Source organism: Pelecanus crispus, chromosome 20 (genome assembly GCF_030463565.1).
Source record: "Pelecanus crispus isolate bPelCri1 chromosome 20, bPelCri1.pri, whole genome shotgun sequence".
Classification (NCBI taxonomy): Eukaryota; Metazoa; Chordata; class Aves; order Pelecaniformes; family Pelecanidae; genus Pelecanus; species Pelecanus crispus.
The window spans coordinates 7,109,364-7,252,695 of record NC_134662.1 but is presented as its reverse complement, the minus strand read 5'-3'; the positions used below and the strand labels follow the sequence as shown (position 1 = coordinate 7,252,695).

At 47.6% G+C, this 143,332-nt stretch overlaps 2 protein-coding genes across 2 annotated transcripts; one reads left to right on the top strand and one right to left on the bottom strand.

The window, feature by feature from the left end:
• The first annotated feature begins 22,741 nt into the window (after positions 1-22,741).
• FBN3 (fibrillin 3) lies at positions 22,742-135,090 on the top strand. The gene is made up of 64 exons (XM_075723822.1): positions 22,742-22,911; positions 40,535-40,617; positions 42,851-42,949; positions 47,582-47,677; positions 49,769-49,864; positions 68,814-69,011; positions 70,429-70,554; positions 81,820-81,945; positions 89,372-89,524; positions 90,179-90,376; positions 91,060-91,203; positions 93,695-93,814; positions 95,545-95,670; positions 96,196-96,318; positions 97,037-97,312; positions 97,686-97,739; positions 101,688-101,813; positions 102,183-102,308; positions 103,156-103,275; positions 103,998-104,135; positions 104,216-104,266; positions 105,528-105,653; positions 106,238-106,465; positions 106,614-106,739; positions 107,109-107,237; positions 111,118-111,243; positions 111,579-111,704; positions 112,084-112,206; positions 112,504-112,629; positions 112,772-112,897; positions 113,350-113,472; positions 114,236-114,358; positions 114,734-114,859; positions 115,295-115,417; positions 115,845-115,967; positions 116,594-116,755; positions 117,266-117,334; positions 117,639-117,764; positions 118,075-118,200; positions 118,704-118,853; positions 119,458-119,529; positions 120,602-120,727; positions 121,206-121,331; positions 121,852-121,977; positions 122,208-122,324; positions 123,174-123,302; positions 123,945-124,064; positions 125,009-125,134; positions 125,221-125,373; positions 125,817-125,882; positions 126,160-126,285; positions 126,521-126,640; positions 127,105-127,227; positions 127,522-127,653; positions 128,267-128,392; positions 128,632-128,838; positions 129,103-129,228; positions 130,407-130,529; positions 131,246-131,362; positions 131,626-131,754; positions 132,379-132,498; positions 132,967-133,198; positions 133,753-133,921; positions 134,716-135,090. The coding sequence occupies exons 1-64, from the start codon at positions 22,742-22,744 to the stop codon at positions 135,088-135,090; spliced, it is 8,622 nt and encodes a 2,873-aa protein (XP_075579937.1).
• Positions 135,091-140,245: 5,155 nt separating this feature from the next.
• Positions 140,246-140,500, bottom strand: CTXN1 (cortexin 1). The gene has a single exon (XM_009485526.1). It carries the CDS (start codon positions 140,498-140,500, stop codon positions 140,246-140,248), a length of 255 nt encoding a protein of 84 aa, XP_009483801.1.
• Positions 140,501-143,332: the final 2,832 nt, after the last annotated feature.

The window sequence follows — 143,332 nt, the reverse complement described above, 5'->3', positions numbered from 1 at the left end:
TATCTAGCTGCCTTGCTGGGGGCTCTGGCACATTGCTCATCCAGCTCACTGAACTGGCCTCTGCCCATGTTTCTGCCCTCTTCCTTTTCCCAGCACTGTCTCCAGGTATCCAGGGGTGAACTCAGAGGAACCTGGTCCTAGCCCATGGCTGCAATAAACTCTAGGACATCCGTGGAGGAGGAAGGTGTCGGGTGATGTGTTGGAGGGGTATGTTGAACAGGAGAGCAGAGCCACTCTCACACCTGGAGGCACCAAGTCCCCCATGCTGAACCTCAGGCAGGTTGAGTCCAGTCCACACATCTGGTCCTGCCTCGTGTCAATTTGCCCTTCCAAACTTCATCCCTGTAGCTACAGAGGCTGTTAATGAAGTTACATATGTCTGTATAAGGAGAAAAGTTTATCTTTTCCCCATTACTTTCCCCCATCCACACTCACATTTGATCAAACGTTATTTCAGCGAAGGCAGGTGCTCACAGAGATTTATGAGCTATATGGGCCTTTATGCTACACATGTCCACCTTCTTTTGTCTCAGGCGGGCAGACAAGCCTCTTCCCTGCACACCAAAGGCTGTCAGGAAATTGCTTGTGAGCACAAAGAATGCATGAAGGACTTTGAAGAATCCAACTGTAGGGGCTGAAATTGTTTAAGAAGAAAGATTAGATAAACTATTTCAGAGCATATGACCACTCCATTGTTGCCCATCCCCGGCTGTCAGACCCTGAGCAATCCCAGAAGGAGTTAATAGACACCTGGGCAGGAGCCAAGAGCTCTTGCCGGAAGCTTATCTTCCCCACCAAAATATCTGATTTGTCTGCAGCTATGGACATCATATTGTCCTCATAAAACACAACAATAACAACAAAACAAGCACTGCTATTCACAGCTCAGTAACAAGCCATTAAAAAAAAAAAAAAAAGCACTGGAAATGTAAGAGTATTTATTAAAATGGAACCATGTGTTTCACATAGTCCCGTCTTCATAAGCTTGTGCACATCACACTGATGTTTATGTTCTCGTCTGGTGTGTGAGGGGTTTTTTTCCATGCCTGCTAGTGATTAGCCGGAGGGAGCCTGAATGAACTCATGTCTCCAGTGAGCAGGACCAGGAAACCCTGCACACACTGGGCGATATGCAGCTGCAGGAAAGACACAAACTTCCTGCAGAATGGCCTTGCTTGTGTCCCTGCAGAAACTGCCAAGGAAACACACGAGACTGGACTGAAAGGAAACAGGGAAAGAGAAGATTCCAGGGTGAAAAAAGAGGAGAAAATTGTCCTCTGGCTCATTGCAGAAAGTGTGAATTCAAGCTCTGGATTGAGAATCATCCCTGGAGATGTCCCCTAAGGCTCATGTGAATCTGGAGCAATCCTGCCCAGTAGGGGCTCATCCAGGGTGGCATAGAGATGGCTTGGGCCACTAGCTATGTATATTTATGGCTTAAGCACATCACCCTCGCCTTCTGCTGGGACCCACAGGAGAGTCAGCAGGTCTCTGGGGTCTCCACCACCTATTAGGTGTCCAGAGGAGGGCAACCCAGCTGGTCACAGAGCTGGAAGGCATGTCCTCTGAGGAGCAGCTGAGGACTCTGGGTTTGTCTCCTTTGGAGAAATGGAGGCTGAGGGGCGACCTCATTGCTCTCTGCAGCTTCCTGAGGAGGGGATGTGGAGAGGGAGGTGCTGAGCTCTTCTCCCTGGGATCCAGTGATAGGAAACTTGGGAATGGCTCACAGCTGCATCAGGGAGGTTCAGACTACAGCTTTTTGCTGAGGCCAGGTGCGATGGACCATGTAGGTGGCAGCTTTGGAAGTATCTCAGACCTCTGTGCTGAAATGCACACACATAGTATATTGTTTCTTAAATGAGGAGGCTAATCCTTGAAGAAACAGTGGATCTCATTGTAAACTCTTCAGTAGCACAAGCAAAGAAGAATTTCTGGTCTTTAACAGAGGTCTTCAATCTGTCTGAAGCCACTGAGGCATTAGCGCAAGATGTGGCCAACAGTGTTTGTGGGTAACTTGCTGGTAACCTGCCTGTTTAGCTCCCTGCTCTGTGCTACTGTAGAGGGATTCTCATGAGCACTGATAGGCTCCACTGCATGATGCAGAACACTTAGCAAAGCTGTGCTGTCGTAGATACAGCAGCAGCTTTGGTGAGTCTGGTCTTAGTCTTTTATTAAAAATACAGACATACCGAGAAAGTTTGGAGTACAGATTTGGACACGAACGCCCAGGGAAGTAGGTTCAGAGGAGGAAACCCAGGGGAAATGGGTATTCCGATACTTTTAGTTGAAATTGTCAATACCATAGTTGTCATTTTGATGCGGATGAACAGCCTGGGAAAGGACTGGGAAGTCATCACACGTACAGGTGTGATGGCATTTGCATGGTGATACAGCTTCACAGAGCCAGAGGCCAGAAGGGGCATTAGATCATCTAAACTGACCTCATATGTATCAGAGATTACTTAAATTCACCCATTTATCCTGGTACTAAGCCTAATCACTCAATTTGATAGTGCATTTCCTCCTGCAAGACATCCAGAGGCATCAAGGACTGGAGAATCCACGACTTCCCTGGCAGCTTGTTGCAATGGCGAATCACCGTTACTATTAGAAATGCTTTCCTTATTTCTAATTTGTAATCATCTGACTTTGGCATCCAGCTGATTATGTTTTTTTACCCAATGGTAAAGAACTCTCTTCTATCCCACATTCTCCCCTTCACCCAGTGGTATTCATGCATGGCAACCAATTTATCCCTCAGACTTCCTCTTGTTTTGATAAACCAAGTAGATCAGCCTTGCCAGCCCTGTGGCCAGGGACTTTCTTCAGGCCTTTGATCAGTTTTGTAGCTCTGTTTTACAGCCACTGTGGCTCAGCTCACTCCCTTTGATGGCTTTGTCCTCATCTTTGTTGAAAACTTGTCCAATTTGGGGTCTGCAAATGTTCCTAGCAGTACTTTTTACATTTATTTCTGTGCCTCTGAGGAAAGCATGAAAGGAAACAGGGCCATAAATATTATTGCATGCTCATGGCCTGTATCGATAACTGTCTTAAACAACTCTTAACCTGTTGAGTACACACTCTACCAATGCCATCATGTGGTATCTGCTCTGGCAGTGTCTTTCCTGTTACATCCACTGTCCTTTATGAACTTTTATATGAAACCTTACTAGTCCAGCAAGCTTCAGCCATATTCACTGATATTAGCTGAACCACTAGCCTTTAACTTGTCATTAAATTACTCCCAGAGATTTTTGTTATAGACAGTATAGGGAGCAACACAGGCCATACAGTTAAGCCTGTGTTATTCAGGAAGTCAAATTTGATTGTCACTCTGTTCCTTCAGACTTTTAATTCCCCGTGTCGGTGAAAGTCTTGAACATGTACCAAAAATAAAGACTCATGGGAGTGGTGTCAGCGCACACCAGCACCTTTCCTGGCAGAGTTCCTGGCCCCTCCACCAGCTGCACCAGCCCTCCGAGGCCAATGTCCACCGCCTGCACCATGTCAGACGTCAGCCATGAACTGCCTTTTTCAAGCGAGTAACTCATGTAGGTGTTGGCACTGAGGAAAAATTGCTTCTACTGTTAGTTCACAGCTGGCACAAGGCAGAGAGAGCTGAGAGGAAAGAGGGTGTTTTGCACCTCCCAGGGAAGGCAAAGAAGTAAGAGCTAAACTATTAGCTCGATTCTATATATGTTAAAAGGAAACAGATTTGCTGCTGGCTCTTGGTTTATTCTCTCATTACACTGAACTGGAAAAGAGACCCTGCAGGCGACGGACTAAAGACATTCAGGTTACTATGGCCAAACAATGACATCAGCTGATAGACTAACTCATAACAGAGGGTGATGGTGACTCGCAAATGACCCTGACAAGCAGAGTCTGTTAATGAGCCAAAAGAATAAAAAGGAAAATCTATTTCCCCAGACCTTGAAATATTAATAATATTTGCAAGAGGACAAAATAATGATGCAACTCCCAAGAGACACAGAATGATCTTCTGCCAGACAGCCCAAGACACAAAGACGTCTGCTGTGTGGGTTTCTTATGAGGATGTTAAAGGCTGCACTGATCTCATGATTTAAGACAGGAATCCTGCATCTTTGTGCTGCTAGCCAGTTGTAAATGGCCAGTGTAACTGAGTGCCTGATAGACACAAATTTGTTCTCTTCACTTTTCATCTTTCTGTGGTTTTCAATAATTCATTTCAAATGTGTCCTGAAGATTTTGGATTCTTAGACAATGGGGTTAGACAAGTAACCAGAGGCCCTTGCATGGGGCTGACCGTTGGTCTGTGATAGTCCAAGCTGATAAACCGCTAGTACCCAGGTTTGGAGCAAGCCAGCAGTCTTCCAGCCAATTACCAGGCTCTGTTCAGGGAATAAGTGAGGTCATGCTCCAGTTTAATGTCACTGCCTTGTTCTGGGGCAGGAAGAGAGTTAAAGGATCTGGACATGATATCCATGATGTGATAGTTGTTTTCAGGGCAGGAGAACAGTCCCTGTTATACCAATCTGAATGGAGCTGCTTCCCCCTTCTTTTGATATAACGTGACTTGTGGGTGGCAGAATCAGGCTTTGCTCAAGCATTGAAGTTTACTGCAGGGAGAATACAGGGCTGAATTTGCTGCTTGGGATGGTTTGTTATCTGTGGCACTGGACTGCAGCTATGCAATGGTGTAGACTGTTCCAGCACATGCTGTACTGTTCCAGCTCCAATGTTGCCTGTGTGGTCTGGCAGTGTTCGCAATACAGATGCAGTTTTGTGCAGCACCTTCTGCGGAGGCAAATGCTGGGTCAAGAAGTGAAGAAAAGAATGCCTGGGCAGTATGAAACCTGAGAGAAGTTTGCATTTACCAACTGATTCTGCACAGGCAGACAAATCGAAATCTGTGGACCTCCTTTTAACAGAACAAACCAACCACTGTATTACAGATGACACGTCACTGGAGAAGAATTAAAGAGGATCCATCCAGGGCAATGCAGTTGCATGAAGCAATGCATGCCGCCTCAGTCGGTGATGAATGAGCTGACTGGGATATCATAGAATCATAGAATGGTTTGGGTTGGAAGAGACCTTTAAGGGTCATCTAGTCCAACTCCCCTGCAATGAGCAGGGACATCTTCCACTAGAACAGGTTGCTCAGAGCCCCGTCCAACCTCACCTTGAGTGTTTCCAGGGATGGGGCATCCACCACCTCTCTGGGCAACCTGATCCAGTGTTTCACCATGTCCTGGTTTCGGCTGGGATAGAGTTAATTTTCTGCCTAGTAGCAGGCACAGTGCTGTGTTTTGGATTTAGTAGGAGAAGAATGTTGATAACACGCTGATGTTTTCAGTTGTTGCTGAGTACTGCTTATGCTAGTCAAGGACTTTTCAGCTTCCCATGCTCTGCCAGGTACACAAGAAACTGGGAGGGGGCACAGCCAGAACAGTTGATCCAAACTGACCCAAGGGCTATTCCATACCATATGACGTCATGCTCAGTATAGAAACTGGGGGGGGTTGGCTGAGGGGCAGCGATCGCTGCTTGGGAACTGTCTGGGTATCGGTCGGCGGGTGGTGAGCAGTTGCATTGTGCATCACTTGCTTTGCATATTATTATTACTATTATTATTATATTGTTATTATTATTATTTTACTTTATTTTATTTCAATTATTAAACTGTTCTTATCTCACCCCAGGAGTGTTTCTCACTCTTACTCCTCCGATTCTCTCCCCCATCCCATCGGGGTAGGGGGAGTGAGCGAGCGGCTGCGTGGTGCTGAGTTGCTGGCTGGGGCTAAACCACGACACACCACCTTCATCATAAAAAATTTCTTTCTATCTAGTCTGAATCTCACCTCTTTTAGTTTAAAACCATTACCCCTTGTTCTATCTCTGCAGGCCTTACTATATATGGGAAGCCCAGGGGACACTTCAGTGCAGGGCTCCACCTGAATGAACATACTGTGCTTCTCAGCAGGGCTAACTTATCCAGCAACCTTTCCAACAGGTTCTTTGGATGCAGCCACACAATTTTTAGAAATAGAGTGCTCGACACAAGCCATGTCATGCCACTTAGCCTGGGAGCCAAGGGATAGTGCCTAGTCTATTTGGTTGCTAATATGGACAAAACCTCTGAGAACTTTCATTCAGTTTCCAGTTGCAAGAAATAACTGACATAAATTTCACATGGAAACTTCTGGACTAGTCCTTCTCCACATGAAGTAAAATGCACTGCAGTTGAATTCAATCACTGAAATGCCATGCAAAACTTGGCCACTGCCCTTCTGCTCTCCTGCATTTCCTCACTAGACATGTAAACCCACTCCCATCAAACCTGTGGAGGGTAACCCAGACGTACTTCCACTTTGATGTGTCTCTTGATTTTCTAATTATTCAGGAAGGTTATGGAAGTGCCTGTCTCTTGTATTCTGTAGCCATAAGCTGCTGAGATGCTATGATAGTTCAGCTGGTGAAAACAAAAGGTGACCTAGCAAAACTAGAGATGATCCCATTCCATCAGTACATCATTAGGTGAAGTTTTAGGACTAAAGATTTGTAGTTCAGGATGAATCTTTCCTTGGCTTTTTCAAAGAATAGGCTCACACATTCAGTGCTTGACTGCAGTGCTTTTCACGGCCCCATGCAGTACGCAAAAATACTTTAATCTGACCTTAAAATACAGCCAGCTCTGAAGCAGAAGACTGCAGTTACTTGACAGCTTAGATCATTGCCTTCAATTTTAGAAGTAGATGGAGAAAGAAGTGCTTGGGAAAAAAGCAGGTGCTCATAGCAAAGTTGGATTGTGGTTAGGCCACTCTTAGTATGATCGGTCAACATTACTTATGCTGCTGAAAACTGACTGCCTGTTGGGTACAGGAGAACGACTCTTAACATGTTTTGACAGTCTTGGTGGTACGCGGGAGCCTGGTGGCCATATGTGCAATAGAAGTTTACAAGTATGATTGTATTTAGCTTGCCATGGTCAGGGAGCTGAAATCTCTGTTATAAATAATTTGCTCATAGATGGGAACACTTGAATGAAAAGACAGAGGATTTCCCATCTTCTGTGTTAGAACTGGGCAGGACTGAAGACAAACCAAGACAGAAGATAGGCACACGGGGACTCCTCCACGTGTGAACATGTAGGAAGCACTGTGTAAAACCTTCACAGGACATCCACATCTCTACCCAGGGATTCATCTAGCGTGTATCCCTGTGCAGACATAGAACTCCAAAAATGGTTTCTTTAAAAATCCCTGCTTCGAATAGAGCTTGTAAAGAGTTCAGGAAGGTGTCATGTGAAAGAAACAGCAAGCAGAGGTCCCAAGAAAGAGTCAGTGTTACAGGGCAGGATCTATTCAAGGAAGAACAATGCTGCTTTAACACAGTCTTCTGCATAACTGGAAAAATTAATAAACATAAATATACCGTGCTTCATATTTGCTTTTAAAGCCTTTTACAGACCTTGGCTTGCCAGTCAGCCGAAAGCTCTAGTGCTTGTTCAGAGTGTTAGGACACCTTTTCAGTGACATTTCCAGAATTTACTGGGTTGAGATGGGTTGAAAATGCCTGCGTTTGAAACACCCATTGCCAGTCCAAAGAAGGATAGTGGGAGCATCCCTCATGTCATTCACATTGCACAATTCATGCTCTGCTCCTGCTTTTGGGAGTCCTGAAGAATCACTTGTTTGAACAGTACAGTACCAAACGTAGACAGGTTTTGAAGAACAAAACTTCTGAGCTCAATGGTCTCAACTAACCTGAATTGTTTTGTCTACTGACAAAGGAAAACAAAATATAATACGACATCATGCATTGGCAGAGAACACAACAGATGACCTCACAGGTCTTTTCCATCTGAAAAAAAATCATACACAGGACAGCTTTTTTTCTCCAAATAAATAGCTAACTAACCCAATTTGCCTCTCTGCAGTCCATGAGGAAGTGAGTTCAGTCTCGAAGTGGGACTGGACAATGTATGAGGAGGCACCTCATTTGGAAAACACTCATCAGTCACACAAACTGGTGGTGCCTTGAAAGCCAGTGGGGAGAGGAGCACCTGGCTCAGGACATGCACAGGAGACCTTCTGAATCTGCAGTTATCTCTGCTCTGCCCTTGCTCAATACTGAGATGTCTGTGAGACACCCTCCAGCAGGTGCCTTCAGGACTGCAGGCTGGTGAGAAGTCCCCCATACCACGACAGTCCTGAAATATCTAAAATACTGCCTCTCCAATACGGGTGGTGTTCATGACAGGGATGTCAGCATAGTCTCCACTCTACAGCAAAGGTCACCCTAACACAGTGGTGGACTGGACCTGGGCCCAGCTCACAGAGCAGTTTTATCCAGACCCCAGGAACTCTGACAGGACACATAGTTTGGTCAAGACTTCTCATTTACTCCTTCTCCCAAAACTGCCAGCGGCTCTTCAGTCTTTGGTCACCAGTTGATCTCCCAAGCTACTCCTCCTTCTTAAAAACCCAGCAGCTTTTTCACATGGAGGGTCCAATATGTCTTGTTTTTTCATGTTTCCATGTTCACCTTCCTGCTTGAATTAATTAGATATAAAACCAGCTCATCTGCTTTTCAAAGCAAGGACTCTTGCACACAAGAAACAAGGTTTTCTCCAACTTTTTTGCTTACTTTTCTCATTTTTCCTTCATCACTGAGCCCTTCTCAGCTGAGTGCTACAGGAAGATGCCAGGTATACTCATGAGTAACACTAGAATATCATTCTTGGCCATTATCTAGTTCTTCATCACACACTCTTACCCAGGTTTTGCTGGGTAATCTTTCAGACCCTTCAGTACTTGGGTCCACCCACATCAGGGATGTTTTTCTGCAAAATAGAACAAATGCATTCATTTTGATTCATAGCACATTTTTGATTACTTTTTTATCGATCCTAAGTTTTACTTTACGTCAACCTGAAATTTGCCCTTTGACCTAAAATGAAATAATGCATTTGGTTTCAGATTATATTTTATCAACCCTAAATAAGACAGGCAAAATTTGAGATGGAGCTGTCATATTAATCTTAAAACAATAGGCTCGTGTAGGTTGGAAGGGACCTCCAGAGATGTCTAGTCAACCACCTGCCCAAAGCAAGTCCAGTTTGAGCACCTTGTCAGTCCATGTCCAGTGGGAGTTATCTCCAAGAATGGAGATTCCACCATCCCTCTGTGCCTCTTCACAGTGTTTGACCAGTCTTTGTAAAAAAAGGTTTTCCTTATATCTAAGCAGAATTTCTCTTGCTCCAGCTTGTGTCTATCGCATCTTGGCCTTTCATTGTGCACCTCTGAGAAAACCTGTCTCTGCCTTCTCTGTACCCTTCTGCTAAGTAGCTGTAGGCAGTAACAAGATCCTCCTCTCTCTGCCTTCTCTGTTTCTCGCTGAACAAACTCATTTTCCATGGCCTCTCCTCATACATCATGTACTCCAACCCCCTGACCACCTCGGTGGCCTCTGCTGGACATACTCCAGTACATCAGTGTCTTCCTAGTACTGCAGAGCCAGCAACTGGAGACAGTGTCCAGATGTGGTCTCACAAGTGCCGAATAGAGGGGAATAATCACTGCCCATGACCTGCTGGCTGCACTCTTGCAGATACAGCCCAGGATGTGGTTGGTCTTTCAAAGATGATGGGGAGCAGCCTCACAATGAGTTTGGCCAGCACCATCAGCACCTTCAGATGCATCCCATCTGGTCCCCTGTGTATTTTTGTTTGTTTTTTTTTTTTAAAAAAAAAGTCTAAGAAATATCAAAACTTGAAATTCTCACTTTCCAAAAAATATATGTCCTCCTTTGTTTTGACTAAAAGAATTTGCAGGTGAAAATTTGTTTTCCACAGGAAAATTCTACCGATCACCATTTCAGGTTTGTAAACTTTATGAAGTTGAGTTTATTGTAATTTTAACTAATTTGTCCTTTGTTGCATGTTGTAAAAAGACCAAGTAACCACCATACAACTGAACAAAAGGGAGCTCTTGCCCTCTGCTCCCCTCCTAAAGCTCTCTAGTTCCTGTGGGTTCATTCCTTTGCTCTGTCTCCTTGCGCCAACTGACTGCTCTGGGCTTGGATTGTGCATGAGCGTGAACATGTTTTTTACTCACTTGTTTGCACTCAAAGGAAAAAGAAGGACATTCTCTCCCCTGAGGAATGACTCCAACCTGTGCCTTGCTCGTGGCTGGGCTCAGAAGTGTGTGGATGTGCTTGAAAGGCAGGGACAGAGCTCTGCCTGATCTTCATCTTCAAGATAAGCTAGTTGCATATATTTCACCACACCGATAGTTCTATGAAGTGAGTCGTAGGAAGGCATATAACAGCTTTCCCTAAATTTATCCTCTTGTTTTCACTTGAAATTAGTTCACATGGAATTTGCAGACCTTGGACCTTCCACCGGGGAAGTATGCTCATGTGGTGACTTGTGGATTGCTGATGTCCGAAAGAAAATTCCAGCTTCTCTATCTGAAAATTGTTTTTAGGCTTTGCCTTGGCAGATCTAAGCAGTAAGTGGCTGGAAATCCTGCATATGGCATTGAGCAGAAGTTCCTGGGATCTGGGGAGTTGGTCCAGTGTTCTCCATCTGTTCCAGCACTGTTGCCAAGTTAAACTTCTGTGCTAGAGATTGCACAAAGGGGAGAAAAGAGCTACAAATGAAAAAAAGGGTTGAAAATGGGGGACTTCGAATTTAACCAAGGGAAAAGAGAGTAACGTGGGCCTCTTCGGGGCTAGAGCAGACAGCTGTGGTGGGGAGACTTCACATCTGCCTGGACATGACCACTCCGTGGCTGTGAGATTCCCCACCCCCACAAGCAAGGGCTGGTTGCAGACTCCAGCCCACCTGAGGGCAACAAGAAAGGTGTTTGTATCCCTGATTTGAATTTCACAGGAAATGGAGGGATCGCCTTACTCCTGGCAGCAGAAAGAGGCAATTTTCATTCTAAATAAGGCAGCTCCCATGTCAAAAGTTCCAAAGTGAAATCCCACTGCACTCACTGCATGGCTTTTTATGAATAAAATCTTAATAAATGTCCAGTGCTTGATTTTTCGCAGCAGACTTGCCTGGCTTTGATCTACACTTGCCTGGGCTCAGCATGGTTGCTGCTGCCTGCCAAGCTAAAGAGAAAAAAAGTTACTTTCCTTAGGTTTAAATAAAAGTGTGTTTTTTTAAACATCTTGGCTGTTGAGTTGTGTGTTATACATCATGCCTCGGCCCCATCCCTTCTCTCCCAATCCAGAGCGCACACTGAAACAATTTCCCTGTGGTTTCCCTCCTTGGTGGAGTCGAATTCCTAGAAAACAAAAGGAATGTTGCAACTGTGGTCACAAGCTCTAAGACTGCAAACGTTACACACAGACAGGAGCCTTGGCTTCAGCAGGACACTGATAGCAGTTTATCATGAGTGGGTACCTTGGGTTTGATCCTTGCCGTTGGCTCCAGTGAAGCAGACGGGTCTGTCTGGTTCAGTATGCATCCCAATTCCCACAGGAACATAATGCCTCACATGTGTGTGCAAAATTAGGGAATATTTCTACCCTGGGAAAGGCAGAAAGCAGGGAGGATCTGATCATCTCTGTTGGCCCCTTGTCCCCATCTCTGAGGTCAACTCAGCTCTTCCCGTGACTTCCAGTGGCAAACTCATCAGGACCTGGATCTGACCTGGTCCTGTCTAAATGCCCCTGACTGAAACCCAAAGTCTCAGGATGGCATACAGACTCTCATCCAAGTTAATCCACGTTGAACTCGGGCAAAGCTGATAGAGCCAAGAATGCATCTTGCTGGTGCTCGGGCAGTGGCTCACAGCCCACCTGGACCCAGCTTTCCTCCATCTGCCCCAGAAGGCTGATTCAGGCAGGTTGGCCTCACAGTTGGACACCGGTGGAGAGGTGGACTGGTAAGGAGAACCTCATTCCCACCAAAAAGGTAATGCTACTCTTTGGGCTTGTGTAAATAGGCCTCCAAAGCAGTGTGACAGCAGCGTCAGCATATCCACTGCCCTATGGCTCTGTTCCTCCAGGTGTCACAGGCTTCTGCTGGAGCAAAACAGGAAAACCCTGCGAAGGAAGCAGCTGGGAAGTGTCATCTGCCCCAGGCATCCAGAACACAGGGCTGTCTCCTGCTAGCCAGAACACACTTCCCACGTGGGATCCCATCCTGTTGCAGAGGGAAGCTTGGGCTCTTCTCATCGCTCTGGAATGACTCCAGCAAGACCTGAGCAAGGCCAGCCCTACTGCAAGGGCAAGGCCACTCCAGGCTCCACTGGTGTCTGTGGGCCATCCAAAATAGTGGTGGTTCCTCTACCAGCTTAGAACTGAGTGCTGACAGAGACCAGAGGATTGCTCCTGGTGTGGATGTCTAGAAGACAACTGCCCTTTTCTGCCTGACCTCAATCTGTTCTGTCCATCATGAATGAGCATAAAATCTGGACAATGTGACCCAAAGGACAAAGAAAATAAATAAGTGCCATCCCCTGCTCTGTGTTTGGCATTTCAGCAACTCATGTTTTCTCAGGCCTTTGTGCTTTTGCAAATCTATGAAACAAAAGACCACTTTAACTATTAAAATGCTCTTGTTCTTCGCAGGAGCAGCAGCAGGACCCTTCACATCCTACTCTGGGAACTGTAAGCAACAGCAAGGCTGATGGCTGTGAGCTGCAGTTAACACATTACTGTCCTGCGTCTCTCCCACCGGTGCCCTAACCTTTCTCCTCAGGTTCAAGCCCTCTCCCCCCATCTCCCACAGCTTCCAGCACCTGCAATAACACCCCCACCAACGCCCCAAGTGACTGGGTTGCTCAGTGCAGCAGAAGGTGGCTGCTAGTCCCTCCCCCTGTCCCACTGCTGCCTGTCTCTTGCTGTGCTGGAAGTCAAATGCCTGTCCTCATGCCTGGGGCTTCCCTTGCAACACACCAAGCAAACTTTGGCTTTCTAGAATTGCAGCAATTCATGGTAAAGTGTGCTCAGTGGGGACATTTGCAATAACAGATTCCCCTCCTCCCATAAATCCTGCTATAGACCCTCTTACCTTACTTGGAGAAGACCTTATTGAAGAGCATTCTTTCAGAAAAAAAAAAAACCCTAACTTGCTTTTGTGAGCTCCTCCAGAGCTCGCCCCAGACAGTGATGGTTGGATCTGGAGACTTTACAGCGCTGTTTCATGCCAGGGTGCAATGCACCTGGGTTATTTTAGGTATCAGCCATAGGGTAATCCCTTGGGATGTTTTGGGGTTTTGGGTCTGGGGGTTTTTTTGGTGAATTTTAGAGGGTGTCTAGACAATGTGCAGGAGTGGAGATATGCAGTATTCTCGGGAGGTGAAAGCCACTGCTATTTCCCATTGTCAGTAGATGGGCTAACTTGCATCCTTTTTGGGGCATCAGCTGTCACTGACCTAGGCAGATGACTGCCTCCTACTAACTGTCCACCGGATCAGAGGGGCATTAATGAGGGAGAAAATTCCTGGGCGTGGCAGTAGATTCTCTGCTGTGGAGATCAGAGAGAGTCACATTTTCATGACAAAGGCAAGGTACTGGAACACCACTTAACCCTTCCCCTCAGAGGCTATGCTGCTCTGGCATTAACTGTGGGCAGCAGTGCACAACATAGCTTGTCCAGCTGTTTTAAACCTTAGACAGGAATCACCTATTCCCTGGGATCCTCCATTCTTTTCCACTGGCTGCGTGAGTAGAGAGTTCATGTCATGAATCCTAGTGCCTTGATGTCCACACAGGACCTTTTTTACTATATGCATGGCAAACAAATGTTACTGCACTCAGCCAAAGGTGAGGCAGCAAAATGATCTGGGCTGCATTATTTAGAATGTCAGGTAAGATGATAAAACAGTCTGGTTTGGTGTTAAAACCTGTTGATCATGCTAGACTGTATGCTAAACTGGAAAGCAAGTGAAACAGTTAATGTTGCGGAACAATTTCCCTGAGGAAACCTTTGTCTGAATTTGTTCCTGACTGTCTTTAAATGCTTCATGTGGTGCTGCTGGCTTCCCCTTTTGATCTTAAATAAGTTATGAAATTTGATGAGAAGTTTCTGGAAATTCCCTGCATCTGTTTTTGACTCCTATTCACTGCAGAAGCGTGTTTCAAAGGAAGATGGCATCATGCCCCCATCTGGGGATGCTGAAGCTGAAGCACAGAGAGATATCATGATTGTCCCTCAGCAGACCTGAAGAAAGATGGAACTTGTCTCTTGGGCTCTGTCTTGAGCTTACAAAAATCACTTATATTGTAGAACACCCAGAAACAGCATCAAAAATATATTGGCTAGGTAATATTAAGATTATGTGGCACTCATGCTCTTGGGGTATGCCGAGAAGCCTTTTGCCACAGGAAAAGCACATGTCCCTTGCCAAGCGTCTGCCTTGCAGACTGCCCACAGGCCATCTGCCCAGACTATCAGACATTCTGCTACCTTGCCAGGTTTATTTGGACACTGGTCCCTGCATGCATGGCTGCATGGCTTCTGCCATGCCAGAGCCTGAATTGCAGGGTTACTGGTTTGTACTGCCAGCAAACCCAGCCTGGAAGACAACCCTGGAGCTCTGTTAGCTCACAGTGAAGCAGATTCAGGGTATATGTCTTCCTGTTCCATTACCCAGCTCATCTGAGCCTGGCCTGTCTCTGGACAAGTCCTGTTCTTGGAGGGACAGGACTCAGGCCGCATTCTGATGCTCTGGAGAAGCTGCAGGAGGAAGGATGCTATGCTCTACAGGTTGTTCTGGGCCCAAGGAACATCCACCTGTCTTTCAGGAGGAGTCCAGGGGTCACAGCTCCATCCAGGACAGAGCATCTTCGGCTCCCTACCAAGGAGGAGGGGAGCCCACAGTCACCTTTGCACAGGTGCAGCTATCTGGCTTCTTAGGATCCTTCTCCTGGCTTCCTCCATCCCCGTCACCTGAGTAGCTGGTCCCAGTGATCACAGCTCTGCCCACCGGCAGCATCCCACGCCCTGGCACCACAAAGGTCTCAGGTCATGCAGGTTTATTAGCCATGTCCATTTCACTGTATCCTCCTCAGACCATTTTACACCATTCCCTTTAAAAAAAAAAACAAAACAAAACAACTCTGAATTTCTTAGTTTCAAAGCTAGAGTGAGAAGCTGTGGGCTTGCCAGGACACAGCCTTGCAGGGAGCTTGGAGCAGCAGTGTAAATCCCACATTCCCTGACCTCAGTTCTCAGCAAGAATCTGAATACAAGAGCCTGATCTTGATTTTTTTTTTTTTAAAATGACATCACAATTAAGAACTGTTGCAGTCCTGACAGCAATTGTGTCATCTTGCAAGAAGGAACACATACTAATTTTAGCAAGTGCATTTTTTAGATTACACTCACTGAAGTCAGAAATAGAAAAGTTAGAGCTACTTTAACTCAGCTTTGTTGTATGTTTTTGACAGTCACTGATATGACTGAAGACATCATCTACACTTTTGTGCAGAAATATAGGCAAGAGGTGTGACATTAGAACTGACACTGATGAGAGAGACAGAAGTCAAATTCCCATCTCTCGTTACCCTTCTATTCATAAGATCCCGATACCGTGTGTTGCCCAGACAAAGAGCCATGAGATAGCCAAGTCCAGCATTAAAAAGAAAATGTTGAAGTTAACAACTGTCTAGGTAACTTTAAACATCCTCCCCTGTGCATTTTCATGATTATAATGACATTAATTAATGAGGATCTCATGCTGGTTTTCCATAGGAATGTCATGTGCGGTGCATGTGATACATGGAGCTCACCAAAATGAAGAGCTGTGTTGTTTTTTCTCTACCCTGTCAGATGGTCATATGCATTATTTATTTGCTCACAGTTCAGTCTAGGCACACAAGAGACATGGCAAAAATTGCTGGACCAATACTATGAAAAACTTGTAAATCTCTACTGAGTTTGTCAAATAGATTTGACAGCTAATTAATGATTTGCAAATCTTTGATTTCACTAATTGTAAAATTATATGCTGTACTTTTTACTTTCAAAACATCACTTTAGGAGCTTGAATAAGTATAATAATTTAAAATTAATTAAAACCCCCTCCAAACCCAAAAGTAAGTGCATTGTTTAAAGTCAAATTATATGTTCATGTCAAACTAAAATGTTCATCAAATCACCCCTATACGACTCTTCCTTTCTCTTCCTTTATTTTTCAGTTTGTACAGTACAGCAAAAAAATCAATTACTTGTACAGCGCTATTCTAAGCACATAATTAATAATAATAATTAATTGCAAGCATTTTTCCACTGTGCTTCACATATTAAAACTGAAGCACTTCACAAGTAGTTTATCTTCATGACAGCCCTGTGAACTAAGGCGAGGAGTTATCCTGTTTTACAGGCAGGGATCTCAAACGCAGTGCAGTTGACATGAAAAAATATTTGCTAATTTTGAGAGGCTGGCAACTGATTTTTTTCTGATATTAATTTTACAGCAGTTCATGTGCTTTCAAAAAAGTTTGGGCCCTCGGAGTTTTCTTTGGGTTCGATTTGGAAGCTACAAAGGCCAAGTTAAGAAAATTTCTCTAACTTAATTATGTTTGTCAGTTAGACAGCTTTAGTTAAAATAGTGGTTACTGTTCCCGTCCCATAGCAAACTTTGCTCCAGATAGATGTGTTGTGTGATTGATACTTAATCTGCATTTATTTCTACAAACAGGGATTCTGTATTTGACTCTTAAAAAGTACAGAAGGGCAGTTGCTTTTTATTTAGAGTAATTTTATGTGAGCTGGTTGGCAGTGCATTTAGCCATCCTACGGCTCCTCACACTTCAGAGCTTTGCCCTTGACTTCAGAGCTTTGCCCTTGCAGAGTTTTCTGGACCGTGAAACAATCCAGCTGAGGAACATCAACTGTTCCACCACTTCTTGTTTCTCAGGGGGGCTGATGTGCACCCCAGTATTGCCTGAAAGAAAAACTTTCCACCAACTCTCTCTCCCATCCCCAGCTTAAGGTCTGCTATGAGGTTATATTGGATGTGTATTCAGTTGCCTTCTCCACACTGCCTGGGACCAGGTAGATCCAGGAATGATTGGGTCTGAATATATTATCGTGCACAAAAGCAATGCCAAGACACTGAGCCACCCGGGGGAAAACAGATGGGGAGCTAGACAAACATATACAAGTGTTTGTCACTCCCTGTGGCCAGCAACAAGCGTTTGACGGCAGGGAAATAAAAGAACTGGTTGGAGGCTTGAATGAGACTTTGAAGGAGATCTTGCTGGGATGCCTGAATCCTGGGGCTTGCTATGCCCTAATCACATGCAGCTGTGCTGCTCTAGAAAATCAGGGAGGGAGCTAAAAGCATCGTGTTCATAGAGGTTTGCATATGCTGGAGGGATTAAAATGCTTCTTAACCCTCCAAAGTGGAATGCAGGGGGGGAAAAAAAAAAAAAAAAAGGTGTATTTCCCTTGCGTGCCAGTCATTTGTAGGGCTATGTCCCAATGCAGCCCTCATAGAGAAACTGCAGAGAGAGGAGAACAAATGTACCCAGGAAATGTTAATTAAATGTGTTCTCTGAGATTAGTTACATGTGAATTAACAGAGAAAGTGGACTGAGCATGATTATGCCAGAGGTGAGACACAGGATAGCATCTATTCTAAGCACAAAGAACAGTCTTCACTAGCCCAGATACCCTAGACTGTAGACCCAAATAAAATCTAACTGGCATTACAAATGCTTTCCAAAAGTAAAGATCTGTGGTTGATTTAGCACCTGGAAAAGAAACAAGAAAACTGCTCCATGTAATATCACCTGCTTTGGACACTTGAAAGTCTGTTTTTTAAAATATTTGGTGGTCAAAAGTCGCACATAGAGTTCTGTGAGCTTCTGCAAATATAACAAAGACCCTGTGTGCATTTTTAGGTGTCAGGATACCTTTAACTATCCACATAAACAACGTGATGATCACAATATAGGAGTCAGCAGGATTAAACTAGACTAGACTGGAAAGAGAATCTTTTGCCTCAGCAGTTGTCACCAACTTGCTGTGCCCTTGAGAGGGAGGAAAATGTAGTTTCTTGTGCTTTCATTGCTATTCTGCTCTGTGCGATGTCCCAGTTCTGCCATTCTCAAGCAAGTAAAGTCCATGTTTATTTTAAACTGAAATAGGTATTGCAGGATCAGGCCCAGGAAATAGTTTTTGTATCTCGTTGAGCTCTACAGAGCACTGCAGATGTGTTGACAGAGCTGCATTCCTCACCATGCTCCATTATTGGCTGCCTGTGAAAATGAGCTCTGCCTTTTCCCTGTTAGTCTCCACAAGTTTGCTGTTAATTAGGCTGAGCATCATTCTGACTTCTATAAAGCTGGTAGGGGGTTGATTAGGAAGAGAGAAAAGAACAAAGAAGGCAATGAGGATATTTCAAAGAGAGGCAGGAGGAGAAGAGCTGGCAGTCTCCCTGTCAGCTTGGGGCTTGCCCTGGAATTTCTGCACCTCTGTGAACTGATCCGATAGCTGCATTTGAACCCTCATCTGCCGGGTGTAAAGAGCTAACGGAGCTCCAAGCCAGATGGTGGGATAATAAGGAGGCGTTCACCTCACTGGGTGCGTTGTGCACAGCCGTTTGGGTTCCATTTGGTGCAGAAACTTCTCTGATCCTCTTTGACCTGAAAAGCAGCTTGATTTGGACTTTCTGGGGAGACTTCTGGCATGCCATCCATCTACACTGGGGGACTTCCACCTCCTGGAAAAGCTGTGGGTGTGTGGTGGCACAGAGCAGAGGGAGCTCAGAGATGTGGAGGGCCATGTGCATTTTCTTATATATTATTTAAAGAAAAGCCATCGGTAACAATTCCTAAAGCAAGAGGCAGAGGAAAGATTTTTTTTGCACAAAGCAAGAGAGTGGAATTGGGCTCAGAGCTCATAGTCAGACAAAATTCTTCCTTAGAAGAAAGACATAATATCACCAACACTTTTTAAAAAAAATGTTTATTTAATTTGAGAAAATGCTTGTAACTTCAAAGACTTTTCTTCTCTGGAGCCGAGGTAACTTTTGAGCATGAAGGTCCTGGGCTGGATCAGCTATCCTTCAAGCCATCTGTCTTTCCTTAATTGTTTCACATTAGTTGTACTAAGTGCAGGAAAATGATCAGTAAGAAAAGTGCCTTTTATTTGAAATCTTTTTTGTTGGTGGTGGTGGTTTTTTTGCTACTGTTACACACCATCATTTAAAAAAAAAAAAAAAAGAAGAATAAGTCCCAAATTGAAAACAAATTATTTTTCACCAACTCTTTTGATGTGAAGTCACTGTTACTAATGCCCTCCTGCCTCCTGCAGCTCCAACCTAAATTTGGGACAAGCAGTCACGGCATCCAGCTGAACTGAAAGCGTTCCCTAATTAACTGAACCAAACAAGTCCTCGGCTCAGAAGAAATGGCTAGGTGATAATCATGTCTGCATTCAGACGTCTCTTGCTAAACCCAACCTCTCCCCCAGCCCCTCCTTGAAGTTAGAAACTTTTGGCTGAAGAATGCGGTAGGGTTGTCCTCTCGCTACTCCCACTCCTCCTGCACCCCTTTCTCTGCTGCAAGGCCCTCCCCCTGTCCAATTTGGATGAGGCTGTACCTTTTCTTCTCTCCTTCAAGAGTGAGGGGTTTATTCCCTTCTTTTCTGCCCAGATCTCCGCTAAACAAAGGAGCTCTGGGCACATCACCAGTTCCAGGACGTAAAGGTATTTAAACAGTTTCAGACTAAATCCAGAGCTGCATAGCTAAGAGCTGATTTCTTTCTCTTTATCTGCCTAATTGTTTGTCTGCCTAATTGTATTTTATTGTGTTTTGCAAATTTTTTTTTAATTTGATTTAATTTGCACACTCAGAGGCATGGTTTTGAAACGTCTTTCCTGATTCCCTCCAAACTTGCAAATCAGTTTTAAAATCTGATTTAGTGATTGATTCTCTCTTTGCTTTGTCAGTGTATTTCTTACAAGTGGTGCTTGATGGAATTTCTCAGAGATGAAAATAGTTTTTGAGCCTTTTTAAAAAAAAAAACTCTTTTTTGATGGTGTAAATGACTTTTCCATACTCTCTTAGTAAGACTTGTGTGAACGCTCTCAGAGTATGTGCCTGTGTATCGATCATTAGTCATGCTTCTAATTTCTCTGTGAGGAAATGGATGCATCTGGACTTTCTTCAGTTTAAGTTTCTGCACGAAGGCTGGAAGTCTCCCGAAGTGCAAAACTTTATGCTTTTTACAACTTCTTTTTCCATCTGTGCTCTACCTCGGGAGCTCTGGGACCAGAGGAAACGCTCTCCCTTTTGTCTCGCTGAAGATAATCATATCCCAGCCTTCCGCAGGCAGGCGTGTAGCGAAGTAGCAGAGCTCTTACGGCTGCAGGAAGGGCAGTTTCTTTGTCTCTCCTCTGCTCCCAGCCCTGCCTTTTTCCTTCCCACTCTGTCTTTCTCATTCACTTCATTTGAAATATTAGAGCCTGAAAAATACATGCCCTCAAGAGCTAAGAGATTCCCAGCTGGGACACAGGGAGCGGGGTGGGGAGGGGATGGGGGGATGGTGGTGGGGTTTTTTTGGGGGGGTTTTTTTGGTTGGTGTTTTTTTTTTTTTTTTTGGTTCAGACACATTTTCTGCCTTGTCTGGGCTGACTTTTTGCCTGCTTTGGGGCTGGGCTGGAACGGGAAAGTGCTGCTGTGGGAAAGCAAGGGGGACAGTTAGGGGAGGCTCGGGGGCCCTGTGCCTCCCCGCAGGAGCGGACTCGGCGCCCGTGCCTCTCACAGAAGCAGCAGATTATTTCCACTCTGGGGTGGAGAGGGGAGACCCGTGAGGATTCCTCCCTGAAGGAACAAACTTTTGGGGTCTTGAGGTGAGAGATGCTTTCTGACCTTCCACCGGCCAGGAGGAAGAAGGAAGGACTCCCCAGCCCCATTTTCACAGGCAGGGCTGGGAGATTTGGGGAAGGGGGGGAGGGGGGCGTCGGGTTGGGGGGGAGGAAGAAGAGGGAGCAGGAGAAGGGGGTACAGTCTGTGGAGTACATTGCTCTGCGATCCATTTTACAGAGCCTTTCTCGTCGCCTCCCTGGTCTCCCATCCTGAGCCCGGCCTCACAGCCCTCCCTGCTCTTGGCACCCCATATTAGCGCCCTCAGGCCTAGGCCGTCTGCCTTGTCACAGGCGGCCAGCCCAGCGAGTCACCGGATGGCACTGTGACTCCCTGCGGGGTCTGTGTTGTGCCAGGGTCCGTACCTCTTGCCCAGGGCTGTTTTCCTTTGCCCCCCAGTGCCTGGAGCCTCTCAGACCCAGGATGGCTGTAAGGACTAAAATAAGGCTGCCAGAGACCGCTGTGGGCTCCTTCTCCCCTCAGTGCCCCCTGGCACGGGCTGACCCCCAGCTTCCCTCTGGGCTCTGCCCATCGGCTCTGCTCGCGCTGGCCCCAGGCAGGGCCCACGGTGTGCCCCCGGGACCCCTCTGCCATGTCACCTACCCCGGGGGGAAGCAGAGCTCGTGTCTTTTGGTTTTTTTGAGGTTTTTTTTTCCCCAGGAAGGGGCCTTGTTAATCAGGATGGGCTTGCCCAGGGCACAAAGTCTCTGGGGGCTGAGGACCTGCACTGGTGTGATTCGGGGCCAAACCCTGGGTCTGGGCCCTGCCTGGCTGTGGCCCTCTCACAGGCTCAGTTGCCGGCCCCGGCCCCGGAGAGCTGGCCGTGCTGTGCTTGCCCCAAGGTACATCCACAACCAGATGTGTGAGGAGTCTCCTTGCTGCATGCATTGGCCCATTCCCCCCACTTCCCCAGAGGCTTTGGAGCCCATATCATCCCCTCCCCATGGCCTCTCATGCTCAGCTGTCTGTCCCAGCTCTGGGGCTCTCCTCCTATATCTCTCCAGCACACCCAGCCCTTCGCCTTCTCCTCTGTCCCTTCACACTCTGTGGAAACCAGGCTTAGCTAAATGCACCATGTCTTCATGCTCTAGCCCCAGCTCACAGTCTTCCATCTTGCTCCAGCCCACAATGACCCTTTTGCTTATCTGGTGTACATGTCCCTCTGATGGATTTGCCAACAGACTGTTCCCCTCATCCGCTAGAATTTCCATGTATATGGGAGGTTGTTTTCCAGGAACTGATCTCTGTGCCGTTGCCTGTCTGGAGTATGATGCAGTAAAAAAATGGAGTATGGTGCAGTAAAACAGAGCTGTGGGACCTGGGAAGATGGTCCATAAATAAGATCTGCTCTTTCTTGAAGTTCTGGTCTCCTCTTGCTTAATAGCCCTGCATTTTGTGTTGCTTCTCTGAACCAAGGCATTATGCCAAGGTCAGTATCATAACCCACCACCATGGGCAGGCCCAGGACAGATGTGCTTTTGTTGCTCTTCATTTCTCCATCAGGAGGGCAGGAAAATAGTTGTAAGGGCAGAACCATGACTCTTCGAGATCTACTCTTGGTTTCCAGCTCTTGGGAAAGAAAGGTTTGGCAATGCTGTGGTAGGGAATGACAGTGTGAACATGTTGGCTGCATGTACAAGGAGCCAAACTCAGTGTGACTGTATGACCCCACTGTATTAACTCTGGGGAGGGGCCGTCTGGGATGATCAATCATTTTAAAAAAGTGAAAGCCCTTAAGAACACTTGTGTCTCTCTTTCTTTTTTCTCTGTCTTTGCTTCTAGAAAGGGAACGGCAGGACGGCACCTTGGCTCTTAGGGGCTGCTGCCAAAACCCATCCTCCACCAAGGCAGCAGGGACCCTCCAGCTGGAAGAAGCTTTCAGGGTAGCCGGGGGAACTGAGAAATCCGTGCCATCATGGGGGTATTATGGCTGGCCAGGTTCATGCTGGGATGTACAGCAGTTATGTACGTGGAACAAGCCCAGGGTCAATATGAAGGGGACTTGCAGACAGACAGATTTGCAGGCTACGAGGAAAGACAGCCAGCAAACAGAGTGAGAAGAAGAGGCCAAGACACTTTGCGAGGGTACGTTTAATGTTCTTTTCTATTTTACAAAGCAGAACTTCGTTTATTATCATAGCACATGGAGACATGCTTACAGAATTGCCTTTTCTGTCCTTTCCTTGAGCTCAGGAAGGAGTCTGCTTTGCAGGCCTACAGTAGGAGGAAAGCTCGTGCCACAGGGGACAACCAAACAGACTCCCATGAGAGCAAAGAGCTGTGCACTGAGCTCTCCTGCTTTGTTCAGTGTATCACAGCACTGTAGGGCTCACCTGCCAGGACCGTGACGAGCCATCCACACCCTGCCTGTTTGTGGAAGGGGTGCTGGGCATTTACCTGGAGGGATGGCTGTGGCTGGGTTTTCCACCATCACTAGTGGGCATGCTGTCAGCTCAGGTTTTGACCCCAGAGTTGCCTTTGGCTCTCTGCTACCTGTCAATGCTCTGAGCTGTATTGAGAAGTTATTGCCTCTGATGGCTGCTTTTACACGATGTTTGTTGCTGATGGGAAAGTGTCACACCAAGTCCCTTATTGTGCAGCATAGTTGTGCCTTGTGGTCTCATCTGTAGATGGATCAGTGGGAGAGCTGGACCCATGAGTGTTTTCCACCTGAGGAGGGAGACAGGGCTCAGCTAGAAAATCCTGAAGCTTGTGCTGGAGCTCAGCTGTATTTGCATGCTCTCAAGATGGTTCCTGGCCCCGGCATTGATTCTGGGTTATTTTAAGTCTGTCTGGCTGTAGTTCTTGGAAAGTGTTCCTGTGTCAGTGGGCAGAATCAGAGCAGAACGTGATACACGCGCGAAGCCTGGGCTGTGCCAGAGTCCTCCGGCACTTGCTGGGGAATGCTTCTTGAATGGGATGGAGTGCTGTGCTTTCAGCCCAGACAGTCAAATGTGCCGTGTTTGGGCTGGAGCTGGAACACAGAGCCTGGCCGTCGAGCTGCCGGGGCAGGGCTGTGGGGCTGGCGGCATTTGCTCTTGGAATTCAAACGTGCATGGCCACTCCCTCCTGCTGCGGCAGATTCAGAAAAGACAGACAGCAACTGTGCTGGGGGTTTGGTCTTCTCAAAAGTAGCTACTAAAAGCAGCCATTAGCTCACTCACAGGGTAGGGAGACCCTGTGTCTCCCCAATACGACCCATAAGTACTTTTGCCATGCTCCTCTCTTTGAGTCCATCATCCCTCAGATAAAACATCACAAACCTTTATGACTGATGGAGATGAAGGCCACTTCTTGAAAAGGGTGGGATGTCTACCAGATCCAGAGACTCTTGTTCAGCCTGGATGGCCAGGGCTATATGTGATTGATTACTGTGCTCATAATAGGGATAGAAAGGATTGGAAGGAGTTGACGTGTGCATGGATAATCCTGTCTCGCACAGCCCTGTGAAGAGAAAGGAAGGGCAGAGCAAGGAAACAAGTATTTCCATTCCCCCCCGCCCTGGACCTGAGAGGAGGTCACGGTGTCCAGTGGTCTTACAGCACTCAGTGATTTGGGTGACCAGATCCTGTTTTCAAAAATGATTTACAGCTTAAATCTTTTTGACTTCTGGTGAGTCTGAAGGGTCCAAATCCAAGTGTATTTTAAAAATTAAGCCCAGATTCCCAAGGTAGAAATCACTTCTCAAAACCCTTCTCTACTTTAAAGCCTCAGACATGGTCCAACATTTAAGTAAAGTAAAGTAATACCAAATTATCGGTTGTGTAAGTTCCCTAAAGGCCACACAGTAAGTTTGAGGCAGGATCGGAATCAGGCCTGAAGTGTCTGGCTCCCAGTCCCCTGCAGGGAGCTGAGGACCACACTGCTACCTCCTTCATTTTCTATTCTGCTTTCCTCATGCCCTCTGAAGCAATTGCTGTAGAAAAAGGAAAAAACCCACTGGGATAAGTGCAAGGTCTGTTTAAGGAACTCTGTGCAACTATAATTTAAGACAACTGAAGAACCATTGTTTCTTGGCCCTTGGGAGAACAGTATTGTTTCAAGGGATGGAATCATGGTGGGCAACTCAGGGGAAGCTGGCAAAATTCAGAGTGGCTGGAGCTTCTGCCTCAGGCGCTTCCCATGCTCTGTGTCAAGTGACCCTGACAGTCTCCTAGGTTTTGTGTCCAAATTTCTCCTTCAGGATTTCCAGCCCTTCAGCAGTCTCTTTTTAAAATCACTATTTTACAAGCAGATAAAACCCACTTGAGATGAGAAATCTATTGAAGAGTGATGTTTTAAATAATGTTCTACTGGGCTTCAAAAGCAGCTACAGATGTCACCAGCTGCAATGCTGTAGATGGGTCTGGCAGCCGGTGAAAGCCATCTCCTGCAGAGCCACAGACCCAGTGATTTTTTTTATTGTAGATTCCCCAAACAGCACTAGTCCCTCATCTTTTATGCTCTGCCTTGAAACAATTATGGAGAGTTGCAGTTGATATACTTCTTTGGGAAAATCAGATAAGTCATAATTTAAGGTTTGGTTTACTCACAGACTAGCACTGCAGTAGCAAAAGAAATGAATGAACAGTGAGTTTTCTTGGTGCAGCTTTAAATGTAAAGGAAGGTAGGGTTGTCTTTTTAAACTTGGTGTTATTTTACAATGTGGGCATGCATGTAGCTTACCTTGACTATTGCGATTTGTGGAATCATCTTTGCTATAATGCCACACCTCTAAACACACATCTGAACCTCTAAACATGTTTATCTGTGGTGTTTATTTTGAGAATTTATGATACCATTTCAAATATTTGCTTTAGTGTTTGCTTTTGAAGACCCACAACTTCCTTTTTCAGAGATACACTAGTTTCAGTTCAACTTTCATCTGAGAAATCTTCGGTTCAGAGACTTTCTTTGGTTCTGAGGCTTGCATGAAAGGAATTTAAATAGAACTGGAATTAAAATACAGCAAAGCTTAGCTGCATCATGTGGGCCTAAACTGGCAGCTTCCCTGGTAAGCCCTGGGCCACCACCCCCAGCCACCGTCCTGAACGCTCATTTCTGTGAGAATGGTCAAAAGTTTGTATAGCCTTCTGAATGGATGGAAGCAGCCAAAGAGATTTTGAGGATTCACTGGTTGGATCTAATGATGATGCAGTGCAGAGTCCTAACTTCTGCTTCCTCTTCTCCTTTGTAGAAACCTTCTGCTCAGGGCTTCTGGACTGTCTGTAGCCCTGTCTTACTTGTTCCTTGAAATAATTTGTTTTCCCAACACAAGTTAGTATGTGTGTTCCTTTCATACACTATGCTTGAGACCTTCTATCCTGCTAGATCTCAAAACCTTTTACAAAGTTAACGTGCCATTTGCAGATCACTTTGTCCATGGCAGAAATACTTTTGGTCCCAAAGTGGAATATGACAGACAGACAAATACATTAAAGTACAGCCACCTATCCTGACAAGCTAGATCGGGCTTTTGCTCTACCATTTATTCTTGTATGTGCCTCCTTTTCTCTTGGGTGGGTGGAACCACAGATTCCCTCCATCCCTAAATTGTGTTATATCACAATTTGGACAAGAAAATAGAATCACACTGGAACTGCACAGAGAAGTGTCACCCAGATGTCTTTATAGGGAAATTCTTACCAACTCTGGAAGAATCAAATACCCAAACATATTTGGTGCTCCTTCCTTCATTTTCTTGTAAATATTTTTCCAACCTTAATGATTCTATTCTAGTTTTACTTTCATTAAAAAAATGATCCAGCCACCAAGCCAGGAAACACAAAATTAATTATTACTCTACCCTTAATTGGTTTAGTGGTGAACTTGGTAGTGCTAGGTTAATGGTTGGACTTGATGATCTTAAAGGTCTTTTCCAACCTAAATGATTCTATGATCTTCTACTCCTACGCATAGCACAAATAACTTCCTGTGGGTTTCCCAGACAAGTCTTGATTAAGCCCAAGTAGCACAGGATATCTGCTCTTCTGGTGGCAAGTTACTTTGTGTGAAGTCTTAGTGTCAATTACTACTAATAGAAATACACAGAATCTTTTAATATCATAGAGCTTGTAGTGAGAAACTGCTCTCTAATAACTCCAGCATGACCAACACAAGCCCTCCTTGCTGATGTCTGGAGGGAGCTGCCTGTGCACAAGGACAGTTGTAGATGTCTTGTTGGTAAAAGAGGCTTCAGCAATGCAGGAGGAAAGATTGTGTATGTTCCTGCTGGAAACATATTTATTTGGAGCTCTGTTCCCATGCCAGTCTCCTTTAATAGAGGGAAAAGTATGAAATAAATGCAAAGCACGAAACAAATGCAAAATAAACAAGCCTGTTGTTCACCAATGCTTTTACAAATAACAATTAATAATGTGGAGCTATAAATCACAGCCAAAGCCATGATTTAATCTGTCCTTAAACTCATTAAAGTAGAGACGATTTAAAATTACTGTCTCCTGAAAGGAACAGCACTGACAAATCCATTTATGAGGCAGGATTTGAATGGGATTATTAGTTTAATGAACTATTGAACAGTTTCCAAGAGCACAAATGTGTTTAACAAAGGGGAAAGAAAAGATGATTAGTCTGCAGCCAGCTGAGCTGTCTGCTGGCAGTATGATTTCCTGTAAGTTCATGGCTGCCTGTTTTTTCAAGTAAGAATAAAGGCTGAGCTATAGCCTGCCTTTAAATGCAACTAATTATGTCAAGCCCATTAATTATGAAATAGCCACTGCAATTGAGAAGATGGGTGAAGAGGGGATGTTTGGGGAGGCATTTGTCATACCTCTTCCATTGCTCTAACTTCTACAAAAAGGACAGAGATGTGTCTAAATTAGCTGTGGGGAATGGGGAATATGAGGCGTTTCCAAGCTGCTCTCCTGTAGATTTTTTTTGATACCTTCTTAGTTTCCAACTTGTCACTGCGGAATGGAGAGGAAAGGCACATTGCAACTGCAAAGCATCAGCAGAGGAGGAGTTGCTGGGAGGTAGATGAACTCTCCACCCACCACCCTAAGCTTGGAAGCTCAGGTGCAGTGGAGAGGGAAAGCCATGGGCTGTGGTTCTGGGCCACATCGCATCAATTTAAACTGGAGCTGCCACTGGGATGATGTTTAATGTCAAGGGGAGACTGGACATAGCAAAGATGAACTTCACTGCTTTCAAGATGAACTTCACTGCTTTCACAGTTCACTCTGAGATGTGCACAGAGAGCAGATGATTTCCATCATCATTTTAATCCAACTCCATCCCTGATGTTGCAGTTCCACAAGCACCTTAGTACAGGAATTAAAAAGGGTTTTTTTGATCAGCAGCAATTGTAATTTTCTTCACTCTTGCTTCAGGTTTATCAGAAGCATGTGCCTTTAAAAAGAGCTGATCCCCAGAACCCAGCACCAACCCCATCAACCAGCACTGTCAGATGTTTCATGATTCAGGCCCTTGTTCTGCCTCTGCCAAGTTCAAGCATAACATTTTATTTGACTTTGTTGAAAGGAATAAGCCCTAAGAGGGAGTCAAGAACTCTTTTCTGCAGTGTTACCATCTCTGCTGCTACTGTAAATCTAGTGAGAGGTATTGATTTCCTCAAAGTCCCAAAGTAGAGTCCTCTAAGTGCAGAAGCTCAGCTTTTATTCCTCATAAAAAATTGATTTCTTGACCTTGAAGTTGTAGAAAACTCCCTTGAAAATGAATTCCTGTTTGGAATAAGAACCAAGGTGCTGCTAAGAGTCAGTGGAAGATAAAATGTCCCATTTCTTAATTTAATCCTGTAGTTTAGGCAACCAGACTGTCCTACTGATTTTGTCAGTTCTTTGTGAAAAGACCCTGTAACTATGGTGATTTAAATACTTAAAAAAGCAAATTTGTGGGTTATGTCACTAACTACACCAGCTGAAACTACATGCACATGTAGCCAAAGAGTAACAAAGCAATCTGTACTTATTAATAATTGCTCTCTGAAATGGACTGTGCTGCTTGTGGTTGCACACATGTCATTGCAGTTGGACTAGATGACCATTGTAGGTCCCTTCCAACTGAAATATTCTATTCTAAATACCGTTTTCCTTACAAGATGGTGAAATGCATGTTCATGGATGCATAGAGCACTCTCCATCTTCAAGGTGATACCTTTGGGGCATCGCCACTTAGAAGTGATGAGGAAGAACATGACAGGGAAGAGCATGGTCAAACTCTAGCAAAGCTTCCTTGCCTTGTCCCACCACATTCCTGCCCTTGGCAGGATGTGGGTCTCTGTGCTCCAAGGCTTGCTAAAGTCGAGTTTAGAGTGAGCTTACATCACTTCAGCAAAGGTGCAACTGGAGCTTCTGTCACTGTGATCCAGTCACCTCTTGAGCACATCTCGGCTGCTTCCAGGTCCACATACTCCACGCGTGTAAACCTTGATATTTATTCATAAAGCCAGAGATTAAATACTACAAACAACAGAAGGAACAAAATTAAGGCAGTAGCTGGAAACTTCTGACTTAAGACTCTGGTTCCTAAATTTTCCTTGTGTCTTGATTTATATTGTGAAATGGTTGATCTTGGACATCTGGCCTAGGCTGGTTTCTCTTGTTATTGGCAGGAAACATGAAAGCAAGTATTGGCATGGCAAAAGATTATCTGGCATAGAAGTTAATAGGTTATATGGGTTTTGTTTGGAAGTTTTAAGAACTGGATTTGAAGTTTTGATTTATTTCAGAATTTAAGGGGGGAAAAAAAGATGGAAGAGTTGGTAATGCTGCTTTCCAAATGAAAGTGTTAAGCGGTTCCTGGAAATCAGTTGCATTTTTAGTCTTTTCAAAGCAAAGTCTTCTCTGTGGTTCCTTGCTGATATATAGGATTTAAACGTAAATGTTCACAAATAAGGGAAGATTTTTCCCTACCATCACTCACGCAAAATGTGTGAAGATCTGAATAAAAGGGAACAAATAGCGTCATTGACAAAGAAAAAGTGTATAATAAAAGATTTTATAGACCCCCTTTGTGAAAAAAAAAAAAATATTATAAACATTATTGGGCTTGAACTTGGCATTAACCTAAGTAGATGGAATCCAAAACCTAGACAGTCTTTGTAAGACTTTCCTTGCATTTTGCTTAATTCCTTTTATGAAATGGAATAATAATCATGCATCTTTTAAAAATTACCTCCACCACCCCCCGCGCCCCCCCTCCCCCCCCCCCCCCTGAATTTTCAGCTGAAATTCAGGTGTCTAACCTGGCGTCAGCTTTGTGTGGTGTGGTTCAGGTCACCTAAACTTGGGCAGTACTTTGTTGTAAGCATAGAGATTTATTTTGGTGTGAGCTAGTCACCTTGGTGGCAGCCAGGCAACCTTCTCAGCTTGGCTTTCTCTCTATGTATGTGTGTCTGGAGTCCATGTGGGCAGGGGGTCCTGGGAGACCTCTGCCTAAGTGCAGGGAGGATTTTTGAGCCAGGGCTGCTGTTTTGTACTGGGGATCCAGAAGTCCCTGGTGGGACTTCCCTTCATTGTAGTCTCTTGCTCCATCACCTTACTGATGACCTTACTGATAGCTGCATCTCAGCAGGAGAAGGGGGCTGAGCTACAAAGGTCTGTAATCTTTCAAGACGGCATCTCTGTATTTGAGATGGTCTGTCCCCAAGGCACCCAAAGCTGCCCTCTGCTCTGAATTACAGTAGAAAATTCAGCCCTGGGCACAGAGACAGAAGTACCATCAAACATTAAAAAGACCCATTTAATGCTGTTTCAGTTTCAACCCAAAGACAATTTAATATGTATTAGAAGTAGAAATGTAATAACCATCTGGAAAAAATAAGTTACTTTCTCCCCATTTTCTAATAGTATAAAAATGAAAACAGTAAACACCTGAGTAACTTTGTTTGAAGCTACATAATTGCTCCGTTATTTTGATACTGTACATTTTCCTGGTTAATTAAAGAAAGCGCTAAATTAGGTGTCAAGGCTATCTTTAGTTTCAGATCATCCATTCTGTAGGAAAAAATAACTAAAACATAAAAGCAGAGATTAAAATAACTACTTAAATTAAGGCTTCCTTTCTGTTAACTAAAATAACCAAGAAAGAGTAGACTCTGCCCACTTAAACCAATCTTTCTTGTCTAGAGCTCCTCCTTGGTTCTGGGAGGAGGAGCAGTCAGTGATGCACTCTTCCACCTCCTCCCAGATCTCCCTGTTTCCTTAAGGAGAGCCGCAGTGGAATTCAGGTGCTTGAAAGGCTCGGCTTTCTTTGAGCATCTTATGTCAAGGTCTTCTGAGTCCCAGCTGCTCAGTCTGGGCTCGAGCGGAGACCAGGCCAGCACAGATGAGAGGGATGCTCAGTAATGCTACCAGGGTTTGCTCAGGAGGGAGCTATGCACCGGTTCACACCACCTTTATCCCTGGGGATGGAGGTAGGGGTGCTCTAGGGGCCAGGGAAAGTAAAGGGTCTCCAGCAGGAATGTGGGAGACGCCGTAAGTCTCGGGCTTTGGCGAGATAAGAGAAAAATCTTTCTGTTGCCGCAGATGTCTTACTGAGTTCAGTATTACAGGTATTGCTGAGAGTCTTAGGAAAGTGATCCATAGCACAGCTCAGCAAACAAATTCAGGATGGGTTGAATACTGAATACTTTTGTGCTTGCAATATTACCCAGCAAAACAGCTGTTAGCAGTTTTAAGGTGTGTGACTTCTACTGGTAGTAACAGCAAGTTAGCATCTCTGTACCTTTAAAACCAAATTCTTAGAACCAAAAATAATTTAAATCACTGGGACTTGATTTTAGCCTAAAGGCTAAACAGATGCTGGGCTGCTGTGTGGAACAAGAGGATGATGTTTCAGGTGGGAGGAGTTAAGCATCTTTGCAGGACCAAGTCAATATCCTTACATTAAACAGGGGGTTGCCTGGATAGGAACAGCTGGCTTCTCCAGTGGTATTGCTCTGCTTTCTCATTTGCAGGTTATTTATCAAGCTGTATCCATTACATGATCACATATAGACCTGAGGAAGTATGCCGTGAACATAGACTCATAAAACTGGTAAATCACTGAAATGAATACTTGCAGTACATTTGAGGGATCTGGTAAGTCAAAAACTAGGAGGACACAAATATGCTCCCCTTTAGGCCAAGGAACCAAAAGTCAACATTGTTTCAAATCTGTTCTCACGCCATGACACAATCCCAAATCCCTCTGGGTGGGGAGATGCAAGACCAAAAACCACTATCGCATTTGGCAGTAATTATTGTCCCCCCTGCTGATGTTCACTGAGGCCAAGGGTGACTGATGCCTGCAATGGTTTTCCCCAGTTATTGTGAGAGATGATCCCTGGGGCCCAGCAAAGAATCAGGCTAAGATCAAAATCAAAAGGAATCTTGAATTATAGGAAAAATTTCCAGCTCTGATAGATAGGTAGGATCATCATCCCTGGAAAAGCCACATGCTCAAGTCATGTAAGACTAGAGAATGTAGTGGTCATACTGATACAAATTCATCTTATTTGACTCTGCACAGGCATGAATTTCATTATAAAAGAATGGGCTGCAAGGGGGGCAAGTAATCTAAAAAGAAACTTCTGTGTCTCATCCCTAAATAGCTCTTCTGTGCATAGCAGACAGCCTTCCCTTTTTCAGTATCAAATCAGAAATCCTCACTAGCCTGGAATTAGCTAGATTGTCACTGAGTTGGTAAATTTACAGCAAAGGGTAACCGAATGGTTTGGAGAAATCTAGAGCAGCATTTGGGCTGAACGAGCAGAAGTGCATTGAGAATTGGCCAAATCTGTTGCCAGATGATTTGATTTCCCCATAAATATTGCTAAGCTGAAACTTGAAGACAGAAAAAAACTGAAGATAAGGGACAGGGAAGGTAGTGACTATAAGCATGCCAAGGGGTTTCCATTCATCCCATATAAGTTGTCAGAATTGCTGCACCCCAAACTGGGCATGTGTGCAGAGCAGAAGAGAGATTTTCATGTCTCTCAAGATACCCAGAGAATACAAAGAGAGAAGAAAAATTGAGATTGGGCAAGCTTAATAGAATCCTAAAATTAGGAGATTGTGCTCAAGCAGCAGAGGGGGAAATAGCTCCCCTGGACCTGCTGGCCATGCTTCTCCTAATCTAGCCCAGGATGTGGTCTCCTGCTGTTGTGGATTTCTCCTGTGATGAATCTGTCCCGCCTATTTTGAGGACCAGTAGCACGGATGAAGTCTCTTATCTCTTGATCATTAGGTTTGTGGCTGGATAGTTCAGCTGTGGTGCTTCTCATCCTGAAATCACCAAGGTGTTGACCCCATGTGCTGGTGGGAAAGTTGCTGCTCACCCTTTCATAAAACACTGGGCTCCAGCCCTACTACTAGCCTTCACAGTTGTACTTTGGCAGGGCAGGAGGGTGTTTTTAACTGAGTGTTTTGTTTGAAACACTTAGAGAAAAAGGAATTTGTGCTTGGTCACTTGCCTGACTTACATCTGGGACCTGGTGAAAGTACAAGCCATACTTTTATCAACAAAGTCTTAGTTTACAAAAAAATGAAGCAGTATGAATTTCTGAGAGCACGTACTCTGTAACCTTGACTTGTTCTCATCATCCTAAAGAGAGCAGAGGTGACCCTCAAGAGATGTAAATTGTTGGCATCTCTGGCCTTACGAGAGACTCAAACCGGTCCAAAGAACCATTGCTCAGTGCAGCAGTTCCTGGCTGGACCCTCTTAGCTCAGGCTCTTTCCCATTGAACGGGAAATATCTTTGAAAGTAGTGCTCAGGAGACAATCACAGCACTGAGAACCTGTTTTCACCCAGCAGGAAGAAGCTTTAGGCTGTATCAGGGAGGGGAACAAAGAATGACTGTGATAAATAAGGGAAAGGGCTCCCCTATGCTCAGGCAGCAGACACCCAGCCCAAACTTTTCCAGGCAGGCACAAGGAAAGTGATGAGCTGGGAGAAATGTTTGCCGGACCACTGAGCATGCAACAAAACAGACTAGTTGCAGGGTCACAGCCCAGGGAATCTCAGTCACTGGACAAAGGACTCCACTTGGTGAGAAGAGTAGGAAATTGGCCCTAAGTAATGAACTACAGTGAATTCTTCCTAAATTATTACGTTGAATACCCCTGGATGAGGCCAGCAAGAAGAACATGTGAGCAGCCAGGGAGCAATCCCTGTGCAGACCAGAGCACCTCTGAGAATTACCCCAGCCCTGGCAAGCCACCAATTTTCATTCACTTCTGTCTTCCCCTAATTTAAGGAATGGAAATACCACTTCTGAAGTCCAGTGACAACTGAGGTACACTGATTGCTCATGACATGGGAGACGAATCCTGGGCTGCTGTTCCTGCTCTCTGGAAAGCACGCACTACATGCATCCAAGGGTTCATTAGCTGTGGGTCTTGCTGGGTGGCAGGATAAGTGCTCCTTGCAGGGCACTGCAGTTATTACACAAATCAGCCCTTTAGGGACTGCGCAGAGCTTTCTGAAGAAGGTTTGGAGAGTTCGTTCCATCTGGGTATTCTTTCTTCCATGGCTGGAGGAGTGGACAAAGACCTGCACGCATGCGCTTGTATTGAGGACATAGCTGTGGGTGAGCAGGAAGCTCAGGGTGACTTGACTTAGTTTTTTGCTAGCATCTGAGTCTGCAAAGCATTCTCTGGGCTTCACAGGCTGTTCTGTCCGCCCTCTCCTACCTTTAACAATGAGTACAATTCTACTGGGGTCACACTAGGCATCTGACAATAACTGGCAGGACTGAGTCCTTTTCGGCTGCTTGCTCAGCTAGTAGACAACAATTCAGTGCTCTAGGCTGTCTTTCCCAGGCTGTTAACGGGAACAGGCTGCTGCAGCAACAGCCAGATGCCGCTTGTGTTCTGTCCCCACAGGCAGGCTGGCACCCCGAGCCTGCGAGCAGTCTTGTGGTATGGATTGTCTCCCAGTCCTTGCTCATGCCTCGGACTCCACTGTGGATATGTGTTTTCACATTACATGGCCACAGCTCTGCTCTGCTCCACTGTTTTTTTCCTTGGCACCTCCCAGTTCTCAGATGGAGCCACTGCCAGCAGGCATCATTTGGTGCCATCAATAGAAATTCACGCTTACTTTGTCCCTGCTTATCTCTGTAATCCTGTTGTTTATTTAAAGTGGACAAAGAAGATGCTATGGCCAGCATTGCTTTTCCCTCTGTCCTTTCTTAGCACCACTCTTTTGGCTGTATTCACTTTCATTAAAATAGTTCTCTTTAGCAGCTGAGCTCTTTCAGCCTTTTCCTAGGCTGCACAGAAGGTGATAAGGGAAGATCTGCCTCACATTGGCAGGTCTATTTTTGCATCAGCTGAACCATGGGGGTGGACCAGCAGTGCAGTCTTTTGCCAGAAAGCATTGCTAGAACGGATTGGCACAAACATGTCAGCTCTTATCTCCATGGCTCTAGCACCCAAAGAAAAAGTCACGTGGGCATTACCACCATCTCAGCAGTACCACTATGTTTCTCCAGGACTTCATCATGTCTGGATAAGACCCCCTTGCTACTGCTGGCTAGCAAGGAGGCAAAGGTGAGAGGGAGTAGGGTAAAAAAACTTCTTGATTTTTAAGTTAGGACTGATTGTTATAAAGTTAACAGTTGGACTTGATGATCTTAAAGGTCTTTTCCAACCTAAATGATTCTACGAGTCTATGATTCTAAGTTTCTTGATAGTTCTGAAATGTCTGTGGATTTTGATTATCAGTAATAATCAGAACGTTGTGGGCAAGTTTATTGAATTTAAATGATTTTTCCTCTAACCTTGACCTTCCCATTCTTAGGAGCCGTTCACCACAAACCATGGTTGCAGTTTTCTGTTTAACAACTAAATGACATGCCTCTTATCCACACCTTCTTGCTGATGAGAACATGGGTTTCCATTTCCCAGGACTGAGATAACTGCTATTAATTTTAAAAAGCACTTTTGTCACAACTTTGCTAAAGATGTTATTTTTTTTTCTTACAAAACAACATTCTCCTTACTGAGTTATTGCTTTGGAATCTAATTTCATTCTCCCTCTAGGTCATTTCTGCAACACCATTAATTTCAACCCATTCAGAATGGATTCTCCCCATGTTTTGTTTTGAAACTCTGCTAATTTTTAGCATATGCTTATAAAGGTTCAGTTTTGGAGGAACAATTGTGATCTTGTAGTTTAGCCTACTGTGTAACAGGGTGCCCAGGACCTCTCCCAGGATCCCTGTACAGAGCTTGATGAAATCCTTGGCTGACTTATCTTTTAGAAAGAGGTGGTACTTGCCCCCATAGTTAAAAATACCCACTTGGTTATAAATGTCATTCAACTTCCACTTTCTTCTGTCTTAGTCTATGGGATTGATGCCAAATACCTCTTCCTTCACCAATTTGACAAAAATACCTCTTAGTCTTTTGCCTGATAAAATGGCTATACAATATTCTTTAATCTTCAGCAAGGCTTGAAGTAGCCTGAGGCCAGGGTGTGAAGAATATTAGTGTACTAAGGTTAATGGCTACCTTCCTTGCATAACTGTTCACATCCATGTGTTGAAAAGCAGGGGACCAGCAAACAGGTTCAGGTGGAAGTCAAACTGCAATGTATAATGCCTGGCTATGAGTTGTCTGGGCTGCCTACACATTGCTTGGAGAGTCCTATATCAAAAAAAGATCATCCATCTATCCATCCTGCATGCTGGAAACCTGAGGACTTAAACTTAGGCTTTACAGGACCTCCATCTGCTCAGAGTGAACTTACCGTCTCAGTTAATGCCAACCACAGACATATATCTGCTTCTAACTGGAGGTTTACACTTGAGTATCAGTGGCAGTACTAGCTAGCTTTGTGTTTTATCCAGCCTAATGCAATCAGGAACTGTAACCCAAGATGTTCCGCCATCTGCAGGGAACCTTAATCCATACCAGCAGAAACAGCTCTGCATTCAAGGTCTCCTTTTAACTTCTAAGCACAGGAGAAGCAACAGATACCTAGGCTTTTGGAAAACCTAGGTGCTTTTGAAATCAAAATACAGATTTACTCTCCACTTCCAACCATAGCACCAAATTATTTTAGCAGGGCCCTTGACTCTATGTTTGCCGGGCTGGTGAGGGAGGCTACACATAGCACTGGGCAAATGCAGCACGTATAGAAGAACAGTTGCCAGAGCTTCTACACAGGTCATTGTGTGCTCTGGGGAAACTAGAACTGGGAAGCAGAGCAGCACCCTTCGTTGTACAGAAAGTTGTTCAACATGGTCTGTGCTGCTCAGGGATCTCTAGTCACCATGAAGAGTAGAAGCTAACATTGCTTTTACATGGGAATATCATTGCTCAGTAGAAGGTTCCTTAGAGTTTGCTCTCAGTCCAGCTCAGTGTTTTTGTCATTAATGCAAATACTGCCCAGTTCCTTTTTCCATGGGAAAGCATCCTACTTCTCCCACTTTGGAAAGGTACACCTGCAGCCTATCTGCTGCACATCTGCTGTGTGTCTGCTGCATGTCTGCTGCACATCTGCTGTATATGTCTGCACATGTGCTGCACATCTGCTGTGACCCTGTTTTGTGTCTGCTGTGTGTTTGCTGGATGTGCTCTGCATGTCTTCAGTGTGACTGCTGTACATACGCTGTGTTTCTGTTACATCTGCTGTGCATCCTCTGTGTATCTGCTGCATAACTATTGTGTGTCTCATGTTTGCTGGGTGTTTTCTGCACACATGTTGTATGTTTGCTTCATCTTTACTGCACGTCTTCTGTGTATCTCCTGTGCATCTACTGCAATCATGCTGAAGGTGGAAGACTCTGTATGCCTGGTAACTGATTCAGGGTGTTCTGGGATCCACTAGCATCTCCCAGCCAGAAAAGGAATCTGCTGCCCCAAGTTCTTGCCAAAATCCAGACTGGAATCTGGTAGATGGGCCTTACAGAGTGCCGCTGAGACTGGCTGTTGTGCCTAGAGCACACAGCCATCACAGCACCCTCTGCCTTCCCACTCCTGACTTGCTGCAGGAACTTAAGAACAGCAACCAGATGAAGAAAATCTTAAAAAAATCCCCACCACACAGGTAAAATTTCCAGGCAGAAACAAGGCAAGTTCAGGAAAACAGACTGATGGCATACCTTCTATAACAGAGACCTCACATTTTGAGGAAGGACAAGCAGGCCAAGTTCTGCAGTAAGCACTTCATGGCATGGGAGGGAAGTAGAAACACCCATGGTTAAAGCAGTTTCTACACAGCCACAGGCAACGATTGGGATGCTGTTGTAAAGGAATGAAGGGAAGCTGAGATAGTACTTGCCTTATGCATGTTCCTTGCTGGTGACAGAATAACAGGGAAATAAAAAGATACTGTTCCCTGGAAAATGAAATTAATTTGCTGATCTAGCTGAAGATCAGGGATGAATCAACACATTTTCAGAGTAAAAAAAAAAAAAACAAACAAATCAACTAATACTTTTGGAGTTTTTAAAAAACATATATTGTTGTTGCTCCAGTCTGCCAAATCCCTACATTTGCTCCCATGCACCATATAGCTAGAGATATTTCTACAGATAGCTATAATGTGCTGATAGTTGTGGAGGTGTATTTCACAATTAAATGAATTACAGTGAACATAGAATTACAGAATCACAGAATGGTTGAGGTTAGAAGGGACCTCTGGAGGTCATCTGGTCCAACCACATTGCTCAAGCAGGGTCACCTAGAGCTGATTACTCGGGACCATGTCCAGACAGCTTTTGAATCTCTCCAAGGATGGAGAGTCCGCAGCCTCTCTGGACAACGTGTTCCAGTGCTCAGTCACCCGTACAGTGAAAAAGTGTTTCCTGATGTTCAGATGGAACCTCCTGTGTTTCAGAAACATCCCAAACTGCACAGCAGAAAATGCCAAATCTGATTGATTCACATAATCCCATCCTGTCTGTGCAATGATGATGATAGTATCACCAGCCCCAGGCAATCTGCTGAAGTGGTTGATGATGCAAAACTTAGTAAAAATTAGAAAGAGGATACAGAAAGTTTGGACAACAGATCCTGACAAACTAATCAGGTATTTTCCTTCTCTTATCAAAGAGAAAAATTAAAGGGTTATGCAACAACCTACATAGGTCTACTGGGTGAAGAGACTTTGTTAACAAATGGTTCCTCAATCCAGCAAGCAAAGATATAACAAGATCCAATGGCTGAAAGTAGAAGCTAGGTAGACTCAGACCCCAGAATAAAGCACAGAGTTTTAACAGTGGGGATTGTTATTCACCAGAAAACCTCCAAAGTGCTCTTTCGCTGGTGATGTTAGTTCAAATTCTCATGCTTTTCTAAAAGACATGATCCCTCAGCAAACCTCCAAGAAGAGGTTGGAGGGTTGCTCGCCAGGGTCCAGGCAAGGTCTAAACTCTCTGTCCACACTTACCCCTCTACTGCTTTACCCCCTCTGTCTGATCCTGTGTTAGAGTCCCAGCATCTCTGCAAGGGTGTGCATTCTCATGACTCCACACTTGACAGTGTCACAAGAGTATGAACATTACATAGATTTGTGGTTTTCATGTTTTTTGGGGGGATTTTTTTCTTGGGAAGACTGTAAGTTCACATATGGATGTGTAGCAAGGCACAACATGGTATAAGTGCCATGCTGAGGTATATGCTTGGGCTGGGTTTCCTGCTGTCTTTGCTATGTGACGTTGATTAAACCATCCAACAAACAAATGAAGACAAAGAAAACCATGGGTAGCCTGTCTGATGGACAAGTTGGAGTGTGCAGGAATTTGTTAATTGCAGAGTCAGAAAGTGTCATGGTTTAGCCCCAGCCAGCAACTCAGCACCACGCAGCCGCTCGCTCAATCCCCCTGCCCCGATGGGATGGGGGAGAGAATCGGAGGAGTAAGAGTGAGAAGCACTCCTGGGGTGAGATAAGAACAGTTTAATAATTGAAATAAAATAAAGTAAAATAATAATAATAACAATATAATAATAATAGTAATAATAATATGCAAAGCAGGTGATGCACAATGCAACTGCAGTTTAATAATTGAAATAAAGTAAAATAGTAATGATAATAATAACAATATAATAATGATAATATCCAAAGCAAGTGATGCACAATGCAACTGCTCACCACCTGCCGACCGATGCCCAGCCAGTTCCCGAGCAGCAATCGCTGCCCCCCGGCCAACCTTCCCCCAGTTTCTATACTGCCCATGACGCCGTATGGTATGGAATGGCCCTTGGGGCAGTTTGGATCAACTATTCTGGCTGTGCCCCCTCCCAGTTTCTTGTGCACCTGGCAGAGCATGGGAAGCTGAAAAGTCCTTGACTGGCATAAGCAGTGCTGAGCAACAACTAAAATGTCAGTGTGTTATCAACATTCTTCTCCTACTAAATGCAAAACACAGCACAGCACTCTCTCTCCTCACATGGAAATTGAGGTCTCCGACTGGCTGTGTCTAACCTTGTGGGTATGGCCCCATGCCCTGGCTTCATGTCAGGGTAGACCTGGCTGTGCCTCAGTTCCTCACTCCTCCATATGGTCCTAAGAGGGTACCTGTAAGATTAGAGCCCCAAAGCATTCTGCACAGGGAGCTCAGAAGTCAGTTATTAAAATAATGTATGGTGGCTCCTTTTGGTGGGGATTGAACATGGCTTGTTCAAACTCACGGTGAGGGAATGGAGTTTGGCAGAGAACTGTCACACGAGAGGTTATTCAGCTGCTTTCCTACAGTGCTGATAAATGCTGTATTTATCCAACGGCACAGAGGGAAAAAATTGTTTTTAATTTTCAGACCCAATGTCTGTGGCTCGAGGTTCCACTCCTACTGCTGCCCCGGCTGGAAAACGCTGCCCGGAGGGAACCAGTGCATTGTCCGTGAGTATCCATTTTCCTGTTAAGGGCACCAAGGGAACTAACTGCCATGTGGGAAGGAATGCATATCTGACACTTCAGCAGATGACAGACCATTTCATAATCCTCTGGGACAGGAGCAGCAATTGCTGGGAGTTCTCGTCTCTGCTAGTCTTGATTAAAGCAGGGTGGTTGCAATTGGTCCCATTTAGTGCATGGCCTTTTATCTTCCACCAAATTGCCACTGTGTTCCTTGTTGCTTGACAGATTGCGTGCCTGCTTTAGAAGATTAGCCTTCGAGGAAAGCTATTGGTGACTCCTGAGGAAGTTATTGTAGAGCTGCTTGTTTAGATGAAATAATTTAGTTAGTTGCTAGAACAACAGCTAGATGCTGACATTGCAAACGTGATGTCACGAGACAGCGTCTACAAGCAGGAATTTGCATCTTTCTTTGAGTGGCCTTCCAAAGCAGGATGCTGATTTAGATAAATCATACCTCTGTTTTGGCAGGTAGCTTTCCTATTTGGAGTAGAGCGTTATTGTACTCTCAAGTGCTGATATACACCTATAAAATCCATTCAGGGGCTGATGTTTTGCTTTAGTATAGGTTAAAGGCATGAGCTATAGGGAGATGAAGAAGCCTGCCCTTTGGAGGATGCTCCCATGGGAACTGAAAGTCAGCTCAGGAATAAATAAATGAGATTCTTATTGGAGACAATAGGGGTAATTGTACCTGCATTTGGTCATGCTTCGTACTGAAACACAATAAATACATGGTATCCTGGTGATCTTAACCACAACCTGGACATAGAAAATAGCAGACAGCACTATGGGATGCTTGTATCTCCCAATATTTTAGCTTTCTGAATAAATCTTCTGCATTAGAGCATGCTTGGAATTGTATGTGAATGCCCTTTCCCAAAGCTGCCTAAAAATAATTGACAGTGGGAGGTTTCAAGTTGAGGAAAACAATAGGCTTCTTTACTGGGGTCTCCCACATAATACAGGTCACATATTTCAGAAGTAATTCCACCTTCAGAGTCTAAAACTCAGCCATCTTAGAGAGAAACACCTTGTGTTTCCTAATATAGAGCTGTCTAGGACCTCAAATGTACAAAACTGAGCCCAGAGCTGCAAATATCTCCTCTCAAAGGAAATGGTGTCTGTTGTATTATGAGTGATGGGGCCAGTTGATGTGTCCTTGCACACAGTGAGTAACCAGTGCCAGAGTATGGCATTTTACTCACTAAGAAGGGCAATAAAGAGGCATAAAGACTCAGGAGTTAAATGCATCCAACTTCACCACAGGTGATGGTAAGACTTGGAGTTCTATGCCCTCTCCTTTCCCCATGAGAAGAGACAGGTAAACTCACAAAATCCTCCTTGCCATCCCATGGACAGAGGATGCCCCACCAAGGACACAAGGCTTGAGTTTAATGCTGGCTGCAGCGAAGGGTTAAGGAACTCACAGCCAAATAGCTGCTCAGTGGCATGCAGGGTTAGCGACATTCAGGGTTGTCTGCTGACTTTTCTCATAACTGTAAAACATGCCATCTGGGCTGGAGGTCCTCAGGGGACTGTGTATTGTAATTGTATTTATAAAACACACAGAGATGAGATACTTTCATGGGGCTCTAATAAAATCTGTGCTTACACAGGTGGAACAATACTGCCAGCTATGCTCTTAGCTCCCATGGCACAGGAAGGGGAAGAGATTAGCAGGGGTCCCAGGCAAGAAAGGATGGGGATTGATAGGAAGGCATCCTGCTGATGCATCTCTGGCTGACTCAGGCTCAGCCCCTCATTCAACAGGAGATGCATCTCAGTAACAGCCAGTTTCCTCAATGCCAGACCATGGATTGCAAAATGCTTCACAGAAACACAAAAATTTTAAGGAAAAGGACAACCTGGCCTAGTGTGAATGTCACTTGTCTCTGCTGAGAAACGTTTTTAGCAGGCAAAACTAGTGAAATGTGCCTTCCCCATCCTCTGCTGCTGAAAAAGCAATGTGACAGCAGGACCAGCCACAGTCTGTGATAAAAGGAAGATGTCTCCAGGAACTCCCTGTGAACAAGTGGGTCCTTCCCACTGTTGCACTGCCCACGCCAGGGTCCTCAAGAGGTGCCCCAGCTTCCTCCCCAGGTTATTATTCTTAAAAGAGATGAATTCACATCCTTTCGGCAGCCAAAAACACATCTGCAAGCGAGTTCAGAGACTAGTGCATTGTGCTAATCACTGTGTCCTTCTCTTCCTCCAGCGATTTGCAGGAATTCTTGTGGTGATGGATTTTGTTCACGGCCAAACATGTGTACGTGCTCCAATGGACAACTTTCTCCCAACTGTGGCTCAGCTGGAGGTAAGAGAACATTGCTGGTGATTTGCCTCCCTCTGGAGTAGTTACATGCTCTCTTAAAAATTTCCCAGTCACAATGAAAGGAAATCTCTGAAATATTTTGTGTTTTGGCAGCCAGGTTCTAATCTGAATTGGCCAGTAGTCATGAAATCTTTCATTTCTTGTGGCACTTTTACTAAGGGTCCCTACTGCCCCTGATACCTGAAGAAAACTGGCAACTTGCTTGCAATTTCTGCTACTTTGGTATGAGAAATCCTACCAGAGGCAGCTTAGAAACCACATCTCACAGCAGCAAATAGCGACACTGCTGCCAAAGAGTCCATCCACTCCTGGCTGTTCTTTGAAGTGGAAGTAAATCTGTCACTGCTTTTGTTAACCAAATAAATATTTTTTCCAATGGAAAAAATACTAAGTTTTCCTTAGGCTGTGATTTGGATGTCAGGGAGAATTGCCCATCATTTTTAGCCAACTGCAGTGACATGATGAAGTTGCGTGCTGGCAGAGCTGGGAATGCAGAAACTGCATTGCCACTTTTTCTGCTTTGTTCTCCCATCTCAGACCTTCACGACAAAAATCTGAAAAGCTCTGGGAAGAGGACTGGGTGGCTGAGGTTTCTGAAAAACAGACTGTGGAGGACTCAGCAATGTGACAGAAAGCAATTCCATATCCCTCTGGTAATCCCTGCAGGACATATTCAAGACCAGATCCTGCTTGCAACCACTCTGTTGCCCTGCAGCACATGGCTCTGCACAGAAAACACCCCTCTTGCTTGAGTCTAAATCCTGATAGCTAATGGTCTTGTGTACTTTCTGGAAGGAAATTATTGCTCCTCTGTGCCCCCTTTTCTACTGGGTTGTATTTCTGGAAAGGACCTGGGAGTTATGGTAGACACCAAGCTGGATATAAGTCGATAGTCACGTAACAGAGGTCGCTGGCCACAAGTTGCCGCTTGGGTTGTTCAAGCTCGGGATCTTCAGGCACGAAGAAAATTTTCTTACACTGGAGGGTGGTGCAGTGCTGGGACAGGTAACCAGAGCTGTGGGGGATCGCCCTCCTCAGGGGTGGTTAAAGACTTAGCTAGACAAAGTCATAGCCAGCCTGATCTGTGGGGAGGCTGGATGGAGACATCCAGCAAGCCCTTCCACCTACGCTCCTCTAAGCCAGCACAGACACCCCCACCTGGGTCAGCGCAGGCTGCGCACAAGCCAACAGGTCTGCCCAAAAAGGCTTCAGTTGTTTCTAAAGCAAGAACAGTGTGTGAATGGGGGCTGGCCTGCACTCTAGATCTCCAGATGTGGGCAATGATACTGGGTGACCATTTGCACCTGACTATATAAGCAGTCCACCCATACATGACAACACTACTCAAACACACCAGCCAAAAAAAATCCTGCAAGCAAAGAAACAGAGCTGTGGCACAGTATTGTTTTAAGAAGGTTGATTTTGCTAGTGCTCTATGTAAAATGCAGAAATTAATGGGATTTTATAGATTCTTTTAAGGTCTTAGATGGCCGTTGCTAGAGACAACCCAGAAATTTATTTTCCATTATTGCCCATCTGTAGGCAAGCTATTGTTAATAAAGTGACTTGCAGGAGTCTGACTGCAGGCCAGAGAACTAGCCCCCCCGAACCTCAAAACCACATTCAGCGTGTGACTCCAAGAAAGAAATTCCCAGAATCTGATTCCAAAGTGCCACGTTGTGCTACAGCCCTGCAGATGTCCCCAGCAAGTGCTCAGCACCAGAGCCTATGTATTGCACTGCTCTGCAGACCTTCCTTGTGCTTTGCTGAGAGGAAGGTGCTGGAGACGCAAAAGTCTCTGGAGTGAGGGTCCATGTGTTAGCAATCACGGAGGAATGCAAGGAATGCTGTAAGCAGTATATACATTTGGGCACAGACCTGGCATTCCCCAGAGCCTGGGGTGGATTTCAGCGTGCGCTCAAGGGGGGTAGGTTCCTCTGCAGGGGCTTCATCAAATCTGGCATTCATTGTGGGGATGTTTGGATCTGCATTTATCATGAATGCTTCAGGGAGGTAAAGCAGACAAATTGTGCATTCCAGAGGCAATAAAAGCCAGTCTGCCTCTCTCTGTCATAACAAAAAGCTTGGTTTCCTACTTCAGGGAGTGAAGATATTTTAGGAGTAATTTGCAAGTGGCTGTTTAGATAGTAGTAGCCAGTAAGCAGACAGAAAACCTGCCTGCAAACTCCACTACTGATGGCTGGCAGAACAGCTGCAGCCACTGATCCTTTAAAATAAATTGTAGAACTAATCCAATCCAATCCAATCATGGGAAAAGTTAACTAGGGTGAGCTGTCATTCTCTTTTTCCTTAGAACTTTGGTTTCTGCTACCCTGGAAAATCCTGACAAAGAGTGACAGACCTTTAAATTCTTGGTTGAAAGATGTTCTTCTGTGCTCCATATCTGCAGGGGGTTGCCAGCCTTGGAGATAAGTCAGATAGTGATGGGACCTCAGGGCTTTTGGGATCATGGCAGAAGTAAGAAGTGGGACCTGCTCTGTGCAGGTCCAGGAATAGTCTTTGCCAATTAGTTGGAAAGTTTCTGGATGAGCATCAATGCTCTTCTTATGTCCAGACCCTGAATTCCCAAAATTTCTCAGCTTCACTAAACCTTACCCCTTGCTGAATGCATTGAATGCGAGGCTCAGGATGCTGTGTAGGGAAGAGCTCTGACAGACGGACAGCTCTGACAGACAGACTTCCTAGCTACCTCTGTCTCTGGGCAGCCCTCCCAGATTTGCTGTATGTAATTGCTTTCCCAGGGCTGATTAATTGTAGTGAGGGGTGTAGGCTAAGCATGTGCTGGAAAGAGTGCCTTTTCCCAGAGAGACTGGTCTCATGTCTGACAATCTGGGCAATGCTTTGAAGCCTCAAGCTTAGTTTCCTTAATGATTAAGCTTTCATCTAAATTTGGCCTGATCTCTGGCCATAGAGCAATAGGAAGAATAGTAGACATCATGACTAATTCAAACCACACTAGCAATGCATGGATTAAATGTACAGCACATGTGCCGAGCATTTTGAATGCAAAGCTCTGAGACTTCCCATTCCACTCCTCCTTCCTTTCAGGCTTCCTATGAACAAGGCATCAACCATGTAATTATCCTTATTGGACACTTCTGAGTCCTACTACCTTTTGGACAGACATTTCACTTGCACTGGCCCCAGCTCTTCCCTGCTTGGAACTGATGTTGCATGCACAGAGAAGACACAAGCCACAGCTGAGCATCCACTCACATACGCACTCTCCAGCCCCACCTTCTTCAAGCTGCCAAGTCACGGCCCCTCCTATCCCTGGCAGACATGAACTGTGGTGTACATGCTGAAAAACAGTTTTCGCATAACTTGCTATAACCTCAGGCACTTGCAATATGAGTTGTCACATCTTACAAAGGAAGAATGCATTGTTCCAGGTGTTTCAGTGAAGAATGAAAGCTGTTTGACCTGTATTTGTAACTCAACGTTTAGCAGTAAACCTCCCCTTTGGGGCTGTTATACTTTAATACCACATTCCTTAGACATCAAATAGTGATGAAACAGTTAAAGCCAATGCTGACTTTGTGTCTACATCAGTATAAAACTTCCCAACTCTTATGTATTGCTATTGTTTTCCTACAGTGCATGAGTCACATTCAGTGTGTCATAATCTACTGTGAAAGCTGAAAGCTGAACTCTAACATAGAAGAATAGATGATACGTGCTTTTCTTTTCAGATTTCTTAAAAGAACCCTCTTGTATTAAATTAATCTCACCAATAAGGCCACATAGTAATTGTAAAAGGAAGAGAAATATCTTAAAAGCTGATGGTTTTCCTCCACCAAAGAAATTCTATCCCCCCAAACATCTTATAGGTCTTTTAACGTGAAGGCATTTTAAAGATTAGACAGCCCAGAATGTGAAAAGTGTGTTTTTAAAATGGAGCAATAATCTGAAAGAATAATAAAAAGGGTATGAAAATATTTGAAAAGTGTAGTATCCTAAAAGAAAGAATTATTTAGAACGACAGAGTTATCAAAGAAAGGGAGATAATCAGGAAATATGCCCTTACTCGCAGTCACATGACCCTATGGCAGGATGTCCTGTAGAAAGGACAAAGCTGTAGATGTTTAATTGGGGTAGATTCCTTAATGAAGTAAAACAGTGAGTGTCTTTGGTGTCTGTGGAATGTGGTCTATTTATATTACTCTAAAACTGTTTGCCATAAGAGAACGATGATACCTTGCCCTGTATAAGATGGACTTGAAGAATTACATCCTCTAAATTGCTCGTAGTTTCATGCTACCCCTCGTGTTCATGGCTTTCCCCTATCTGAACAGTTCAATACTACCAGGTACAGGAACAAGAAAAATGTCTTACATCTAGGGAATAAAGAACAGACTGGTATTTACTTTTGTATGCAACTCTGGGGTAATTATACCTCAGTAAAAGTGCAAGCCTTTAACCACACCATGGGCTCATATCCTACCATGGGAAGTCAGAAGTCTCTCCGTTTAACTTAACATTGCCCTTAGATTCTGCACTGAGACAAGAAAGTTTTGAACATGCATTACACGTGAGGAGTTCACCTCCTGTCACAGACAACTTGTTGCATTATTTCCCTGCTCTTCTCCACAGTGCAAGCCTGCAATGTGAGATGCATGAATGGTGGGAGCTGCAATGAGGAGTCCTGCCTCTGCCAGAAGGGCTATACTGGAACATACTGCGGGCAGCGTAAGTACCTGCAACACCTGCTGAATACACGGTGAGCTGAAGGGCAAGGCTAGATTCATGCAGCCTCATGACTAGAGAGGTCACTTTGCACACACTGATGTGCTCTTCGATGTCATCACTATATTCTCCTCTCCACTGGAATCTCAGCCCACTCTCATTAGGGGATGTATAGATATAGATATAGACATATTAAATATAATTTCTCTGTTAAAAAATATATAGAAAAAATATATACAGTTATATATATATTAGATATCATTTCTCTGTAAATAGTTTTAGATAAATAGCATGTTCTCTGGGAATGTTTTTTTGTGGAAAACCTTCATTTTAGCTCAAATGAAGTCTTCGTCCAATTAGAAGACGAAAAACTAAAAAAAAAGAAAACCCACACAACATTTTTTAATATAAATTATGCCAAGTTACTTTTGCGGGGTGGGGGGGGGGGGGAGGCTCAATTTTTAGTTCTGTTTATTTGACAACACTGACTTTCTGTAGGGAACCCTCAATATAGTCATTGAGAGAAATTTTACAGTGTTTTATGACTTGGTTTTCTATTTTGTCAAAGTACCTATACCTTTCATAGGGAGAAATTTAATTTCGCCCCCTAGTTTCCCATGAAAGATATTTGGCAATTTTAAATCATGGCTCATGCACGTTGTAGAATTAACAACCAAACAACTTGGGTGCCATCTTTAATAAGTGTCTAGTAAGCAAGTATGCGCAATAGTTTTGAAAGAATCTCTGATCAAATGGAAGTTGCCAGGCAAATTTCAAATCTCTGTATCAATGTGACAGTCACTAAAGTTCTCCGTGAAGTCTATGAGAACTTTTTTTAAAGAGGAGCAAACCACTATATTTCCCCTAAACTTATCCTCAGCTATGACTGATTCATTTTTGCTGAAACTTTCCAAAAAGTTCAACTAAAGGCAGACGCACCATATGGAAAATTTCATTCTGAACAGCTACAGCTTGGGAAAATTATAAGTAACAGCAAACCGGGGCTTATAATGGAACGTGCTAGGCAACCTTAATTATGTGCTGCTACTAGCTCCACCTATAATATCCTCAGTAGAGTTTTCATAATGGTTCAGATATTGGCAAGGCATCACTGACAGGGTGGGGAACAATGGAGAGTCCCACTGGCAGCATCCCAGCAGAGCAGATTTCAGCTTTTGCGGCTCTACGATGGGTGTAGCCTTTGAAGGCTATGAAATGCAGCAGTGCCTGGCCTCTCTGCAGCTCAGAGCTTAGCACTAGACCAGTGAGGGCCACACTGAGGTATCGTACAAAATTGCTGTGGACCTCACCTTTCATGATATTACATCATTCTCATCTTCAATGTGCTGGTGTTGGGCAACTGAGTAGCTCAGAGAGTGAAGCTCTATATAGGAACTTTAGGAAGTGTCATAACAGTACTCCTCTCATTAGTCATTACAGCTGCTGAGATTTTAATAGGTCAGTGACATCTGTCACAACGCAATGAGCAATTGCTCATATCATGCGCAGAAGTGTTCCTACATCCTGTTCAATTAGCTTAGCCTCAGCTCAGAACCTAATCAGCAACCTATTCCTTTGACTTCAGTCCTAGACTATTGACTGCAGGTTTTCAGCTAAGGGTAGCCGGTCTAATTTTAAGTCAATGAATGCTTGTGTGCTGATCAGACTGGTTGTTCTTCGCTTTGGGCATGTGGGATTCAATGACAAACAAGTCTCCTCTCTTCACATTTCACTGTTGTCATACGTTAAACATTTGCCTTTATGCAGTTTCTCATTTGTTATCAGTTCATCTTGACCTTGACATTTAAATCCCAATGCTGACTTGAATGAACTGAGATTCCAGAGCACAGGAAATCCTCTCAAGTGAAATAAAAGTTTATGGCCTTTTTATAAATGGCTTCATTCATAAACAGGAAGTAATTTTCCAGGAAAAAATATCAGACTTTTCTCTGTATGTTCACTGTGTGGAGGAGACTCCTGATGGGTGAACAACACGAAGTAGGTGATATTCCAAGTCCTGCCAGCACCACACATCTCACACTGTGGTTTCACTAAGAGCAGAAATCACCGATTTCTCTTTCTATTTCAAAATAGCTGTCTGTGAAAATGGCTGTCAGAATGGAGGTCGATGCATTGGACCAAACCGTTGTGCCTGTGTCTATGGATTCACCGGTCCCCAGTGTGAGAGAGGTAAGGAACACATTTGCATTATATTCTCACTGACAGAGTACAGGATCCGGAGTTGTATATTTATGCATGTGTATTAAAGATACTCAATTTTATGTGAATTTCTGCTCGATTCCTCTGCCTGGTGATACAGCCTGTAATGACAACCTCAAGCCCAAAGCACTCTGTGACATCCCTGGTTATTACATGTGCAGCATGCAAAGTGCCTACTGACTGCATGGCTGTTTGATGTCTCTGGATCCTCCTCACTCCACATGTGGCCCCTTGTAGCTGTTTGTTAAACATCAGTAACTCCTTGTGCTGAGTACAAAAAGGGTATTTTTCTCTTGGGCATTTCCCTGTTTCTTGTCTTGATAACCTGGGAGTGGCTTAGAAATGCCAGGAAGCCCCTTACCACAGCATCCTCATGAAGGGAAGGTGATACCATCAGTCCCTTCCTAAACACTAAGAGAGAAGGGAAAAGAAATGTAAGCCAATATTTTCAAACATGCCACTGTGGTGGGTTGACCCCAGCCAGCAGCCAAACACCCATCCTACGTCTCACTCACTCCCCTCTCCTTTGGGATGGGTAGAAGGTAGAAGGAAGGCAGAAAGACTCATGGATCGAGATAATGTCAGTTTAATAAGGAAAGCAAAAGCTCTGTGTGGTAGCAAAGCAAAATAAGGAATTGATTCACTACTTCCCATCAGCAGGCAGATGTCCAGTCAGTTCCTGGGAAATAGGACCTCAGCACCTGTAATGGTGGCTTGGGAAGACAAACACCATAACCATCTTATATCCCTCCTTCTTCCTTCTGTCCCTGAGGTAGCATGATGTCATATGGCGTGGAATATCCCTTTGGTCAGTTTGGGTCACTTGTCCCAGCTGTGTCCCCTCCCAGCCTCTTGCCCAGCCCCAGACTACTGGACTGGGGCTGGAGAGCAAGCCTTGACGCTGTGCAAGCACTGTTCAGCAACAGCCGAAACACTGGGGTGTTATCCATACTGTTTTAGCTACAAAAGCAAAACGCAGCACCACGATGAGGAAAGTTAACTCTATCCCAGTCAGACCCAATACAGCCAGCTAATTTTGATGCCCATCTTGAGTTACCCTGAGCTGGACTTGCAGATCTCAGCATTCATAGACCAGAATCATAGAATGCTTTGGGTTGGAAGGGACCTTTAGAGGCCATGCAGCCCAACCCCCCTGCAGTGAGCAGGGATAGCTTTAACTAGAGCAGGTTGCTCAGAGCCCCATCCAACCTCACCTTTAATGTTTCTAGGGATGGGGCCTCCGCTACCTCTCTGGGCAACCTGTTCCAGTGCTTGACCACGCTCATTGTAAAAAATTTCTTTCTTATATCCAGTCTGCTGGAACTCTCCAGCATTCACTGATCCTGCTCAGCACCGCAAGTACGCCTCACTGCAGCTCTTGCAGAGGAGTGATGTCTAAGGAGTTAGGGACCACACGCAGTTAGGGACCACATGCAAAATGCTGGTTTAAAGACTTGGCAAGTTCATACAGGAACTCCATCAGACATGGGCAGACAGCAGTTCACCGGGTGAGCACTGAGCTCCCCTATCAGTAAGGCCATTTCGGCAGCCTCCTGCCTCTCTATATAGAATCAAATACCTGCAGCAACTCAATTTATTGCCTGAATTTGACCTGTCCTATGTTCTTCAGGGGACAGTTACTTTTGGGTGAAGGAGGTCAATACCATGTACCATCAAATATTAAAACTAATGATGTCACCAACACTAACAGCCGATAATTTTCAAATTAACATGGGCCTGAAACCCCAAAAGTCAATATTTCAACCTTTGCAAAATTATTTTTATGGTTTAGTACTATATTTACTTGAAAAACCTTGAAAATTATGAACAGAACTTAAGGTTTTCCACAAAAGAACCTTATTTTAGTAAAAATGTTTCAAAGGGAAACATAACCCAATTCTGGTTTATTGTAAACCTCACGCGGTTTGATGCCAGCTGCTCATCCAGTATGAATCGAAAGAGCTCCACTGAGAAGCACAGTTTTCATCAGCTAAGAATACGGCTCTTAGTGACATGTGGCTTTGCTGTATTTCATCCAGCCAGTGTGTGCTGAGTGGCTAGATCAGATTTACATTTGGGCAGTGCGGGTATGACTGAGGTTTTGGCTGAGACACGAAATTTCTCCCTTTCCTGTTGGCTTAGATGGACATCTCACGACACTGCTCTGATATGATTTTTGGCAAGGGTCAGAGCGGCACAAAGCAGAAATGAAACTGAAACATGAAGCCAATGTGCAAACTCCCAGGATTAAGATCAAAGCACCCTGGAAATATTCTGCTTTTCTAGCCTCTCATTTTCCTGAGATTGGGCTAATTCTGTTTAACTCCATGTCCAAGGATTGGACTGTTCTTGCCTTTAATGTTTTTTTCCAAGTTGGGGATTCTTGGCAACGTGATTTAGAGGGTGAGATAGGAATAACAGTTGGTTTCTGGTAGCCCAGGCATCAGTCAGCCCTGCTTGAACAGTGGCCAGCACAAATACGCAGAACTCAACATAGTTGTGCAATGTTCCCTGGGTTGCAAAAGTATCTACTGAACCTAATGGTGCAGGTGCCCCATAAAAGGCCTCTGCTGTGGTTTGAGCCTCACATTTATTGTTTGCAGAGAAGGGAAAGCTCTTTAAAAGCCTCCACCTTTCATTGTTCCTGTCTCCTCCTTTGTACTCTCCTGCAAACACACATGTCCTGCAAACACTGCAGTTATATGTTCTTTAAGCCCTCTCACTGCCTTTTTCTCACACACACACACGCCTATGCAGATATGGATTGCTTTAGTTATGGAAAGGTATTATGATAACAGTCTTTCTCTTTTGAAGGCTCTACCCTGCAAGATTCCTTCCCCTAAAACCCTAAACCTGAGCTCCAGAACTGTGTCTTAATTTCTTAAAGAAACTTCTGGATACAGCAATGCCAGGAGGGACTGAAAAATCCAGCTGTCCTGACTCTGTGTGCGTGGTAGTGGAGGGGGTAAGAGAGAAAGTGGAAGAGGCAGGGAAAGAAGGGGTCTGAGCAAGGGCAGACTTTGGAGACATCTTGTAATGTATAAAATTCTTTAAATAAAGAGAGCATTTTTACAAAGCCTTTAGAGATTTGGGTTAGTCCAGACTTGTACTAAGAGACAAAACAAGCTCTCCAGCTGTGTATACACAGGTCTTCCCTGCCAAGACAAACAGAGCACTTGCTTTACTAAGAGATGTTAAAAGTTACACTCTTCAAAAAGGCTCCTGGCTGGGCAGTCTGTGAGTTTGCAGCCAGGTGAGGTGGTTGTGACTGACCTACTGAGAATAATTAGTGTGACAGTACTTAGCCCTTCCAAGGAGAAAAGGAATTCCCACTCCATCACTAGGCCTGTTAAGATGGAGCACCAGACTTGCTGGACACATGACCACTGTTGAATTTTGGTTCAGTTTCTCCATTTAAAGCAGCCATGGTATTTGACATGTTTACAAGGATCCTTGGGAGTCTCCAGTAACAGGAGACCCAAGTAGCAGGCTTGGAGGCAACACGGATCATCCATAGCTCTCAGTGTAGCTCTGAATCTCATTCCTAAAGATTTTTATGAAGATTAATTCAAAGCAGAGCCTGAAACCCACTGGCTTCATATGTAGGAAGTACAGGTTTCAGCCCAAGGCTCTGTAGTGATGCTCTCATAGCACGGCTGGGTACGTGGTTGAGTACTCTGGAAATTCCTCAGATTCCTGCCTGCATCTCTGTGGGCAGAGAGCTTCCACTAATGCCAGTTACTGTCTAGTGAGACATCATTCACCTTCCTCCTTCCCACACAGAGTAGCTACTGTGGCGTTTCTCATGGGGGAGCCATTGCTAACTACTAAATGCAGCACTCTGGCAATAGGCAATAAAAATGCACTCTGGCATCGTTGTGCCTGCTGCTTCCAGAGCACAAAATGAAAGACCGTCCTGGCTACAGAGTACAAAGAAAATGACAGGTAGTTTAAGCTGGCTTTCACTGCCTTTCAGGAAAGAAAGCAAAGATAATGTGATATGTACAGTCCTTTCCCTCAGTTCTGTGCTGTGAGATGTCTACTGATAGGAACCATCTGGGTTGGCAGATCAGACCACACTCAGCCTGCAGAAGAGAGGATGTGTTGTAGGATACACCTCTTCATCTCTCCCAGACCCATTACTGAAATGGGGCAGTTGGTTTGAATCGTAGCTGGATAATGTGGAGATTTTATGTTCTGAGCATAGGACAAAGCAGTATGAGCTCTACTGCTCCATCCTGTCTGGCCCACTGCTTGCGTTTGTTTGGGCAGCTCATTACATCACCCTGTTACGTTTCTCTGTAAAATAATAGACATTTTGCTGCAGCACAGGAACTGTGAGGAGCCACCAAAGGGTTGCAGGAGAGCTGGTAAATCGACTGCTAACAGTGATAAGAGCATGATCGAGGTAGGACTGTGTCTTGAGATACATTTGCTCATGTTGGTGTTCCCAAATAAGCCACCTCCAGGCTGTTAAATAAACCGTAAGATGCCTCAGACTGAAAAGTTGTGTTAAGAGACCAATCTCTTAGGAAGGATGGACTTGATCCAGCTCATACTGCTATGGCTGGCTGGTTCTGGACCAAGAGCTCATTTTGGTCAAACACACTTTATAGCCTGAGGACTGTACCCTCATTAGCAGTGCACACACTGACAGAAATAGATAGCTGACAGTGTCACGGGCGGGTGGGATGTCCCTTAGCAGTGAAGTCTTTCTTGTAGAATGTGACAACCTGTGAAAGCAGGGGCTGACCCAGGTCCTTCTGCTGAAGCAAGGCAAAAGGACTGAAAGCTGAAGGAAAACAAGTTCCAATTGGAAAAAAAAGATGATGTTTTTAACAAGGAGGTCGGTTTCAACTGGCTGTCTTCCACAGGAATGTGCTGGACCCCCCCCTGCACTACATAGCCTCACTTTAGACCTCTGTGGGTAGATGTGTCCAGCTGAGCACAGCATGCCATGAAACTTTATAGATGATGGAGTGATAACAGCAGTGAGCGGCAGGATTCACTGACCAAATGCAGACATTGCCTTTACAATGAGTGTATACAGAGTGGTGATCAGTTCTGTCACAGACATATGGACTGTGGACTTCCCTACACTTGATAAGTGAATCCCATCTCTGGAGTCTTCAGATCAAGAGGGAAGGAGTTTCTGAGGATGTGTTGTGGCTAATCCATATGTAGTAGGGTTTAGGCAAGAATCTCTGGTTGTCATGCACTGGCTTGTTTGATGTTGGACTTCAGACCAATTCATCCTTACAGATTTAAAATCTGTAAATGCCTGAACAGTGTAAAGATAGTTGTCTGTAGGCTTCTGTCTGCTGCAAGGCACAGCGTGGTGCCGTGGTCTCAGATTATTATATGCACAGAAGGTAATATCACACAAAGATACTAACTTGTTTCAAAGGACACAAAGCTGCATTAGTCCAGCTAATATCTGTGCTGAGGAGTTGGGATTCTCAGAAAGGCTCATTAGCTTTATACAATTGCTGTTGTTTCTAGTGTGGCCATTAGCTGTTCCTTTGCTCTCTGGAGATGCATTTTCCTACAGGGTTTGGGATATCAGTTTAGACTGGCAAGCACTGAAAAATGTGCCCATCTGTGTTGACGAAAAGAAGGCATTCAAACCCCACAAGGCTATCCGATTGCAGATTTATTTTGGGTTTTAATTTTACTTTATTTTGCTATAACCATAAAAAGAGATAATTTTACTTTTAAACTATAATTAACTAAGTTCCTGAATGCTAAGCAACAGCTTTTGCTGCCATACACTCAACAAGCTGCATGTTCAACAGCTTAGGGCTCCGGTAAGAGGCTGCTTTGTAATGGGAGCAATCTAACTACCTTCACACTTCATTCAGGAAATACTCCACTTCAGAGCTAAATACCTTAATAGCGAGGTACTCAGAGAATCTTAGCATCATTTCCTTCCTCTACATGACATCTTCAGGGATGAAGAACTAGTGAATATATTGTATAACCCCAGCAGCCTTCAGTAACATGAACTCACATTACATCAGCGTCAGAGGAAAAGCTGCAGTACAGAAAAAATGAATCCATGGGGAGAGAGGCCAATTTTTTTTTAATAGTTTTGCAGAAAAATGAAACATTTTGATGTCATGTCTCTGATTTCATCCTCCTTCAAGTAGGAAAAAAATTGTTGTAAAAAGTGACAATGTTTGACTCTGGTAAAGGTGTGGAAGCTCCTCCTGTGTTCCAAGGATGAGGTCTAATTTGGGGTTTTTTCCATCCGAATGCTGAAGGCTTCACTGTGCATGCCAGTTGCTACCTCTTTTGCTACCTGTTGTGAAAGAATGTCTTCTTTTACTTTGTAAAAAAAGATTTTTAGAGTAACATTCTTGATCTTTGTGGAGACTGTCTGTGGTTCCTATGATTTGTCCAGTTCAGAAGGCCTTTGCTAAGTCTGCATGTCCTCTCCTCTTAATGGTGCAAGGTTTCCAAAAGTTTAACCAACAGACTCGTGGGGTGGTGTTCTTCAGTGCAAATACTTCTGGGTTGAGCTGAAAGCCAGCTGTGCTCTTGAAGCCTTGAATGGTTGTTCCCAAGTCCTGTATCCCATGAAGAGCCTTGGAAGGGATTGTGTCCATGTGAAGATAATAGCAGACTTAAAACTGGCATCTGTTGTATGAGTTCTGGCTCTTGGTTACCCAGTGCAAGAAAACAAAGCCCTATTGATGCACACAGTGTTTTGAACATGTGAGAAAAAGCAAGGATTAGAGCCATAGCAGGTCCTAGACTTGCAACATCTATGGAAAAGGCAGTGAGTATCTCCTGTTCTTTCATAGTCCTCACTGCAGGACTTCTGTCTCTAACCAGGACTGGATTGGACTGAAGTGAAAACGTGCCCAAACAGCAGCTTCCACCAACACAATCCATATCTTTCAACATTTCACTGCTGTTTTCAGGAGATTCTTATTTCTCCTATTTCTTTCCAAATACCCCAAGAAGGGCTATCAACCATCGAGTGAGGAGGACATGGGCTTTCAAAAATTGCCATGCTTAGAGGGGTCAAACACATGACAAAGAGGAAGTCTGAGAGTCTGTGTCTGGAGTTTGATCCCATCCTGTGGCAGAGCCTTGGTTGGTGTCTTTGTGGCAGGTCTCCAGATGAAGCCACAGAGCACTCAGTGAAGAGCAGACCATGTTCTGCATGTCTAGTGCTTCGAGTATCAGAACCTTGGGATATAAGCAGAGTAGGCAAAAGCAGCTTCAGAAACAAAGTTCCACACAATCCCCTAGTAAACAAGACATAGTACATAGGAAAAGGGACAGATGGGATCTAAATCTCTACTCAATACATTTCACTTTAAAGCTGTTGCTAATCTGCTCCAGTTTTCTTCCTGAATCTCCATTATTCTGCTTATATCAAGATACAGCTTTTTATATTTTAGCATGTACATAACATGAGAATCTCCTTTGATGTGCACTCAGGGAGGATTTCTGAGTTTCCATAATGTGTCTGTGTCTGTAGATTCTCCAAAGTTTCAAAAGGATTTTGATGTCTTTTGGGAGGGGGCTGCTCGTGAAGCCAGGGTTCCTTATAACTGATACAATTCCAGTCCTGGAAGAACTCTCCATTAACAATGATTCAGACTAACGCAAGGCCTCAGAGTAGCATATTTTTATATGCTGTATCAATTTCTCAAAGATCCTTACTGTATAGGACAGCAGTTCCTCTCATCCTCATAATTTCATTTGATTTCTATCAGTCTAATGGCCACTTATCCACTGTCCTGAAATATTTAAGCTCTAGAAGAATTGCATAAGGAGGTTGTGGATTTTCATATCTGTAGGTATTTAAGAGCAAGTTATACAAATATTGGTTGCGTCTAATTCTGGTAGTCAGTCTTGTCTAAGGGAAAGAGAAATCCAAAATGATCTCCAGCATTCCCTCCAGCCGTAGCTTTTCTAGTGACAGGCACCCCAGGCCATATATAAACAGAATAAATGATGCAAAATACCATCTTATAACATACAGATGAATGCTAGTGAGTGTCTCAGCATAAACTGCACTTTAATCCACTCAGATTTCCAGATGGTGGGAATATTGCAGAATACCCCATTATTCTTGCTTAGAAGGCCTCTCCACTCCCCCGCCCCCCCCCCCCCCCCCCCCCCCGAGAGGAGTTATTAAGAGTGGCTTTGTCTCAGCTTTTCTGTTTCCTCTTAATAATGATTTTTATTTCTAATTTTCAGTCTAATCTGGAGGCTTAGGAGAAATGAAGCAGCAACACAGGATGTGTCTGATCCCCATGCATGCATGCAAAAACTGTAGCAGGAAGCAGCCAACAGTAAACATGGTACCTTTGCTCACTCCTGTCTAACTCAGGTCACAGTCCTGAACTTCTGAAATGCTGCTCCTAGTGAAGTAATCAGTAGGGATGTACATATTTCATACCTTTAGCTGGTAACTCCCCAGAGCCCAGGCACGCAAGAACATACAACATGCTATCAAGAAAGGGACCACAAATAGTTCTTGGAAATTCAATTATTATCTGAGATAACTCAGAAAGGTCTTTAATCTCAGCTTTTGTATTTCAGAGGAAGATACATCAAATTCATTAATGTAAGCTGCCCAGTAGAATTTCTGTTCTGGGAATAAATGCCATGTTGGCAAAAATATCTCTTCCGTACAACCTCTGGCTGTGCCTGAGGTCCATGTCCGTTGTGAAACTGAGCCCCAGTCCACCTGCTCTCCTGAAAGAAGAGCAACACACAGCAACAATCCCAGAGGAGTGGAGACATCCCAGAAACATGGACTGAGATGTGGCTCCTGAGACCAAACTGAAATTCACTTTGTGTGGGCCTCCACATGCATCCCCTGAGCTGCAAGGCTGTTCCAGGGTGTCATGAACTCATTAATTTCTTGGGTTTCAGTTTTCTGATAGGAAAAAGACAAAGGAAAGCACTGGCTATGGTGGCTCCTTTCTGTCATGCCCAAAGTCGTCTGGGTGGTGTGAGTATAGTAGGCAGCTGAGACACAAGTTTGCCCGACACTCGGCAAGCCCTTCTTCCTATCAGTTCCAGATTAAGCTTGAAATTGCTTTAACCAGAAATCTTATGGAGGAATGGTATTGGCAGTGGTTAAGTTTTTTTTTCCCCCAGATGAGCTTTTTAATAAAAGACTCTGTTTACAAAGAAATTTCTCATCCTTGTTAGAAACCAGGCGTTCAGCTGATTTTTCCTAGTGCTCTGCTAATCCAGATGTTACGACATAAAGCAGAACTCATAGCTGAGATATGTGATAGAGTTCCTTCTCCTCAACCTGCCTCCAAAGGTGAGGCATACGCTCCCATTTCTCTACATTGTGGTAGAAAAAGCATTTTTATAATCAGCAGTAGTTCAAAGAGAGATTGCTCTGACATCTATTGCTGTAACTTGCATTTGTGTGGAAAGGTCTGGCAGAAACCTCACCATGAGTGGAGTTCAACTCTGTACTCAATTGTAGGTTGCCATTTTCCTCCTGCAGACAGGTTTACTTGATAAAATAATTATAGTTCTGTGAAACCACATTTTCCTCTGATCTCTGCAGAAAGCCAGTCATAGTCTGCTGGGAGTACTGGAGGGATGTAGATGCATCCTGCACATATAATTTTCCTGCATGCCCCTGGGCTTTATGGTACAATCTTTAATGAGACAATCACATACTACATTTCCCCCTGCCAGAGTGTGGGAAGCACTCCCAAAGCACAGCTACTTAATACCTTTGCTGCTTGGTGTTCAGCATGTGGTTCAGAGGCCGTTTCACTGTCCACAACAGGAACCAGCCTCTGGAAATTTCCTCCAGAGACCTTCACAGAAACAGCATTCCCAAGATATATGTTTAAATCAGACAGGAATGTTTTGACTGGAATTTTTCAAAACTGCTTAGCTTGGGTATAAACCTGTTTCAGCCTGAATAGTTACAATTTGGCAAAGGTACAAGTGATAGCAAAGAGGGTCTTTGCAAAGAGATGCATGAGTTGACCTTGTCCATGGGCAAGCCATTTGCATTGCCACTAAGAAACACAGGAGCATTTCAGTGAGCTGTAGCTGAGTGAGCCGAGAAGGCTGGATCAGCATGGGTTGGGACCTTCTTGTTTCTGCAGCTAGCACTTCATTGCCTGCTCTGGGTTGGGCAGGAAGGTGGCTGTCTTATCTTCTGACCTTTCATTGCTCTTGGATGCAGTGAAAAGTGGCTTGCTTTCTCATTCTCATTGTGGAGAGGGGTGTCCATGAGTAAGAGTCCCCTGATGTTGTTGAACCTGCTGATCCTTGTGGGAGAAAAGTGGCATGAAGATAAATGCCTGGGTTCACATTTCACCCAAATCTGGAGAGTCTGCAAGGGCTGTAAGCAGCGCTCTGCCAGCTGACTGTGAGGAGTGCAATGCGACATCACATCATGGTCACAGGCTCAGTGCAGCATGTTTGGAGGTCAACGCATGAATGTCTGCAGTTCTGGTGCACTGATATCAACCCAAGGCTGTGCACCAGCCTCTGTTCTCTGCAAGCCCATGAAAATGCAGACTGGCAGGAGAGGCATTGCTTGGTCCACATCTGCTCAAGGCCCTTGGGCAGTTCTGTGAACCGGTGCTCAGCTCATGGTGGCACAGCGGCTCCAGGCCTGGTCCAACCAAGCATGTCCACACGCCCCATTTGTGGCAGGGAACTAGAATGCTTCCCATTGAATGCAAAGACAAAGCCTGGTAGAATGTGCAGGGATAAGGAGATGCTAAGGAGAGCACAATGTTTCCACTTCCATTAATTCAGTCTGAGAAGAATCTAATAACATGCTATTTGTGTCTGTTTGGTCATTTCTGAGACTTCTTCCTTCTGTTTCAAGATACTTTAGCTGTGGATAAGCGTCTTCCAAAGAACACCTTGCCCTCCCTAGCACAAGCATTGCATTGCCACTTTTAAAATACAAAAACCTTTGCTGAATGCAGCAATGGACAGATGAAGATGACCGCAGCTCATGCACAGTAACGTTAATGCAATCTGGCAAGACCTGTAAAGCCATCCGCATCGTTGGAAGTCCTTGCTCAGTAGTGTCCTTGCCATCACTTCCTCCCAGCTCATTGTCCCAGAAGGGAGGTAGGCAAAGTCTGCAAACCCTCTGCCCAAAAATACTTCCCACCTGGCAGACACAAATTTCTCCTTCCCTTACCTGGTCCTATCAGGAACACACAATCAGCTGTCCGGGAGGAATCCCCCAAATTCAGTCACAGCTCAGCCCAGCCCAGCCACCATCTCCATATACTCTTTCCCTTGATATTCAGGAGTCTGCCCGTAGCCATGATCTCTGCCAAAGGAGCCTGAGAGGTGCAAGTCTTTCACCTGGGGCAAGTATGTGTGTGGGGAAGAGTCTGGAGCTATCAAACCCCCATGCCACCCCCAGCATCTCCATTCCTGCACCTCCATCTCTGCACTGACCAGGCAGTGATTCAACAGCCCACAGGGTTCTGACCCCGTGGTCTCTTCCAAGAGAGAGGACACAGCATGGCAGTGCCAGCCCCCTGTTCCAACCCTCCCAGACATTTCTAGAACTGCTGGAACTGCTGGAACTACTGGCCCTATGCTGCCGTGTGTATCCTTTGTGCCTCAGATGCTGGTGCAGTGCAGAGCCCTTGGAGGAGGGTTGTGCATGGAGCTCTATCTCAGGTTTCATAGGCTAAGACTTTGACAGGAAACGGTAAAAATAGGACAGGAAAACTTAAAAAAGTTCTCCCTTCACTATTTCCTTTGAATATGTTTTTTCAGCACTTGGAATGTCTGGCCTTATAAACTGCCCCAGCCAGCTTTTTCTTTTCTGCAAAAGTCCAAACAGTTAAACATCAGGAATGCGGCTGTGTTTGTATGAGGTAAGGAAATGACTAGGTGGAGAAAGTATTCCATGAGAAAGGAGCCCTTTACGGAGACCCTCTGCGCTGTTCTCCCTGCATCCACCATCCCCCCTCCCACCAAAGCTGTCACGTATCAAACAGCCTGAGAGGCTTAGCAGATATTTAGAGTTGTGTGCCGAGACCTACGATCAATGTTGTAAAATCTCTGCATTCACATTTAGTGCAACAGAAATAATCACAGGATTGTTGGTTGGCTCCTTTCAGTTGGTTGGTTGGCTGGTGGCTTTTGGATGCTGTTCCCCTGTGTACTTTCCCATACGTTCATGGTCTCTCTATGAGCAGGGCATGAATTGCTCCATTTAGCATTTAATTTTTAAGTTATCAGCTCTCCTGGCAGGTCCCAGAGGGCACAGCCAGCATTCTTCATGGGCTCTCTAGGGAACACCCCCATCACAAGCAGCCAGAGTTTGTCTGGGAATCTTTTTGGATAGAAGCTTGCAGAGGGATCTGCCAGATTAATGCCTTGCCTTGGTTGCATGAGCTCTCACTCACTCCCAGAGCTGGCTGTTTGTCTTGCTCCAAAACCCCAGAAGGTTACAGACAGAAAATTGCAAGGCTGTGCTCCCGGGGCCTGGAGGACCAAGCCTCCTGCTGATGGAAATCATTCATTGAAAACAGAAAAATAGATATTGGGCTTGATATCCAGTCTCCTTGCTCTCCTGTACTTGGTTGCTGGAGCTTTTAGAAAGCAGCGTGGAAGCCTGCCAAAGCCTGGGGCATGTGTTGTAGTGACCTCATCCCAGTGAGGTCTGTAGCTCCCCAGGGATTACTTACAGGCAACGTTTGTCCTTACTGTTTTAAGAAAAAGCCTTCAGCGAAAGCATTGTTTATTATGAGAAGGAATTTGATTTTAGCAAAGAAAAATCTCTTCTTCCTTGCTGCTCTATTTATTTATTTTGCAAAGAAGGAATTCACCCAGCCCATGGTCTGTCTCGTGAGGGGATTCCAGCCAAATGGTGCCAGAGAAAGGACAGCCTGAAAGATGGGGTGAGAGTGCAGAGAGCTCTTCAATCCCTTCACCTTCCTTTTAGTCTGGACTCTGCAGATCTGCTTACACGGCTGGGGTCAGGCATATTCGTGTTTCTAGGACTGTTTTAAATAGCAATGAGAGTAGTGCAATTGTTCCCGCTTTTGCATCTTTACCCAGGGATCTGAATTCCCATTGCAAGCATTAATTTACTTGGTGGCACCCCGCTGGGTAGATGGATGTTATAGAAGTGGGGAAAGCTATCCATTTTCTTGCGAAAATTTTCAAACAAAATGCTTCTTTTCAAAAGTGTTTTGTCAAAACCTACTAATTTGCCCAAAGGGATAGTAAGAACCAGTTAAAAGGGAGTAAAATGCTAATTTTAAATGCCTTTTTCTTTCCCCCACAGCAAAGCAGTACTTTAAATTGGGTGTGAAATAAAGTTGTAAATATTTCAGGTTCAGATACTGTTTCAATTCAGGTGTTACAAAACATTTGAAAATGCCCTTGTTTATGGAAGTGTTCAGTTTGAGATCTCCTTCAAAGAAGTCAGTCTGAGTTGCTGAAATTAACATTTCCCTGCAAAATAATGGCATTGAGTTATGCTGTATATCCCAGGGAAACATTCCCTACAAAAGATTTCCATTGTCTTCATTTAGCATTGGGGAAACTGAGCAATAGAGAAGGTGCCTTCCAGACTGTTGTACATAAATGTTTGATAGCCTCAGAGCAGTAATTTTAAATAGTCTGAAACTGATTATTCTCTTCTAACAAGACCAGGCTGCATTTCTGCCATAAATTATAGCCATGGTTGGCAAAGAGTAGTGCGTTGTTCTTTATTACCTCTGGTAGGAGGTGAGACAGGTTCTGGCAAGGTGAATTTGGGTTAAGTAGGGTAGGCAAAGCCAGTGCAGCATCCCTAGTCAGCACAGCACCCCAAGTACTGGAAACAGGGAAACTAGGAGGTTTTGTGTGCTGGCTCGGCTGAACCAGAAGTACTTGAACCCACTTACTGCACTTTAATGTCCCACCCCTTCCAGCAGGACTCCATGCAGCACGTGGGTGAAGGCAGATGTCCACAGCAACCGTGAATCGTTCCTCCACTTACAACCTAGACACACTAATTAGGAAAGTTAAAAATGTCTACAGGGATATTTTCAGGAAGCTGCTTGCAAGTGGAATAGCATGGCTCAATGTAAGAGCATGTGTAATGGCATAGATCCCACCATTAGCTCCCCAAGGGTTTGTGGCTTAGAATTGTCAGGAATGGCCGTTCATTAGCTATAGGGGTTCCTAACGATCTCCATGACAACCAGCCAAACATGGAAACTGGGAATGAGGTCTATTCCTGTTACGCTTCCTCTTCCGAGCACATCTGGGGCCTGTGTTGGCTGCAGGATTGGGTAGATAAGACTCACTGTAGCCCCAACCTGAATCTGCGGCATCTGCAAAAGTCCCTAGTCCAGGCTAGGTGGTGCTTCAAAGCCATACTGCCTCAGTGGGGTGGGGGTGGCAAGGGTTTGAAAACAAAAAGCGTAGCAAGGAGTCAGATTTCTTGTGGTTAATGCAAACACGTTGACACTTCAACTCTGATTCCGTGGTGCCTTTTGCAATTTGAGTGCTCTCTCTCCTTGCTGGCTGCTCAAGACAAGTAGGCATGAATAGTAACCTAATCTAACTCTATGGCGATAAGAAATCTACAGACTGAACGTGCTGAGCATGGTCTACTTTGAAATTAATAGGGCAGGAAAGAAAAATGAGATCAGTGCATGGATGAGGCTGATGATAGATGCTGGGGGAGAAGCTGATGTCTGTCCTATGCTGTGTGTTTACTGTTTGCAAAACTGTATTTGGAGAGGTTAAGTCAGGCAGTGAGCTGGCATGTTGTTTTTTGCAGCTACAAGTGATTGGTAAAGGCCCAGATATGCATGGCCCTGCTGTGTTAAAAGTCTCTTCTGTAGAGGGGAGAAGATTCTTACTGATTCCCACAATAAAGCCTCATCCAGTATTCCTTGCAATCTCTTTAATGAGAACTTTACCTGCAGATGGAAAGGTGGAACTCATCCATATCCTGCCACTGGACACTGTTATTGTAAGGCTGAGTGAGCTTGAAAGAAGAAACAGGAAGAAATCTCAGCTTTCAGTGAGGAAGGCACCTCATCTATGCTTTTCTAAGAAACATACCAGCAAAGACCAAACTTCTGAAGGACAACTACCTGCGACAGGGTTCCTGGAAGATGGGATCCCATACATAGACTGTAAAAGGGCTTTAGACATCTCCTAAGAGTGCATATTTCCTTAATAAAATTTGATTGGTGCACCACTAAAAATTTAATAATATGACCATTAAAATTAGCAACAGATGGGAGCTGGAATACAGCCAGGCTTTCTGGACTCCAGACTGCAATTTCCTTGGCTTCATTCCCTCCAAAGAAGTAATCTACATATGAAAATCTATTTTTGTCAATTATTTGTTTAAAAGGGGGTGTTCTCCTTACAATCGTGCTTTCATTATCAATCTCAAGGAATTCTTGCTGCAGTGCATCTAGCCATGCCTCAGCAAGATGATGTGGGAGGTGCAAGTTTACCCCTTTCCTCTCCATACAGTGCTGCCATGCATTGATTTTGGGTTATACATTTATGTGATCTGACTTTCTAAGTCAGAGCCCTTTGTAGGTACACACCACAATGACATCAACCACATGTTCTTCCCAGTGATCCTTTTGACTAGGACAGGGAGAAAGCAAGTCCTCTTTATTAGGTGTTTCTGCATTGTCCTAGGGTTAAGACAACTTCAGAATAGCTCATAAAATGTATATTTCACTGTAAGCACATAGGCACTGCCACATTCAAACAGAGCTGCAGCCCACCTGACCAGAGTTATCTAACACAGATGCTCCACCTGCAATGGTGCTGCAGCACAATGCTGACCAAAACCAACTCTAAAATTTAACTGCCTGGATGGCTTACAAAGTGGTATGAGGGTGGATTGAGGGCCCTTGGCTGAGATTGAGTTTGTGCCTCAGAGCTCTAGCAGTGTCCATAAACTAATGTCTGGGGAACAGCACAGGAACAGGGCAATCCTATATGATCCTCCTCTGTAAGATGCTCCAGGCACTTGTAGCTCACAGTCTTTGACAATTCATAACATCCTCTGTTAGACGTATTCCCCTTAGCTTATACATTGCCTGGAGAAACACTTTCCTCAATTTATCTTGAGCCAGCATCACTTCCTATCCTATGATACCTCCTGGTTCTGGCTCTGCGAGTCCGTTCCTCCTTAGGCCACTCATGGTTTTGCACTCTGCTATCAGGTCTTCCCCCAGGTGTTTCTTTTTCAGACTGAGGACTGCTAACCAGTGCAGCTGTTCCTCATACCTAAGCTCTTCCACACCTTTGATAATCCTTGTTGCCATTTTGTGATCCTTTCCCAGTTCTGCTAGCTGTTTTCTGAGTTGGGGGCTAGAACTGCAAGCAGCCCTCAGGATGGAAGCAAACTGTGAGTTTAGTGATGGTTCTTTAGTCTTCTCCTAATACTGTTAGCCTCCTAAAGTCTGTTAGCCTTTTTGTCTGTTACTGAGTTGATTTCTCCATTGAAATAGGATCACAAAGCAATTTCTTTTGTAGTTCTTCGGGTTTGATTGTTGAGGAGATTTAAATTGTTCACTGGTGTGGTTATAAAGAGCTCACCTTCATCTTTTCCTCAAGGTTGAAAATTTGAGCAAGAGCCTCTCAGTTTTACAAAAAAAAAGACAATGGGTGAGAAAACAACTCAGACTTTCTTGATTTCTTTTCTAGGAATAAACTAGGAAAAACTAAAGCATTAAACTTGGCATGGCAGGAGACATGTGCTTTGGTATCTTGTTAAATTTTGGATCAAAAACCAAAAGGTGATTATTTGATAACTCACCATTGCAAACATAGTACGTATTTCTGTTCTGATTTCCAAACAAAGGCTTTTTTATGAGATCATGTCACCTTTATGCTAATATAACTTCAAAATCATTGCCTTTTTTTTTCATCCTCAAATCCCTCTTGCTGTTTACTTCTCAGTGACATCCACAGACCAAACTTCTTTTGATACTTTTAGTTTTCAAGTATGACTGTGCTCCCAGCTGTTCAAGAAATACAAATCAGAGGGAACATTAAGCTGGAAATAAGCAATTATTGTGCTAATTGATAATTTCCCAGAGATAGAGGAGAATTTGTTGTGTGGTTTCAATGTAGCTTATGCTTACCCTGATGCCAGGTGGGATAATTATAACACAGATGAACCTCACAGAGTTTTTACTCAGCACAAGCCACAGGAGCGAGGAAGGCACATCAGCACAGGCATTGTCAGTCTAAAGCCTGCAGTAATTACCAGCATTTCCAGATGATCTTTTATAGCCCAGGATAAAGGCACTCTGTCGTGGTTTCATGCAAATGTAGGTTCTGCCAGTGTGGCTGTCATGCAAACATACCCTATGGGAGAAAGGTTTCTGTCTCAAACTGTCAATTTAATAGTTTTCCTTGCTTTTTATTCTTTGCACATGTGTGTCAGGATTTAAAAAGAAGGGAGCTGATTGCAAAGATCATGTGTGGAAAGACTCATATCTGAGAACTTGCAGGCCAAGCAATGGAGTATGGACAAAGAGCTTTGCTTTGTTGAGTGTCTATATTATCCTAAGACATTTCTGGAAACAGAACTATTAGTCTTTAGATGTGGGCACAAGTGCTGCCCATTCCTCGTGATTTAGGTATAACCACTTTTCACACAAGTTTTTTGTTGCTTCACATGTCAAATCCAAATGTTTCACTGCAAAGACAGCTGTGGGTTAATCTGGGCGCTGATGTGGGGATTTGGTTTCACAGTCAATTACTAATTACTGGGCGCTCCAACATCAAATCCATAAGCAACTTTGCAAATCTCAGCCAGACTATCTGAAATAATGGCTATTTGACCAATACCTAACTTCCTTGACAGTTAATGTGGAATTTTCTGATCTGAAAATAACACGGTTAAAGGTCCTTTTTCCAGCCACAGATCAAACACTTGCATGCAATCATCTATTCCCAGTAGTGGGAAAAAAACTCTTGTTTAAGAATTTTGTTTCCTGATGAATGCCTGCTGTGGTAATATCCCTAATCAAGGGTCATAAGAGCCCAGACAGTGGCAAAACCACATTCCTTAGTGCAAACAAGCCCTTCAAAATCTTTTGGGGTTTAAGGGATAGGAAGATCCTTGTTGGGAATCAGAAACAGACTGGTTGTTTCTGCCGCATCTGGGTTTTACAGATCTAGTTAAAATTACCAGGGGACCTTTAAGAGTTAAACCAAAGAAATTAATCACAATGACATGTATTACTGCAGGAGGTTGCCTTTACAGAGACCATCAGTGTAGAAATCCCTTTGTGGGATTTACAGTAGACATCACAGGGAAAGATTTGGAAATTCTCTCCCAGAACATTTTGTGGGTGAGATCTAGGACTCTTCCTCTGTAAGCCAAGTAGAAGTGATCTGGATATCTCCACCATCCTATATGTTTACATTACATGGACTGTCAAGCCCTAAGGCTGCTCATGAGATGCTTGTACCACATCATCTCCATGTGCACCTTTGCCCCTAACTAAAATGAAGTTTGATTGCTTTGCTGACACCAGCAGTTCACAGAACAGGTGAGCTTGCAGCCCTGAAATTGCCTCTTTGCCTGGCTTCATATTTTGAGCTCATTCTAGGGCCAGTACTTAAAGGGAGTGACTCAGGGTATAGAATAAGTTTAGTTCATGTGATGAGCCTGAGAGAGACCAGGAAGAGCTGGCTTGGAGAACCTCTAGATGATCACATGAAACATACAGCAGAAAGAAGGTCACTGCCTCCAGTACTGGTCTCCAGCTTGGTCTTAAATTTTTGTTCTTTTCATGGTTGCAGATTTTTTTTTCCAGAACTTGTTGACTTTACACCTGAATGGCTGTGCTGGTAGGAAGGGCAATAGGCACTCTGTGTGTTAGATAGAAAACCTTGTGTTTGTGTCTTGATCTAACATGTGGATGTTATTTTTCTCCCTCAGACTATCGTACTGGTCCCTGCTTTAGCCAAGTAAATAACCAAATGTGCCAGGGCCAACTCAGTGGGATCGTATGCACCAAGACCATGTGTTGTGCCACCATTGGACGGGCCTGGGGTCACCCATGTGAGATGTGCCCTGCCCAGCCTCACCCCTGCCGCCGAGGTTTCATTCCCAACATTCGTACTGGAGCCTGCCAAGGTAAATGCCACGAGTATCTAAGGATGTTCCCTTATTCATCCTGATGTGCACTGAAAGGGCGAGTGATGAATGACTGCCAGGAGCCCCCATACAGAGAACAGCTCTCTGTGTAAACTTTGCTAAATCCATCACTGTATGTCCCAGAGCATCACCATGGACCTTGGGTCTCTCATGGGATCACCTAAGATCATCTTAGCTCACTTAAAAATTCTGGCCATGCTGTGGTTCTCGGGTGATATTCCTCCATTCCACAAAATGTAGTGAATCAGGCTAGTTTTTCTCCGGGTTTAAAACTAAGTAACAGCCTTCCGTATGCCCTCATTCTGTGGTGCTGCTATTGTTGTTGGAGCTTCTGTCCCAGCACTGGAACATGATCAGCACTTGTATCAGGTGACTAGTGCTCTGTAAATTGTAATATTGCTTCAAAACAGAAGCCATAACTCCTTTGAGATCACACAAGCAAATAAAATGTACATAAATCACATGCTTAGAGGTTGCATTCAATGTCTAGGACACCCAGGCAAAAATAGAAGAATGGGTCCACTGAGTTCCCATCAGCAGATCCCATTGGCAGCCTTTCTGGAGCTGCTGTTGCTTCTCCCCACTGATGGGTCTCCGTGTAGAGTTGCATGAATTCCTTTCTGCATCTGCAACTAATTTCAGCCTTTACCTGCAACAATCAAAAGCCAAAATTACAAAAGCCAAATCCCCCATTGGCTAGTGTCTGTAGGATAAAATTGGAAAGGCTGAAGAGGAGAACTCTCTGGCTGTCTATTGCGATCTGCATTTTATGACCTGAATCTCTTCAGGAGAGCTTGGCCTATTTAATATATTTGTCACTCACCTTTACTGCAAGCAGAACAGGAGTATAAATAGTATCTGTAGCACATGAGTGTGCTGGTTCTAGCAGCAAGTACTGAGGCCTTCCTGAGGTGTTTTGGAAAGCACAGTGTCCCCTCACAGACGAGGAGACCATGGCTGCAGTATGAGCCTTCCTGGGATGGGGCTGAAGAGCAAAAGCTTACAGTCCATAGGTTCCCCTCTCTGCCCTGCAACAGATGTTGCTCTCTGAAGGCTGCAGGAGGACATCCCACCAAACCAACTCTCACCCGCAACTCAGCTACCAACCTGGAATGAACCACGAGGGGGTAGACACATTGATGTTTGCTTTGGAAAACATTACTATACTTTTGTTTCCCTCTTGCTTGTGTAGATAAGCCAACAATTCCTTTATGTCCATTTTCTGTCCTTCACCTTATCTCTAATGTAATCTGATGGGTAATTGCATTAGGAAATGTAAATCCACCTACTTGGAGCAAAGTTGCTTCTTTCTCATAGCACTCCCACCATGCTGGGATTGAGTATTCATGTGTTTCAAAGGTTGCACTTTCTAATGTCTTTACTCATCTTCCTGTAGATGTGGATGAATGTCAAGCCATTCCTGGCCTCTGTCAAGGTGGTAACTGCATCAACACAGTGGGTTCTTACGAGTGCAAATGCCCTGCGGGACACAAGCAAAGCGAGACCAGCCACAGATGTGAAGGTAAGATTGCAGACCTCTGCACAGCTTCACCAGACTGCTCAGTACTGGGTTCCCAGTTCTGAGAGCACAAGGGCATTTAAAAACTTGAGAATCTCTCTGCTCACAGGGCATCTCGAAGGCTGGAGCAGTAGAGATGTGAAAGAGGTCCCATGCCAGCCTTGATCCTAGCTTCCAAGTAGGAGGGAGTGCTGCAAGCATCAAGGCATATTAGAAAATGTACTGCAGTATGAATTTCTGATCTGTTTATCTGCTTTCCACAGTACAATGCAAGGAAGTGAGGAATAGAGCTTGTCTGATCTTCTCTTAAACTAGAAAGAGTTTTTTGTTTCATGCAGGTGTTATCTGAAAGATATTTTAATGGCAACACAGACTCATTGAACAGAAGGGACCTCTGGAGGGCTTTAGTTCAACCTCCTCCCTAGATCAGGGCTGGCTTCAAAGCTAGATCAGGTTGCTTATGTAGCTCAGTTTGATTGAGTTTTGAAAATTCAAAGCCTTTTCTTTTGCAGCTCTTGTCCTAGGGTTGCACCACTGTCATGGTGAGGAATATCTTCTTCATACCCACTTGATATTTACCTTTCTGCAGCTTGCAACTTGTTGTCTCCAGTTCAGTAGAGTAACTGGAAGTAAGGCAAAGCAGGTGGAGTCTGATTAGCTGGGATGGTGATTGAATTAGACAACCAGAAGTAACATCATGGTTCTCAGTGCATTGCAGATCTGATTCCATGAGATAAGTGTAAGGAGCAAGTAAATGCAGTGTTACTTCACTGACAGTGATATTATTCCAAACTGACATGATGGCCAGAAGCTGAACCTTGTCCTTGAGTACGAAGCAGGCACAAATGAAAATTTGGAATTAGAGACATGAAATGCCAGTCAGCAGCATGCCTGTGAACATCCCTCCTTTGAGCTAGTGTCCCAATCCCACAGGGGAAGCATACCTCCCCACCAATCCAGGGTTGTCTGCAGACAGCCTGCCTGCTGTGCCTTGTTTTCCTGTCTTTCCAGTTACTTTGTAGGATGCACCTTGTTCATCTTCAACTGGGTTGTAAACGGGAGTGACCTTTTCAGTCTCAACATCTCTCTTGGAAATGATACGCTGCTTCAGAGGCATGGTTTGTGCTTACGTTTAGGGATGCTCTACAGCATTACTGCCTTAGCAGTAGCTACAGAGCTGCTGTAGCTTGAAGTCAAGCGGTGGGGAATGCAGTCTGCTGCTTCTCAGCATCAGCCTTAGCCTGGCACTGTGGGCAGCCTGGGGAGTGCAGTCAACTTCCAAACTGTCTGGAGAAGTTCCCAGCTGGATGGAAGGGAACTTTGCAGAAACTCCTATTTGTCTCTTCTTCAGCACAGAATTTGGAGGAGTTTAACTATTAATTGCCTTCTAAAAACACCTCAGTGGAGGACCCAGATGCCTTGCCCAGATGTGCAGGTGTGACTCTGCTCTGAACTTGTGGGCAAGCTGATCTGCAGCTTTGGCAATCAGATCCCCATGTCTGGAGGTAGGACTGCAGGAAAGGGAAACTATCAGTCTCCAGAGGGTCTGGTAAGATGGTGCAGAGAGCTCTGCCATTTTCAAGGGAAATACTTTTCCAGGTGGTTAGTGGCATTGCTTAGAAATGGCCAAATGACTGACCTTCAGACCAGAGGACTAGTTTCACTTGGGGTGTGAAAATTTAACAACATTAAGACCACTTTTGGTAGTTAGGGCAGAACTCTGCCTGGTTCTGGAAGCCCCTGGAACTGCTCTTTGCTCTCAGACTCAGGATAAGTTGGTCCACTGTATTACGTAGTTAAATTCAGGACTCACCTAGATAGCAAGAGGCAATGTCTTGTTCCATGCCGTAAGGCACACGCTTCTGTAGTAAAGTGTGGAGCGCAGGCAAGGATTAGGTGCAGTCAATATATTAATATTCACAGTGCCACCAATCTGAGCCTTCTTTGTGAGAGTCTGGCTTCACTTCCTTAAGGTCCAGTCTCAGCATCTCCTTTATCACTGCTCAGCATCTCTCTGAGAAGCGTGCAGACCTCTGTAGGAAGGACAGGCTCTCCCCAAGCATTTTGCAGCAGTTCTCGTGGGCCAGATGCATACCTTGCCAGGCAGGCTGCACCTCTCAGAAGTAGGGGGATAAACTTTTGTTGTATTTTCCAAACATCTGGCAAATGAAAAGGAAAACAGCATTAAACTTTTCCTGCCTTGGTTGTTAAAGCTGTTTCCCACATACCCTAATGAAACCCTGCTGGCCTGTGTTTGCCATTTTAGAGATGGAACATGTTGGTTGTGCTGGTGTGACTGTGTCCCACCTAGCTGGGCTTCAGGAACTCCACCTCCCTTTCATTCCTCTCCAAGGTTGTGTTGTAACCAAGACAAGGGATGATGAATGCACTAGAATCCAGACATTTAACCTGGAATTTGTTTCCAGGTGGCAAAGCTATTTACAGTGGCAGAACTGTAGGCAGCTAACTATTACACAGAGAGAGCACTTAAAGCAGCCACCACATAAGCATTAAAGCACCTCCACAGCGCTGTGGGTTTGACAGCATACGTTGTCCCATGGGCTTTCTCCCAACAGTCAGTTCTTGGGGAAAGGAGCATCGTTGCTTCCAGGTGACTGTTTTGATACCCCCACCCTCCTGTGATCCAGACGTTTCCCTTGCTAGTATAACTGGTAGTCTCTGTGTCAGTGCATGCCTTGTGACCTTCATTCAGCCCTTCAGAAAAACTTTTCCAAAGTGAGACACCAGCTACAGAGGTTAATCCTTCGGTGGGGGATGCACGTTTTATGTTGAGAAGACATCTGTGTCTGTGGATCTTCCTTGGCAGGATGCCACAAGACTTTCTAAAATTTTAACAGAAGGGTTTCTTGCAGTGCTCCGGCACCCAAGGACTTGGAACCAGTAGAATCCAAAACAGCCCTTGTATGTGCATCTCGGGTGAAGAACCAGTTTCCCAAATCCAGTGATGTCCCATGCAATTTGGCTGGCCAATGGGCAAAGGCTGAACTGCACTAGAGCCATGGGCCCAACCTCAGGACACAAAAAATTGTTCTTGCTTTAGTCTGCATCACCCGTGCTGGCTGGGGACCAGGCAAAGCACATATGAAATCAGTTTAGCTGGAATCTCCTATATACCAAGATTAAAAACAATCCATTGTCTGAATCTGTCATCCAGATGCGAGGGGCCTCTGCGTGGGTCCCCACTTCCCAGAACGCCTGCAAAAGCAGCATGATGTGGCCATAAACAGCTTCCTTTCACTCTCCTTCCTGGATGGCCATAAAAAGAGACATCTCTAGCATCTACAGTGTCTGTTCCATCACTTATCTTACCTCAATTGCTATGGAGACCACCAAAAGAGGATGCTTTCCTTTGGTATGATTTACTGACCTAGGGGTCCTTCTTTGAGAATGACATAAACATGAGGGATGCTCTAAACTGGCAGGGTTGAGATTGTTTTTGAGGGCTTGTTTCCCAGATATGAATCACCAGCATGTCCCCACCAAGCAGTCAGAGGGTAAAGAGGATACCTGTGTCTGGGTTATCGCTGCTCCCCTCTAGGATACGTACCCCAGGTAAGTCACTAAAACTATGTGAATAGGGGAATAGAGAGCCAGCGTCTTGTAAGGGGTTCATCTGATGCTAACACTTTATAAATGCAGGAAGATCTGGGCCCTGTCTCAGAGCTTGCTGCATGCTTTGATAGGTCAGGAGCAAACTGTTAGAGCTGATAGAACACCTAATTCCTGATTTGCTGAAATGTCTGTACTGCTGAAGTAGCTGTATCAGCCCAAGCAACCGCCACACTGGGCCAAGGGTTTTAATCAAAATAATGACCACAACCATAAGAGGATATTTTCTTTATCCGGGTGTGCTCCAAGCCTAAAATCTCAAAGCTGCAGGAATTCCCTTGTTGAGTCTGTTTGCACTAACTTTATAGCTGGTGAAAAGAGTGATTTCTCAGCCTGCACTGAGACCATCCTGCTTTAGGAAGAGGAGATGGTTTCCTCTTGTTTTCAGATTCCTTATCCAAGCCTAGCATCCAGGAAATATTAAAACTAGATTAAAAGTCTATGTTAAATTCTTCCCTAGTTCCCAGGAGCTTGTATTTTCTGCTTAGAAGATTCCTCCTGGGGAGTGAAGTCAGCAGATGGGATTGCATTTGAGCCAAAGGTCAGGGCCCGTGTCACTGTGTCTGCTGATTAATGATGTCTCCCTCATTAACACAGCAGCATGTAGCACTAATCTTCTTTGGGCTGTTTATTGGTGGGAATAGGCAGGAGTAGAGGTAATGTTGTTCGTTTCCCATAGTGATACTTATCTCTTAACACAAATGGCACCTGGAATCAAGGCTCCATTTTCAGTCCCTGAATCCCTGAAGAATAAGGATGCTTTTCTCATGCAAGATCTTCTGTGCTGATAACGGAGGCCAGCTCAGGCCCTGATCTCCCAAGCATGCAAGGGGGCTGCAGCTGGACACACTGGATGAATTTTGGTCAACGACAGAATGAAAATTAAGTCCTTTTTCTATCTGCAAAACGTGAAAACGTACATATGACATGAAGTTTGGATTTGAACCTAAATATCCTCCAAGTTCAGGGTTGCTCAGTTCCAGAGTTATTTCTGCAGCTCATCTCTAATGAATGTGACACTTTCAAATAGTGGCTTACTTTATGCCTTTGTTCATTGTATTCTGAGGGAGCTCGAGGGATCAAGAGTTTCTCAGCTTGGGGCTGTGCAGCATATAATGAGAAATTTCTGGCACAGAGAGTTGCCTGCTCACTTTCTGAAAGATAGAAGCAGTCTATGAAACACAGCAGTGGAGGGGGGCGTGGACTGAGGGTGGGGAAGGGGAAGGCTGCTCTCTTAACCAACACTGGAGACAAAAGGCCAGCTTTGCAAGTGCCAAATGATTGCATTTATATTGTGTTTGTATGAAAAGATGAGCAAGGAGGGCAGATGTTGCCAGCTTACGGCTAAATTGACAGATACTGTGCTTGGCTTATGGGGAAACTGGAAAAGAGCAGGATCTGTTGAGGTCTGCAGGGGAATGAGAAGTATGTGAGCACTGAGAGAAGGGCATGCTTATATCCAGCTGACTTCTTAACCCTGCTGGAAGAAAAGAATTGTTGAGGAGGACACAAGAAAGCACTCCTGGCAATAATGGGTAAAATGAAGAAAGGAAACATCAAAGCTGAAATCAGACACATCTTCCTGCTACAAAAGACCTTTATCAATAAATCGTAGGGAAGTGGGGGGTTGTTACACAGAGTGACGTTTTTAAATTATCCTGGAAGCAGCCATAAAAATTACACTTAAGGGAACAATTCCATGGCATGTTCTTATGGGTGGAATCACTGACTGAATAAAGCTTTTCCTTCCATAATTTTAGTGGTTCTCTGCCAATAATTTAACTTATTTTCTTAATAGCCCTTCCTCTACTGCATAACAAAATGCTAAGCCAGCTCCATTGTCAGTGAAGTATGTAATGCCAGTACCTCACCCAGGATGCTTTTCAATGCCCCAAAAGGAGTAAGTGTCTCGCATCCTAAATTGTTCCAGCATGATAACATACAAGATAAAAAAAAAAAAGTACACAGAGAAACACCAGGCAAGGGAATGAAAGGCACTGCATGCTTTGTGCAACAAGCTCTTGTTCCTATCTGTCCAGGGTAGATTCTTCTTGACAGTCTTTGGCAGCTCCAGGAGACAGATTCTGCCAAGGGAGAACAAATCCTTTAATTACAAATCTCACCTCTTTTTACTCACTTTCTATTTAGCATTTGTAGGGTGACGTGTTAGATGCTACTTATGTCCCTGCGGGCTAATCTTTTGTCACCACCACACAAAATTCCAAATTTTCTAATGAAGACAAAGCTCTGGTTTTTACTCTGTTGAATCTCATTCATGTTTCTGAATTGGAGGGAGCTTTCCTGCATTTCCCATGAGCAGAGCGGGTAGGCTGGCCCACTTTCCTCACGAATGGAACATGATAGCCATATTATTAGCATGTTTTCAATTTTCTTACAAAATGTCTACAGAAGAGCTCATTGTTTGGATCCATTAAAAGCTCATTTCCATGGATTTGGTGTGGTTTGGAGGATTCCATTACTTTCTTCTGTGGTTTCTTTGTGCTTTCTGGAAGAGAAGGTCTGAGACTCCCGTGTGCTGCATGAGAGAGGGCTGATGAGGCATGACCTCTGCTACGTGACACAGAAATGTTTTCTCCATCAAGTCCTGTTTTTTTAGCAAATGGAAAGGTTGGGGTTTCAACATGTCTGTGGGCACCTGTGTTGGATAGGCTTTGCAGACTGCAACTCTCTTTCTGAAGCTCTGTAGCCTTTGGCTTCCCACATTTTCAGCCTTAACGATCAGGCCAACTCCAACCCAGTGAGTTGGAGACCAGGTCCAAAATCAACGTTTGCATTGAATTCTGCCATTGTCTGAAGAGCAGAGTGCACAGAATATTGCTTTAATTTTTAACAGTTGGAAAAGTCGTAAAGTAGCCAGGTTGGAGTTGGAAGAATTCCCTACCCAGAGCTGGCAGCTGGGTGTTAATGAGAGGTGTACATATCCATCCCACTGTGTCAAGCTCTCCATGGACTTCAGCTCTGAATGAATCAAAACTATGAGACACTTTACAAAGAGAAAATAAAGGTGGCAAATGTGGTGAGGAAGAACTGAAACAGCAACAAAGCCTAGAGCTCAGTTTCTCAAAGTACAGGATGTGCGAGTAGGCTTGAGAAATTCTGGCTTTTTTTCCACTTCTTGGGTTGCTAACACTACTCTCATCTGAGCTAGGATTTTCAAAGGGGAAAAAACGTTGCAGTTTGATTTAACCTTTTGAATTAACTCTGTTTTTCCTTAAGAATGGAATGCAGTTGCTGCCCCCACAAACACGTACGCTTTTTCTTGGATGACTGACACTATGTCATAAGTGTTGATCTAATAAGGTGCCTGCCTGTCAGCTGGCCTCCAGACCTCTGATACAGCAAACTTCAGGGAGATATGCAGAAGTTTTAAGCTGTTATTTCTAACAGTACAACCAGCTTTTGCTTCATAAAGCTCTTTCCCTTCTAGTGTTCTGCAAATTGTAACCAAACACAGGCCTGTAATTAAATGACAGGGCAGGCTGTAGTGATAAAATCTCTTTTGCTGCAGGGGCCCAGGTGGGGGAAGTGTTTTCTGTAGATTTGCATTGCTGCCTTTCGAGGTTTCAAGTCATGTCTGTCTGTCAGAGGGGCTCTGAGCATCAAAGAGCTAAAGGAGCACTGCAAGGACAGAGGCGATATCTCTGCTGCTTGCAAAAGGCGGCTGAAATCTTTGGCTAGCTGAAAGCATAATTTTAGAGCACCTAAGACACCAAACAGGAATGCATCTTCCCCTCTCATTTATGAGTGTATAACCTACCCTATGCACTTGGGCTTAATTTTGTGCATGTTGAAATTGAGGTTTCACTTGATTCCTCCAGACTCAGAGTTGCAGCCAAAGTAAAACAGAGGATAATTATGTTTGTAACAGGTTGTGTGAGCAAGGAGGAGAGACTGAAGATTATTTCTTTGACCACATGAAACACCCATGGGGGTCTCTGTCCATACCATATGCCTCACTTCAAAAGGCAGCTTGGCTCATCTTACTTAAACACATACACTGTCAGTGTCTATCACTGAGCTGAGTGGGATGAATTTCACTATGTCTCACTTTGCAGGGAAAAATCATCACTGCTAGGGCACAACTCTTCTGCTCTGTTTAGACATTTCCATTCAGATGTGATGAATTACTGCCTGGATGAGATTATCTCTTTCCGCTGAGTGTAAATGGCATCTAGAAAAAACTTTGATGGAGGTGCCTGCTCTGTAACAATCTAACACATCTGACCACAACTCAACATGCTTGACTGTCCAGATCATTTCTGCAGTCTTTTCCTCTAGAGGTCTAACAGGGTAGACCCCCTTATACCTCTTTTCCCTCAGAGCAAGGTGGGGGCTTTGTGGTGATGCGAATTAACTGTCATCATCACATGTCCATGGCTGTCCCACCCTGCAGCCAAAGGCTGGTATAGTGGGGTCACAGTGCGTGGGATGCAATGGCAGAAGGCTCCTGGCAGCCTCTCTAATCTTAGAGAGAAGGATGAAGTTTATGAGGATGTTTCTGGAGGACCGAGGACAACACTTAGTCCTTGAGAGTCATCTCGGTGCAGCTAGATTTCACACACCCTTGCCCTCCATTGGATTTGTGCCTATGCTAGGGAATCCTTCTACAGAAGACGTTAGGTGAGTTGAATCCACCCAAAGCCTTGGAGAACTAGCCCTATCCCTGGGTATGTAGGCCAAAGATTATTTACTGTTGGTGTAAATCTGTCCATGTCATTCCATCCTGAATTTATAATGTCTCAGCTTCCATTTTCATCTTCTCTTTTTGAGACTGCAGAGCACTGCACTCTCAACATCATCTTTGTGTGTCTCTTCTATGATCCCATCACATCCTCAGAGTTTCTTGGATAAATGTAATTAAGTCCTGCTAGTCCCTTAACATCAGGCAGGTTTTTCCAGGCCTTGAGTCATCCCCCTAGACTCTGAACCCCTCCATTTTGTTGACACATTCTTGGAAGAGCTGGCACCACACAGAGCTGTAGCATCCAGAAATGATCCTAGTTAAGAGATAACGTCACCTACCTGCTTCTGCTCAGTGTTTCTCCCATGCATCTTCAGGGCTGCACTAGCATTGCTAGCCACTGCATGGCACTGTGAGATTGCAGTCAGATTTTTCCTTCCTAACTCAACTTTTTCTCAGTTTCTCACTGGACAGGACACAGCTTACCACCCCTCTGGGTAGCCCACACCGGTTTCTTACAGAAATTTGTTGCCCATTTCTCAGATCTGTCACTGTGGCTCATACCCATTATCACCGCCAGGTCTTCTGGCTCCTGACACAGATGGTCACAGATGGTCCTGACACTTTTGGTCCCTCCCTTGCCCTGATGGGATGGGTTCAGGTAACTCTTTCCCATGTGTGTATGCTGCCTTCATCGCTGAAGTCTGCTAGATGAGGTCTTCCAAAGACATACTCCATCCCCACTCACAGATGAGAGGTCTTTGCTGTTCTGCCCTTTTTTTTTTGCAGGTTAGTCGTTGCCCTGCAGCAACTCTAACCTCCACACATGCTAATGCCATCAGGCTGTGCAAGGCTGTTATGCTGTTCACATCAGAAGAATCCCCTCGAAGGAGCAGACTTTGACCAGTTCCCTTTCATTACTTTCCTGCCAGCCCCAGGCAGCATCTGAATTGCATATAAAAATCCCCTTATCCATTCACAACAGCACGATAGATTTAAAATACAATAAATAAAGTTGCTTAGCAGAAATAATTTATTTTGCCAATTGCCAAGACACATTTTTTTTTTTGCCACTGTAAAAACTGTCAAGCAAATATTCTTTCTGTCTGTTACCACCACCTGGACCATGACCACCAACCAACTGCTTTGGGTGGATTAATTAGAGGTTGGATGTAATTCCAGCCCAGCTTCTGAAAAAGATTTCAGTTGGCAATAGAAAAAAATCTACAACCCTGTTCCCAGACAACTCCTTAGAGTCAAGGGCCCCACAAGCATGGCTGGGCCCTGTACATTTAATTTTATTGACATTTTGGTCAAAATTCGTTGAAAACAGATTGCCCTTTTCAAAATAGCTGATTTGCCACTCTGTTTCCTTTGATGTTCCAAGTTTCAGGTCCCAAGTGATAGCTGCACACAAAAGTTATAGGCTGTCTCTCTCTGTATCATCTGTCTAGGTACTTGTTGAATTTTCTGCTCTGTCCTCACCCTTTTTTGTTGCAGTTTGACTTTTGTTAAGCTGCAGCTTTCAGGCTTTCTGTATGGTTTCCCATCTGTTCTTAACTAAAACTTCCATAAGGATATGAAGCTCTTTAAATACTCAGTATAAAAAGAGCCAAAGAAATAATTAACTCAAGAATTTTCTCAAGGTTGTAATATAAATGGCCTGGAAAGTTTGGAGAACTCTACAGTTCTCAAGCAAACCCTATAGTGTCTCATCTTTCCAGCTCAGTTCTTCCAGCATGGATTAAAATCTAACTCTGGGCAAGATTTCAGATACAGATGCTCTGTTTCAGGATCCAGACCCAGGCATCCAGGACCTTGGCAATGGGGCTAGTCTCCATGTTCGGCTTGTGGTGAGGGTCTGCCATATTTCCGCACCAGACAGATGCTTGTAGAGCACATTGTAAGTTCAAATGGCAGAAGCTAGAGGACTGGGGTGATTGTCTCTGAATTTTGGTACTTTTGTAACCTTTCTGTGATTATTACCGTATGTCGGGCACTGGGGCTGCCTGGTACCTCTGACGTCTAAGTCCAGCTGTTGCGCCTTGACACAATCTTGCTGCAATGTCCTTATTTTCCATGCTCTTAAATCCAGAGAGATGCACCTCGCTGGTATGTTATATTGTCACACACAAGGCAGTGGGCTACTGCAGAAGCAGGCTGCTGCAGAAGCAGTGTGTGGCAGGGCTTGCTAACATGGATGGTGATTCTTTGATTGCCATGGATAATTAGGTGTGATCTCTCCAAGGACTCAATGTATATCTCTATTTCACTAATCATCCCTGTGACGAAATAAATAGTTCAAACTATGGTGTACTCATGGCATTGTTATGCAAATCAGTTCACACTAAAATAAGACTGCTGACTGAGGAGCTGAACCCATGGAGTGATATGTCCAGACCCTCCTTGCCTAACTGGTAGTACAGAGTCCTTTTCACCTGGATATAGATGCCCGAACATACTTAAAATTGAACCAAATCCCTCCTGTATGGAGAAATTTGGTGAATAATGCATGAGCCTAGTGCTTTTTAAAAGTGTGATGTTGTCTCCCATGTTGCAGCTCTGCTTTCAGAGAGGCCTCCAAGTCACATGCTGTCCAGCCAGTCATGCACCTGCACAGACATGTTTCTGTCCTGAAGCTTCCTTTGTACTCCAGGGAGCTCAGCATTTTAGATCAGGCTACCCAAAGACCTACATTGGCAGTAGAGATAAGCAGAGGACTCCATGAAGCCCTCTCTGTCACCCTCTGGGGGAGTCTTGCTTTCCATACTGATGCACTGCTAGAAGGCCACTTATGGTCTCAAGGACCCCATGACAACCTGTAACACCAGCTACCGTCCTCTGTGATCCCAGCTCTGGTTCTGGATCCACGCTGCAGATAGGAAAGGGGATGGTTTGCAGGGGACCATAATCACTGTTGGTTTGTTCTTTTCTAGATGTGGATGAGTGTGGCGCAATCTCTGGCGTGTGTGATGGTGGCGAGTGCACCAACACAGCAGGCAGCTATGTGTGCACATGTCCACGTGGCTTCATGACCAGCCCTGATGGATCACGCTGCATTGGTAAGATGCTAAATAGATCTCAGGACCACAGATACAGGGAGAGATCACACTCTGAAACCCAGACCTGGTGATTTGCAAATCACTATCTAGTGATCACCAGATTTGCAAATTGAAGGGCACATTGTTCCTGCAATCGCTGGAAAATGCTCTTTTCCATGTGCTGTCCTTGCATGTGCCATGGCTGACATGGTCCGTCCCGGTCACAGGTTTTGATGCTGTTGCAGACCAGGGCTTTTTCCATCTCCATAACTTGGACCGCAGGTGCCTCAGTGCTTGAAGTGTTTGACAAGGGGTTGCTGAGAATACTAGGAGGAGGACTGGGGTGGAAGGTGTCTGGCTGGGATAGTGGTCTGTTTGAGGAAGGATCCTTGTGCTCCTACTCACGGAACTACACCAGCTAGTGGGAGAATCCCAGATGCTACCTCTTTTCTCCTGCATTAGATGTCAGCCAGGGAGAGACACCAGTACTCCCCCTACAACTGAACTGCAGGCACAGTGTGTGGTTGCGGGGTGTGTAAATTCAAGGGAAGGCTTGCAAGCCTTCCTGGAGCAAAGAGGGACACAGTGAAGGGGAACAGCCCACAACTGCACATTCTTCTGCTTGCTTTGCAGAGGTGAAGGGGGGAAAGGTTTACTCCAAGTGTTTGCATAACTAATGCAAATAAACGGTGACTTTTATCATCTCCTCCTCCTTCCTGCTTAGACCACAGGTAATGGCTCATAAATCCCTACTGCCCCAAGCTAAGAATCAGTAGGCCTGTGAACTAAATTGGCTTCATCTCACTGAACTCAGTCTTTCAGGAGTGAGTTGCTTTGCACTGAGCTGGTTGTGTGGATCCCCTCTGTACCCAGTGGAGAGAAAGAGGTGCTTCCCAAGCATAGCACAGGGCTCTGCAGACACCTATTTCTGCACCCATGCTGAACCTGCAGGTTTACAAAGCTGTCGTGTAAGCTCTTGCACATTACCTCATAGCCCACCTTCTTCCCACAGTATCCGATTTCTGACAACAAAATGATTCCCAGGCTCATATGGAAATCAAGTCTTGCAGTCCCCATCCTGCAGACTGCATGAAGGGTTTGGGTGGGGCTGGTGTGTGCCACTCCACCGGCTCTGATGTACCTGTTCACCCCATCTCAGTTTGGCTCAAGGTGTCTGTATTTCAAAGCTTTGCAGAACTGACGTGAGTCCAAGCAAGCTTTCCCCAGACTGACGAGCTGTCCTACCTCCAGACTACAGAGCTTGGAGTGAATCTTGCATGTTTAACAGATCGAAATTCCTTTCCAAGCCTTGTAAATATTTGATGGTCCATTTCTCTTTGTAACAGACAAGTTTCTATGATAAATAGATCAGCGCTCTGTTTACTTGCTCTCAGCAAGGGCACTTAGTTTAGTCAAAATAAATCCCAGGGTTTGTCTCACTGTTCAGAAAGTTCATTCGCCTTTAGAAAGGTAAGGATGCAAGGATTTTTAAAGAGGAACCGTTACAGAAAAGGCAAAGATCGTTGTTAGTGCAATGGAAAATGTCAGGTACAGCTTTCTGTTTAAAGTCCTGGAAATTAATACAGAAAAAAAATTTTCCAAATTCTTTTATATCCACAGAACCTGGAGTAAAAAGTAATCATGTTCTAGTTCCGGAAAGAAAAATGTTGTAAAGTATAACGTACAAGTCACCTTGTTTGGGAATCTGATAGATTTTAATGAGAATGAAATTCTTTTCCTCCCTATTTCCCAGACCCTGCTATAAGCCCGGAGGGGTGTGACGGCTGTCAGATGAGTCATGTGGACATTTCCCCATTTTCCTTGAAACCAAGTGCTTAAGAAATGAAATCTAAATAAAATTAGAAGCCCAAATTTAAAAATAGTCCGAAGCTTAGTTAGCTGCAGTGGACTATGACTGCATCTGAACTCAATACATCATGCTGTAGCCATTTCCCTGAGCTAATATATGCTGCTAGTGTGCTGTCACATTTTGGGACAGACAATATTTTTTCTGGCAAAAAGCACAGTTACTATTGGGGTGGTGTTGTCCTGGGATCCATATTTTGCAAGTCCTGCTTCTATCATTGGAGGAGGTTTTAGTGCTCATTTTGAGAGTTTATGGTAGTTTAAGCCCGCAATTTACGTGCTATGAAATAAATCAAATAAATAGTTTGTAAAATTGAAAATTAATAAATAAAGTGGCCACCCTTAAAGCATGAACAGCATCGAGAGAGCAGAAGAGATTTTCACGCTGCCATCTCTCAGATGTTTAGACTGGAAGTGACCACAGTGTCTCATATATCATAGGGCACCAGCATTGGCTATGTGGTGACTTTATGGTGGCAGCCTTAATATATTCTCATCCCTTTCCCCTCCCTTTTTAGTAAAGTAAACACCTTTTTATTGCATTTGAATAATCTCCTGTAGTTTTTGCAGCTGAAACAGCAAGACACTGAGCTTGAGTTGATCCCAAATCTCATTAGCTGCTTTCACTGCCTTCCTCAGTAAAATGCAAACAGCAGCGTAGCTGGAGAAAGTCCGTCATAGTTTGAAATGAACATTTATTGAATGATTCAACCACCTGTGCTTGACACAAAGAATCCAGTTCCACACATGTTCGTAACAGTTCCATTCATTTATGCTTGTAAAAGACAGACTCAGTGTTTTGCGGGCAGCAGAAGGATCTGCTCCAGCAGGCTGTGAGGTTTTTTTTTTTTTTTTCAGTACAATGGGTTGCTTTTCAAGAACAGCTTAAAAGAATAATTTTCAAATGAGAAAAATGGCCTTTCAGGTGCATTTCCAGACATGCACATGGTGTTCCCTTGTTTGTTGCAAGTCAGCACTCCTGCACATTGCTTTCTTTGCTCTTTTTCCTGATAGTGCAGCAAAGCTCTGAGAGATTTGGGTCTTATCTCCTCTTGGGCAACATTGGCAGATTTACTGCCTAGAGTTCCAGGTAGGGCCAGCTCTTGCTTCTTCTTGCAAAGTCCTGGGCTCAGAGAAGGTTGTGAGGGTGTTACTGAGGACTTTACCTGCCTGGAGAACCCTTTTTGCCTGCTTTGGTCATTATCCAGGAAAGGAAAGAGCAACAGGAAAAAGAAAATATGAGGAGATATTTATGAGGGCAGGAAATGACAAAAGGGAAATGGTGTGAGGGTCACAGACTCAAAACAGAGTGAAAAGGAGTTGGGGAGGAACCTTGAGCAGAGCCCCCCAACAGCTTCCAAGGCATCGAGGGAGCTGGCGATGCTGCCAAGCAGAGGTCTGCCCAGTCATCTGCAGGGACAAGAGGGTGTAGAAGGGCTCCATAGTTGCTCCATAGTGTGAACCTGTGTGGGAACCTGGAATGCAAACTGGGTCATTCAGTCCACATTTGTAAAGCATTTCCCCCTGGAGAGAATCATTTTTTATCAGATCATTTCAGGGATGCTTTTATACCTCAACCTTGTAACTGTTGAACTGGGAGGTGAATTTGGAGAAGAGCGAACAGCCAGGTAGGGGGTGAATTTATTATAGCAGTTACCATAGCAATAGCCAGTAGCAAAGAAACTGTCCTGCAATAACACCCAGACCTTCCCCGTTTGCACTGCAGCCCTCCTGCGATGAGACAGCAGAAGCATTGGTGGCCAAGGTGTGCCATGGATATTGCAGTTTGGTGGGAGCTGTGCACAGTGGGGTGCTTTGTGCCTTTGCTCTGGCATAACTCTTCACTAAGACAGACACCACCATCTAATCTTACCCAGACAAGAATGAAATTGGTCAGTTTTCCAGAACCAGAGAATATGTGATGACATCATCAGTCCAGACTAACTGTCCTCACCACAGTATTTTGCACCCTTCTTCCTTGCAAACCAAGCGCCATTGGACATCTTGGGTGGGAGACCTTTGGCTACATGCTGCTGTGTTGCAGATCCCTTCGGAGCTAATAGCCATCCGGTCCTTTGTAGTCAGAGCCAACTGCCTTTTGCAACCATTACTTTGTTTGGGTTTGGTCACTTGAGCTTCTCAATTTCTTTACATGACAAGACACAAAGTGAGAGAAACACTCACCCTTTAAAGTTCTCTCCTGGGAAGCAGTACCAGTACTTTCTATTCCTCCATCTCTCCCTGCCCCTACCCCACCACCAAAGAAACAAACCAGGTTTGCACAGGCTGAAAATTGCAAAATCCCTTGCAGGTACACAACAGATCTCAGACATCTTGTGCTGACCACAAAGAGGATGTCGACACTGAAAGGGAAGATAGAGATTAACCATGCTGGGTAGTCACTCAGAGGGTGCAACTCCTGGTGTGGGGCTTCTCCTGGGCATCAGGACACACACACCAGGGCATCACAGCCCACCCAGATGGGTGTAGACTCTGCCAGACCCCAGCAGGAAGGTCCAGCTTGGAGTCGCTCCTGTCCCATTATGATAAGCTGGCCAAAATCCATCCCCTGCTTTACTGCTCCTGGCTGGACCTTGTAAAGCATCCACAGCCTCTCTGGATCAGAGACCTCTGACAGACCTGTGGCTCTACCCCACCTCTGTGCGCTGTCTAATCTCACGCAGAATTTTACCTCCTTTCTCGCCTGCAGCATTATCTGATTTACTGCGGTTATTGTGCAAACCTGTTCCCTTAACAGCTGCAGAGGAAAGCAGAACAAAACCATGACGGCTTTGTGCTCATACCTCCAGTGTGTGGGTGGTCCTGCAGGAGGTCACAGAGGGACTGCTGGGACCCACTGTTCTTTCCATCCACTCCTCTCTCTGCCCAAGGCAGCTCCAGATGAGTTTTCAATTAGTTCTGACCTTCATTTCTGAGAGAGATTATTACAAATTGCAGCAAAGACAGCTGAATTTAATAAACATTTGTCCAGATGAATAAGGGCTGGACCATTCCCTCTGTTACACAAACTGCTGTGACCTCGCTGCCTTGTCAAACTTGTCAGCACATGTCTGTCTGTGGGGAAGGAGGTTCCATTCTCTGAATCACTCCTTGCCCATTAACTGACTGGCTGTCATCGTGTATCACAGCTTTTGGGACAGCAAGCATCCCACAGAAGAACAGAAGGAGACGGGTGGGATCTGTCCTCTCTAATGCCCAAAGGGTTTATTCCAAACTGCCACCCTCATATCTAGAAGTTCATTTAAGCTCAGCCCTAAACCCTCAGCTAAACTGCCATCAAGAGTTTGAGGTACAGCTTTTCCAAATGCCCTGGCTTGTTCAGAGAGCAGCTTCTTTCTGGAGTAAGTGTGGGCTATGTGCTAAGTAACATCAACTCAATGTCAATGTGCTGTGGAAACACAGCCCTCTTCTACATTCCAGCAGCTGATGAAACCTGCAGAGATGTGGACATTGCTCTTGCACTCTTGCCACTTGCCAGAGGTCAAGGGCTCAGGATGACCCAAACACCCATGTGGCTAGGACTTCCCTTCATTAGGATTGGGAGCTAATCTGGTCCTGCATTCAATCCCCCTTCTCCTACTCTGTCTTTCTTTCTGCAAGTCTCTTTGGTGAATAAACTTTCCTAAAAGGGAACAGTTCATGTTGAACTCAGTGCTGCAGAATGGCGGAAAGGATGTATCTGAGAAAAGACCTGCTGGTTTAGTCACCCCGGCTTTAAATGGGGTCACTGTCCTCTGCAAGTCACTGAGCTGTGATTAGAGAAGAAATGTAACCGCAACCCACAGATCAAACAGCTGCATGCAATTAATTTCAATTATATTTCAGGAAAGTGTCAGCCTGCTGGCTAATGTCAGTCTAGAGGCACAGATGACAAATCAGACTAGACTTTCGCCCTCATTAATTTACTTGAGAAACAAGGACGGGAGATGAATGAGTGGAAGATTCCAGGTTTTTCTAGAGGACTTGGTGCCAGATGGAGCCTGCCAGACATGTGAAAGACCCTCAGTCTCCTGGGCCTTGTCCAGAAGCCACACACAGCAAACACCGATGCCAGGCTCGGTGTCTGTGGCTTTGGCCAGGCTTGCGGACTTTGACCACCATCCAGGGCTCGTTCGCCTTCCAGCTCAGTCCGGGCTGTGGGAACTAACCCATGACCTGAAACAGGCATCCACTGGGAATGGGAGTGATCAGGCTGGAGGTATGTGGAATTGGGAACAGCTCCATTTGTTTAGCGAGAAATGCTGGGACCACTGGGACCTGGCAGGGAGTGCTTCCTCATGGGAAGCCTGGGATGTGGGACATTTGCCATTAAATCAGTTCTGGGAAGGAGAGGTAGGTCCTTTCCAAGCCTGAGATGTGCAGGACCACACTGGACAGCATTGGCTGTGGTAAGGTCCTTGCTTAGCACAGCATCAGGGATCACTGACTAACATTGGAAGGGTTGTACCTGGGTCCCCAGCCTGACCAAAGTGGTGTAGGAGATGGCTGACCACCTTGGTCTGCCAGCTCTGTCCTGCAATAAGTGACAGCAAGGGAAAGGACTGTTTCAGCCAAGGCTTCGGCCTAGAGCAGGAATGGCTGGGGAATGCCCACTCACTGTCTGGGAACCCTCAAAATAGTAGCAGGCAGCGCTGGATTGTTTTTGTCACAGGGAGGTGTTTTTACTGGCAGAAGATAGAGGAAAATATATCATGCTGGGTACAACAGCCCAAGAGAGGAGAAGGCACTGCAATTCCACATGGCCAAGTTCAGGGCATGTTGTACAGTCATATTGGCACTGATGGCCAATCCTTGGTCACAAATGTAGTATAAATAAGCAAGACAGACACTAACTTCAGAGGAGGAACCTGAAGAATGGAGATCTCAGCCCCAGGATGTAATTTTGTTGAATAATATATTTAGTCCAGAACAGTTTATCTGTCCCCACTGAGGGGATGGGTCAGGCTGTCCAGTAGTGGAAGTGTCAGCGTTTGCAGTGATCTCATGCAGACCACCTTCCCTCAGCCTGTTCCCTCTCCCAGCCTGGTGTGTTGGGTCAGTGGGGGAACCTGTCCCTAACATCTCTCATCAGTGCCGAAACTCTAGTGAGAGGAGGGAGACACCTGTAAATAGTCCCTTTTCTCTGGGAAGGCGAGGAAACATGGGATGAGGTGGGGGATCTCATCTGTTTTCTGCTCCGTGAATTCAGCCAGAATCTGCTGGGTCGGCTTGTTCTTCCTGCAGGGCAAGGAAGGCGGCTCCCAATGGAGAATCCAATGGAGAGGGACAGTCCACCTACTACCTGTTTCTGGCTCTCGGTCAGGCTGCTTATAGTATTTAGGAGCCTAAATGGGAGTGTGAGATCTAATACTGGGGAATAAGGCCAGGCCCTACAGCCTTGATGTGCTCCAGATGGAGGTTCTGGAGAACCTCATGATCTAGGAGGATGAGGCAGAACAGGAGGTCAGGTTGGAACATTGGAAAGCTGGAGATGCCATTGGGGACAGGCACTCAGGACCTGGCTGAGAGTATGGTGATGACACACTGTGAATGCATCTCCTTCTCCTCTCCCTCTCTGCAGACCAGCGAATTGGGACATGTTTCTCTGCTCTGATCGGGGGCCGCTGTGCCGGGGACCTTCCTGGACAGTACACGAAGATGCAGTGCTGCTGTGACTCAGGGCGTTGCTGGGCCATTGGTCAGACTCCGGAGATGTGCCCTGTCCGGGGTTCTGGTAAGCGCAACACAAAAGACCTCCACCTGCTGCTGGGCCAACTCATGGCTCTGATGGCCCTAGTGGTACCCCAGGCATGATGTGGAGAATCGTCAACATAACATCCACAGAAAGGTCACGTGGGGATGGTAGCTCCTCTGCCTGGGTCTCATCTGAAGTTGAGCCAGATGAGTTCAGCCAAGGCAAGACTTTATCCCTTTCCTCCTACCCCTTCAGCTGTCTTTGGCTTCCACTGTAATTGAACCCTGGGGCCAAATGAGGGTGAGCCCATGCAGCCGGAGGCCTTGAGAAGGCACAGCACTGTAGATCTATCTCCCTTCCTCTCTTCTTTCATCTCCAGCAGGGCAGAGCTTTACAGTGTCTGGCACCCTCCTGTGTCCTGTGCTTTCCCGCATGAAGGGAGCCCACGGTGCCAGCTGTCCCACGCACCCCAAGAAGCTGTTGCCAAACACCCTGGCAAGCTGTGTCTCGTCATCTGCTCCGGAGTGGAGGGTGTTAAAGCCCTCCTCACCCATCTGCCCTGTTCCCGTCAGCACCCATTCTCTTTGCTCTCTGCCAGTCTGTCTCCATCCCTCTGTTCTCTGCACTCTGGCAGAGGCAGGAGGGGGACTCAGGCACTCTTGGAAAAGCACTAAGGCAGCTGTTTCGTTTCAGATGAGTACCGCAGGCTTTGCATCGAAGGACTCCCAGTCGTGCCAGGGTTCCCTGGGAACTTTCCAGGAATTCCTGGATTCGGGCCCAATGGTGTTGGGCCAGGACTCAATGGGCCTGGAGGCATCGGACCAAATGGGGCAAATGGACAAGGCGGGATCCCAGGTCTGCCTGGAATGGGCCCAGGAAGTTCAAGCATTGGTAATTAAAATTACTTTCTTACTGTGCTGACCCAATTTGACTGCCTGTCTCAGAACACAAGCAGCGAGCCTGCCTGCGTGCCGGCCCACTTCTCTGAGCCATGCACACGAGTGAAGTACCCATGCTCTTAGCCAGCTACAAGGTTTATTTTGACACAGGGGGAGTGATGGGATGTGACACTAATGCTGTGCAGGATGCTGAGCCCAGAAGCAGATCAAACAGCGTCTCCTGGCAGAGCAAGGGAGCTGAGGCTGGCTCCAATGCAGAATATCTTTCTAATTACCAAATAGGAATGAAGCTTTCATGTCACCACCTCGCTCTCTGCCTCCCCAAAACAAAACTGTTTTTCCCAACACCTTGGACACCTCTCTCGTGCATCCCCATATAACTCTTTGCTAAGGGCTGAAGCCTGTGAGAATACACTGGATGTCAATAAATATTAATTCCCACCTTGCTTCTGAGAGGCTGTGCCATCTTGTGCATGTCAGTGGGGTAGGGGCATGCCAGGTACCGCAGCACCCTGCAGAGATTTCTGAGGCAGATGAGTTTGTGTCTGCAGCCCCATGGCTGTTCAGGGCCCAGGAGGATCACTGATCCATCAGTGTTTGAACTTACTGACCCTGGGGACAATCAAAGGAAGGGAGCTGTAATCCTCTACCTGATGCTGTCTCTGTGCTTTCCAGGAACCGCCACTTTGAATCAGACCATTGACATCTGCAAGCATTTCACTAACCTCTGCCTGAATGGACGCTGCATCCCCACCCCATCCAGCTATCGCTGTGAGTGCAACATGGGGTACAAGCAGGACGTGCGCGGAGAGTGCATTGGTGAGTAGGCTGAGATGCACACGGGTCAGCTCCAGCTGTGCTCCGTGCCTGTTCCTAACAGCACCTCGAGCTGCTGTCCCAAAAGCCCCCATCCCAGTCAGAGCTCCCCACAACAGACTGGAGATAGAGCGCTTGTGTCAGGTATTGAAGCAGCATGGTGGAAAGGATATGTCTGCCCCTGAGGAACGTTCAGGATGACAACTCTGGTAGCCACAGCATTGCCATTGGCTTAGTGGTGGCCAGTTCATGCCACGGGAAGCCCTATGGAAGCGGCCCCTGGGCAGGGCACTCTGCCAGTTATCAGCCTGCTCTGCTTACCCCGCAGGCTTAGGCTGCAGCCCCAACAGTCACCCCAGCTAGCTGGTGGCTGTGCAAGGCTACTCAGAAGCTTGAGGTCTCCAAGGAATTAGAATTAGAAGGATGTAATCTTTCAAAAGAATTACCGTTTTGTAAGTAAATGGGCTATTTTTTCTGAGAACTATAAAGAGACTGTATCCTGCTGAAAGAAAATGGTGTCCGCCCACTGCATCTGCAAAGAACAGCCTTCCTATCCTGACATCTCCACCCAAGGGCTGAAATAACTGTCCAGACGTTAGGTTGTATGGAGATCCAGCACCTGGAAGTCCCCCTAGCACCTGAAGGCACTAGTGGATATCATAGCTGGAAGTTTGCCCAGATAGAAGAACTCTTCAAACAAGCACCTATGTTATGAGGAGCTCAGCAGGCAGCGCAGTATCCAGGAATGTGAGAGATTGATACACGGTATCGTGTGCTGTTCCAGGCTGAGTGATAGCCCTACCTTAAGGCTGCGCAAGGTGGGGGTAAGCCTGAATTCAACCTTGAGCTGACTGACATGTAACTCATAAGATGAAGGAGACTGGACCCTTGTCTCTGCTCAGGGCAGAAGGAAGAACCTTCCTCTGAAGTGCCCCTACGTAAGAGATATGACACTCCGGGTTTGGAGAACAAAGAGCACATGAGTAACAGCCAAGATCCAGGAAAAGCCAACCACGCAACCTTGATCCAGCCCCCCACATACACTAGAACCAGTGCCACCAGAAAAGCACGTAAAGCATTAGTAATTGGAGATGCCTTACTGAGAGGCACCGAAGCACCCAATTGCCATCCAGACAATTTATCTAGCAAAGTTTGCTGCCTACCAGGAGCTCACATTTGCGACATCACTGAGAGGCTGCTGAGACTGGTGAACCCTCCAGATTATCACCCACTCCTACTGTTCCATGTGGGGTCTAATGATAGTGCAACAAGGCAACTTAGAACCACCAAAAGAGACTATATGTCACTTGGAGCAATGTTAAAAGAATCTGGAGCACAGTTCGTCTTCTCCTCTATCCTCCCAGTCGGAGGAAGGGGTTCAGGAAGGAGGAGAGAAATTTAACAGGTGAATGCCTGACTGCATGCCTGATGCCATACTCAAGGTTTTGGCTTCCATGAGAAGCCAGGTCTGTTGGGAGCTGATGGGATTCACCTGATCAAGTGGAGCAAGAAGGTCTTCACCAACAAGCTGGCCAGACTTCGAAGGAGACCTTTAAACTAGATTTAGTGGGAGAAGGGGATGGAGTTTTGAGCAACAAAGAAGAACCCAGGAGCTGCTGATGTATTAGGAACCAACAGGGAAACACCTGTGAAATGCCTGAAAGGAATTAGGGCGTGTTCCTCTAGAAAGGTGAGAGGGTTGATAGCCTAGCTGAAGTGCCTCTATACCAATGCATGCAGCATGGGTAACAAACAGGAGGAGTTGGAAGCCACTATATAGCTAGAAAGCTACACTGAAGTGTGGTGGGACTAATCACATAACTGAAGCACTGCGATTGATGGCTATAAACTGTGCAGAAGGGAAGATATGTTGAAACACATGGAAGATGGAGGTGAGTAGAGTCAGCCAACATGGCTTCACCAAGGGAAAATTGTGCCTGACTGATCTAGTGGCCTTTGATGATAGAGTCACTGCATCAGCAAAGAAGGGAAGAGCTACAGATGTCATCTACGTGTACTTCTGTAAGGCCTTTTAAATAGTTCCCCACAACATTCCTACCTCTAAATTGGAGTGATATAGGTTTGGCAGATGGACTGTTGGATGGATAAGGAATTGGCTGGATGACTGTGTTGAAAGAGATACAGTCAATGGCTTAATGTCCAAGTGGAAACCAGTAATGAGTAGTGTCCCTCAAGGGTCTGTACTGGGACCAATACTACTTAATATCTTCATCAGTGACATAGATAGTGGGATTGGGTGCACCCTCAGCAAGTTTACAGATGACACCAAGCTGAGTGGTGCAGCTGATTCACTTGAGGGAAGAGATGCCATCCAGAGGGACCTTGCTGACTGTGCTGTCAGGATGCTGAGCACTGGAGTTGAAAGGATGGGCTCAGCAGCTCACAGGAGGCAGCCTTTGTTGCCTGTCCTGGTATCTTGTTTTGCATTCCCAGCATAATGGTGACTCGCAGGCTTAGGCTTTTCTTCTTGCAGATGTGGATGAGTGCTCCAGCAGCCCCTGCGTGCATGGTGACTGCGTGAACACCCCTGGCTCCTACCACTGCAAATGCCACGAAGGTTTCCAGAGCACCCCCACAAAGCAGGCTTGCATTGGTAAGTATTTTCTGTGTCTCCTTTTGGGAGGACACAGTGTGCTTCAAGAGTGTCAACAGGTTTATCAGAGACTCAGGTACTAAAGGAAAATGGTTGTAAAGTGGAAACAGAGTGACGAGTCCCAGCACCAAACAACCTCCCATCCAGGTGTGTGATGGGATTTCAGAACAACTTATTTGAGTTGCCAGCAGTCTACTGAAATCTGTCAAGGAGAAGTTTCCTCTACCTTTATCTACCTTAAAATTGGCTAGCAGCAATCAAGGAACTTACAGGGTCCTTTTCAAGAGCAAAACTCTTATTTCAAGATAACAACATTTTGTTTTGACAAAAGATAGGATGTTGAGGAATTCTTGTATCAATGTAGGGCTTATGATTTCTAGCAAAGTTGTTCTGTCAGTGTCTTGCAGCAAGATGGTGCTCTGGATGAGGGACTGCTAATAAAGAATTATGGGAAGGTAATGTCCCATGTGAACAAGAAGCAAAGGCAAATTCCCCTGTCAGTGCCTGACCTTTGATTTTTTTTTTTTTTTTTTTTTCCCTGTCAAGTGGCTTCTGATGAAGGGGTTTCCAAAGGACCCCCCCAGTTGCCTGACAATGTGAAAGGCTATTCCTAATTTCCAAACTGAATCTTTTAAGCTGTATTCTTCTTGTGATTCTCTTTCTGGACATGAAAATTAGTTCATCACTGTCTCCTTTAAAACATTTTTTTACATGTTGGGAAACTGCAACTTGTAACCCCCCTGTCATCTCCCTTCTAGACTAAACAAATGCAAGTCTCTCAATCTTCTCTCATTGATAACGTTTCTAAGCTTTTCATTGTCCTTGTTTTTATCTTCTCAACTTCCTCCATTTTGTCTTTATCTTTTCTAATGTGTGGTGCCAAAATTGGATGTCATTCTTCAGCTGTGATCTCTCTAGCTGTCAGGACGAGAAACTGTCCCATGTGGCTTACACACAGCTCTTCTGTTGATATAGCCCAAAAGAAGGTTTTCTTCTGTGCAGGGCCACCCCATTTCATCTGTGATTCAGACCCTTTTCTGCCAGGCTGCTCTCAAGCTAACTTTTCCACGTTAGGCTCTACAAAGCATCTGGATCTATTGGTTTTCTGTAATTTGCTTATAAAATAGCTCATCCTGTCTTCCCCAGCTCTGGATAAAGGGTCAGTAACAACCCCCTACCCTAGATAGTCCCCTTCCTTTCATCTTTCATCTTTACCCAGAGGCATTCAGTGGCCTGTCTCCCAGAGCAAGTGGACACCATGTTCTTGATATGCAACACAGCACCTCCCCTGCTGCTGTACTGCAGCCAGCCACATTGTACCCCAGCTTCTGTCCTGGAGTTCATTTTGCTGAGGCACTGGGACCACATCTCTATGGCACTTAGTAGCAGGCCTTAGTCCGTGGCTGTTGATCTGAGGGCTTTTGTTGCCTAGGATAGTTTGAGTTGCAAAGGGGGCCCTGAGGCAGGACGTTGACAAAGACATCATGGAGGGCATGAGATCCCACAGATGTAACCTCACAAATGTAGTGATGCTTCCAGAGCGTGCAGAAAGCTTTCTCCGCATCTTTTCCATCTCGGGCAGTTTGTACAGAGGGGAAGAGTGTGATCCTGGAGCAGGGCACACTCTGAGTGTCTGAGAGCACTTGCCTGGTTTTCTCATGCGGCAGGTTAAGCTGGAACTGCTTCTCACTCCACCTGCTGCTACTTTCTTATGTTTATTTCCCTGCCAGATATTGATGAGTGCATCATGAACGGAGTGATGTGTAGGAACGGCCGCTGTGTTAACACTGATGGCAGCTTCCAGTGCATCTGCAATGCTGGCTTTGAAATTACCCCTGATGGCAAGAACTGTGTTGGTAAGCTATGTCCTGATGTGCTGTCATCTGTGTCCTTGGGGAGGTTGGGACTGAGCTGAGACTATGTTCTCTTGGGGGACTGGTGGTTACTTTAATCTGTGCTATACTCCCTTTATCTTGGGTAGACGCTGCTAGGGCATAGTGTGTCTTAACTTGAGAGGAGAGGGTACGGTTGCACTGAAATAGGAAGGCGCTTTTATAAGGGTGCTAGTGCTCCTGGAGTCCTCCTGTAGGTTGCGCAGGACATTCTCTATCACCCTGAGAGTTGTTTCCTCCAGCAGCCAGTGTGCAAGTCTTGCACTTGAGCAAGTGAGCTGCACTGCCTGACCAGGGTACCAAGAGCAGCAGGGATACAGCAGGACAGCTCTGGCCAGGAGCAGCAGTGGGAACGCTGCCTTGAGGATTAGCACCTGCTGCCATAAGAAGCAATTTGACCATGAGATGGGGGACAGAGAGTTTTTGAGCACAGGAGAGTCTTGCTGCAGCTCTCAGGCTCAGCTCATGTTTTCTGTTTGTCCTCCCCAGATCATGATGAATGTGCCACGACTAACATGTGCCTCAACGGGATGTGTATCAATGAGGACGGCAGCTTCAAATGTATCTGCAAGCCTGGTTTTGTGCTGGCTCCCAATGGGCGGTACTGTGTCGGTGCGTACGTCCCCAGGCTTAGTCTCTGCCCTCTTCCCAGCCTGCCGTCCATGTTCCTGAGGACTTGTGATGTGTCTGAGGCGAAGGGGACCTGAGAAAAACCAAGGCTGTTGCCAGGCATCTCCTGCTCTGCCACCAGAAACTACCCCCTCTCAGCAGATGGGCACAAGGGAGAATGTTCTTGCAGCTCCACTACTTCAGCGCAAATTGGAGCTTAAATCCTCTTTCTGAAGGAGGTTAAGCAGGGCTGTGAAGCTCTGTACATCCAGTGTGAGCTGGTAGCAATCACCTCCACAGCTTCCCCAGCCTCTAGAGCACATTCCACTACAGTTTGTGTGCCACCTCCCAAAGCCAAGAAAGTTAGGATGTGAAGGCAGCGTGGAGAAAGGAGGAGGAGGAGAACACAGCATTTCTTTGATAATGCTGCTGTGACACAGGGTGAATTCTCTGGGTCACTGCCCCATTAACAGAGCAGACACCAGATCCTGCTGCTCTGAGAAGGAGCTGGGTCTCATGAGACTGAAGAAGCCCAGATTCCTGTTCCTTCCCTTGAACCATCAGGGACAGCCAGCAGAGCATGCAGGGGATGTGATGCTCTAAACTACACCTCTAGTTCCTTCTTAGTCTCCAAGTCTCCCTGCAAAATAGTCCAAAACCCCTGTCTGTGTGTCCTGCTGCCTGTGGGTAGGTAACAGCCAGTTTGTGCTTCTTCTTTCAGACATTGACGAGTGTGAGACGCCAGGAATCTGTATGAATGGCTGGTGCATTAATACAGAGGGCTCCTTCCGCTGCGAGTGCCTCGGGGGCCTGGCTATCGGGGTGGATGGACGAGTCTGCGTGGACACCCATATGCGCAGCACCTGCTATGGAGGCATTAAAAAGGGCACGTGCGCGCGTCCCTTTCCAGGAGCAGTCACCAAGTCCGAGTGCTGCTGTGCTAACCCAGACCATGGCTTCGGAGAGCCCTGCCAACCCTGTCCAGCCAAAAACTCTGGTGAGCTCCTCTTCCATCTGAGTTGGCAAAAAGCCAGGGAGGCACTCAGAGACTTTGTGGGTCCCTGACAGGTCCCTGAGATGGCCTAGACAGCTTGGCAGTGACATGGGAAGGCCATAGGCAGGGAGAAAGGGATGCCATGCAGTCAACAAATCTGAGGCTGATCTCATTGCCGGGATTCTCACAGTGTTGGACTACTAACTGCGAGTATCAGTTCTAAAACGCACATTGCATAAGTATAAACAGATACTGCTTGGAAGCCCACAGATGACATTCTAACAAACAAACAATAAATCCGATGTTATCCAGAATTAATGTCACTGTGTGTGAACTGTCTAGAAAAGCTAATGGCTCTGTTGTGTTTTCTACACAGCTGAATTCCAGGCACTCTGCAGTAGCGGCATTGGAATAACAGCTGATGGCAGAGGTATGTGCATTCCGTGTACTGTATCGTAGACAGGCACATCTAATGTCACACTCAGCTCTTTTTCAGCTGCTTTTAACGGAGTGTGCATGCATCTCTGTGACTGTGGGAGTGTGTTCCATGAGAAATTTGGCACTGCAGAGGGTGTGCTGGAGCGTTAGCACGTTACACTCATGTATGCGAGAGCTGTTTGTAAGTGCAGGGTAGCTTGCATATCCTGGGTGGGTGTAAGCGCATGCAAGAACCTATCTCTGTGTTAGTGAGTGTCTGTGGGTGGGACGTGAGCTTGGGCAGAGGGGAAGATGGATGCTATGTGTCTTTTCTCCTCCCTAAAGCACCATGAGTTAAAGTTGAGCAAGCATCCCTGAGGACTGTGTATTGAATCAAGTGGTGGATTCCTGGCACCCTGTGGGAACTACATTTCTGGGGATGCACATGCAGAGTTTGGCTTTACTCCCTGCTTTGATGGGAATGAAGAGCATGACCAATTGCATCCTCTTGCTTGTTTCCCTCCTCTGCCCTCCAGCTCCTTGGTCACAGGAGAAGAGGGTTCACAGTCTCCCAGGGAGAGGGAGGCGATAAACGCATGTTGGGATGTGTTGCCAAGGGGCTGCTTTGAGTTAGACAGCTGTGCAAGAGGTCAGGCAGGCGGCTGCGCTGCCAGACCTGGGCAGTGCTTGGATCAGCAGGAAGAACACAAAGCAGCCAGATAGCTATGGCCTTTCAAAACTTTCCAAATGGGAATGAGCCAGAGGCAAAACCCTGGTGGCTTCTTGGGCTTCCTTCCAGGGCACCATGTCTTGGCCGAAGTCAGTCTCAGGCTAATGATAAGATGCTTTCTAGCAAGAAGCTAACGTCAGACATGCTCTGGTCAGCCCATCGCTGCCCGCAGCCAGGAGTATACGCGCTCAGCGGTCTCCAGGCTTGCATTTCCCTGGGGATGTAACTGAACTCCAACTGCATGGAGACAAAGGCCAGCAGTGTCTGGGAAGCCCTGGCCTGGGCTGCATGCCATCTGGCATCTATGGCACTGCAAGGACACTGCTGTACAAATACAAACCTGCCCTGTTCTTTGAGGAGGCTAGTTCTTGCAAGGGTACAATCTCTTTGCCTGGGCACCAGAGCTTTTCTCCAAAAAGGCAGCGAGATGATGCTGATGCAGAGGAAGAGATGCCATCCACCTGGCTGCTGCCCTTCTGGGTTACTGTCCACATGCACAGGGCCCTTGGTGCTGCTGACGGGGGGAGCAGGCAGGAGGTGGGTGATGGCAGTGATGCCCACGGCTCTCCCTGCCAGATGCCCTGCAGACCTGAGCCCAACCACCATGCGCGTGAGCAACAGGGGCTGTGGTACCCGCCACACGTTGCTGCAGAACCATCCAAAAATCTCTCAGTTTGAGGCAGATTTGTCCAAGGCACTTTGCAAATCTTTGAAGCTGAGGTTTTAACATCTGGCACGCATTGGCCCCTGTCCCAGGCCCCGCCCTCACCCAAACTAACACTCCCCTCTGTCCCTGCCCTGCCACCACCATGCATTCTCCAGGGCCAGGAACAAGGCAGAGGCCACAGGTCCTCACCTCTTTTTCCAGGCTGCCCAAGTTGCTTTCAGACACTTCTTTATGTCAGCAATAGGGAAAGGAAATTTTCTTTGGCCTGATCAGGACTTCTTCCAGCCTAGCAGCTGTGTGGTGAAGGACTCTGTGCAAGCTCTCAGCTTGGGGACCATGGCTAGGCTAGGAGATACAAGGACTTTGCCATTGGAAGGGCTTTGCTGTGACCATCTAGCCGTGGACTAGCAGCCCAGCTGCCCACAGCATGCTCTCCAACACACCTCAATACTCCTAGCCCTGTTCTGCCCCCAACAATGGTCCCCTGTGGTAGGGCTGTGTATGCACAGGCAGGTTGTCCATCATGCTCTGCCCTTACCCCAGTTGGCCCCAGCATCCTGCTCACAGCACCTTACAAACAGCTTCTTCCTCCCACCTTTTCCAGTAGGAGTGTTCATTAAATGGTCTGACCTGAGTACCTGGGATAGAGATACTGTAAGGAGACTCAGGAATGTAACAGAAGGACGGACCCGAGAGCCCTTGATATGGAACTGAGTCTGGGCTCATCTCAACCCCATATCCAGTTCTCTCCTCCTGAGCTCAGAGCCCTATGCTAGATCAGCTGTGTATCCCCAGGACAAAGATGCCCAGCTCCACAGCACCCAGAGGAGAGCAACAAGGCTCCCCAGGGCCTACTGGATCAAACCAGGAGGGTAGGTAGGACAGGAAGGAGGGATTTCTGCAGAGGAGTGCCCCAGCTGGCTATTGACACCAAGGAGCAATGAAGAATTAGGGGGTGGAAGTTTTCTGTATTTGCATTTCATAGGATCATAGAATCATAGAATGCTTTGGGTTGGAAGGGACCTTTAGAGGTCATCCAGCCCAACCCCCCTGCAGTGAGCAGGGACAGCTTTATCCAGATCAGGGTGCTCAGAGCCCCATCCAACCTCACCTTGAACGTTTCTAGGGATGGGGCCTCCACTACCTCTCTGGGCAACCTGTTCCAGTGCTTGACCACGCTCATTGTAAAAAATTTCTTCCTTATATCCAGTCTAAATCTCCCCTCCTTTAGTTTAAAACCGTTACTCCTTGTCCTGTCACAACAGGCCTGGCTAAAAAGATTGCCCCCATCCTTCCTATAGGCCCCCTTTAAGTACTGAAAGGCCACAATAAGGTCTCCCCGCAGCCTTCTCTTCTCCAGGCTGAACAACCCCAACTCTCTCAGCCTGTCCCCGTAGGAGAGGGGCTCCAGCCCTCGGATCATTTTGGTGGCCTCCTCTGGACCCGCTCCAGCAGGTCCATGTCCTTGTGCTGAGGGCTCCAGAGCTGGACGCAGGGCTCCAGGTGAGGTCTTACCAGAGCAGAGGGGCAGAATCCCCTCCCTCGACCTGCTGGCCATGCTGCTTTTGATGCAGCCCAGGATGGGGTTGGCTTTCGGGGCTGCAAGCGCACGTTGCCAGCTCATGTCCAGTTTTTCATCCACCAGTACCCCCAAGTCCTTCCCTGCAGGGCTGCTCTCAATCCCTTCATCTCCCAGTCTGCATTGATAGCAGGGGTTTCCCTGTCCCAGGTGCAAGACCTCGCACTTGGCCTTGTTGAACCTCATGAGGTTTACATGGGCCCACCTCCCCAGCTTGTCCAGGTCCCTTTGGATAACATCTTGTCCTTCTGGGGTGTCAACCGCACCACTCAGCATGATGTCGTCTGCAAACTTGCCGAGGGTGCACTCAATCCCACTGTCTGTGTCATTGATGAAGATGTTAAACAGCACCGGTCCCAGTACGGACCCCTGAGGGACTCCACTCGTCACTGGTCTCCATGTGGACATCGAGTCGTTGACCACTACCCTCTGGGATGCAACCATCCAACCAATTCCTTATCCACCGAACAGTCCACCCATCAAATCCATATATCCCCAATTTAGAGGGAAAGATGTTGTGGGGGACTGTGTCAAAGGCTTTACAGAAGTCCAAAAAGATGACATCCATTGCTTTTCCCTTGTCCGCTGATTCAGTCACTCCTTCATAGAAAGCCACTAGTTTGGTCAGGCAGGACTTGCCCTTGGTGAAGCCGTGCTGGCTGTCTCGAATCACCTCCCTGTCTTCCATGTGCTTGAGCAAAGCTTCTAGGAGGATCTGTTCCATGATCTTCCCAGGCACAGAGGTGTGGCTGACAGGTTGGTAGTTCCCAGGGTCCTCCTTTCTTCCCTTTTTAAAAATGGGCACAACATTCCCCTTCTTCCAGTCACCAGGGAGTTCACCTGACTGCCATGACTTTTCAAATATCATGGAGAGTGGTTTGGCAACTACATCAGCCAATTCCCTCAGGACTCTGGGGTGCATCTCATCAGGTCCCATAGACTTGTTTGCCATGGTCCATCTAATTGGACTTCTTTCTCTGTGCAGACATCAATGAATGTGCCCTCAACCCAGACATCTGCCCCAATGGCATGTGCGAGAACCTGCGTGGAAGCTACCGCTGTATCTGCAACCTGGGCTACGAGTCAGATCCCACGGGCAAAAACTGTGTGGGTAAGTTCAGGGCAGCACAAGCTCAGAGTGGCATAGGGAACCAGGAGCTCAGTGCTGGTGGGGAGAGGATGGCATGCGCTGGCTGGGAGCCAGATGCAGACCTCCAGCTGCACAGGAGCCTGAGGGGATACAGCAGCTGATGCCCTTGAGCACTGTCCCCATTCAGGGCTGCCTTGTCCACATGGAAGAGCACAAGGCACTATGTGAGAAACTACACGTACGTGATTTAACATACTTTCCACATTGTATTGCTTTGAGGATGGTACTGCATTTCTCTGCCTCTCAGGCTGCCAAAGCTCTGTAGGGCTGGCAGAGTAGAAGAGTGGATGCTGGTATTGTAGCTCAGAAACCCCATCTCTCTGCCCACAGATGTTGATGAATGCACTGTCAATCGTTTGCTGTGTGACAATGGACTGTGCCGCAACACACCCGGCAGCTACACCTGCACCTGCCCCAAGGGCTTTGTCTTCAGGACGGAGACAGATACCTGTGAAGGTAATGTGACTCTGAAGGCAACAGAGAACATATTCACAAGATGTAAAGAGCTACGGGCCGAGGTTCTGCCTGAAAGGGAGCTCAAGTTCTAACATGTCTGTGGTTCCCTTTTGACCACAAAGGTTTGAACTGGAGCAGGTCCAAGCTTTGGGTTTGTGGGTTTGGTTTTTTTTTTCCTAGGGGGAAATTTCACACTTCATTCAAAATAGTGGACATCCAAACCCAGCACATCTGGGATTTTCAGTGACTGAAAACCAGAACAGTTTCCTCTAGGCCCCCAAAATTTTAGCTAAAACCTGACCAAAATTGCAAGTGTTGGGGATTTGATTGAAAGCTTACAGTTTGGAGTGGGGGAAACCATTTCCTGACCACAAAGTCCTCAAACATTTGAGAACTGGCACTTTGCACATAAATGTCTGTTTAGAGGAAAAAAAACCTGATTTTCTGTAAAGAAGGTGAAAAATGGCAAATGCTATGTAGCCTCACATCTGGTTCAGACAGGTCCATGAAGGCCATATTCAGCGCTGTGACTGCTCCCATCTTAGCCAGGAGCAGCCCTGAGCGAGTCCATCATTCCCCAGTAGTTGCATCACCACCCTCAATCCCATCCATTCCCTCAGTCCTGAAGAAACTAATTAATTTCGTGGTGTCTGCTGTCAGTGCCCATCCCTCTTGAGATGGTGCATACTTGAGTAGGATGCAGGACTCCCACGGCCTGGACTGGTGATTGTCTGAACAGCTGAAAAACTACTTTCTTCATGTTCTTTGCTTCTCATCTCCCCGTCTCTGGCCCAGAAAACTGGGTCCCATGGCACTCGCTACAGTGACAGTCCCTTTCTTCCCACAGATATCAATGAGTGCACCTCTAACCCTTGTGTGAACGGTGTCTGCAGGAACAATGCTGGCTCCTTCGCTTGCGAGTGCTCCCCAGGCAGCAAGCTGGACCCCAGTGGCACCATCTGCGTGGGTAAGGATGTGGCCTTCTAGAGGCAGCTCTGATATCAGCAGTGCCCATCAGAACCCCTTGTTGTTCATCTGAAGCAAGTCCCATGCTCTTGCCTTAGGGATGGGGATCCTTTGAGGCCTCACTTTCTCACCTAGTGTTTCCTTGGTTGTTAACATCTCTTATGCATCCAGGGAGCCTGAAAAGCTGCAGCCTCAGGCAGCGCTCCCAGGGGATCATGCAGGGCATCAGGATGCTGGGTTCTCATTTACCAGATGGGTTTGTAGTGTGCTGACATTAAGGCACGTTAAGCTGAAGTAGATCCCTTCTCATCAAGATGATGAGAAGGTACCCACTTCCCACTCCCAGATGGTCAGTGCCTTGCAAGGCATCACTGGGGCAGCTGGAGAGAAGGGACTATTTCTACCCAGAAGAGAAGCAGTCTGGGACTAGGAAAAGGGAGGACGCAGAACTGATGCAATACCAGTTGTATTAGAGAGCACAAAAATGCTGCTCCACAGCACAGCAGTGGCACAGGGTTCTGAGGACCAGCACAGTTTGTGTCCATGCTGCGAAGTGCTTGGCCTCCCAGCCTAAAAGATGATACAACACCAGAGAGCAATAGTCACATTACATCTCAGGGATAGTTTGTCGTAGCTGCTTCTCATGGCAGCCTGGCTGCCATGAAGCTGGGAACCTCCACCAAGGAGCAGCTCTTCACTCATGCCTTGTCTTTGCCTCTACAGACAGCATGAAAGGGACATGCTGGCTTAACATCCAGGATGGGCGTTGCGAGGTGAACATCAACGGAGCTACGCTGAAATCAGAGTGCTGTGCTACGCTGGGGGCAGCGTGGGGCAGTCCCTGTGAGCGCTGTGAGATTGGTAAGGCTCTGCTTGGCACAGAGATCGGGAAGGCAGGATGCAGCCCACTTCTTTGCTGATGTGCCTCTGTTTTCTTGCAGATACTGCCTGTCCCCGGGGATATGCTAGGATGAAGGGGGTCACGTGTGAAGGTAAAGTGCTGCAGGACGCAGAATACTTTTTATTGGGAACATGGTAATTTTTTTATTTGTTGCTATCCTGCATCTTTGAGTCTGGCCCTTTGCTGGACTCTCCAGTATGTCCATCTGTCTCTCGTACTGAGAAGCCCAGAACTGGACACAGCACTCCAGGTGTGGCTTCACCAGTGCTGAGTAGAGGGGAAGGATCACTTTCCTTGACCTGTTGGCAACACTCCTCCTAATGCAGCCCAGGATATCATTAGCCTTCTTTGCAGCAAGGGCACATTGCTGACTCGTGTTCAACTTGGTGTCCACCAGGACCCCTGGGTCCTTTTCTGCCAAGCTGCTTTCCGAATGGGTGACCCCCAGCATATATTGGTGCCTGGGGTTGATCCTCCCCAGGTGCAGGACTTTGCACTTCTCCTTGTTGAACTGCATGAGGTTCCTGGCAGCCCATTTCTCCAGTCTGCCAAGGTCCCTCTGAATGGCAGCACAACCCTCAGGGGTATCAGCCACTCCTCCCAGTTTTGTATCATCAGCAAATTTGCTGAGGACACACTTTAGCCCATCATCCAGATAACTAATGAAGGTGTTAAACAGCATCAGACCCAGTATTGACCCCTAGGGTACACCACTAGTTGCTGGCCTCCAACTAGACTTTATGCCACTGAACACCACTCTCTGGGCCCAGCTATTCAGCCAGTTTTCAATCTGCCTCACTGTCTGCTTGTCCAGCCCATACCTCAGCAGCTTGTCTATGAGGATCTTTTGGGAGATGGTGTCAAAGGCCTTACTGAAGGTTAGGTCACACTTCCCTCATCTACCAGGCCAGTCATTGCATCACAGAATTTTATCATGCTCATCAAGCATGACTTCCGCTTGGTCAATCCATGCTGACTACTACTGATGATTTTCTTGTCATTGATGTACCTGGAAATGGGTTTCCAGGTTTAGCTGCTCCATCAACAGTACTCATGTTTGTGAGTTCTGGTGCCACTCTGTCAGTGCTGTGCCAGCTATGCACATGTGCAACAGGACCACCCTGTCTGTCTGTCTGTCTCTGACAAGGCTCTTTAATGCAGCCTCCTTGGAAAAGTGTCTGGACATTGCTGTGGCTGTGCATGGAGCATGTGTTTTTCATTGCGACAAGTTGCCCATTTTAGTCTGGTGGGCATCTCTGGGCACCTTCTGCCTCCTCCAGGAGCCCCTCAAGGCCATACTGAGCTTGGCCACGTGCCACCATCATGCCTGTCTCTTGCTTTTGTGCCAACAGATGTGAATGAGTGCGAGGTCTTCCCTGGCGTCTGCCCAAATGGACGCTGTGTGAACACGGCTGGCTCCTTTCGGTGCGAGTGTCCAGAAGGACTGACCCTTGACGGCACTGCTAGGACATGTGTGGGTAAGGACACCTCATCTCACCCAGCTCCTGGCCTCTGTTTAGCCCTCTCTACAGAGGTCCAGCCACACCCTACCCACCACATGCAGCAGCCTTGGGAATTGAGTGATGGCATGTCATACCTGGTAAGGGCTGCCAAACGCAGCAGCCTAACCAAGGCAAGCCTGCCATAACTTCATGTCCCCAGGCCCAGCCAGCAATGCAATCGTTCCCACTCTTTGGGTGGACTTCAGGGGTAGCCAAATAGGTAATCTAACTGGTTAATGACATGGCCCAGCCAACCCTAAAACAACTCGTGGCTGCTTTCTGAGCACACAGTGACAAACCTTTGCCCTTCATAGGGGCTGTCTGCACTACTAACTACACCATGGAGGGTACATTCTCTGGACCTGTTGCCAACAGTCACAGACTGTCCATGTCCATACTATTATATCTCATAGCATCCCAAACAGGGTGGCCTCATCCAAATGGCGCATACAGCAAAACTGTTCTAGGAACCTTGCTAACTATGTCACAGAAAATGATATCTCTGGTTTTACCAGAGGTTAGGTGCTACAGGCAAGGGCTCAGCTCTGCTCTCTCACCAGACGTGCGTGTGGAACAGTGCTACATGAAGTGGGATGAAGATGAGTGCACGGAGCCTCTGCCAGGCAAGTACCGGATCGACATGTGCTGCTGTTCTGTGGGCTCAGCCTGGGGCATCGATTGTGAAGAATGTCCCAAGATCGGCTCCAGTGAGTACAAGGCCATCTGCCCGAGGGGACCCGGCTTTGCCAATCGAGGAGACGTGCTTTCAGGAAGGCCCTTCTACAAAGGTGAGAAGAAAGAGGGGAGGCTGCTGATTATGGGCTGTGCTCAGCCCATCTCAGCTACAGCTCAAGGAACCTGCTGCTTGCCCTGGGACCCTAGGTTCACTGCAGACATCCCCTCCCTAAAACACTGCTGTTCTGCCTTCACCCACAGATGTGAATGAATGTAAGGTCTTCTCTGGCCTGTGCACTCATGGGACCTGTCGAAACACCATTGGCAGCTTCAGGTGTCTCTGTGGCAACGGCTTTGCTTTGGATGCTGAGGAAAGGAACTGCACAGGTAAGGGAAAAATAGCCTCCCTCCGCACCACTCATGCCCGTCTTGCTGCCTTGCCTGCCTTGTGGGATGCTTAGCATGATGGTGGTACCCAGAGGAGTCATGGCAGTTATCTTAGGAACATGCTGAGAAGCCAAGGGCAGGACCATGAGCAGAAGGCTCCTCCTGCTCGTGGAATGAAGGATCAGTCCTGTACCAGACAGAAAGTTTAACTGCTGTCTCTCCCTTCAGGAAGAGGAGTTCCTTGGTCTGCTGGGTCAGACTTGCCAGTCCTTGTTAATTGAATTTGATGTGCAGTACAGGCAGCCCAGTGCCAGCTGTAGGGGTGCTTGTGTCTGTCCTGCCTCCACTAGCTGGTCTTCATCCCCACAGACATCGATGAATGCCGCATCTCACCAGACCTGTGTGGCCATGGCACCTGTGTCAACACGCCAGGCAGCTTCGAGTGCGAGTGCTTCGAAGGCTACGAGAGTGGCTTCATGATGATGAAGAACTGCATGGGTAAGGACTTGTCTCTAGGGCAGGGCAGCACCCTTACTCTTTTGCAACAGGGAAGAAAGTAGCTGGTGCCAGATCTGACAAACGGCTTCATGCCAAGCTGCTCTCCGTGCATCTGGCTGTCTGGCTACCTGTCTGTCTGGCTCCCTGTTCCCTGGTATCAAGCCAAATCTCTTCATTGCCCTCTAGGGGAGTTGTGGGAGTCCCTGTGCCGCAGAGAGTCCCTGCTCTCCCCAGGGTAGTGAGTGTTCTGCTTTGCTTTGATTGCAAGGGCAGAGCTGGGCTGAAGGACAGCATGTGTAGAGAGAGGAATGCTCTGTGTGTAGCTGAGAGCACCATAGATGTAACCCTGGAAGGACAGCAGAGCATATGCAAAGTGAAGTCATGAGACACACCACAGGCTCTCTAAGCTGGAGGACATAAAGGGAGAGGCCATGTCCCCAGCAAGGCTTGGCTTGAACCCCAGACCCCTCCAGAGAAGGAGAGCAAAGAGACAAAGCTGTAGCCTCTGCTTCCTGCATGGATGCTGTGCCATACGTGGGCCAGTAGTCCATCAGTGATGGGCCTCATGCTGTCTCTTCTAGCAGTGCCCCAGGGCTCTGTACCATGCAGAGCAAGGACAGACCGTGAAAAGGTTGCCAGACTTGGGGCCAAAACTGGGAGCCTTCCCTCAGAGACCTCTATATATGAGGATCTCTTGGACCAGAGCCCAGAGCCTGTGCCCAGCACCCGGGCTGGTGGTACCCCATGAGATGGGGAAGGAGACTGGCAGCCCAGGCCAGCGTCAGGGAGGACTCTGGGTATAGTGCCAGGTCCAGGGGAGCATCCTGGGCTCTTCCTGCGATGACAGTCATGGGACATCGTTGGTCCTGCCCTGCCACCTCCTGGCCACCATTACCTCAGCTGTGGGAGCCCACTGGGGAGCCCGTGCTGGGAGCCCATGGGGCCACCAACCAGCTTTTCTCAAGTTCTTTCCTATCCCTTTCCTGCTTGCTAAACCCAAAGGGCATTTCCCTGCAATCCCAGTGCAATGTTGCCTTCCTTTTTTTACATAAGACTAAAGCCTTGTACTTCCTTTTTCATCTTGTACTTGTTCATGTACTTGTACAATGTTCATTCTTCTTTATTTTATACTCTTCCCTCACTTGGACCTTCCCTTGCACCAAACCTTGGCCACTAACCTTTCCTCTTGTTTCAGCCACCAGCAGCTGGAGCTTGAGCCTGGCATTGCCACTGAGCTGGGACAGGATCCATGCGTGGTATTTTCATTCCTGCTATGTAGGGAGATGGCAACCTTTATGCTTGGGATTGGCTAGTATACAGTGGAGCTCTGCCAGGCCAGCAGCTTGAACTCAGTGGCTATGAGCTCCAATTCTCGTACACACTTGGCTGTTTCCTTTGTGTGACGTCTCATCTCCTTGTACTTCTTTCAGTCTTGTGTTACCCATCTATTATTTATTCTGCCACTGATTATTTACATATCCACACTAAATGTACACCCATCTCCAGACATTATTAATATCATATGTTCAACCCTTACATTAAACCTTGTATTCAAACACCACTGCAGAATGTTTCTCAACTTGTAGATCTTTTTGTGTAGTACCCTATCCATGCCACCACAGTTATCTTCTTAACCTGGTACGTCTACCTGCCCTAAATACTGTCTCACATACCACATCAGTCATTTCAATCCAGTTACATGTAGCTTGGTCCCTTTTCTAGATAATATATGTTCCTTGCAAGTAGCTGTCAGTTATATCATCATTAGATCACTGCTGAGATTAGTAGAGCTATTATTTCCACTCCTGTATTAGAAGGCATACTAAGCTTTGGTCTTTATAGCACTGCTTGGCCTCCTGCTGTCATTGCACATCCTACAGCCATGTGCCTCTGTTGGCATGAGAACATGGAGGTATCTCATACCTTGCTCTGCAAGAGGTTCACCATTTGATAACATGTCTCTTCTAGCTCTGAATCTTGCTGATTCATCCAATTTTTCTTGGACTGCTTTCCACTGAATCTTTTCTAAAGTGACTCTCAACTTGGTCTCACTTACATGTGATATCTAATCAACTGTTGCTGTTCCTGCACCTTTCCTTGGGTTTTGAATCTGCAGCAATTTCATACCAGCTTCAACTATTAATCAGGCCCCTGTCCAGTTCCCCAAACTTTTGCACAGATCAAGTCCTTCATGAGATGTTCTCGTAGACCATCTGCATTCTTCTACCCCATTCTATTTCCAGTTACAATGGTAAGGGCTTACTTTCACCTGCCTGGGAACATTTAATCGTCCTTTATCCTCAGATAATTCTTTACAGCTCCTCCCATCTGGCCAATGCTTGTTTTTATTCTGTCAGATTCTCATCTGTTCTCAATTTAATAATTCTTGTTTGTAGCTTAAAAAATCCCATCAATGACCTCAGTACCTCAGTTCGTCTCCAACAAGTCAGCCAGACTGTTGCTGTCCTCTAATTCCTGGCATACCATGTTCTTCTTCTCGTCTGTCTAGCCAGACTAACTTGTCTGACTGACCTAGTCTTAATATTCTGCTCTTTCTGCTTTGGCTTGGACTTTCAAACCACATCAGTCTGTGGCATGATTCAATACCATTTATTTATTTTTCATATTTGATTCTCTGGGTTCTTTAAAATATATCCCTGGCCTGCCACTGGCATGGTTTTCTGTCTTTTCCATACAGTTTGTAGCGTGGGTTACCACAGCTCACACTGATCATCTTCCTCCTTCTCCTCCTCCATTTCTGAGATACTGAGAATGTCACAGACCCCACTGATGGCCTGCTAACTTTCAGTAATGAGATTTCTGATATCTTTAGATAAGGATGTTGTGTTTCGTTGTTCTGGTTTTTTTAATGCTCACTATTATCTGCACAATTCTACCTTTATCCTTTTTTCTAGGCGACAGAGGATTGAGTCATTTCACCCCCAAGGGTGTTGTGACCCTATGGCATTTCCCATGGTCAAGGATTAACTTCTTCCTGCCTGTGTTTGGCAAAACAACTTGGCTTCAGCCTCATGAGGGAGGAATTATTGCCAGCCCCTGGCAATAAACAACATCAGCACTGAACCTGCATTCTGCAGTTCATTAGGAACAGTCTTCCACCATGGAGAACCGGAGGCGTGGGTCCTGTGGGACTGTTTGATAGGAGCCCGTCACCTCCATTGTCATTTTAGTCTGGCATTTATAAACTTTTTTATCCCCTTTTTTTTTTTAATCCCCCCCTTTTTTTTTTCTTTTTTTCTTTTCATTTTTAATGCCAGCAGCCTGGTTTCATCTTTGGCTGAATCACATCTCTCTCTCAGCAGTTTAATCTATTTCAGGAATTTCTCCAGTTCCTGGTAAATTCAATCCCTTTGTCCATGTGTGATTTTTTTCAGAAATGTACAGACTATTTCCCAGCCCTATGTGTGATGCTGGAACTACTCTGAAGGCTGTTACCAAGCAAGCCTGTCTGTTAGTCTTCTATCAAACAACCTACATGTTTTCAGAGGAACTCTTCCTCTGCTGATGGGACTTGTCAGAATGTACTAAGATAGGTGGGATGTGAGCTAGGAACTATCCTTCTAGTCCCTGCTGGCTAATCTGCACAAAGCTAATAACTTCTTTCCTCCTGATGTTACATTTTATGTTCTACTTGAGGTCAAGGCAAGAGCTGTGATTTTCCAAAATGCATACTTCAACCATAAGCCCACTGGACTCACCCAAGCCCTGGGTTCACTGCCCTGTTAATTTTGTGATGTCCCTCTGTTTGGGGATACATCTTTGGTGATGGGACTGTGGTGCATGGCACCAGCACCACCCCATTATCTGGAAAACCCAGCTGAAGGGGACAATCCACCACATTTCGTGTCATTCTCTGCAGATATCAATGAGTGTGAGCGGGACCCACTGCTGTGCCGAGGTGGGATCTGCATGAACACAGATGGCAGCTTTGAATGCATCTGCCCCCCTGGACATGAGCTGACTTCTGAAGGGAACACTTGCATTGGTGAGATGATGGAAAGCTATGTTATGACCAGAGCCTGTTCAAGAGTAATGATACAGGGAGACTTGGATCTCATGCTGGGAACATAAATCTCTCCTTTGAATCCCATATGTGGGTAGAACACACTCATCCAGGAGGGACCAAGGTCACTCCCAGGGTTTCATTGCATTTATGATCTCTGTTGTTCTACCTGCTGTTCACTGAAGACTGACCAATGGGACAATAACAAATTCAGTTTGGAGACAGGAGTAGGTGGGGGGTACCTGGGGACGGGTACCAAGCGATGCTAAACGTGGCATCAACGTGGCTGGCTGCTCAAACTGTTCTTCCCACCACAGATATCAACGAATGCTCTCTTAGTGACAACCTGTGTCGCAACGGACGCTGTGTCAACGTCATTGGTACCTACCAGTGCGCCTGTGATTCAGGCTTCCAGGCCACACTGGACAGGCAGGGCTGTGTCGGTGAGTACTCCCTTTTGCCAAATAGCCGTGCTGAGACCCCAGTACGCATCCAGAACCCTCTTGGCCTCATACCTCTTATAATGCTCAGTGGGGTGTCTGAGGGTAAGGCAAGGACTGGGGGGGAACCTCCTGGTTGAGCTACAGCCAGATTGGCACTACTGGTAAGGGGCTGTCATCAGCTGTGAAACTGCTGTGAGCTGCAATTGGTTGGCAGAGAAGGCAAGAGGTGCTTTCTTCTGGCTGGGGGAGCTTTGTTTCCTCTTCAGCACCTCTCCCACCTTGGCTCTGTTACTGGCACTGTGTCTGAGCAGCTCTGCTGCAAGGCATGTATCCCAGCCCATGACCGAAGCAGCTACGTGACTTCTTCCTTCTCCCCCAGACATTGATGAGTGCACCATAACCAACGGCGGCTGTGACACACACTGCTCCAACTCAGAGGGCAGCTATGAATGCAGCTGCAGTGAAGGCTACGCATTGATGCCAGACAAGAGATCATGTGCAGGTGAGCAGTCAGCTTGGCTCTCACAGGTGCTGCCCTAGGGACCTCTGCATCCATTGCCAGTCAGCCACAGTGTTGGCTTCAGGGTGAGGGGGTCTCATTTTTAAGTCACTTCCAGAGAGGTGATTTTCCTGGACAGATGTTTTAGCTTTGCACTGCAACATCCGGCCCCTCGTTACAGGCTCCAGAGTCCTGTAACTACATGATTTGGAGCAAAGCCCCTCCTGTGACTCCCTCTTGCCCCCTCCTGCTCCCACTGGCTCTAACATCTTTACTTTGGCAATGGTCTCCTCTCTCTAGATATTGATGAATGTGAGGATAATCCAGACATCTGTGATGGTGGGCAGTGCACTAATATCCCTGGGGAGTACCGGTGCCTCTGCTTCGATGGCTTCATGGCATCCCTGGACATGAAGACCTGTATTGGTGAGGACAAGGCTGTGCCCTGGGCGCGTGCCAGCACTGCATCACAAGGCTGCTGTCGGAGGGAGGAGGGGATACAGAGGGATGCCCCAGAGTCAGGTCATGGTTCTTGAGGTGTTCCAAGCAAGTCCTTTTTCTCCTGCAGATGTGAATGAATGTGATCTCAACCCTAACATCTGCCTGCATGGCGAGTGTGAAAACACGAAGGGCTCCTTCATCTGTCACTGCCAGCTGGGCTACTTCGTCAAGAAAGGAACCACAGGCTGCACAGGTGGGAACTGCCCAGACTCCAGCTAGGGGTGCTGGTGGGAGCCCTCACAAACACCTCCTGCAGCTGCCATGGAGAGAACACCATCCCTATACTGGGGGATGCTGTGGACACCTAGGGATGTGGTAGTGGGCTGGGAGCCCCTCCTGGGCAGGCAGAGATTGCCAGAAAGGCAGGCTGCAGGCAGGAATCGACACTTTCCTAGTTTATAGCCAAGCCAGGGACCTGCCCTTCCTTTTGTCTTCATCTTCCAGGGGTGAGCACAGATCAGCTCTTCAGCTCAAGGGTACGACTCCAGGCAGCCTGTTCCCTAAAGCACCTTGTTCCCATCCCCTGGGGTTCAGACTCCCAGGAACCATTGGTACCCAGACATGTTAGCAGGATTGTACCCGGCTGCCCCCTCCTCTCCTGGAGGAGCTAAGCTGTGTCAGCTCTGATGTTCTTCCTTCCTACAGACATTGATGAATGTGAGATTGGGGCTCACAACTGTGACATGCATGCCTCCTGCATCAACGTGCCCGGGAGCTTCAAATGCAAGTGTCGCACAGGCTGGCTTGGAGATGGGCTGAAGTGCAACGGTGAGTTCTCATGCCAGGAGAGGAGGTTCGTGTGTCCAGGTGCTCTGTGGGCACCGGTGAAGGCTGGGCTGAGCTGACACCTGCACTTAAAATGCTTTTGAGCCCCAGGAGCCCTGCATGAGGATTTATGGAAGTGTGGAGAGATGTGGGTTTGTGACAGAGAGGGACTGTAGGTGTGGGCATATGGGTGCTGCACTGTGAGGCTCTGCAACCATGTCTGTGAAGCCATGAATGTGGGAGCGAGGGCATGTATTTGTGGGATGTGTGGTGTGTGGGCATGGTGTTGAGATGAGTGTGGATGAATGTCATTGTCAGATTGGCAATGTGGCTATGTGGTGATGTGTTGGGGCATGGTGTGGTATGTATGCAGGGCTACACAGGTGTGGGAAGTGTGTGGGGATGTGTTGGTATGTGTATGGTGTGTGTATATGAGTGCAGGGACTTACTGTGTGGTGTGTATGAAGGGATGTAAGGGTATGTGTATGGATACCTGCGTCTGAACTGGGGAGGTACTGGGAATGTGGGTATGTGTGTGTGAAAGTGTCTCACTGCCCTATTACCTGTGTCAGCACTGCCAGGGGAGTGTCTTATGTATGGCCGTAGAGGCTCACAGAGACATGTTGGAGCCTCATGAGTGTTCCAAGTGCCTGGAGGCTGCAGTATCCTAGGCCATTTGCATGCCCCCCTGGGCCCTACACAAGCTGGTCAGGCTTAGAGGAAAGGCCAGAGGCAAAACACTGACAAGGGTGTTCTCCCTGCCCAGATCTGGACGAGTGTGCAACTGAAGAGCACAAGTGCAACCTGAATGCCAACTGCGTCAACACACCAGGCTCCTACCGCTGTGCCTGCCGAGAAGGCTTCAACGGGGATGGATTCTCCTGCTCAGGTGAGGCCCATAGACTCAATTGGCAGCAGGAACGTGGTTTGGGCATCCTGCTGGGACACGGAGTCACCACCTCTAACCACCAGCCTGGCTTAACACCTGGCTGCCTGTGTCTGGGGTTCCTCGAGCCACATGTCCCCCAAAAGCTACTGCCACCTGCCCTGCACCACAGCATGCTCAAATACCTTCAGCAGAGATCCACCTTCTTCTCAGCAGGTGTTTGGGGAGGATCAAGGCAATGAGAAGTATTGCAGCCCTCTCCTCGCAGCCTCCCAGAAGAGGGGTGGGAACAAGCTTGTGGGAATTTTCTGAGCAAGATGAGGGAAGGTCCCATCTTCGGGTGGACACCATGTCAGTCTCATGCTTGACTCTCTCTAGATGTGGACGAGTGTGCGGACAATGTGAACCTGTGTGAGAATGGACAGTGTCTTAATGCACCTGGGGGTTACCGCTGTGAGTGTGAGATGGGCTTCAATCCCACAGAGGACAGCAAGGCCTGCCAGGGTAAGTGCCCAGAATTTTGACTGCTGCTCCAGGAGATCCAGTGTCCACCTCCTTTCTGGCCTTGGTCTCTCCACTGCACTGTCACCGCCTGATCTATTACTAAGCAAGACCCACCATCACCTGGTGGTGCAAAGATCCTGAGGTGCCAGCTCTTGCACTTACAGGAGTTGGTCCCCAGCCTTCAGAGAGGCTGGGCTAAGCCAAGGATCCATGCAAGATGTGGACAATCAGCAAAACAGGGGTGAGGGGAGAGGGCATACACACAGCATGCCTGGTCCTGCTCACCCAGGAGATGGTATCCCATGGCATTAGAACCATCCTGAGATGGGTTACCCACAGCTGAGCTGTGGCTCTGCTTTCAGATGGGGGCAGGAGAGGCCTGTCCTGGCCCTCACTCTGCCAGATCCTGAGTATCCAGCTCTCCCTGTTTTGCAGACATTGATGAATGCACCTTCCAGAATATCTGTGTCTTTGGGACCTGCCAGAACCTGCCTGGGATGTTCCGCTGCGCCTGTGATGATGGCTATGAACTGGACAGGAGTGGAGGCAACTGCACAGGTATAGGACTTTCATGGGGCTGTTGGATGAGGATTACTGCTCTGTGATCTCCTGGTATGAGCTTGCCCCAACCATGACAGGGAGTGGCAGTAGCAGCCTAAAGCCAACTAAGCATCCCTGGGTGATGTGGTGATGTGTCTTTGCTCTTGGCAAAGCCTCAATGCTGCTGGAAGGTGGGCCTTCAGTGGGTAGGAGGGAAAGCTCGGTGTGGCTCTGTTCCTTTCTTCTGACTCTGGGCAGGGTGGTGTGAGGTAGCACAAGGCAAGGGCTGTGTCTAGAAGGCATGTTGCCTCACATGAAGAGCCTTAGAAGCACCATGGTTGTGGGGATACACCCTGAACGCACAGTGCAGAGCTTAGGGCTGGGGCTGTGGTTTCTGTAGCAGTCATCATCTTTCTTTTCAGTCTTAATTTTTACATCTTTTCAGACATCAATGAATGTGCAGACCCTGTGAACTGTATCAACGGCCTGTGTGTTAACACCCCTGGCAGCTACTTGTGCAACTGTCCACAGGACTTTGAGCTGAATCCCACTGGTGTGGGCTGTGTGGGTGAGTGGGGCCCTGTGCGGAGGGCACACCTTCCATCCAGGACTGTGGTGGTCCTTCTTGCTGGTCCCATATAGCTGGAACTGGCCACTACCAGACACTGGGGTGGCTGACCACTATCTGCCCTGTCAAATACCTGGCTGTCCATGACGGGCTTAACCGTGCAGCCGCAGAAGAGTACCTACCTCCTGTTAAGCGTCACCCACCTTGTGTCACCAGTGTGGGTGCTCTCCTGGTTGAAGCAATGTTATTCCTGGGCAGCTCTGGAGCTATTCTTAAGTGTTTGTTTCTTGAAAGGCCCTGGGTTACTGATAGCACTATTTGGGTCATGCTCCCTAGCTGTACTGAAGACAGGCCACCATGCTACGGCCTCTGTATGATATAGTGTGTGGCTTTTACTGGACAAGCTGGACACACTTTGTTCTTCAAGGCTTCCCAAAGTCATGACCTGCAAGGACATTCTGGATGTGGTTTACTACAACATAGGTAGCTGACAGTGTGGACGTCTGGGACAGGACTGGCGCTTTATCCCTCTCCCTGCTTCTTGAGGCAATAGTGCCATTTATTCCTCCTGTGCACACAAGTCTTTACTGGAGAGGCTTTGCTCACCTGCTACTGTCTTTGTGCAGATACCCGTGTTGGGAACTGCTTCCTGGACACCCAGGATCGAGGAGATGGGGGGATCTCCTGCAGTGCAGAAATTGGAGTTGGGGTCACTCGGGCATCCTGCTGCTGCTCGCTGGGTCGTGCATGGGGCAACCCCTGCGAGCTTTGTCCTCCAGCCAACACAAGTGAGTTGGGAAAATGTCTGGGGTGAACTTGACCATGGGCCAGATGGGCAGCGTAGAGCAGAGAAGAGAGATGGGGCCTCTTCCCTGTGGCTTCTCAACTCAGGTGGGGAGTCCTGGGTCCAGGATATGCTATCATGACGATGGAGCAAGGGAAGCTGAGGGAGAAGGCAACCCTGTTGTGTCAGTGCAGGGCTAGACAGGTGGACCAGGGCAGGGGGGAGGTGAAGTGGGGTGGGGGAGACCAGGCTGGTTGTGCCTGGGGGATCCAGGTTGGGATCCAGTGGGCTGGGGGAGGGCAGTGGACATGGAATAACCCTGTTCAAGGGTGGGCAGGCAGAGACAGGGCGGCTAAGTTGGTTTGGCATGCGATGGGAGTCAGGCTGCTCCATCTGGACCACTGTCACCATCCTCATGGCCTATTTATCCTGGGTTTCTCCTGGTTCTCCCTAACCCTCCTGTTTCATGGGAGCCCGCTCAGCTCAGGATCCCCCTGACTGACTTTTTCCACAGCCGAGTACAAGACCTTGTGCCCTGGAGGAGAAGGTTTCCGGCCCAACCCCATCACTGTCATCCTGGAAGGTAAGCCAACCCAGCCCCCATGCCCCCTCACCAGGGGCTTGGGTGCTGGGGGAGCCCAGCCCCATATGGGTGCTGTCTGCCATGGCACTGGGCTGGCTGGGTGCCCGCCAAGCCCCTGACCACCGAATGATAAACAGCAAGTGTGTGCTCTCCTTGGACGGGCTCCGGCCACCTGGCTGAGCTGCTTGGGCACCAGCAGGGGCTGGAGGTGGTGGGATGAACCCGCTGGGGATCCTGGGATGAAGGCATTGCCTTGGCTGCTCTGGCAGGCAGTGAACACCTCCCGGCTGCTTTCCCTCCTCAGATATCGACGAGTGCCAGGAGCTGCCGGGCCTCTGCCAAGGCGGCAACTGTGTGAACACTTTTGGCAGTTTCCAGTGTGAATGCCCCCTTGGCTACTACCTCAATGAGGACACACGCATCTGTGAAGGTAGCTGCACCGTGGTGCCTGAGCTTGTCTATGTGCCTGGCATGTATGGCACACACGTGTGTGCGTGTGTGTGCAACAGAGTTGTGCGTGTATCTGGGCTGCCCTAGGAGTGGTTAGCAGAATCCCTTCCCCTTTCTCTTCCAGGCTTCCCATCCTCATCACAGACCCTGTTCCTTTTCTCAGTGCCGGGCCAGCCTGGTCCTTGTGCCAGGCCCATCCATACCTTGTGCCAAGCCTACCCCCAGCCCCATGTCAGGCCCTTCTCTACCTGTGCCCAGTGCTTTGACCTCCAATCTCCTTTATTTGGCAGATATTGATGAGTGCTCTGCTCACATTGGGATCTGCGGCCCTGGGACCTGCTACAACACCCTCGGCAACTACACCTGCGTGTGCCCCCCTGAGTACATGCAAGTCAATGGAGGAAATAACTGCATGGGTACGGCATGGTCTAAATCTGTGGGAAGGGGTCTGGCAGTACCCTGTCTGTGCGTGACCCCTGGTTTTTGCTGTGGGCAGCATGGTGTGGGCAATATGGCTGAGCGGACAAAGCAGAAGTGCTGGGAGCAGGGGCTGGGACTCGAGACGCCCGAGTTCACCAGTGCCTCACCGCATCCCTGCCCCTACACCACGCACAATGCCCATGCCAGACAAGCTGACGCTCGCTCTGCTGGCAGTTATAGGGAGAGCGGCTGGCATGGGGCAGTGAGAGACCCAGCAGAGCCTTGCTGCTGCCTGTTATGGGGCAGGACCCAATGCTCTCACTGGAGCAGGGCTTCAGCCCATCACTGCAGCCACTTTGCTGGGCTCCCCTGTGTGTCACCTGCAGTCCCTGAGCACCAGGACAGCACAGGGTGGCATATCCCCAGCAATGAGTGCCCTGGGGCTGGCAGCACCCGTTCCTGGAGCTGGCACGAGATGCTGTCTGGGCTGCCTTTGCAGACATGAGGAAGAGCGTGTGCTATCGCAACTACAATGACACGTGTGAGAACGAGCTCTCCTTCAACATGACCAAGAAGATGTGCTGCTGCTCCTACAACATTGGCAAGGCCTGGAACAAGCCATGCGAGCCCTGCCCCACACCAGCCAGCCGTAAGTCAACCTTCCTGAAGGGCATCTTGATACTGTGGCTGCCCCCTTGCTTTTCCAGCAATCCTGTGCACTTTGAGCCACAGGCACTAACAAAACAGAGGGGGAGAAGGGAGAGCATCATGTCTGGCAGGCAGCGCCTGTGGGTAAGCGTTGTGGGGACGTGCATTGCACTAGAAGGATTCAGGGGACTGGGACAGTATCTGCAGAGAGGAGATGTGTGGGCTGCATGCGCAGGCAGTGGGTCTGGGCTGCGTGGGCAGGCTGGGCATGGGTGTAGCGTTGCTGGCCGGGCACTGTGTGGAGGAGTGACTCTACCTGCATGCGAGGCACACAGATGCCATGTGCGTGCATGCCTTTTATTGAGTGTGTATGTGCCCTGCAGTGCATGTATGTATAAGCCCTTTGCCTGGTGCCATACATGCTCTTGGGGTTGCCCATGTGCCAGCCCCTGCGACTCCTGGCCAAGCACCGTGCAGATCCCCTCCTGCCTGTCAGACCCCCTCTCCACTCACTGCAGCCATAGTTGGCCCATGTCCCTGTTGCCCCTCGCTGCCTCCCACTCTGCCTGCCAGGCATGGCCATGACCTTGGTGTTCCCCTTCCAGCTGAGTACCAGATCCTGTGTGGGAATCAGGCCCCTGGCTTTATCATCGACATCCACACAGGAAAGCCGATTGGTGAGTAGAGCCCCCGTGCCCTGTGGAGCCAGGTCTGCTCTCTGCCCCTCTGCTTTCTTCCCACAGTACTTATGAGCTTGTTCCCTTCCCCTCACTTAGCAAATTAAGCCCTGAGCAGAGGAGAGACAAGAGGTGGCTGCAAGCAGCTGGCCAAGCTTTCAAGCCTATGTCCTGCGGGGCTGGGCTGCTCAGACCTCTGCACATTTGCAATTGTGCCTTGGTTTCTGTCCCACCTGGAGAGACAGGTGGCTAGTGACCATAGAGAGTGGCCAGTGACCAGGTAGATCCAGACCTGTGATAGCCCTGGTGCTCACACTGCCAGCAGCACTGGCCCTACGGCAGCAGGGCACCGCTGAGAGCCAAGGTCTCAGGTTTGTGTTTTGCTGGATGGAAAGCCAGAGGAGCTGTTGAAAGATTTGTGGGCTGTCTACAGATGTTTTGCAGTCTTGAAAGGTGGACTTGCTGGTAGTCTGAGACAAACACATTAGTTAATCGTTGCTTCACCTGGCTTTGGCAGTGCCAGCCAGGGAACTGAAGAGGAGGGAGTCGAGTTCATCTTCTGCTCCCAGGAAGAAAGTGCAACAGAGGGTATCAGTGCAGGGCTGGCAGGGCTGGTGGTGGATTGTGCTGGGCAAGCGACAGAGTCAAGGACCCTGGAGCCATCTCAGTATTTCAGTGACCCCCTGGACTTCCCATTTGCAGCCTGGTCCCAGAGCCTGAGCAAGTGTCCATGTTACTGCAGAGACACACTCAGGGAAAAAAAGGTGGATGTCCTGGGTAGGATCCTTCCCAACATGTGCTGTGCAGGCTCTGCCAGCAATCCTGTGGTTCCTATGACTTGGAGTCTTGTGTGGCTCTGTTGTGTATCCAGATCTCTGCAGCGCAGCCCTAGCCTGGCATGATCTGCAGGATCCAGTACCAATCCTCCAAGAGTTGCTCCACTGTTTGTCTAGTGGCCTTTTCCTGCTAGTCGTCATTTTAGAACGAACAAGAGAAGCAGTCTCCCAGCTATGGGGGATGTTTTCCTCCCTGCTGCCTTCCTGGGATGCTGAGAGATATTGTCTGTGTGCAGATATTGATGAGTGCAGTGAGATCCCAGCTATCTGCACGAACGGTGTCTGCATCAACCAAATTGGCAGCTTCAGGTGTGAGTGTCCCATTGGATTCAGCTACAACAACATCCTGCTCATCTGCGAAGGTAATGGGTCATCCAGGGCAACACTGCCAAGGGCACCCAGGAGGGTGGGGGTTCTCAGCGTGGCACTAGCGTCTCCCCACCTCATGGGGCACCAGGGTGAGGGCTGTCAGCAGACATGAACAGAGTCTACATGTTCTCAGCCTTCTTGAACTTCTTCATTTTCTGCAACAACGGTGGGACAAAAATTGCTGATTTTCATTTATGTTCCTGTCTGATTTTCCCCTCCTCTGTTTTTGGGTTTTTTTTTTACAAAAAGTTTGCAAATGTGAGTGTTTCAAAGTTTTGAGTTGTAACTAAAATTCTTTTTTTTTTATTGCAAAGCAATAGGAAAAGGTTGAAAATTGACCTTGGTTGGAGCAAACCAAGCATTAAAATTCCGTTGAGTCCACTGAGCCATTCCAGCCCTACCAGGATGATGGTGCCTGGTGAGCACTTGGCACTCTGCACAGTCAAAGTTTGCATTGCTCTCCTCCAACAGACATTGATGAATGCAGCAGTGGGGAGAACCTCTGCCAGCGCAATGCCGACTGCATCAACATCCCGGGCAGTTACAGGTGCGAATGCTCAACTGGATACAAGCTGTCGCCTAGCGGAGCCTGCGTGGGTAAGATGGGAGCTCTTTGCTACCTATTCCAGAGACACGTGTGCGAGGCGCTGACACCCCTGCCTAGGCTCTTCAGAAAGTTTTGCAGACCACCGTGTGTGGACCCAAGGAAGGACAGGATGAAGGACATGGCAGTCCCATGCATGGGTTCCTGATCTTTTGTCAAGCCTGGGGACTATGACCCGGCTGTTCTGTGATTATGGCATACTTGTACTTTTGGAACAGTTCCCAGGGACTGTGGGCTCCTGAGGGATGAGAAAAGGTCACTGTGAAGTGCAGCTTTAGTCTGGCAGCTCAGGCCATTTTCTCCAATTAAATTTATTTTTTTTAGAGATGGCAGTGCATAAATCTTGTTCTCTGTGAAGCCACCTCTCAGAAAACCAAGACCCCGTTCTGCTGTGCTGCTGCTCACAGACACAGCTTCCCACCAGCAGGCAGGAGTCTGCAGAAGGCCAGTGTCTTGGCTTCTCCTATTTGGTCATCCCTTCTGCTCACTAGTTCCCACTCTGCTTTGTTTTAGGTCGCAACGAATGCCAGGAGATCCCCAATGTCTGCAGCCACGGGGACTGTGTTGACACCGAAGGCAGCTACGTCTGCATCTGCCACAACGGCTTCAAGGCCACGGGGGAGCAGACCATGTGCATGGGTCAGTGTGACTGCCACAGCCCTGCCGTGTGAATCGGATATCAGCATGGATGTGAGCTCCCTCCAGCACATGCTGGGTTGTGCCAAGGACAGCCAAGGGTCCTCTTGATCCCAGGCTGTCCCTGCAAGTCACAGGGGCATTGTGCAGCTGCCTGGACCTTGTCTGCACACCTAAGAGGGTGGTTCTCAGCTCGCTCAGCCCCTGAATCAGCTGTGACCTTCTCTCTGCAGATATTGATGAGTGTGACCGACAGCCCTGTGGAAATGGGACCTGCAAGAACACAGTTGGCTCCTACAATTGCCTCTGCTTCCCTGGCTTTGAGCTAACACACAATAACGACTGCATGGGTGAGTTGCATGAAGTCCTGATGTCATGGTTTAACCCCAGCCAGCAACTAAGCCCCACACAGCTGCTCGCCCACTCCCCCCCAGTGGGATGGAGGAGAGAATTGGAAGGGTAAAAGTGAGAAAACTTGTGGGTTGAGGTAAAGACAGTTTGATAGGTAAAGCAAAAGCCATGCACGCAAGCAAAGCAAAACAAGGAATTCATTCACTGCTTCCCATCAGCAGGCAGGTGTTCAGCCATCTCCAGGAAAGCAGGGCTCCATCACACATAACGGTTACTTGAGAAGACAAAATGCCATCACTCTGAACGTTCCCCCTTTCCTTCTTCTCCCCCCAGCTTTATATGCTGAGCATGACGTCGTAAGGTGTGGAATATCCCTTTGGTCAGTTGGGGTCAGCTGTCCCGGCTGTGTCCCCTCCCAACTCCTTGTGCACCTCCAGCCTGCTCACTGGTGGGGTGGGGTGGGGTGAGGAGCAGAAAAGGCCTTGACTCTGTGTAAGCACTGCTCAGCAGTAACTAAAACATCCCTGTATTATCAACAGTGTTTTCAGCACAAATCCAAAACATAGCCCCATACTAGCTACTAGGAAAAAAAATAACGCTATTCCAGTCAAAACCAGCACACCTGACCACATGGATAGCTGACTGGGGTCAACGTGGAAATGGCTGTGGGGCATGGGGTGTCACACACTGGCATACAGGGGGTCAGCTCTGGGCGTCACCTGGCAATGTGGTCACCCCTGCAGGGGTAATTGTATGTGTCAGAGGTGTAGGGCTGGTTAAGGTGGCACACTGACACTCACATGCTGTGCATATCTCTTCCCGTTGTGCTTATCATTTCCCTCCCACAGACATTGATGAGTGTTCATCCCTGGTGGGGCAGGTGTGTCGAAACGGCCAGTGCATCAACAGCATCGGTTCCTTCCAGTGCCTGTGCCAAGAGGGGTATGACCGGACCCCTGATGGGAAGAACTGTGTAGGTGAGTGTCCGGACAGTGGGCTGGCCCTTCTCAATGGGTTGAGCTGTATGTTGGCGTGGCTGGCACTGTGCAGTGCTACGAGATGCGGTCCCCAGGCTGGTCCCATCAGAGGCAACTGAGCGGTGGACTCTCCAGAACTGCTCACAAGGCCCCCAAGTCCTCTGGAGCCAAAGCCTGCTCATTTGACTGCCCATGGAGAGCTGGACTGGGCCCCACTATGCCTACATCTCCCTTCCAGCAATGCAGGGAACAGTCAAGCCAGTCCCTTTCCATGTCCTGAGACCTGCAGGCAGTGAGGAGAAATGTCCTGCCCATGCCCCTAAAGCATGCAGAGATGTACCAGGGATGCCTTGGGCACTATCCTGCAGGCAGGGGCTGTGGGGGCAAACAGGCATATTGTACTCTGGTTGCTTGTGTCCAACACTCTGCCTCCTGCAGCACCAGGTCCTGCAGGGCTGAGTCCATGTTCCCAGGGTACACAAGGTAGAGCATCCTGGAAAATGTCTTATCTGCTTTCCTTGCATCTTTTGGGCAAAGCAGGGTGCAGCTGCAGGTAGGGCCTGGGTACAGCAAGGTACCCTGCACCCAAGTCCTCCGAGCTGAGCACAGACACTATCACTGGCTATTTTCCCTCCTCTGCAGACATCAACGAGTGTGTGAGCCTGCCTGGGACCTGCTCCCCGGGCACCTGCCAGAACCTGGAGGGCTCCTTCCGCTGTATCTGCCCCCCTGGGTACGAGGTGCAGAACGACAACTGCATTGGTAATGTTGGCTCTCTGCCTCCTCAATTTCCAGCACAGCATGTGGTCACCTTGGACTATTCCCAGAACAACCATGTTCTTCCTGAGTGGGCTGGGGCATGTATCTCCACACCCAAATATCTTCTTGAAAGCCATTGGACACAGAGCAAGGCAAGGCCTGCTCCCATGACGGAGGAGGCTCGGTGGTTTTGCTGTGCCCTGGCCTCTTCATTGTGCCATTTTCCCTGAGGGTGGGTGTTGTGGTTTAACCCCAGCCAGCAGCTCAGCACCACGCAGCCGCTCACTCACTCCCCCTGCCCCGGTGGGTTGTGGCAGAGAATCGGAAGAGTAAGAGTGAGAAACACTCCTGGGTTGAGATAAGAACAGTTTAATAATTGAAATAAAATAAAGTAAAATAGTAGTAGCAATAATAACAATATAATAAAAATAGTAATAATAATATACAAAGCAAGTGATGCACAATGCAATTGCTCACCACCCGCCGATTGATACCCAGCCAGTTCCCAAGCAGCGATCGCTGCTCCCTGGCCAACCCCCCCAGTTTCTATACTGAGCATGACAACAGATGGTATGGAATGGCCCTTTGGTCAGCTTGGATCAACTATTCTGGCTGTGCCCCCTCCCGGTTTCTTGTGCACCTGACAGAGCATGGGAAGCTGAAAGTCCTTGACTGGCATAAGCAGTACTGAGCAACAACTAAACCATCAGGGTGTTATCAACATTCTTCTCATCCTAAATCCAAAACACAGAACTATGCAAGCTACTAGGAAGAAAATTAACTCTATCCCAGCTGAAACCAGGACAGCAGCTTAAGGGTTAGGGCCGGGGTGATGTCCTGCGGGCATCAGAGCTCCCCAGGCATCACAGCTTCAGCTGGTTTTAATGCAGTGAGAACAGGAGTGACCTTTGGCTGCTCTGTAAGTAGTATGTCCCTGGTCCTCCCAGATATCAACGAGTGTGAAGAGGAGCCCAACATCTGCCTTTTCGGGACATGCACCAATACCCCTGGCAGCTTCCAGTGTGTCTGCCCTCCAGGCTTTGTGTTGTCTGATAACGGCCGACGGTGCTTTGGTGAGTGCAGCTCATCATGGTGGGGAGGGGAGTATAACCATCCTGGATGTCTGCAATGACCTGTGCATTTCCCCATCCTCCTACAGATACTCGCCAGAGCTTCTGCTTCACTCGCTTTGACAACGGAAAGTGCTCTGTCCCCAAGGCCTTCAACACCACCAAGGCTCGGTGTTGCTGCAGCAAGATGCCAGGAGAAGGCTGGGGAGACCCCTGTGAGCTGTGCCCTCAGGAAGGAAACGGTAGGTGTGCTGGGACCTAGCTCCATGGGAGAGACGGCTGCACGTGTCTCCAACATGCGTAGAGCGTGGGGAAGGTGTGCAGGTCAGGCAAGACAGCCAGTAATGCAAGCCATCCAGCAAAGTGGACTCCTCCGTCTGGAGAGTACTGCCTTGAAACCTAGTAGCCCTTACTGGACTGCAGTATTCCTTGGGTCTCCAGCAACCACAGTCGGGCTTATTTCTGCTTCAGATCTGCTCTCAGTTCTCTGCAGGGCTTTAGATAAGGCAAAAGCATCTCAGTGCCTCCAGATCCAAGGCAAGCACAGGTGATGTCCTTTTCCAGCCAGACGGGGTTTTGTGAGCTGTCAAGCTCTCAGTCATGCTCTAGAAGCCTCCAAAGCACATTTCAGCTTCTGTGAGTAGAAGCACTTGTAAGCGTATCTCACTTTTCTGCTTTCTTCCAGTTGCCTTCCAGGAGCTGTGTCCATATGGCCATGGAGCCATCCCAGGTCCAGGTGACACCCGAGAAGGTAAGCTCTGATCTAGGGATAAGAAATTTGTTTTGTGGGGGGGATTACCTAGAAGCAACCAAACTTAGGCTATCTGGAGAGTAGGGTTGAATCTCAGTGGCAGGAGGGGAGGGACATAGGACTGGGTGCCCTCATGGTCTCTGACTGCTCACCAAAGGTTAAGCCCCCAGCTCTGGAGAGGAAGTATCTGGAATTGCAGGGTAAGCCCTGAGGGGACAGGGATATGTTTCTGGCTACGTGCTCACATGAGATTTCATTGCCTTGGTTTCCCTTCTAGATGTTAATGAATGCTCAGAGAACCTGGGTGTCTGCATAAATGGGGCCTGCATTAACACTGATGGGTCATTCCGCTGCGAGTGCCCCTTCGGGTACAACCTGGACTACACAGGAGTCAACTGCGTGGGTAAGGGTCTGCATGGGGAGCACTTGCTCCCTTTTGCTTTTATCGTCCTTATGTCAGAGGCTATGAGCATGTGTGTGTGTTTAGGGAAGGAACTTGCCTCTTCCCTGCCCCTTTGCTTTTTACCCCTGGCTCCTGGCTTTGCTGGGCTTGTTTGAATGCTCTGGCTGCAAGAAGAGACCAGCCTGCACCTTTCCTATCTAACTTATCCACCTAACATGGTCCCGGCTTCCTCCAGATACTGATGAGTGCTCCATCGGCAACCCATGTGGGAACGGCACCTGCACCAACGTGGTGGGAGGCTTCGAGTGTTCCTGTGATGAAGGCTTCGAGCCCGGTCCCATGATGACATGCGAAGGTAATGCTGCTGTGGGGCAATCCCTTCACCCCCTTTGCATACTGGGCCATGTGTCTGACCCCACTGGGTCACTGCCTGGGTGAGCAGCAGTCATGTCAGGCTCCAATGGACAGTGCAGAAAAGCTGTATGGGGCTCATCTCCACATGAGTGTGTACATCAGCACTGGTCCCCTTCAGCTTCCTCGGAGGCTGCAGCCCAGGAAGAGGTCTGGTGACCTGCCTAAATGGAGGAGCTGCCTCCCTGAGGAGCCAGGACCCTATCCCCATCAAAGCTGCTGAGATAACAGGTGTCTGTCCCTCTGCAACTGAAGACCATAACAAGAAGCCTTGGTGGAACAAAGTTCTCATGAGATGAATGCATGGGGAGGGGGAGGGTCTGTCCTGGGGAGGTCCACCACCGTTACTGCCCAGCTGACTCTGCTGAGAGCACAGAGTCAAGCTCTCTCCTCTCTCCTGTGCCCCAGATATCAATGAATGCGCACTGAATCCCCTGCTCTGTGCCTTCCGCTGCATCAACACCTTTGGCTCCTATGAGTGCACCTGCCCATCTGGATACGCCCTCCGAGAAGACAGAAGAATGTGCAGAGGTAAAATCCCCTTCTGCACCCATCAGGGGAGCCCCCACACCAGCCCCCTGCACTTAACCAGTTGTGTGTACAACTGGTGTTGTACAGTGAGAAGGCAGGACTTCTGAGCTGGCATCCCAGAGGCTTGTGCTCACTCTCACCTACCTTAGTGTCTATGCTGTTTGCCAGCCAGCCTGGACCAAGGCAGTAGGGATTGGCAGAGCAGTGCAGGTGTGAGCACTTGCTTCCGAGTTGCCCCCACAGTGCTGCAGTCCTGGCAGGTTGAATGTGGACTCATGAGGTTCTCTGTTGCAGATCTGGATGAGTGTGCAGAGGGACTGCATGACTGTGAGTCTCGAGGGATGCTGTGCAAGAATCTCATTGGCACCTTCATGTGCATCTGCCCACCAGGAATGCAACGCAGGCCCGATGGAGAGGGCTGCACAGGTACCAAGGACTAGGCTGGGAGGGGTTCCCAGTGGGGCTGGAGACCATCCTTTTCTAGGCATTGTCCATGTAGCTTTATTTTATGTCATTCTGTCAAACAGCTCCTCCCCAGGGTTTCCCATGTGTCAGAACTTCCTACTAGATGCCTACACACACAAGAACTTCTGTTCATCTCTGGACCCATGGGTCTACACAGTTCCAGCACAGGATGACACAGCATTATGCCATGTGTCCTTTCTGTTGAGTCTTTCCATGGCTGTTTCAAGCTTCTTTGGGCTGAGCTGCTTCTGGAAGGGCCAGTACTGAACAGCCCAGACCTGCATAGTATTAGGCACAGCGGGAATGCAGAGCGAGCCCATCTACACTCCTAGCCCAGCATCTTGGCCACTTGCAGGTGGAGAATGTGCAAACAAGGGAAGCTGGATACTCAGCCACCCTGCTTTGGGAGACATCCAGGGCAGCTGGATGTGTTTCTCAGCTGCCTAAGGATGTGGAAGTAGTCCTCAAGGACTATGTGAGGGCATTTCAAACTGAGTGGTAGTATGGGGACTCATAGAAAGCTGAAATTTGTCCTATGCCTCACTGCAGCTCTTTGTGGTTCCTTCCTTCCTAGATGAGAATGAGTGTCGCACCAAGCCTGGAATCTGCCCCAATGGCCGCTGCATCAACACAGTGGGAAGTTACCGCTGTGACTGCAATGAAGGTTTTGAAGTCAGCCCCTCTGGCACAGAGTGCATTGGTAATTACCAAGTCCTGGTGGGTCTTGAGCAGCCTCTCTTTAATAGCAGATGATGCTTTTCAGGTTTTTCAGGGCTTCTGAGCAGAAAGGTTGTTGGGGCATCACCTTTACTGTTAGCATTATCCAAACCACACTATCCTCCATGCTGGAACTGGCACAGGCTGGACAGGCTGCTTGGTTATCCCCAGTGCTGACACTGACTCAGATCCTCACCTTGTATCCCCACTCTCTCTGTCCAGACACTCGCCAGGGATTCTGCTTCACTGAAGTACTGCAAACCATGTGCCAGATGTCCTCCACCAACCGCAACCTGGTCACCAAATCTGAGTGCTGCTGTAACAGTGGGCGCAGCTGGGGCCCCCAGTGTGAACTCTGCCCCCTTCCTGGAACCACCCAGTACAAGAAAATGTGTCCTCATGGGCCAGGGTACTCCACTGATGGGAGAGGTAAGCTGGGGCCCAGATCACCTTCAATGTGGAGGGGAGAAAGCAGAGATGTGGGTACAGGCAGAATTCCCCTGGGAACTGGCTGGGACAGACCTACACAGTGCCTGGAGCAGACAAGAAGCCTCTGTGACATTATCTTGTAACTCCCTGAATGTAGTCTCTGGCTCCCAGGGAGAGTCTGAGTTGCCCTGGCACAGTGCTGGCACAGGAGCATGGGGACAGAGGCAGAATTGACACTAACAAGTCCTTTCCTTCCTCCTGCAGACATCGACGAGTGCAAGGTACTGCCCAACCTCTGCAAGAATGGACAGTGCATCAACAGCATTGGCTCCTTCCGCTGCCACTGCAGGCTGGGCTACACTGCGGATATCACAGGCACAGCCTGTGTGGGTGAGTTGGGAGAAGGAGACCCATGTCTCTGGACAGTCCTTGGCCTTGGCAGGCTTCCGTCCCTACTTTTCAGCATGCAAAGAGAGGGTCCTGTAACCCCCACCTGGGACCTGCCCTCACCTCTATCCATGCTGTCCTGCGTAGCATGGACATAGCATGTCCGCAGCAGGGCTGTGGACACTTTGCCCTATTGCATGGTCCTCTATACATCAAAGTCATCACTCCATGTTGTTTAACTCCTTAAAAGCGAGGCTCCTTGTCTTCCACCTCTGACCCCAGTGGTCACAGGGACTGGCAGGGAGTGTGATCCAGAGATGAAAGTCTGTGAGCAGCCAAACCTTTTGTTGGCAGGGCAGCTGGTTCTAGCCAGCCTGAGTGCCACGCTGGGAGTCCAGATGCTGACATAAAAGGCACCCCTGGAATCACAGCTGCAGGCATCTGGGGAAGTACTGAAGGAGTTGAGGATGTGCCATACTTCCAATATTGAGATGGTGTTCAGGACCATGCCAGCAGCTGTGTCCCCTAGACATGGAGTGGAAAAGAGGCCTTGGCTCCCAGAAACCAAGCTCTGTGCCTAGGAGTAGAGCAGACATGACTTTGAGCACCAGGACAGGATTCCTCTCTAAACATTCTTGCACTTTCTCCAGCTTTGTGCCCTCAAGCCTGGCTCAAAAGTTATGGGCTTTGTCAGAGCCATGGCTGCTACTCCCTGCTGGGCAGAGGTGACAAAGCTCCAGAAGTACAGGGCTGGCCCCATCCCTGATGTTCCCAGTACTCAAGAGCAGCATCTACCCACCTCTTCAGCTAGGAAGGGGCTGGGAAAGATGTCACTCAGATCCACCAGGTCACACGACAGCCCATATCTGAGCAGGGAGGTGATTCAGCTCTTTTCCTGCAGGAGATCTTCTAGATTTGTTGCGCTGTCTCAAACCAGGGTGCTCCCTCAAAGCCCCTGTCTCTGCTCACCTGCTTCCTGGAGAGTGGGAAAGATGCATTTATCTGGGGCAGGGAGTGCCAGGATCCGAGGCCATCTGACCACTTAGTTATTTGTGGCCATGAAAGCTGGGATCGTCTTGTATTCAGGAGCCCCTTGGTAGACTGCATGGTCCAAGGGTGGTGGGGACCCAGTCCAGCAGCACAACCTGCGAATGCTGATGTGTCTTGTCTCTCGAGTCTAGATTTGGATGAGTGTAACCAGTCCCCTAAGCCATGTAACTTCATCTGCAAGAACACAGAAGGCAGCTACCAGTGCTCCTGCCCCAGAGGGTACATTCTGCAAGAAGATGGGAAGATCTGCAAAGGTATTCACCCAGGAGAAGGCAGCAGAGACACTGCCTCATCTCTGGCAGCAGGGGGAATGGCAAGAGCTGATTAACATGTGCCAGAACAGTCAAGTCTTTCTGTTCAGCCACAGGACAAGGCTAGACATGGAAAAAGGTGCCATGCTGGACCTTCGTGGGCTGATGCATCAGGGTTTCATCCCTCTACAGACACTCTAGACCTGTCGCATCAGGAAAAAAAAAAAATATTCTTTGCCCTTTCCTACAGACTGCACAGCATATCCCAAGCTGTCCTGAGCTCCAGGAGCTTTGAACCAGCATGTCTCCTACAAGTGGGCTGGACACTATCAGGGCTCCTCTTAGTGCTGGCAGCTGCCAGGCTGGGGTTTTGCCCACCTCTCACAGTGCTGATGTATCAAGCTGCAAGGAAGGTGGCCTCAGAGTCTGGGAGAGTCTGGGATTTGTGGATTACAGGAGAGGCAGAGAAGAATCTCTGTGTCTTCCAAATGTGTCTGTGTATGATCAGCAGCAGAGGTGGGAAGAGGCTCCCTGGACTTGTGATTCTCATGTAAGAATTTTGTGCGTGCTGTTCCTGAGGCTGGTCCATGACAGGTCCTGGTCTGCCCAGGACCGCTGTGTATCACCGTGTACATGTGGGTGTCACAGACTCAGAACACAAACATAAGATATCTCAGTAAGATAAACTGAGACACGTGTTCTTGTGCTTGTTGCTTTAGACTTGGATGAATGTTCCACCAAGCAGCACAACTGCCAGTTCCTCTGTGTGAACATTATCGGAGGATTCAACTGTAAATGCCCCCCAGGCTTCACTCAGCACCACTCATCGTGCATTGGTGAGTAGAAGCATTTGCTGCTTTGCTCTACAGCACCAGCAAGGTCCCCATGGGTTAGGTTTAAGCCCTGGAGGGTCTTTCCAGCCCCCCAGCTCTGGCTCTAGAGCACTGGCCCTCTCCAGTCGGGCTGGGGTTGTGGATCTGAGTTGTCTGTCTGCTACTGAGACTGGGCTAAGCTCCATGATGCAAGGTAGCTGTCTGCAAAGCTGCACACAGCCACATGGTTGGGGATGGACTGACAAGCAGCCGTTGGTGTTTTGCAGACAATAATGAGTGCACAGCTCAGCCCTCTCTGTGTGGAGCCAAAGGACAGTGTCTGAACACGCCAGGCAGCTACAACTGTGAGTGTCAGAAAGGATTCTCCCTGGACAGCTCTGGTGTCAACTGCGAAGGTGAGTCTGTGTCTCTGGGGCTTTGACAGACACATGTTCTATGTGGAAGAGTTCCTAGTTCACGCACAGTCTCTAAGGCAGCTCAGACCAGACAAGAAGGGACTACTACTTACTGTGGGGCACCAGAAGCCCACACAGGAAGCCCCGGTGCAAAGGAGAGGTCAGTGCCTGACCTGCCTGGAGAAACACTGGCTCTTGGACAAGTAGGTGAAGGTCTTGGTGCTGCAACCATAGCAGCCAAAGGTGGGGAAGGAATGGTCCTGTATCTCATCAGGGAGATCTCATGCCAGCCAAAACCCACCATGTGCTATGTGGAAGAAAGGCCTATGTTCAGTACAGGGAGCCTGAAGCAGATCTGGTTAACAGTCCAGGGCAGACCTTAAATCAAAAAACATCCAAGCAGGGGCTTGCAAGGGGATGTATGTGGACCTTGGGCCTGAGGGCATTATTCAAGTCCAAGCTGCAGAGACATAATTAGTCAGAAGAACCGCCCACCCACATGAACACCCTCAAGGATGCTGGCTCCCAGGCATGTACCATGTGCACATGGTCCCTTTTGCACCCAGTGCTGCCCACAGGACAGGGAGGAGTTGTCTCACCACCATCTGTGTTACATTGCTGCAGATGTGGACGAGTGTGATGGAAACCATCGGTGCCAGCATGGCTGCCAGAATGTGCTCGGAGGCTACCGCTGCGGCTGTCCACAGGGTTACGTGCAGCACTACCAGTGGAATCAGTGTGTGGGTGAGTGTGGGATGGGGGCTCTTGTATCATGCAGCTGTGGGATGGGGGATAGAGGGAGGCTAAGCCCCGAGTACCTCTCCAGCCACCCCTGGCCATCTCTGACACTGGATTCTGGGTTCATCTCTGCAAACCCAACACTGAGCTTCGTATCCTGCCCTAGAGACAGTCATGCCTGTGTCCCTGCCCTGACCTGCACTGCTCCAGGGACCATCAGGAAGCCTCTCTGCAGAATGATGAGCTCCCAGTGCTCCTGATGCCAGCAGCTCCCTGCATTGCAGGAGGATAAAAAAATCAAGGCAGTCCCTCAGGGACCTGCATGGGATGAGGTCTCACAGGGTAGACAGGAGAAGGGAGCCTGCTGCCAGCTCAGCAATGGCCATGAGCAGATTTCCTTGGCCATGTGGGGTGGGGAGCACAGGAGCTCCCTTCCACTAAGTTTATGACTAGTTCTGCTGTCTTTGGGTGCAGATGAAAATGAGTGTTCCAGCCCCACTGCCTGTGGCTCTGCCTCCTGCTACAACACTCTGGGAAGTTTCAAGTGTGTCTGCCCGTCTGGCTTCGATTTTGACCAAGCCTTTGGTGGGTGCCAGGATGTGGATGAATGCTCAGCAGGCGGCAGCCCCTGCAGTTATGGCTGCTCCAACACAGATGGAGGCTATCTCTGCGGCTGTCCTGGAGGTTACTTCCGAGCAGGACAAGGGTAAGAGAGCAGCCAGCAGGTAGTCCACACAGGCACCTGTACTTTCTTGGGGGATATCGCAGGCTGCCAAGTGTGCGTGGTGCTCCCAGGCATGCTCCATCACCACACTTGTGCTCTCTGCCACCAATACAATTTGAAGGAGCCCCAGGAGCCAGTGAGCTCCCATTCCCACATGAGTCCTCAGCTTCTCCATGCCAGACTGTTCCTCACTCATCACAGGATCCTCATGTGATGAGGATGTGATGTGAGGATGCTAATGTGCATCTCCTCTTCCATTTCACTAACCCAATGGTTAGTGCAGCCACTAGCACTGTAGCAGATGCTTTGCGGATCCATCTAGTCCAGGGTGCAGACAGGTTAAACCTACTGGCCACATCTAAACATGTCTCAGGCATGTCCTGTGTACAAGCCATTCTGCACAAGCCATGTCCTATACCCAGGCATGATCCTCCATGTGTTCCGGGGTGCCACATGGAGAACCTGTGAGGGCAATGGTAAGGCTTCCTTCTTGAAGCATGAATCTGAGATGGGTGTCTCTGGTCTTCTGCCACCAGACACTGTATTTCTGGCTTGGGTTTTGGGAAAGGTTCCTACCTTCCTGCCCCCCAAGAAGAGGATGAAGACAACCTGCTCTCCCCTGAAACCTGCTATGAGTGCAAGATAAATGGCTACCCCAAGAGGGGTCGGCAGCGACGCAGTGTCAATGGCACTGAGAAGCACCAGGTAAGAAATCCATGGCATCCTGGATGGGGTAGAGCAAGGCAAGAGCTGGGTCATTTGGGGGATAGCTGCCTGGAGTGGATCCCATGCAGTGTGGCCCATTCCTGTGGGGCTGCCTCGGTCCAGACAGAGATAGCAGCTCACTCTGTACCTGCCCATGCTGGGTGCTTGGGTGTTTGTGGATGCCACTGAGTCCAGAAGTCCTGCAGAAATAGAAGGTCTTTCACAATACATTAGACGAGGTCAGGACAATCTTAAGTGACACACATTTGTGGTGTTTGGCAACAAATGTCTGGAGATACGTGCAACCAAGAAACAAAGCACACATTTCCCTGCAAGGGAAGCTGATGGGGGAGCAGTTCCCATAGGGCCATAGAGGACTGTCAGCACTTACTGTCTGACTCCAGACTGGACCTGTCACTATAAATTCAGGTTCTTCCTTGGAGGGAAGTTCTGGCCTCTGTCTAAGGCTCCCCCAAGAAGTTCACAGGCCTGGACAGGACAGATTGGACTGGGACGTCACTATGGGCCCTTCAGGCCTTGGGAGGAAAATGCCCCTGAATTTATTGGTTCTTTCCCTGAAGATGAGGGCTGTGTACTGGCTGGTTCAGTCTGAGAGACACAAACACGGTACCAAGAAACACTTGAAGGAAAGCAAGGACCATAGAAGTTGTAGCCACTTCTCACTGAGCTTTGGGGTGGCCCATGGGGCAGAACTCCTCTAAATCAAGTCCTCCCTTCACCTGGCCATGAGCTTTTCTTGGTATCTGTAGTAACATGCCTGGTTCCTTTCGAAGGATCACACTGTGAACTTGGCCAGCATGGATGTGGATGCTCCTCTGTCCATGATGCTGAACCTCTCTGACCTGGCTCACAAGGAGCACATCCTGGAGCTCCTGCCAGCTGTGGAGCCCCTGGAGAACCGTGTGCGGTACCTCATCTCCCACGGGAATGAGGATGGTTACTTCCGCATCCACCAGAAAGAGGGGCTTAGCTACCTGCACCTCAGCCGCAAGAAAATAGTGCCTGGCACCTACCTGCTGGAAATTGTGAGCGTGCCCCTGTACCGCAAGAGGGAACTGCAGAAACTAGAGGCCAAGAACCACCTCAACTACTTAGCAGGGGAGCTGGGCCAAGCACTGAGGATGAAGCTCCAGCTCCAACTCTACTAACATCCATGAGATCCGCCCACCCAACTGACAGTACAGTCCTTCGCCTTGCCATCCACACCTGGAAACAACTGCCTCTTCTCTTGCTGCACCCCCTGCCACCACCTCCCCCACTGCACTGTACAACTGATGGGAAATGTCCCTCTGGGCTCAGCACTCACCTTGGCCATGCAGGGATACTCTGCTTCATGGGGTGCTTGAGTCAAAACCAAGCCACACCGCAAACCAGCTCATGAAAGCTTTGCCAAAGGTTTAAACCTTAGCAGGGACTCCCTCCCTCCGCTCAGCTCCTGTCTTTAACCAAGATACTGTTAGCCCGAGCTGGCAAGGGCGGTACCATGGGGAAGCTGCCTGTCCTTCATGGTCACAGGCCATACATCACCCCACAGCCCAGGAAATGTGAGGGGGGGCTGGGGACAGCTTTGGAAGGAGCTATGGCACGGTGTGGTATTAGTGCATTTCCCAACAGCTCTTGTTCCTCCTTTGCTTCTGCGTTGTCATGATGGTGCTGCAGAAACCATCCTATACCTACACTGGCTGTGCTCTGTCTCTCTCTGTCCTCTCTGTGTCCTCTGGTCCTTTTGGGCTCCTCTGTCAAACAGAAAAGGTCACCTCTGAGTGAAGGGGCAGTTCAGGTTGCTAACATCGCATCACAAAGCAGCCAAGCCAAAGGACCACAGGCTTCTGTAGGGAACCTAGGATTTTCACACTGCGATATGCTAAATACATGCATGCCCTCCAAAGACTGGAGCCGGAAGGGCTTTTCCAGAGCTCCAGCAAGTCCAGGGGTTAAGGTGTCCTATAAATTAGGAGGAGCTCTGGGAAAGATAAATAATTGCATTGTTGAATGTGGTTGGACAAACTAAACTGGCAGGAGAAATATGAGTCTGGTAGAGAGCATCTGCATGCTTCCCAAGCCAGAGGGGATGGAGGGCTTGGCAGTATGTGGCATGCTGCAGGGGCAGATTTCCTAGCCACCACCGATGTGTCTGAAAATCCTGTGAAAAGTTTCCCACCAGCAGGAGCAAGATGGGGATTTAGGGGGAGGGGGGACAGTCTCTGCAGCCTGGCAGGAAGAAAGAGGCAGGGACAGCCAGAGCTTTATTTTGCAAACAGTCCTTGACTCTGAGCCACCCCATCTGTGTGACTCCGGTGCTTATGGCCAGATTCCCCCACAGTCAGGAGCACTTCTGAAAACAAGGGCTGCAAGTCACTCCCCTCTGGTTGTTGCATACATCTTGGTCAGTCCAAGGTGACAACCAAGATGGACAGTCTCTGGTTAATGCAGACAAATGAAATGCACTAAAAAGAGTCTGGAAAATATTAATTAAGTGACTTGAGGACTCCCTGCTGCCTCAAGTAGCCTGTCCAGGCCATTCTGTCCAGGTGGACTTTTCTTCCTCCCTCAAGAATGTTCTTCACACAGCTGGTCTCTCTGCAATGCCATTTCCTATAGTTTGCATGAATCTGTTTTCAGTTCTGCATCAACCCTGTGCATCATCACAGGAAAGAAAGGTGCTAATTCACTCTGGTGACACACAAGACTACCTTATCAACAAATCCAAGGTGCTTTCAGAAGCTGGTGCTGGTATTGAATCGTCAGCGTTAGTGCACTGTATCCATCCACCCTTTCATATTTATGTATAATCACCAAAGTTATGATTGCTCGTTGTTGTGAGGAGTGCATATTCCTGTAGCATTTTTTTTTGGTTCTTGGGGGGTTGTTTTTTTTCCCGGTACGCTGCCGCCGCATGGGGTGGGGGAAGTGTATGTATACTGTATTTGGGCTAATGTCAAACTTGAAATCTCTTTTGCATAATGCAGCTCCAGACTCTGGATTTTGCAAGAGTCCCAGAGCTTGTGACAGGATGGGTGGCCTGATGTTTGGGGTTTTTTTTAATTGTTTTGTTTTGTTTTGTTTTCCAACAGGTGCTTTTTTTAAAAAAAAAAAAAAAACTATTAATAATAATAAATTAGCAGAGATGGGTTTGTGTGTGTGTGTGTTGAGCCAAAAGTCTCAAATGAAAAAGCTCAAGGTTTCCTTCATTCCTCTCTGGTGCAGTGTTTTGTTTGGTTTTGGTTTTTTTTTTTTTTTTTTTGTATTGACATTTCTTGCTGGTTGGTTTTCTTTTTTTGGGAAGCATTGAAACCCAAAACCTGTGCCCCCTTGTCCCGCACAGAGAGGTGGCTCTTTGTGGAATTCCTTTTTGTATCAGAAGCAACAGCTACAATAAAATTATTTTGGGTTAAGTGGGTCTGTGTCTTCCTCCTCATCTGGGAGAGTAGTGGCAGCACCGTGCCTGTCTGCCAGGGTCGAGGTGCAGCTGGGAGGCCACGTCAGAGGCAGCCTGGGAGTGTGGCAGGACCTGTCCTAGCTCCGACATGGAGCAAGCCCGGGCTGGTTTCTTCTCCATACTCCTCAGGGACACAGTTTCACTCTTGCAGCCTCACCAGCTGTCCCACCCTTGCATGTCTCAGCACCTATGGGGCCTTCGGGGTCCTTCCCAAAGCCTCAGAGCAGAAGGCAGATGAAGCAGGAGGGACTAGAAGCATCAGCAGAGTCTCGCCTGATCCTTTGCGCTCTCCCAGCAAGGGGAGTGGAAGGAGGGTGATGCCAGAGGTCTGAGCTGGAGACCACATCACTGAGCCCAGCGGAGGGGTGTCTGCACCCCATCATTGCTGCTGAACTGAGGAGAGGTTACAGGGACCAGGACAGGGATGAGGGGGGACACAAAGAGGAGAGGAGGCAGAGGGGATACAGGAGAGCAGAGGCAAACCTACTGCTACCACCGCTCCTGTCCTGCTCACCCTGCCTGGTGCTGTGGTCAGGGAAGGCGCTGCCTCTGCTGTGGTCACCCTTGGCTCCTGGCTCATCCCCCTCTGAGGAGCAGCACCATTCTTGCCTCTTGCCGGTGTTTTTGCTGAGCAGTGATTGTGTCGAGCAGAGGTTGTGCAATGCAGGGCTTGTCTAGACTGTGCAGTGAACAGCATGTGCTGGGCATGCAATGATACAGGTGCTTGGCCAGAGATCATGCCCTGTGTCCAGGAGTCAGGGTCCAGCTGGTTGAGTTCAGCTCAAACCCTAGTTCCAGGCTGATATTCTTGGTTTTAGCAAGCTCCTCTTGGCCTCCCATTATGGACACAGAGCCATGTGCCACAAGAGGGCAGGCAGGGCTGCAGCATCCCTGCGGTTGGGAGGGAGCCCACTGCCTTACTGGGTGGTTCGAGAGCAGGGGCATCACTGGGGGGGGGGGGGGGGGGGGGGGGGGGGACAGTCACACGATGGAACCTGGGCAGAGGAAAACATGCTCCCATTGAGCTCACACAGCTGGAAACTGTCCCTCAAACAGCTTCCTGGGCTTGGCAGTAGGTGAGTGGTGTTAGACTTGTGCCAGACAGTGGTGCCAGAAGAGGTGCAGAAGCAGGGTGCACTGGACTTGGGTACCCATGTCATGCCAGTCACTTCTCTGCAGCACCCAGCAGTGAGTCCTTACCTCTTCCTCCATGTCAGTGCTCATGGATCCTTGGGGGTGACCTACACCCACACATCCAGAAGGTCTCTGTGGATGCAGCAGAACCTACCAGGCTGCTGCCTGCATGGCTGCACTCATCATGCTGACCCAGACTGATGAAGAAGACATGGCCAGGCACGGCCCACGGGTCCTGCCATGGACATGGCCAGGCTGTGACTGTTCCTGTCTAGCAACACTGGCCCAGGTGCCATGCTGTGGCCAAGGAGCACCTTCTGCATGTCCCTGACAGAGCATATGCCCAGGTACAGGGCACCCACAGCACCATGGCCTGGAGTTCATGCTCCTGTCCCACATGGCACTCACCCCCTGTGGAGCAGCTCCAGCTTGTGCTGTGAGATGTGGGGGTCTTGGCTCAGAGATGGGGCAGCCCACCACTGCCTGGGGAGCGGCCAGTACTCCTCCGAGTGCCTGCTGGGACGCATCAAAGAGCAGAGGAAGAGCTGTGTGGGATTAGCACAGTGCAGCTTTATTTCCATGGTGGGGAAGGCGGTTCTTCCCCCATGGGCTCAAATCCCTTAGTACAAGCTTCTTACTGGCCCACAGCCATAACCCACCATGGCTTTTTGCTAGCCCTGTGGCTAGCTGCAACACCCCTACTCAACAGACATGGTTCCCTCAGACAGGCAAGACAGCCTTGTTTTCCCCTTGGCTACTTACACAGCCCTTCTGATACCCAGATGCAGGATGGCCAGTGAAGGGCTGGCCACCCCCAGCAACCCCCTGGACATGGGGAGGCCACCCAGATCCTGCTACAGCAGGGACTGGCCAGAGTGGGATACCGGTGGGAGGCTGCCAGGCTTGGGCTGGCTGAGGAGCGTCTCCCAAGTGTTGTGTGGGACCATTGATCCCTCCTGGGATCCCAGCAGGGCCACCCAGGCAGGTCTGCAAGTAGCTGCATGACTGCACCTTGCTCAGACCATTTTTCACCACTTGGGCAGGGACAGGTCACTACGGTGTAAAGCAGAGAGCAGGCTGCAGGGCTGGATGCCAAAAGGAGGCTGCGCATGGGGGTCTCCATCTCCCCCTCACTTGCTGGGGGCAGCGGGGGGCACTTGGGGCTGCCACAAAGAAAGGAACAAAGCCGGCACTTGGGTCTGGTGCCTATAAACCCTCTGACAGACACAGCTCAGCTACAGGGGTGGATACACACGCACTGGACCACAGTCAGTACTCCCCAGAGGACACAGATGGGGGCAACATGGGGGGCAGGAGGAGGTGGGGGTCAAAGCTCTGGCCCGGCACCAGGCAGAGCCACCCAGACCAGGAGCCCTGTGGGCCATGGCTGAGGGCAGGTCCTGCCATGCCCTGCCCCATCGCCTCCTGCCCCTCACTGCAGTATGCGATGCTGCCCGGGGGCATGGTGGGCAGCAGGGACCACATGGAGTCACATCACCCCTCCAACACACCTCTCCAAGAGTCCCGCAGACTGCAAAGAGAACTGAAAAGTGCTTAGAAAAGAGAGAAAACCCTAGAAAACCCACCCTGCACAAGAGCCCGACCTCGCCTCCCTGCCCAGAGCATCCCTGCTGGCCCGGGGCAACACCACAGAGGAAGGGGGGGCCGGGGCCGGGGCCAGCTGGGGTGGGAGGCACACAGAGCACCCAGGCTCGCCCCATCCCTGCCCTCTACACCAAGGCGTAGTCAAACTGGCCCCTCTCCAACCCCTCCTTGTGGTCAGTCCAGGAGGAGGCAGGCATGCGGCTGTAGGGGTCCAGCAGGATGCGAAAGCAGCGCACCATCAGCATCACCAAGAAGACCAGGAGGAAGATGACAAAGGCAAAGACTGTTTTCTGCTCAGCATCCATACCCGCAGTGCTGGCTGGGTGCTCAACCAAGGAGGGGGAGAGCAGTTCATAATCCATCGTCGATGCATCATTCATGGCAGAGGCAAGGAGCGTGTGGGCAGGGTGCATTCAGCTGCCCCGGTGCCCGGGCAGCCAGCTTCAGCCTCCCACTGTGCCCGCACACCCAGAGCACAGGTTACTCCATAGCCACCAGCGCTGCTATGCCGAGCTTGGGATTTGCTCCTGCCCAGGCCAAGAGCTCCTGGAGGGGAAAGCAGAGATGGTGAGGGAGGAGAAACTGGCCATGGGCTACACCAACTCTGCTAAATAACCAGGGCCTGGCGGGGCAGGAAAGGGCAGGGAAGTTCACAAGTGGATCCCTGGTTTTCTAGCAAGCTCAAGAAGCCACTCACAAGAGGCACAAAGGCATGAGATGGGTTGGCAGCCCAGGGCACTGGTGCAGAACTTGCCTCTCTGGTCATAAATCCCCAGCAATCCTCTGGAGGGGGGGCCCACCTGTCAAGGCCAGTGCTGCAGGACCTTTTTGGACCAGGTGCCCTGAATCACAGGAAAATTCACACTGAAAAGGACCTCAGCTGTGAAGTCAGAGTGGGCTGCTCAGGTCTTTATCTAGTCTGGTCTAGAAGTTCTTCTAAGATGGACACAAGCTTAGAGCTTGCCCACTCCTACTGAGGGACACATGTCCAGCTGCTGTATTTCTCTTGGCACAATGACTGCCTTTGGTTTTGCACAAGGTATAGAAGGAGCTGAGTCCCAACGGAGAAGCAGAGCACTTACCTCACTGCAGCTGCCTGGGGACACTAGCATTGCTATTGCAGCAGAAGGAGGAGAAGGCTGTGTCCAAACAGCCACGTCACTGAGGAAAGATCTCCAGGGTCCAGCTTTCTTGGGCTAGAGATGCAAAGCAGAAGGACAAAGATAGCAAAAGAGGTTAAAAGGACCACAGTCACTAGGAGTCATAGCAAAACACCACAAGGCACCTCTGAAGTTCTCAGCGTCTCTTGTCACAGCACTGGATGGAGTTCAGCTAGGGGAACATCCACACCAACCCCTCCCTTTGCAGCATCCTGGAGCCTGAGTGCTCTCAGTGCTGTGGAGACTCCAGAAAAAAAAAAAAAAAAAAAGCCCCACAGGGAGATAGCAGGAAACAGCCAAAGCATCCCCCTGCCCTCCCATGCAGCAATACTGGCTCTGTCTGGGAGCAGTATCAGTGGGAAAGTCAGAGCCCCGTCCCAAGGCACCCAGATACCGACCAGATCAGGTTCAGCATGGCTCTGACTCACACTAAGGACCTGCTCGCTTTCCTTTATCTGCAGCTCCTGGGACACCATGAGGAACAGTGCTTGCAGGCTTTAAAAATAATTTCATATAACAGCAGCAAAACAAAGGGCAAGAGCAGCAAGGTGAGCACAGCTGCTCTCTGGCTTTTCACCCCAGTTATTTGGTACTCTCCCTTCCCAGACATGTCTCTCGTGTCTCGAGAAGACATGGGGTGTTCTCCTGATAGCTGTCTGTACAGCACTGAGCCGTCCACCCCTGCTCTCCCTTGGGACAAAATGCCACCATAACACCCCTGCCAATGGGGGTGGCGGGCTCTGAGCTGGCATCCCTGCATCAATATTTGGCCAGTGTATCTCTGAACCCCCGAACACTGACCACCCCAAAACAGCTGTCTTGGCACTCGCACTAACACCAGCTTCCAGTTACTTGCTGAGGCTCCAGATGTCCTTTGGGGCTGAGTGGGGGGGCTCTGCCTGGTTTGTCATAGTTACACTGCAGGCAAGTATCCAGTGCAGTTCCCCAAAGGGAAACCGTACCTACATCCCATCACATTAAGAGGACATTGGCCACCCCTAGTGTGACCCCATCCAGAAGCCCCTCAGATTGTCAAGCTTCCATCATGCTGGGGTTTATCCCTCCCCCCCCACATATCCCCAACTGAGCATGGGATGCAGGGCGTGCAGGGATAGGTCAAATAAGGTTTCCACGGTATGGGTACCACGTCATAGGATCATAAAATTATTTAGGTTGGAAAAGACCTTTAAGATCATCGAGTCCAACCATTAACCTAGCACTACCAAGTCCATCACTAAACCATGTCCCTAAGTGCCCCATCTACACATCTTTTAAATACCTCCAGGGCTGGTGACTTAACCACTTCCCTGAGCAGCCTGTTCCAATGCTTGGTAACCCTTTCAGTGAAGAAATATTTCCTAATATCTAATCTAAACCTCCCGTGGCACAACTTGAGGGAGGGCAGAAGGATGGGGACGAGTGAGCTGAGTTGAAGGAGCTTCCACCTGGGCAGAGAGCGCTTAGGTCTCCCTTCCCAATCCAGTGGGTGATGGCTCCACGTGGTCCTATCTAGGGGAGGAATAGCCACCACAGAGGAGCACTGATGGGACAGAGCATCCCGCTCCTCTCCACGGAGGTCTTTGGAGACAGGCGCAGCTCTTTACAGCCTCCATCTCCTCACAGACCTCCTAGTGCCCTGGGAGCCCTTGGGAATGCCCCGGGCTTTGAAAGCATTGCATTGCCAGGCCACCGCTGCCTCTCCGCTGCACTTCTCTGTGCTCAGGGGAGATTCATGCTTCCCACGGACACATTGGGATTAAGAAAATCCCCCTTCATGGTTCTCAGTGCCAGAGATGCTCAGGACAGGCCTGCTGCAATATAAGTGACCCAAGCACGAATCATGTATCTGGAGCTGCCCAACTGACTCACATCAAAAGTCCAGGGAGGATCAGGCACATTCAGGACAAAATACAAGATTTTCTGCTAAATAGTATCCCTAGTATTATATCCTACAGTATTCAGGATAAAGGATTTCCCTCACATTTGGGATGTGTTGCTTTTTCATTGCTGTGTGAAGAATCAGATCTTAATTTCCCAGGAATTTTGAGCAGA

What these genes read in the sequence shown, in the direction of transcription:
- CTXN1 (XM_009485526.1), bottom strand. Translation starts at nt 140,500, where the DNA reads ATGAATGATGCATCGACGATGGATTATGAACTGCTCTCCCCCTCCTTG.
- FBN3 (XM_075723822.1), top strand. Translation starts at nt 22,742, where the DNA reads ATGGGGGTATTATGGCTGGCCAGGTTCATGCTGGGATGTACAGCAGTT. An exon ending in TGAAGGGAACACTTGCATTG is followed by an intron (nt 111,244 to 111,578) that starts GTGAGATGATGG and finishes TTCCCACCACAG; the next exon opens with ATATCAACGAATGCTCTCTT. An exon ending in GGACATGAAGACCTGTATTG is followed by an intron (nt 112,630 to 112,771) that starts GTGAGGACAAGG and finishes TTTCTCCTGCAG; the next exon opens with ATGTGAATGAATGTGATCTC.